Genomic DNA, 110038 nt, shown 5'->3' on the forward strand with positions numbered 1-110038 from the left:
GGTGGGTGTCCTAGAACCTCCTTGCCTCGCCTCTCACTCTCCGAAACCTGACAACTACGTATCCGCACGAGAGGCTACAACTTCGTTACCAGCAGACTACGGTTCAACAGCTGGGCTGGTGTCGACAAGGATGCACCGCCTATGGCTTGCAACCCTTTTGGCCAAACAAAACTGACACGTCGACATGCTGTAGTTTGTAGGTGTCGTCAGCATCTGGCTTGCCCTAACTGAAAGTTTCCTTGCCGGCCGCTGTCTACGTGATCGGCCTTATTTTACGGAGTACTTACTGCGCAGTATTAATGATTGGGGTTGTGGAGGGCTTCCTGAGCAACAAGAAATCGAGCTTGTTACCCCGCACAGTGCTTGCCATGCACACTCACGCACCATCACCGAGGAACCATTGGATCAAATCAAGCCGCCTTCCTTACAATGGACCGAACTCCCGCCGTGCTCCCACCTCCATTCCTCTTCCCCCACAGGTCATGCACAGGACTTCGTGGACGGCGGGATTCCGTCGGTAACGATGCGCGGAAACACCATAACCGGCATATTCTACTCCGTATCATTTGCTGGGGGAGCATCCGTTCGATCGCCGCTGCTAGAGTCTCGGAGAGCGGCGTTTTCGGACCAAACACGGCCCAACCCCACGGGAAGATCACTGATATCAACAATCCGGCAATGATTCTGATCTTCACGTCGCCAGTGTTCTAGAAGAATACGGACGCACAGTTCTCGCCCCCAAGATGGAGAGCCCTGCGTGCCCTAGAAGCGGCAATCAAACACAACTCACCCGGACTGCTCCTCTCTTCAGGTCTTGAGGTTCGCGCTGCGGCCCCATTCGCCTCAGGCAGTCAGCGTCCCGAGCTTCAGACCGCGAGGCCAGATCCCTCAATCTCTGGTGATCCACACATCGTCCTCCCCTGATCCCAGATCCCTCAAGCTTTACGATTCAAGGCGCTGGCGGACTGGCAGCTGCGCCGTCGCAATGTCAACGAATCACCAAAACCGTGCGATGGGATCAGACCATCATGACCGACACGAGATAGTAATGTCCGCCGAGTCTGTTCTTCTTTGGCTTCCGCTCGGTTGCTCTGAGGCCCAATGTCGAAACGGTTTTGATCATGTTGCAACTTGATTCGGTCCAACGTTCCGAGCAAGCGAATGACCTTTTTTTGATGGAATTGACGAGACTTGCGCAAGACATGGAAACGCGATGAAGTGAGTGTGATTGGGTACCAACGACTACTATTACTACGACTCCGCCGCTGTTGCCAAAGATGCAGCAAATGGCTGCCCTGCCGTCATATCTGCGACCCGCGCGGCCTGCAGCAGGTCATCATCACACACCTATGCAGCAGGTCGCACGCTACAAGCCTGCAAGGCTGTCCTAGTCCTGGTGGCTCAGCTCCCTGAATGGGGGGCGACTAACCCGTAACTGGCTGCAGAATGACCACCGGTGCGCGGCAAAAAGTCGGCATCGATATCGATGGCAGCTTGCCGATGTCTCTCAGCGATCCGTCGGCTACTGGCGCCCTCCTTGATGGAATGGAAGACGCGCCACTGATTCTTGAAACTTCAATGGAACAGTTTCCAACTCTGTTCTCTTGTCGACTCGGGAAGTGGACCCATCAAAGGATCCCTGAACCTGCTCCCTTCCATTGGAAGCAACCTGCGTCTTGGCTCTTCACCTGTTTGGACACTTTTGGCTCTGGCTGGTACGATTTTTCTACCAGCCGGAAACTCCTCATTACCGGCCCAAGGGATCTTTGGGGAGAATGGGAGATACGACAGAACAACCCGTCACATCCATTGGATGTTCGGAATCGCCATGGCGAGAAACCCATGGACGGTACTGCGTAGAGTTTGATTTCTGTCTCGACTACGACAGCCCAACCCGACGATCTGGATTGTGATGGTCTGATGACAGCCCGCCAGGACCTCGCACTCGTCCCGTCTCGCCAAACCTTGAATTCTCTCTTGAGAAATCAATGACAAGTTCTCCGAGCTGAATCTTGATGCGTCGAAGGGCTGGCTGACACCGCTTAGACACCGTACTGCCCAGAACCCTCTTGACGTGTCAGGTATAATGAATTAAACCGAGGACCTCACTTGCAAGTGGCCGACGCCACGAGCGCACGTTTGGTCCAGCTCAATCAGTCAGTCTGTACAATGAACAGGCTGCCGGCTGGCCATTTCCCTGCCTGCCAAACTGCGGTTGGCCCAGCTGATCTGCGATGGCCATATGGTGTTGTTTCTTCTCGAAGGATTATTGTCCCGACAATGCCGAAAGAAACTGCGCCGTTGGCTGATGGCGTCCAGCCAAGGTCGACAACGTGTAATAACACAATCCCGCCTTTCTTACGGGCGACCAGCTATCCGTACTCTGCGGCCAATTCGGTCTACCACTCAATTGTCACACTCACACCCAACTGTCGCATGGGGTAGCGTCAGACATCCTTTTTGTACAGAGATCGGGTCCAATTAGGTGATTCGTGGGGTTACGGGGAACCAGGTTGCGGACATGTACCCGACTTCACGCCGTTACCACTTGACATGGGCAGTTGTCCACGATAGCAACGCTTAGTGTATGCGCAGAATTCCACCGCTGATGATCGGGGACCAAAGTTTTTGCAGCAGCCATGAAATCATCGCCTCATCGAACAGATATGAACAAATTCTTTCAGCAACAACTCAGTCGGTGCCTGTCTTTCCCTTGACTTTGATTCCGAACAGCAAAGAGCAGCGACCTGACTTGGAAACAGTGACCAACACCAGACCAAATCGAGGACATATTCCGGCGCAACGCTCCAACGGTCTACCTTTATGCAGCCTCCCACAGTTTGCTGACGAAATTAATGGTTCTGGGCAGCGGGAAACATGGGGGTAATCCCGCTTGGCTGCTCTTGGACTCGCCGCTTGGGGACCACTCCAATAAAGCACTAAGGCTGCATGTCACCAATTGCACCGGGGCTAATTTTCTGGAAGCGCCGCGGTCCGTCATTGCGACTCGTACGACATGCTGATCGAAATGGCAGTACGCAATCGTAGCCAGTGGGTTTGGCCCCTCTGGATTCCGCTCTGCCATGGCGCCGCTCTGGCAATCTGAGAACGGCGGATCCGATACTTTTCGCAACACGGAAGGAAGCTCGAGGGACCCCGGGAAGATATCACACCCACCGGCTCGGATCTCGGGGGGTCACTCGACTCGGCAGACTAATAAGGCGCTGCCGAAAGCCCGGAATGCGTTGTCGGAGGAAGATCGGAACGTTGCATTGAACAACAGATGACAGCCTCGAGAGACTCTTGCTCGCCCAGGAGTAGCCGAGAAGGAAGAGGTTGCTCGTCCCCATACTATGGGGCCTCCGGCCACATATACTGCTGGCTCAAAGCTGTCGTCGCCCGTCGGGCCAGCCTCGTTCGTGATGGCAGCAGCAGCAGGTGATGCAGGTGAGAGGAGGGTCACGTAAGAGAGGTTGCAAACCACGCATGCACCGACATGCAGGTTCTTGCATTGGTCCTTCGACATCACACTTGAGAAGCCAGTCAGAGCTGACCAGACATGGGCACATGGCATCCAATCCAGCGCTTGCAGATTTGGACACACGGTTCATGGGAAGAGCGTTCCCCACGTCCACTACCTTTTGCATCAGGCCCCGATCAGGGACGAAAGGGGGGGCACATATGCCATCTCGGCCCAACCTTCTTGAGCCTTTCCAGGTCGTCTTCCTTTGAGTGTGGAAACTCAAAAGGTGGGGTGCGAGTCGACCAATTCAGTAGCCCCCCCGTAGATTTACTCACTATTTGCGTCGAACTTCGGATGAACCCGGCTGATGACATGCTTTCTCCCTTTTGATTGAGAATACTTTCTGGTTTGTTGTTATTTCCCCGCGTCTAACTTTCTTCGAGCACTAACCACATGCCAACTCATCTCTAATGGCTTTTGCGTGTGCTCGTGCATAGCATGCCGCAGACCCAGGGTGGGTGTTGATGCTTATATCGCCCTCGGCGGGTTGAGGGAAAATCACTGATTTGGTCTGTGAGTAAAGTGGTTCGAATTCCGAAAGCTCACGATTGAAGAAGTAGACGACGGGTCTGAACTGGGCACGAACAAGTCGTTGTGTCCGTGAGGTTATTCTATCATGATTTTCCTTCCCTCGATGACACCTCTTCAACCTCATTCGCGCACAGAAGCTTCCAAACACCTTTTTATCACTCAATAGCGGCCTGGCAAGCTTGAAAAACTTGCATAAGGCTCCAGGCATGAAGTTCTCCTGAAGGCCGTTCTACAATGACTAGTCAGTCTACCGATAGTAGGCCTCTTCGAACATGGAGTGAAGCTGTAACAGTTTGAACAGATTTACTTAAAAACCGATGCGCAGGCCGTTAGACATTGTATACATCGGGCCCAAATTCTGAGCCTCAGATGAAGATTCTTGTCTATTTGTATCGGGAGTCAAGACCAAGCTGTCATTTGGACTAGAGTCATGTAGCCAGCCTAGGAACCGTGAAAGTCTACTTTTTACAGCCAACATCCCACAGATTTGTCTTTGGTCTGCTCAACTTTGTCTCTGGTTATATTGTCTCGGTCTTGGATGGCGGTCTTCGGACTCCGTGGTGCTTGTTTCGATCTAACCTCAGAATCACTTGATGAAATCTCTGTCGAGACTACTTACCTGTAGGGCTGTGGTTTGGACGCGCTGGAACTAAGCCCCCACCCTCCTCCCTCCCTCTCATCCCAGAAGCCATTAAATTAGGAGATGGGATGGGATGTGAGAATGGATATCGAGGCTGGACTTATTTCTTGGTAGAAATGGCATTCAGATTGTTCATGTAGAAGCCTACACGCCGACGAGGGTCTATTGAGAATACTGACTTTTAGATATGGACTACTGCTATCTTGGTCGACGAGAGGAGAAAGATGATACTGCTATTGAACTGCAGCTACAGATGGAAGTTAATCTCGGCACCCATCTCTCGATTGCGCAGTACGTCAAAATAGGAGCAGAGCATCTGGAATGCTATAACAAGAATAATGTATCTGTCCGTAAGATTGGCTGCAGTGTTGAAAACCAGGCTCATGCTAAGAGAAGAGCTTCATGAGACTGCGGATCTCTTGACAAGGCATACCGTATTCAATCGAGATCCATTGATGGTAAGTTGTAGCGAGCTCCTGGTACTCGTCATGGATTTGGTCTTGTATACAAGTATGTGGTAGGATAAGAAATAGACTCTTTTCGTACTCGTCCTCAAAAGGTGGCGTGATAAGGTATATATTCTCAAATACTTCTTGGGTTAGGCATATAGGTGTGATTTATGAGGCATGCTGAATGGAAAGAACAGGCAGTTCTTTCAATTTGGACTTGTGCCAGTGGGGTTTCTTCTTTCTAAGGATGTTTTATTTCCCATGCAAGGATGCTTGTGCTGACTATTGTTTCCTGGCCGCATGATGTGATCAGGTGGGTGGAGTATTTGAGGTAAACCTTGGACGGGGGCGTTTGTCTCTTCGTTTTTTCGTTTGTTCCCAGTATCTCCATGGATAGGTAGTGAGTAACTATTACATTGTAAACTGTTATATATAAAAAAAGAAAAAGAGGAAATGAGTAAAAGATGGTACAAAACAATAGGGTACGGAAAAAGGAAAAGAAAAAAAATTGTACCGACGGCGGGACTTGCACCCGCAACCTTTGGCTGAGACTCCCTCGGGGAAGAGGTAGGAGGCCAATAAGCTACTATTGCTCCACGACGGCGTGCTTGTAACCATTCGACCACCGGGTCTTTTTACTTTGTTTGTTGGGTTTCAGATGACGGGAAGGCGCGTTAAGAATGGGAGAGGGAGGGTGGTGGGCGGTGTGAATGTCTGTGTAATGTGTATATTCCGTTTGTTGATATGGTTAGGCTGCAACATTTTCCCTAAAAGATCCTGGGATATAGAGGCGAAGGAAATTGCAGAAAATGGGTTGTCTGTTTTGATTTGATGAATTATTGGGAGTTTGGAAGGTCTGAGATTTCTTCGTGATATTTCAATGACGGTGTTATCGACAGCTGAGTAAAACACTAGGGACAAAAGGTTAGTGTCGATATCCTGTTTCAACGCCGACACAAGTGATCACTCACTATCTGATGTCATCTAAGTCTAAGTCTGATGCGGGAACTTAACTGGCGAAGAATCTCACCAGCCGATATAAAACAGATTGCTACAGTATTGTCATACCTCAAGCAGGTCCTCTTAACACAATGCTTCTTCTGTATCGAGAGAAGCACCACTCTAGGCAGAGCAATTCCTTTCAAACATTCTGATCCTCTTGGAAAACAGTTCAATGACGAGAAGGACTAGGTCTAAACCTCCACTTCAAGTAACTTTCCAGCTACCCTCTCACTCATCAAAATCGCAAGCATTAGCAATATGCCCCACGGCCTCAATATTCTGCTCCAAATCCTCAACCTTGGCCCTCGCCGTCGCAACAGCAGCCTTACTCAACGGAAGCCTCAGAAACCTCCCTCCCTTCCCCTCCCCCATCTCCTTCTCCTTCTCCCTCACCTCCACGGCCAACCCTCTCCCGTAACAAAATCAAACATCTGCCGCGCAGCCCTCACCGGATTCCCAGCCTGCCTCCCACCACTCCCTTCCAGATACCTCAACACCCCTTCCGCCGCCGTACCTCCATAAAACGCACTCATCCGCCCCGCGGTAGGCGAGAAGCCGGGCTGGTCCCGGAATAAGGTCCGAAACGGGCCCGGTTCGACGAGTATAACGCGGATGCCAAAGTCGGCGTACTCGGCCGCCAAAGATTCCGAGAGGCCCTCGACGGCGAACTTGGAGGATGAGTAGGCGGATACGGCGGCGAGGCCGCGGAGGCCGCCCGTGGAGGAGATGTTGATGATCGTCCCCGAGTGGGCGGCGCGCATGTGCGGGAGGACGGCTTGGGTTGCGCGGATTGTACCGAAGAGGTTTGTGTCGAAGAGGGTTTGGAAGTCGCTCAGGCTGGGGGGTCTTTTCGTCAAATCATGCTGCTTCCGTAAATACTTCGTTGGGGAGTTTTTTTAATTTTTACCTGAGGTCCTCGAAGCCGCCGGCGATGCCGTAACCGGCATTGTTCACGAGTACGTCGATCCGTCCGTGGATTCGCGCTGCGCTGTCTACCTGTTGTTAGACGTTGTCATTTGTGACGTCTAGGGCAATCCAGTGGCCGCCTGCTTGCTGGATCTCCTCGATGAGATGGGCCGTCTTTTCTGGGGAACGCGAGGAGGCGATTACGAGGTGACCCCTTTTCAGGACTTCGCGGGACAGTTCTAGGCCGAGGCCTGAGGAGCAGCCTGTGATAAGCCAAACTAATTGGGTCATTGTTGGCTTTGATGAAGAAAGAAAGGGAGGGGGGAAGAAGGGGGAGTGTTTGGTTTCGCGGGCAAACAGCGGAGACAAAGTGAAAGGAGATGAGATTTGGAAATGTTCTTTTTTTTTTCTTCTTAATTTCTAGGTAGATTAAAGTAAAGGAACTGACACTCGAGTTCCGAAGGTCTTCTACTTTGAATAAGGCACTTATTTCGTTACATCACAGCTTGCTTCTCAGTGAAAAGTTGGGCAATGGTGTAGCTATCTTCTCGGACTTAAAAAAAAAGGAGGCAACGATCGGGCTCTTCGAGGGGCCCGTTACCATCGAATCGATTCGAAAGCAATTTTTGCCGTCTCGTTTGACGAAACGTGCAGATTTACGGCGAATACTTGCCAAGTCTGGCGATATGTTGTGAGGACTAGCATGTCGGACGAGACCGGACATATGGCTGCGAGTCAGCTAGTTGCTGACTGGGGCAAAGCAAGACTACAACAAAAACACCACATGTGGATTCGATGACAAGTCTTAGCTACGGTAAATCCGTATATACTTTGGCTTCTGTAACGTCATAGTCGCAAAGTCACAATGATGAGAGTAGCAATCCAAATGCCATATAAAAACTTCCGCATCTACAATAAAATGGATCATCACAATCCAATCTCTCAGCTCGTTCCCTGGAACAATCCAACAACCCATCCAACCAAACACCTCCTCCTCCTCCCTCTTTCCTGAATCACATCTCGTCACAATGGCAGACCGCTACATCGCAATCCACGCCAACCCGCAAGGTCCAGGCGACGCCCGCCCAACAGCAGAACAAATCGTCCGCGACGAGAACCTCGTCCCCGCAGGCCTCGCCTCCAAAACCGCCCTCATCACAGGCTGCTCCGCCGGCATCGGCACCGAAACCGCAAAGGCCCTCTACCTCGCCGGCGCAACCCTCTACCTGACGGCCCGCAACCTCGCCAAAGCCCGCAAAGCCCTGGGTGACGAGATGGTGAATGACACAGCCCGCGTCCACCTGCTCGAACTCGACCTCGAGTCCTTCGCCAGCGTCCGCGCCTGCGCCGCCGCCTTCCTCGCCAGCACAGACAAGCTCGACATCCTCATCTGCAACGCGGGCGTCATGACGCCCCCCGAAGGCCGCACAAAGGACGGCTTCGAGACGCAGTTTGGCACAAACCACCTCGCGCACTTCCTCCTCTTCAACCTCCTCCAACCCGCCCTTCTCAAAGCCGCAACCCCATCTCACACCTCCTCTTCTTCCTCCTCCTCCCGCGTCGTAATCGTCTCCTCCGTAGCCCACCGCTTCGGCCAGCCAAACTTCTCAAACATCAACTACGAAGGCTGCTACGATCCCATGGCAACCTACGCCCAAAGCAAAACCGCAAACCTCTGGACCGCAAACGAAATCGAGCGACGGTACGGAAGCCAGGGCATCCATGCCCTGAGCCTGCAGCCCGGAGGCGTCATCACGGAGCTGATGCGCCACATGCCCGAGGAGCAGCAGGGCGGCTTCGCCAAGCACCCGTACCTCTCCAAGATCTTCAAGACGGCGCCGCAGGGGGCGTCGACGTCCGTATGGGCCGCCACGGCCGCCGCGCTCGAGGGTAAAGGTGGGGTGTACCTCGAGGACTGTCAGATTATCGGCCCTTGGGATCCGGCTGGGGAGCCGTGGGGGCCCGGGTACGGCGAGCACGCGTATGATGTTGAAAAGGCTACTTTGCTTTGGGAGAAGTCGCTCGAATGGGTCGGTTTGTGAGGTAGTGTTGGCTTGATGCGCTGAGATGCGAAAGAATGGCAGAATAGAAGAAGAGAGAAATTACCCGATGATCCTCTTGGCGAATACCTCACTGATGTTTCGTATGCCCTTCATTAGGTGCCGTGTGCATGAGCTGCTTTATAAGACTGACAGACAAGAAGCCTCCAGGCCCCATTTACGTCGTTAGTTACCATACCCCAGTGAAGAAGAACACCTCCAGATCTTGCCAGCATACTTAACAGAACAGAACATCATGTACATTTGTCCCCCTGAGTATACTACACTGAACCTTGCATCAGACTCCTTGAAAATGCTGCCCTTTGCCGAATACATGTACAGTAGATCGAATATCAACACAAAAAAAGGGGCCCTTCATACAGTGCCTCACAATAGACTCTATCTTACTGTTTTACACATCAAAACTGTCTCACGCCGCTTTCTTCTCAGCAGGCACCTTCTTCTTCAATGATCCAGGCGGCGTCTTGAGACCGGCAAACACCGCGGCAGCCACGACAGCCATACCCGTGGCACCCATGGTGTACGCAACTTCGCGGCCAGCCCACCAGTACACGCTGGTAAAGAGAATCGGCCCCAACCCACGTCCAAGCTGGCCCCAGCTTCGCAGGATACCAAGCTTGCCGCCGCGCTCGTCCTCGGCAGCCTCAAAGCTGCTCAGGGTGTTCAGACCCGAGACGACGGTTGCGGATGTGACAGCGAGACACGTTGCCGCAGCATACAGCCCGCCAGTGGTTGTGATCCGGCCCAGGAGGATAAAAGATGCCAGGCAGGCCACGACACCAGTACGCACGGAGAGTAAAGGTGGGAGGCGGCGGGTGACACCGCCCTGAAGAATAGAGGCGACGAGACCAACGAAACCGAGGAGGCGGCCGTTCTTGGCGGAGCCGAAGGCGAAGAGCTCGTAGGTCATGAAGGAGAGGGAGGACTCCATGCCAGAGAAGAAGAGCAGGAAGACAAAGTGGACGGCATTGAGGAGGAAATGCGAGTTCGTTCGGACCAGGGGTGTCGATTTCGGTTTCGTCGTGCTCTTGTCATCCTTCTTCGCGCCGCGGCCCTTGCCAGTCAACGAGGGGAGGGTTTCGGGGAGGCAGAAGTAGAGGTAGACAGTCTCGGTCAGGATGAGGAACAAGCTGAAGCCGGCGGCCGTGGCGAAGGGGTTCTCCTTGACGGTGCTGATGCTGCTCAGCCAGGCGCCCAGCCCCGGACCAAATGTGAAAGCGATAGAGAAGCAGGCACCGATGAGGGCCATGGTGGAGCCTCTGCTCTGCTCGTCCGAGATATCCGTCGCCATGGCGGTAGCGAGCTGGACGTTGCCCTCGGACAGGCCGCCTACGACGCGGGAGGCGACGAAGGTGCGGAAGTCGACGGCGACGACCCACAGGAGCACAGAAAGAATGTTGCCGCACATAGAGGCTAGCAGGGCGGTGCGGCGGCCGTGACGGTCTGAGAGGTGACCGATGAGAGGGGAGGCGATGGCCTGGAGCAGACTGAAGAGGGAGCCAAGAGCGCCGCCGAGGAGAACGATATCATAGCGGGAGTCGATGGGGCGAGCGAAAGCGGCCTTGTAGCGGTTCAGACCGGACAGGACAGACTGGAGGAGGGTGGCGGGGCCGGTTGCGTTTGCGATCTCAGGGCCGACCTCGCGGTCGCGGTAGAATTCGAGTAGCTTGGGGAAGAGCGGGAGGATGAAGGTGAAGGAGATCTGGAGGAAAGATGTTTGTTAGTTTTGGGGGAGACAAGTGGCGAGAGATAGAGGGCCAGAATGGCTCGAGGGTGTGGGATAATACCAGGTCGAGAAGCAGAGAGATGGCGATGACCCTGAGCACACGCTTGCGCGTGGAGGGGTCGACTGCCGCCGAGGGCGACGGTGATGTCGCTGCCACTGCCATTGTCACGGACCTGCGCTGATGGTCCTGCGTGCAAGAGCGAGGTAGATCGGATCGTGTAGGACGTTGTATTCGGTGTTCGTGAACAAGTGGACGTTGTATAGTGATCCAGAGAATGAGCGTGGGGTAGTTGGAGAGAGACAGTCGAGTCGAACAGGGGAGAAGAAGAGAATCAGCCAAGGCAAGAAAAGAAAGGCCAAGTCTGGATTAGGCCGGGGACTCGGGAATTGAAGACGAGAAAGCCGAAAACGAAGAAGAAAAGAAGAATAGTATGCAGAAGTAGGTAAGGTAAGAAAAAAGAGTATCGAGGTGGGACGACAGGTGACAACACAACAAGAAGGTACGGAGTACGGATGGACGCTGGAGGGGAACGGGACCACTCAGTAAAAGGAACAACGTGGAAGTCGCGGCGCGCGGTGTCCAAGCTCCCCCGTCATTGCCGTCGGCCGGTGCATTGCAGTACTTCGTACCTATCCGTGGTGGTGGAGAGAGTGCAGAAACATGCTCTTTCTGCCCTTGTCCCCTGAATTGGGGCCATGGCAATGGTGGTGATCCAGTCGGCCCAGTCCGATGTTTCAGGGTCAGGGGCTGACGCTGGCTGCCCCAATGGCTGGGACTGGGTGGGGCCCACCCGACCTTCAGTGCTCCTGTGCTCCTGCACCTTGTGGCCCACGGGTTTACTGTACATACCTTAGGTAAGGTACCTTACTACGTAGGTCCTGCTGCGCTAAACATCGGACGGCGTCCACGCCGGACCGGGGATTTGCTGTCTTCTCCCCCACCCCGGACTCGGCCAAGAACGTATCCGTAGTCAGCTGCTATTTGGGGTAATCTCATTGGACGCTGCTTCAATAGGCACTTTGACCTCCACACCGGCAACAGGCGCGAACTTGGACCTCACTTAGCTTCCATCCTCTCCAGGTATTTCTTCTTCTTTGCATTTACGAGAATCAATCCGATCTCTGGATACCTATTTTATTCATCTATGCTCTTCCACTAGATTAGGCTCTACGATACTGCCATTCAATCCCATCTCAAATCATCAGATGACAAAGCCTGCCGTCAGCATTACCGTCCATGCTTCGCATAGTGCTGGAGATGACGGGCAGCCGAGGCCAAGACCTTTGTACTTGTCCTTCCCGAATTGACGCCAAATTCTCAGACTATCGCAACTCTAAAGGGCCCGGCGATGGAGCAATGTCACACTGACAAAGACGGCAATCCGCATTTCCCGAGCTTGCTCAGCCACCAATTACCCATCCGAATCTCATATGCCCAAATTGCAGCACATCTCGCGCTTGTTGAACAAGACACCGGCACTGGAGTTATCCGTTGCACACTAACGATGAACGCCGCTGGTATCGTCAGTCAGTGCTGTCTGTCAAACACCACGCGGATCCCCTTGGATTCCTAGATTTGCTCGTCAGTCACCACACACTCAAATCCTTAACTGCGATCCGTCAAAACACATACCTTGTAAGGAATCGGAATGAAGTAGTCCGCAGCCATTTCGCAATCCCTCACCGTCGTCTCAAATATCCTGAGCACGCCCACATCACCCGCCCGCCGGTCCTCTCCACCCTTCCCGCTCCCGTCCACGACACCCGCTCCGCCCCACCGCCGGAACAGCTTCGCAAGCATGAGGTACAACTCGGCCTGCGCCAGCGCCATCCCGAGGCACACCCGCGTGCCCCCGCAAAACACGGTCAAATACTTCTCCAGCCGCTCGCCGTCCTCCACCCACCGCTCCGGATGGAACCCAAACGGGTCATGATAAATATGCGGATCCGTCTGCGTCTTGTACGTGCTCATCCCGATCACCGTCCCCGGCGGGAGATGCACGCTCCTACCGCTGCCGTCCTTGTCGTGATACACCAGCGTCTCGTCGGGGCACACCCTCGCCAGCCGCGAACTCGTCCCGAACCCGAGCCGCAGCGCCTCCTTGACCACACCTCTCAAATACGGCAGGTTCTCCAGCTCCGCGAGCGGCACCACGGCATCCCGGTCCGGAATCGCGGAGAACAGCTCGTCGCGCAGCCGACGCAGCGTCGAGGGCCGGTTGAGAAGGTGGAACACGGCCAGCGATAGCGTCCACGACGTTGTGAGCGTGCCGCCCTGCACCAAAATCTGCCCGTCCTGCGCGAGCCGCGAGACCGTCTTCTCGGCGGGCGGCAGGAGCTTGGAGGAGAGCATGTCGTGGAAGATTGTCGGGTGGCTGACGTCCAGCTGCCACTTTTCCGTGTGCTGCGTGGCTTTGATCTCGCCGATTTGGTCCTTGATGTCGTTCTTCATCTTGAGGAAGCCGCCCCAGCCTGTGTGTAGATGTGACGCGTAAGTGGTGAGCCAAAGCGAAAGACGACGATGCATGGTAGGGGAGAAAAACTGACCCGGAATGAAACGTCCGGAAAAGGATTCTGGTAGTGCGTTGACCAGCGTCAAGGCCCAGTTCATGTGCTTGATCATGGGCCCTAGATGCGTGCCCATGAGGAGGTTATCAGTCACCACCTTGCCAAACGTCTCGTCCTCGACTGCGGAACTCCCAATTAGCTTCCGCCACTGATGCATGCCAACCATTCAAGAGCGTGCTACTCACTGAGGTGGTCACTCCTAGCGAAGCTGTATTCGTTAATGACATCTGGTCCATCGCGTCAGTGACTGAAAACTCCAGATCCATTCGGCAAAAGAACACATGGGCCAGGGTTTTGAATTTACCATTGGTAAAGGCCGAAAACGGGTACATGACATCCAATGGCTCCTTAGACCTCTCGCTGAGTTCCAGAAGACGGTCAAGCAGCGCATCAACCCGTTCCTCAATGACAGGCTGCAGCTTGCGGACCGTCTGCGTCGAGAAAAAGGGATTCAGCGCCGCGCGCCGAAGTTTGTGGTGATCATGGTTCACAGTTGCCAGCGCGCTCTCTTCAGTTCCTGTTAGCTCATGATATTTGCCTTCACTAAAGAGAGAGTAGGCTTGATGATATCACTTACCAGGAGATCCAAACTAAATCAGTCCACGTTAGCAAAAAAAGACGTCTAATTTCTTCTTCCCAACCTTACTCTCAGGCAAAGGGGGATCAAAGTCACAACATTACACACCTGCTGCGTATAAAACCCCCACTTCTCCCTAACCCTCCCCGGTCCCGTATACAGCTCCGAAAAGAACTCCGGGTCGCCGACGTGCACCTCCCACGGGCTGATCCGCACCACGGGCCCGTACCGCCGGTGCAGCTCGATGATTTTGAACGTGTACTGCCCGCCGAGAACAATGTCGTAGTAGAACTCGTACAGCTGCGTCAGCGCCGCGAGACGCGGACCGGGGACGTGGGCGATGGGACTGAAGTAGAGGCGTCGGACGCCGAGCTGGAGGGCGTAGAGGAGCCAGAGGAGGGAGAGGAGTGCTGTGAGTTGTGTCGGGGTGAGGGCGAGTGTGGTCGGGGCGAGGTCTGAGAGGAGGGTTTGGATCGCCATCTTTGAAGTCGCTTCCGTGCGCTGGTATCTCTTTGCGATGGGAAGCTGCTGAAGCACGGGAGAAGATGCAAAGTCGCTTTCTGTCTCTCTGTCTCTCAGCTCGAGCTGTATCTACCCGAGAGGCCGGGTCCCGTAGACCATATAACAGACCACCACCACCACCACCTCGCTCCACGCCGCCGCCACTACCATCACCTCACTTAGCAAACCGCCCGTTCGTCCCCCAAACTACTGCGTGCCGGGGATACGTGCTTAACGGGGAAGAAAAAGTGGCGCCCAGCTTTGAACAATGAGGTTTAGCAAACCAGCCTAGCGCCTGCCGCTAGTACAGGGTGGTGGTGATGATGGTTGATGGGGAACAAAACTAGCTCTCCTAGCTGCGCTGCGCTGAAGCAGCTTTTTTTTATTGTCGTCACCTTGGCGGGAAGAAGATTGGGGGAAGAAAGTGGGCAGTCTAAAAGTACGGATACAGATAGCAGGCCCCTCCTCTTTCGTTTTGTTTTTGCTGCCCGCTAGTTGTCCGTGTCGAAGAGGAAGAAGAAAGTTTTCGGGTGTGTCCATTGATAGACTAAGGTAGGTTTTCTTGCGGCCGAATGTAGCGTGGTGAGGTGTCCGAGGTCCGGGAAGTATGCCATAGCTTCGGGTACCCCAGTTGAGTAAGAATATACCGGACGAAAACTGTCAATGGCTTTCTTCGGGGACACACACTCTCTCTCTTCCTCGTCTGTATGGCATCTTGCATCTGGTCTCTGGCATCGTGTTTCGTCAAGGACACGAGATCTTGGATGGATCGTGTTTGGCGGTGAACATGGGGTTTTTGGAACCCATCGATGCTTCGTGTATTGTTTGCCTGTGCCTCCAATCACGAGGAGATTGTTATCCTAATTCATTAATGGAAATCGAATCTCGGGGTCTTGTAAGGAAATTATACCACAGAGCAATAGGCCCTGGGAGATGAGTCGTTACACTTAGATCTCACCGTCAAAAGATCGGTCAGATCGGATCTAGCCAAGAGAGACTTGTGCCGCCAAACATCAATCCTTCATGTACGGGGCCAGAGGCCCTTCATCTGAAGATTGAAAGAATGAGGTGTAGTTTGCCATGCTAGACTGAAACCAACAGAAACACACAAACAGAGCCTCATGGGTTCTAGCCTCTAGATTGAGAGCAAAGCAAGCAAGCACCGCCACAGAGGTGCAGCACTGCCTACGTAAAAGACGGCGTACGTGAGGTCTTGAAAGCTGAGTTACCAACAGGCCCACCACCGGCCCACGTTTCCTGGGGTCCGGATGAAGTCGAAATTGACTTCCCAATCGGCAAACACCATGTCCGTATGGTGGATTCTTGAAGAGAAGACCACCGTGATCCGGCATGGGCATCTTACTTCGGAGGGGGGCTTTGCAACGTGGGGTTCGCCGCCCGCCCGCGGAAACCCGTTTGCATGGAAGTTCAGAGTTGGCTTACGGGAGGAACAAGCAGAACCACATGATACCAAATCTCTCCTACGTAATCAACGCAGAGCTCCCCTATTCCTCGTGGATAAATCTTGATTTATCTTCGGCTCTGACCGCAGTATGCGCCTTCTTGTCTTCGAGGATAGCTTGAGGCACCAATGAAGAATCGACCCTGCCAAGTTGCCGAGGCTTCAATGACGAGAGAAGGGGAAGAACCAATGGCATCCATCGCCGTCTTGGATGATTTGAGCGGTAGAAATGACGGCATACTATGTACAACAGCAGGCGATCGATGCTGTGCCGCAGACTACGGGAAGGAGGAACTTGGGAAGAGAGAGGAAGACAGAGAGAGAGAGAGAGAGAGAGAGAGAGAGAGAAGAGGTCCCCTAAAGTCTAGACCAATCAAGTTCCAAAAGTTCAACGTGTGCCGGGCGACGATCTGCAATGTGTGTACAGGAAGAGCGTCACTTGAATGACGTCGCGACCGTCTTCTCGTCGCTTGCCATTCCGATCGTCTCTCGCTCTCCTTCTCTCTACGGATACTCCAAGGTTCCAAGAGGCCTGTGAGATTGTAGATGCCATCACTGCCAAGGATCATATTGTCGATGCCTAGAGGTGGGAACATCTTCGTAAATTGTTCCCTGAAAGAAGAATAAGAGCATTGGCGCTGATTACGGATTACACTATTATAAGAGCGGAGTCACGTCAAGCACATGGAGAAATAAGCTTCCAGGGGACATGGCAGTTAAGCACGACCTTACCTTGGTCCACTCCACTGGGATTATGCCCCCTGTACCAAAGGTACGATAAGCTCCAAGGAGTCACAGCCCTCCGGTTGCCTCCATGGAGCTCCAGTCTCCAGAGCAGAGGGGAGGATAGCACATGGCCGCTCCGTAAGGCTGATTGAGAGCTGTGCCAGGTCCCCTACTATTGATGCTGCCAACTGGGGGTCTGGGTCCTGGTCTTGGACAGTCTCCAGGTTCAGGAGGGGTCATCCCTCCTCCAGTAGCGCTTAACCATGCCCCCCTGGGCAGCTTCGGACCTTGGTAGAGCAGCACCGCCCGATACTGTGGTGACCACGATGCCCAAAGAGGAATTATCAAGTCGCGACTTCTTCGACTCTTCCTCTCTTCTATGGAGTATCTCGTACCTACAGACTACAGGCTATTACCCATAAGCTAGGACGACGCCATGGAAGAGCCCCCCTAGCGGGCTGTCATGGTGAGATTAACCCACGCTACGATGACCTTCCTCCGCACCGTTGTACCTCTTTTGCGCGCAATTGGACGAATGGTATCATCTACGAGACTACGGCTGAACTTTTGCCAAGAACTAGACTAAGAAAATCCTCAATCCCACCTTGTCGCGTCGTCGAGTTGGTCTCCTCGCTCTTCATCACCAGCCAGCCAGCCAGCCAGCATGGCAGAGAGCCGTGATCGTCGCCGTCTGCTGGGCCAGCTCATGACATCTTCCAAGGCACTTTCTGCTGGACAAGTTAAGCTTGTTTTCCACTTCCGGGAGGGGGGCGATTGATACGCGCCTTGCGCAGCTGCGCAGCCTCTCAGAAAAAAGGTCGAAGATTGCAGGCCAGAAATGACGAGAGAGGGGTCCGCCGCCCAACCAACCAACTCAACCCCCGCCTCAAGCCCCAGACTATCTGTATCTGTACGGTGTGTGACGGTGTAACTAGCAGGGCTCAGATCAAAGGACAATGTTCGGTGGCCTGGGTATGTGCTGGTGGTGGTGGTGGTGGTGGTGGTGGGACTAAACCGCCGGCCACCGGTGAATGCATGTAAGACGGGCGGGCGCCGCTTGCGGTGTCTCTAATACTTAAAGACTTGGCAGCCTACTGCCCTCTCTCACCTTCCCTTCAGCCTTGAATCCAGTCTTACTTTACTCCTGTGCACATTTGCTCTATCATATCTTCCCCTCAGTTTCGAGTCTTTCGTGTGACTGAGTCTCTCATAACCAATCAGGTATCCTCCAACGAGGAAGAGAACCAATTGAACCTCCAACAACCATCTCACTTTAAGCGCCGCGGGATTACAGCAGTGAACAGCAACACCAACACACCAACAAAATCCAAAAAACCCAAATGAACTTCATCCTCGAGTCCCGCGTCCCCAAAGGCGGTGGCTCAAGCGGCAGCCGCGGCTCCAGTGGTGGCAGTAAATCCTCGAAATCATCCAAATCAAAGAGCGGCAAGAACAAGTACAAAGGCGGCGGCCGCGTCGGTGCCGCCGGCGGAGGCGGAGGAGGTGGAGGAGGAGGAGGCGGCTTCAGCGCGCTTTCCCTCTGGGCCCGGATCCTCATCATCGTCCTGATTGTGTGGTTTGTGCTGTTCCTGGTCTCGCTCGCGTTTTATACGGTCAAAGGTAAGACCCCTTCTGTTGAAATGTTGAAAGAGTATTGAACGGCCAAGTTTGACTTACAACGGAAAACAGAACTCAAGCGCAAAAAGGAAGGAAAGAAATTCCGCATCGGCCACGTCCTCGGCCACGCCCTCCTCGTCTCCACGGGCCTCTGGATCCCCTTCACTCTCTACCGAAAATTCATTTCTCGGCGCAAGGACAAGTCCGGCGGCGGTAGTGACGGCGACGAGACCAAGCGCTCCAGTGGCGGCACGTACGCCAAGATTGAAGAGGGCAGAAGGTCCGATGACACCGGTACCCGAGACTCTTGGTGCGCCGGGGCCGGAGCCGGAGCTGGCACCCACAACAACAACAACAACGCGGACAGCAAGTACGAGCCCATGGGCTACACACCCCATTATCGTACCCCGTCACCTGCTCCGCCCCCGGTGGCCGGTACTGCGCCGGCTCCCACCGGCGCGGCGGCCGAGTATTACATGCCGCAGCCGCCTTCTCAGACGGCGCCGACTCAACACCCGCCTCAGTATAGTTAAAGGATGTCCCGGTTCCGACTATATCACGGGCCACTATCAAACGATAATGGCTACTTGGATTCCTACGATGATACGCCTCGTTTCAATGTTATGCTATTTTTCTTCTCTTCTCTGGATCGATACCCCTTTTCCTTCAATCTAGCGTTTCTTGTTCTTGTGTTGGTATGAAAGAATGTATGTGCCGACGTGTATCACAAAATAGTACATAGAAAAGAACTTTGAACTATACTGCTCAATTCTTCTTTTGCGTACATCAAGTACTTGAGTCTCATCTCTCGATGCCACAACCCACGCACCTCCAATATCCATCTTCTCAATAACAATGGACCGGTCTCTCGCGTCTTGTTCTCTAGCCAGTCGTAGCATCTCGATGGACGGATGACGGCGTGAGCGCTTTTTTTCACCCATCTGCGAGGTCAGAGGGAGGCATCGCGGCCAGCGCTCTCTCAGCTCACCGCTGGTTTCAACTCATGTGGTTTTCTGTTCAATCTCGTCAGCGCGTCGATTCATTTCGCTTTGTTCTCTCTAGCACTTACTCCGCGCACCCCGACCCTATCAGCTCATCAAACATATCTCGCCCTTGGTAGGTACTACTCCACACCAGTCGAAATTTCAAATCTAGCCGAATTATCGTCAGCTTCAACCGTCGCCAGACAAAAGACGGAAAGTCAAGTGAAAACAAACGTACCACCAAGCAGTCGACAGCGAAATCTCGTATCTTCTCAACGAAGCTATTCATCCTTGTTCCGCTACCTTACTTCTTCGCCGCAGCTCCGCCATCACCGCCCCCAGCCCGATTCTTACTCGAAGCCGATGCGGAAGCAGAAGAGCTCGAACCCGCGCCGTTCCATCCTCCCATATGCTGTTGCTGCTGCTGCTGCTGCTGCTGCTGTGACTGTTGTTGCTGCGCCATCTGTATCTGCATCTGCCGCTGCATCATCGCTCTTTGAGCCGAGGCCCCGTAATCACCGCCATCATTCTGAACGGCGAAGCTTGCCTGGGCACCAGCACTAGCAGTGCCAGCACCTGCACCTCCAGCAGATCTCGGCTTCTTCTTCTTTGCGAATCCTCCCAGGTCCGTGGTATCGTATCCGCTTCGACCCATTCTGTTCCTCTCTCCTTGTCCTTCCCTTTGCCGCGGCGAACGTCCTTTACTACACGTAGTTCGTGTAATTATTTGGTCGAGTGCGCGTGTTGGTGAAACCTTGTGGACGTGTTAGAGATCCTCTCTCCCCCTGTATACACGACTTTCGACAGAAAGGGAATCCGGTTCCCAAAATGGTCAAGTCGACTAAACCGGCCCCGTATGCGCCAGCTGAAGTCGTGTCTCTTCCAGTCTCCTTCCGGATACTGAAAAGAGAGCGCTTCTTATCGAAAGATAATAGCCCAGTCTGTACGGGGTCGATTTCCTCTCGTATATCGATTCGAATCAGATTGATAGGAATGAGTGGCGTTCAGCGCGGGCGCGGTCGTAAAAAGAGCAAGGCCCCGGCACCCAGATATCGTCTCGTAAAGTATCGTGTGTTTGCTACTTTCTCTTGCGAATGACATGGTCTGAGTGGATTTGCCTCAAATTTCTGCTCAAGGTTAAACAGCGACAGGCAGACTCAATAATGACTCTGTTTACAGTAGGCTTGAAGTCAAGAAAGCTGGGTTGATGGTGGCTGATTGTTTGATTTTGACCGTTGATCCCCCCCAAATATCACGAATGGAAGTGTGTGGATATGGAGTTGAGTTTGGGTGTGTATGTGTGTGTGTGTGTGTGTGTGTATGTCTTGTGTAATGACAAAAGTCGCAGAGCCAAGCAACATCTACGACCTCCACGCGTCTTTCCCCTTTGCTTTATACGGGCCAAGTACCAATACCAGAGTGGCAAGTCACGTCTTGCTTATCTTGCTGCTTGCTCCAAAAGGGACCAAGGTTGCGAAATTTGTCCCAGACTTTCTTGTATTTTGTTTGCCCGTCACTGACTCAGCCTGTCTCAGGAAACTTTTCCTTGGTGTCACTAAGGTTCGCCAGAGAAAGGGAGATGGATAGGGCCGTATTCCTCATTGTTGTTGTTTTTGCTTTTTCCTCTCCGCCCTCCCGCTCCCTCTCCCCTTTCCTTATTCCCTGCCCTGACGAACTGCAAACACACTGTCGTTGTCTTTTTTGCCTAGGAAAGAGAGTGAGACAACCTCACTGGTATTTGTTGAGCAAGGGAGGTACGTCTGCATTGGCATGTCTCCCCATACCCCTGGCCCCCAGGCTCCTCCTCCCCATTGTCTGGATGGACTGACACAAAGTTCCGAAAGACAATAGACCTGAAAGAGACATGCAACACAGACGCTGTCAAACTTGTCAAACTTGTTAGATCATTCGCAAATCTCGGGGAGACCACGGAGATGAACCCGGCTGGGTGGTCAAATGGGGCACGGCTGGGATTGGATCGGGACCCGCTCCGCGAGCATGACGTTCCCTTGGTAAATTCCATTCAAGAGGCTCAAGTGAGACGTTCTTCGTTCCCCTGCGATGATCGCGATGGTGAGGGATGAAGCTCGCCCCCAATGATTCAGAAGGATTCGCTCGTTAGACATCAAAAGGGCGATAAGCACTTATAAAGAGCCTCCAGGAGTCAGGGCTCGCTAGTCAGGCACAGCGCCACCAGGAAATGTTGTCTCATTCCTTCATGGGAGGGAGTCCTCGAAATCATTCTCCTGTGGTTTTGGAAATGCGTTCATCAGCGATGAGATCTGCCTATTCCAGGCGACAAACCGAAGGGGCGGTTACTTCCACCACGGCCTTAATCCAAGGAGACGTCGAACCGAAATATCGATGCTTGGTGTCTCCAATTCCGAGACAGATTTCCTGGCGCCATCTTGCCGTGTGTTCCAGCACCGGGTTGGCCGCGGCGGATGGTCGAGTATTCTTCTGAATACCCCAAATCTATTATGTAGCATCTGCCAAAGGTAGAAACTTGGCGCTCATAGGAAGAGGAAGTGTATTAGGATTGGAATGAGGTCCACCAAAAGAAATCATCTATACAAAGATGTACAAACTTACGCCATTCATCCACGCCAGAAGCAGGCCTACAGGTCTTGAGAGCTTCTTGACAAGAATTGTCACAAAGACCCCCGACATCTGTACTGCAATTTGCTAATCTCCGCTATCAAGGCCGGTTGAGCCGTGACGGAAAGTCGCTCATTGCTTCGTCCGTTGTCCATCATCCATGGGCTTGACAGCTTCCTTTGGTCTATCGTTCGCCTCCTCCTTTGCTTCAGCTCGATGTTGGGCGAAAGCGTCTCTGGTGGTCCCTATTAGTGAACCAACTCCGAGATCCCAAGCAGCGGGATCAACGAGGGTTATACGTACCTGAGGATGTTGCGGCAGCTGGGTGGAGGCGTACTATCTGTCGGTGAACATAGGTAAGCCTTGGTTGGTTGAGGATCCTGCACTGCCGTGGCATCTCGCTCATCAGACAGCTCCGAGTCCTCGCTCTGCAAGTTTTGTCTCGTCTGTTCGTGGCCGTATGGTGACTCGTGACCACCTTTGCTCTTCTTCTCGTCCCGACCAAGAAGTCGTCGAAGCCTAGCCCGAAACCCTCTCTTCTTCTGCTCCTCCTTCGCCGCCCTTTTCTTCGGCTTCTTGCTGCCACGGCGCCGCGGGCGCTGCTCAGAACCAGAAGAAGGTTCTGAAGAATCCCAATTATCCGCCAAGATATTCGGCGGCAGCTCCAGGTCCTCTTTGGACGAAAAGGGCCCCCGGGACTCGGTCGATGCCCTCGACCTCCGCGTCCCCCGAGACGACGTCATTTGCGACATGAGCATGGCCTGCTTCTTTTTCATCGATCCCATGCTCCAGTTGGATTGAGAATGCAGCCTTTCCAAGGACGCCAAGAAGGGCTGACTCTTGCCGCTGCCGCGGCTGCCCTCGCGGCTGTGTAGTCTCTTGCTCTTATCTTCTCGGTAGGTGGAAAAGGGCGGAACGATTGGTGGTTCGTTCCAGGACGCAGGGCTGGGTCCGGCCATTGTATTCACCAGCGAACTTTTGGGGGTATTTTGGTTGGTACATGTACTCGTAGTGATGTGATGTTTCGTTGCTTCAAGTCAGGCGGAATACAGGATGTTGAAAAGGGTGTATGATGGATCTGGAAGCTCGAAGCTCGGAGCTCGAAGCAGGTGACGTCTTTGGGACTAATGTACCTAGGTAATCAGAGGTAAGCGAGGTTCTCAATGCGATGCTCCTTCATGGAAGGTCAAACGTACTGAGAACCTGCCCCGATCGCGTCGAGTGCCGAACTGGGGGAGGCGAGGCTCCAACCGAGGCAGCTAGCAAGACTGTCGCTGCCATTTCCATTGGGAAGCCGTGTCGTACACAGAAAACAACACTGAAAAAAAAGATACCGTAAGTAAGTATCCATTACCTTGCAGAAAGCGGCACTATTCACAACATCATACGCAACTGGAACTGCAACGTCAATCCTGTCATTGATTCATACTTATAAAATAGACGGGCAAGTAGATTCGCACCGAGGTGTCATCAGCCGTACAGACAAATCCTCGCATCAGAGCCGTGAAATAATAGCAATACCCAAATACTCCTCCCCAAGGGCCGTGAGACCGTGATACATACGTTCAGGAAGCCACCAAACTCCTATATCCTTGTCCAACTGAACATCATTAATACGCTTCTCAAATTTTCACATCCACGTCAAATCCTCAAGGCCAGCGACTGGGGCCAATGATCTCGCCAGGTGCTACTTGTGTCCTGATTGCCGTTCCCTTCCAGTCCATCGTTTGAAATACGTCGACGTTACCCCACCATTGTGGTGGCCTGGCGGATGTGAGGTATAGCGTGAAGAAGATGATGAGCGTGGCCACGATGAGGCCGCAATCGAGAGCCGCCGAGGTAATGTAGTTGTATTGCAACCACCAGCCGGTGTAGCGACGCTTAATGAAGAAGTTGAAAATGGTGCCGACAAGCGCCCAGCAGAGGTAGATGTAGACACTGGCAGGGGGAAGCCAGCCGGAACCGCCGTACAGGAGGGGGGGTGTTGACGTAGCGCCAGATGCTCTTGGGCCACTTCCGGGCAAGGAACCAAGTGATGACTGGTGTGATGGCGCCAACGAGCCAGAACCACTGGAGAGAGGCGTACAGCGCTTGGCCGGAAAAGATGCGAGCGGGGCCGATCGCACCCCAGATGATTGATGCGGTGAAGAAGACGCGACCACCGGGGCAGGTGTAGCTGTTGGGCTGGTCCGGCTGGCAGACGTCGGGGATGGTGCCGAGGGCCCAGTTCATGACAGCAATCTGAACGATAGCTGACCAGAGCGACGCGACAAGCTGGGAGGCGAACATGGTACGAGGGGGGACCTTCATGTAGTGACCGAGCTTGAGATCCTGCGCAAAGTACAGCGCTTGCGACATGCAGATGTAGCCGTAGTTCTTGAACATCATCATCGCAAGGGGGGCGGCCCGGCACCATGTAACCGATAATGAACTCGGTCAAGACGTTGAGGCCGAGCTGGATGTTGGTGATTGCCTGCACGATGCCAATAGGAATGAGCCAGAAAACGGGAATCAGAATGCACACAACGTAGGCCCACGCAGGAAACCCAGTTGGCCACCCAGCAACAACACCAAACGAGATGGCAACCATGACGACGAAGAGCGCTGAAAATGATCGTTAGCCTAGGTCAAAGGAGGAGACCATCGACAAAACCTACCCAGATACCACCAGTCCTCAGCGTCACGATACTTCTTCATCAAACGCATGTGCACGTCGTCCTCTTGATGGCGTGCCAGCTTGAACTGACCCCAAATTTCCGTGCCATGGTACAGAACAACGTGGACGACAACGGCAGCTACGGCGGCGAACGACAGGGCGTAGGCCAGAGCGAATTGAGTTGGCAGGTAGAGAGGAGAGTAGTCGTTGTAGGCGGTCTCATTGAACTGCAAGTTGGCGTCGAGGATTCGAGTGACGTTGTAGACGGCGCCGGTATTGTCGAATGATTCGGAGCTCTGTACCGGGAAGTAGTCGGAATACCAGGTTCCGGAAAAGTGGATGCCAGAAGAGACGATAACGAAGAAGATGATGATACCCGCAATCACGTTGGCGATGGCGTGGAAAGGCGGGATCAACGGCGATGTCAGGTAACCTGAGATGACAGTCCAGTCAAATGAGATGGGCATGAGTCCATAACCTGAAAGGCCACCAAAGACCTTGTTGACAATCTCGTTCTTGGGCGCAATCCAGCAGATCCAGGTAAAGTACGAAAGTCCCTGGAAAATCCAACCAGGGAACCAATACCAGATGAAGGCACCGCTGCTAACGATAAGGAACCAGCGGTAGCGGCCGATTTTCCAGCCGTTGGTCTTGGTAGGGTCTGAGCCAGAGTGGTCGTGAAGGGTGTAGAAGAGAGCACAGTTAACCAGGTTCGAGGGCCAAATCATGGCAGAGGGCCACACAAGGAAGCGTCGGGCCAGACCGGCCAGACCGTATCCAGTGCAAAGGGTAGTAATGCCGAAGAGCAACTGAAATGCCCAGCCAAAGTGCTGCTTGTAGAAGAGCTGCTGTGCAAGCAAGACATCGGTCGCGTACAAGACACCACCTCCGTACGCAGCCTAATAATCATAGTCAGTTCTGTCGTTGATCTTTTCTCTCCAAGAAGCCTCTGTGGCCTCGACTCGAAATCTTGACTGCTGCTATTCTCCAATCTGGAGTATCGACAGGGCCCCGCTCCTGATAAAAATCGTCCGAACTCACATTAGACATGGCCACAATGATAACGTGCTCCTTGTAGTTGAAACGGCCGGGTTTAAGGTTGAACTTGACACCAAAGACATTCTGCTCCTTGTCGGGCATGACTAAATCCCAACCCAGACCAATGGGATAGGCGATGAGTTGGACGACATAGGTGGTGATGGTGACGCTAGGGTTGCGGAGTGAGAAGAGCATATTGACACCGGAGCCAACCGTGCAAAGAAGCATGCCGATGACCCATGCGCGAATCGTATTTGCTGGCAAATCGACATCGTAATTCCGTACTACAGCGCGGACCTTTGTTGCGGCAGCGCATCATGTCAGCGACTTGAACGAGTTTCTCATCTGGCCTTTTCCCTCTGCCTGTCCGTCCCACCGCGATACTGGCTCTCGAGGCCTGGGCGGAGTTTCGCGACGTACCTCTGGATAGGGCGAGTTGTCCTCCATAAGAGCCTGTTCAATCTCGAGACCCTTCTCGGCGTTTCCGGTAGCAAGCGCGGTATCGACATCGTTGAGCTCATCAATTGGCATATTCGGATCGAGCTTGTGTGCCTTCTCGAATTGAGCGAGAGCCTTCAGCGGCTCGATGCCCGTGGCCTCGGCATCGTCTTCGAGGGCGGGGTAGGGCGTGATCTCCTCGGGTTCGCCACGTTTGCGAAAAATGGACGGCATCGTGACGACTGTGCCTCTCTCCTTCACTCTACTGTCGACGGAGTAGATTGAAAGGTGAGGGTTTAGGTACGCCGATTGCGGATGGACTGGAGAGCGACCGACAAGATAAGCAAGAGGACGGAAAGAAGGCCCCAAGGCCACAACGGGGGAGACTGGGGACAGCGGGCGCCAAGGGCTTTTTCAATCAAGTCAAGCGAAAAGATGGCGGCGGCGGCGGCGAAGGTGGTGCCGGTCGGCAGTCTGCAGGCTAACAAGACACCAAGACAATGTGACAAGGTAAGGTCAGCCCGCCAGACGAATCAAAGTCCCACTCTCCAAAGATGTTTAGATTGAACACCAGCAAGAGGCAAGATGGCTTCAAGCTCTCTGTGAACTTGTGAAGTAGCCCCTAGGGATTCTGCAGAGTCGAGTGTGTGTGCCAGTTGTGTGTTTTTGGGTTAAGATTGGCAGCGTCGAAAGAATGGCGCACTCAACGATACCCATGAGTCGACTCTCTACCCTCACTATCCCGTATCTATCCCCCCCAATATCGTCCCGTGTATGTGTGTGTGTGGGTTCCTCTTTGGGGCCTTGTCGGCGACTTGCGGCGCTGGAAGGGACGGGGGACCCAAGGGGACTAGAAAGAAATCGGACCTCTAGCGTGCTATCACGACACCAAATGCAGCGGCGACGCGACAGCCCGCAGGCCCAGCGGCCGTTTGTCGACCTTCCTAAATTGGGGTAGCGACATCCGAGGGGCTGTGGAGGAGGCGAGGGGAAAAGAAGAATGGTTCGCCGGGGACATGGTGACATTGGAAGGACAATGGGCGACAATTCTGATCCACACCTCTCAAGCTCTAGTACAACTCGGAGCCGGGGGACACCTAAAGCTGACTCTCTGTTGGTCCAGAGTCGACGCCTCGGTGGCTCGATGCCTGCTGGTCTGGCTGGCTGGAAAGACGAAAGGATTCTAGCTGTCCGGCTTCTTCCCACTTCGAGCTGCTCTGCTTCCCACCCTTTGTCCGCGAAACTTGGGGATCAGCAGATCACAAAGTTGCCGATGTGCCCCTGCCACCGATCCGGGAGTTGGTGCACGCTGCTGATCGTCCAGGAGCAAAAATTGGGGGGACGAACAATTGGCGAACCAACTGCAAACAGCTTCGTCTGATATCTGGAGAGTCCGTACTTTGGCACGTTTAGCCTTGTCATCGTTCCCGCAGTTCAAGCAAGTATCCGTACGCCAGGCGAGTGGTCGAAGATTGTCCAAGTGCCAGGCCGCTTGTCCCAAGGGTCCTGGGCTCTCGGTCTGGATGAAAGCCACAGCTGCCAGCGTGCCAATGCTAGAATGCCACTGTAGCCGTCCATTCGGCCTGGCCGCAGCCATTGCGCGAGACTTGGCGAGTCACTGCAACGGGACTTTGGTCGAATTGAGCCGTATCGACCAATCACCAGTCACTTTTTTTCGGCCGGGAAAAGCCGTGCTTTCTGGGAGAACCTGGCTTATCTTTGGTTGGTGAATGAACCAATGTGATTGAAGACTGGGAAGCCCCCGTCAGTGCTAACAATCTAATCTTATTTCCGATGGTGTCTTCTCCCGCTGTCGTCGGTCGATGAATGTTCACCGGGACATGATACTCTTTTAAGGTTTATCGAACACGCGTTGTTGGACGCTCCACAGACTGGAGTCTTAGCTCGTGAACCCCTGGATTTGAAGCGTCGGTTATCGATGGTCCATGGAAGTATCCGTAGACTTCGGTGGGCTCTCCGCTAGACTTGCCTCGTCTCCTGTTTGCTATTCTTCGGACTATCAGTCCTCGGTGATATGGTGGTATTGAACCTTCTGAAGGGGTCTGGTCGATCAGAAGAGGTATCAACCTCTCGCAGTCAATATTTAGAGGTTCAGAAAACTCATGGTCGGAGCGGCAGTGCTTGTTGTCCTTGCTCTAAGGTAGTGGATTGAAGATGATGCCCGGGACCATGTACTAAGTCGGGCACTATTGAAGAGGTGTACGCTTTGTTGAAGAATCCGATCTTGCGCTGAAAACTCTCGGCTTCTTTTCGAACCAACTCTTGAAGCGTCGTTCGTGCAGACTTGACCTGGATAATATCGGCGTTGTGGTTCATAGCCATTGGATACTATGGAGGTCTATCGTCGAAGAAGATCCTAGTTAGGTTGTTGCTGGGTAACCTCGCCCAGACAGACGATTCGTCAGCATCGCGCAAGGGAAAAGGACAACATCAAGTGAAAAGGTAGCTTGACATGAGGTGGGTAAGGTAAGGCAAGAAAAGACGCTGGAAAAGAATGATCACCTCCGGATTCCACGGTGACTTTTGGGTTCTTGCCGTCTGCCGGCGTACCTGCTGCGAAAGTGCAGTGCCAAGACGGGAACGGGGCCCACCCGAGCTGTCACTGAACTCCTGGAGTAGTGGAACGAAGAGCGGAAGGAGCCTCCCCGGCCATGTATTCAGGTCCGGGCCCCCAAGTCGCAGCTTCCCAATGTTAAATGCCGTCACCCATCCACTCTGTAGGGCCAGACCGTCTGAGCATCTGCGATCCAATTGTTCCTTTCCTGCCAGCCTGACTGCATTTTCCAAAGTACCTCACCAAACATGTCTGACATGTCATAGCACGTAACGGAAACACCTTCTCCTCGGCCACTCGTTCAGCAAAGAAAGTCAATTCTCAGCTGCACTGGCGCGACACGCAAGTCATCGTACCTACGTAAGTACTCGATCAAGGAGGAATCCACCGGCAAATTCGGCATTGGATTGTGCTTATGGAGCACTGAGCTGCTCCAGCCCGCCGTTCACTGAGGTGTCTGATCCACGTCTCCAGCAAAAGTTGACGAGCTGATGCTGCACCACCAACTGCTGTTGGCCATGGCCTTGGCAGAGAACCCTGGAGGTCCTCGCACTAGGAGGCCAGAGACATCATTCCCGTCTAGCCCATCGCGATTCCCCCTCCTCGGCCCGTGATCTGGGGCTATGAGGCGTGTCTTTCATGCACTTGGAGCTACTATTTCCGACAAAACTTGTCCACAAGGAAACTCCCGTGCTCCGCTCAGTCTACCGTATGTCGTCATTCATCCCTCATCATCGGCTTGACGGCCACCTTAGCTGCCTCCAATGCCCAGCGTCCATCGTGATCTGCTGTTGTATTTAAGCCTCAAGCGTTGATCCCCCAGACTTGACAATCCTGACCTTAACATCAATCCATCGCATCTTCTCTTCTAGTGCATGCCAATTTTCATCTAAAGTCTTCATACCATAACCACAGCTACTGATCCAAACGTCAATATGCCTCTCGCAAGTCACGTAGGTTTCAACAAATATCCTCTACCGGCGATTGATGTCTTCATATGATGATGTAGCACTGGAATTGACACCTTGTGCAGGTCAACCCAGAGGACATTGTCCAACGTCTCCAGGCAACTCATATCACAGCTCCGGGCAACGCAAATGCCCTCAGCCACGGCACATCATCACATATCCAGCCCTACGACAGCCGATACACCAGTCAAACCAACATTCCCAAGTACAAGATTCCCGATGAAGGCGCCCCAGGAGACACCGTCTTTCAGATGATCAGGGACGAGCTGGACCTCGATGGCAAACCCAACCTTAACCTGGCCAGGTGAGCATTCACGACATTCCCAACACAGATCCCCTCGCTAACAGCAAACCAACTTAGTTTCGTGGGAACATGGATGGAACCCAATGCTACCCAGCTCATGCAGGAGAACCTCTCCAAAAACCTCTCAGACGCAGATGAGTACCCTGCCATGATGGAGATGCACCAGCGCTGCATCAGTATCATCTCCCACTTGTGGGGTGTCCAGCCTGGTGAGAAGGCCATTGGCTCCGCAACCACTGGTTCCTCCGAGGCCATCCATCTCGGCGGTCTCGCCATGAAGCGTAGATGGCAACTGAAGCGCAAGGAACAGGGCAAGGACACCTCCAAGCCCAACATTCTCATGGGTTCCAACGCGCAGGTCGCCTTGGAGAAGTTTGCCCGTTACTTTGACGTCGAGGCCCGCATCTTGCCCGTCAGCAAGAAGAGCCACTATCGTCTGGACCCGGCTCTTGTAAGAGAAAATATCGATGAGAACACCATCGGTGTCTTCGTTATCCTCGGCAGCACATACACGGGGCACTACGAGCCTGTTGAGGAGATTTCGCAGATCCTCGACAAGTACCAGGAAGAAACTGGCATTGACATTCCTATCCACGTCGACGCCGCCTCTGGAGGCTTCATCGCCCCTTTCACCCACGCAGGGGTCGGCGGTTCCAAGTGGTAGGTCACATCGATTTATTCCCTACTGGTCGTGCGCTAATAGCCCGCAGGAACTTTGAGCTCCCCCGCGTCAAGTCAATTAACGTCTCAGGCCACAAGTACGGCCTCGTCTACGCCGGTCTCGGCTGGATCATCTGGCGCGACCAGTCTTTCCTCCCAGAGGACCTCATCTTCGAGCTTCACTACCTCGGAGGCACAGAAAAGTCCTTTACGCTCAACTTCTCCCGCCCAGGTGCCCAGGTTATTGTCCAGTACTACAATCTAATCCACCTAGGCTTCGACGGCTATCGCTCCATCATGGAGAACTGCCTCTCCAACGCCCGTATCCTCGCTCAGAGTCTTGAGGCCACTGGATGGTACACTGTTGTCTCCGACATCCACCGCCGCGCACCTCACAAGGAAGCCAGCGGCGCTGTGAAGAAGATTGTGAACCAGGCCGCCACAGCTGTCGGAGGCGAGAATGCTGCCCCGGGAGAGACGTCGGCCGACTACGTTGCCGGCCTGCCCGTCGTCTCATTCCGTCTGACGGATGAGTTCAAGGCCAAGTACGAGCACATCAAGCAGGAGACCATCTCCCTCATGCTTCGCGCCAAGGGCTGGATCATTCCCAACTACCCGCTCCCGCCCAACGAGGAAAAGATTGAAATCCTCCGCGTTGTTGTTCGCGAGACCATGACATTTGATTTGCTTGAGCGACTGTTGACGGACATTGTCGAGGTGACGGAGACGCTTATCGAGAACGATCAGATCGATTTGCAGGTCCTGAAGAAGCACCACAGCCGCCGGCGGGTGCGCGTCAAGGGTGATGAGGAGAAGCACAAGAAGGAGGGTGCTGCCAAGGAAGTCCAAAATGGAGCTAGAAAGATGGAGGATGGTATTCATCGTGCGGTATGCTAAGGCACAGAGGTGTAGGCAAAAAGTAATCTCGGTACAACGGTAGCAGCGAAAATTTCATGGCATTCAAGCTTCAAGATCTTGTTGGTAATCTCTGCCGTATCGGCAAATTCATGTGGATACTACATAAGGGCCTCTCATCCTTCGTCAACGCGACTACCTCGTTGAGGAATTTGTCTTCGTCGAGGAATGCTCAGCCTCAATAATTCCGGAGCTCACCGCCACGTCCCACTCGGAGCGAAGGTCCTAGATAGCTATGCGCCAGGCCTATTCTATGCTTCCAGTGTCAGCTCGAGGTGAGGTAGCCAGCTCCTACTTCTTCTGGGAGTGTCTTTAATTCGATGGCTGAGCCGAGCTGTAAGCCGCGCGGTTTGCGGATGAGCATACTGCTTTCGTTAGGAAGTCTTACGATTATTTGTTATCAGAGAGATCATACCTTGCATGGCAGTATGCCAGTGTTGTGGCCTCTGGACGAGAGATATAGCTCGACGGGCTGTGTAATTCGACATAGAAAGCCACAGGTTTGGCTTGTCTCGGAGGCTCTTAACAATGGCTCACCACTCAGATATTACTTGGTGGTATTTAATTTCAGTGAAAAGAGGCCAACCCATCCTCATTCAACTCCAGTTGACTGAGCAGAAGCTTCAGCCGTCGTGTCCTCAATCAATGTGTCCTGCCCTTCAACAGTCTTGGGTTCCCTAAATGGTCGTCGTTTCTGCCGGGGTGCGTTGACAGGAAACCGCTTGACGTTGTCGCAGGTATTGCACTTTGTGACCATAACATCGGCCCAGGGCTTCTTGCCGCCCTTGCTCAGATTCTCAACCGTTGTAGTGCACGACTGGCCCTCGACGAGCAGTGAGTCACAGAACTTGCACATCATCTGCTTGACCGAGGGGCTCGGGCGAATTTGAGCCTTGAGAGAGACGGCTCTGATGTCAGAGATGAATCGACGAGCGACTTTCTCGTTAGTCGAGCGCAACTTTTCGATCCTGGCGAGCTGAGCATCTTCCTCAGACCGTGATGATGAGTTTGAAGGTGAGTCCGCGTCCGGGATCTGCACAGTCGCCAGGTATGAGGCGGCCTGGTGCAGGTAGGATACCCGCGTGTATGCGTGCCGGTTTGGCAGGCTTTCGCTTTTGGGCTTGGCCATTCTCGCTCGTCCTCCCTGCGATTTGTACCACGTTTCAGACCCTGAAGGGCATTGAAGTCTGCGTTGCAACGAGAGTCAGTGTTGGACCTTGTTGTAAAAACTTCTGCAGGGGGTGGTGGGTTTGTTTGTATGGCTGCCAAACATGAGCGTTTCTCCAAGTCAAAGGTTAAGGTTAAAGGCGGGCATTCACCGTGTGGACCATAGATGGACACGGTCTTTCCAAAAACGGGTCTGGTCACATGACGTCGCCTTTGGGGTGTGAGACTCAGCCGCCTCCCCCTACGCGAAAGCTTTTGACCTGCGCTGCCCGCCTCACCTTTCGCCTCCAGTTCCACGTCGTCCTTGGATCTTCCACTTCCACATCAACTACGGCGCCTCCTCCCATCACGCCCTCCAACCCTGCACCTCCAATTGCCATCCGCTTTTAATCCCCCCCCGTCTGTCGTGCACTTTTCTCGACACGAATACGCGGGTTTTTTTATTCCTGCGATTTTTATAGTCATTCGACTTTCCTCTTCACGCGACACAGATCGTCACGCCTCTCCCGACATTCCAAGCTTCGCATCCGCAGCCTTGGGACCTTTTCAGCCGTTGCGCATCAGTACAACGGCCATTTCTTCTCCGACACTTAAATAACGACACCCCCGACAATTGACAACATGTCTGCTGAGGAGGATCTCATCGACTACTCCGACGAGGAGCTCCAGACCAACGAGACTGCGGCCGCCTCCAACGGAAAGAAGGCTGACGCTGCCGCCGGTAACGCCGTCGACAAGAAGGGCAGCTATGTCGGCATTCACTCGACCGGTTTCCGCGACTTCCTCTTGAAGCCCGAGCTTCTCCGCGCTATTGGCGATTGCGGTTTCGAGCATCCTTCGGAGGGTCAGTCCTGAGTTTATGATACCCTAACCCATACATCATCCCCTCCCCCATCAGCAAAGCGTCCGTCCATCTCGCAAGCCACACAAAGAACAAAAAGCCATCGACGTCGCCATCGAAGAAGAGGGAGAGAAAACGTACCGAGAAGCGGGAGTCAAGTTGGACATCCAAGTTTTTGTACGGGCACTGCTCGCGAATCCACCGGTGACAGGTGGATTATACAAGCGGCCGTTTCGGGGGAAGCGTGATAGCACCCCTCGGCCGCGCGAACACTGTGGTGTTCCCGAGTGCACTTCAGTCGGTCGATCGCTGCTAGAGCTTTGCCTCTCGGCGTTCTGGCTTCTTTTGTATCACAGTCGCGAGCGACACGGGGCGCATGCGACGCTCGCGATTCGTGCTCTGCCCCAGCCATCATCTTGATTGATTGATCGGCGAGTTGTCGTGGTGGAGGAGGAGACCAACTCGACAAAATGGCTTCTTTGCGCAGATGGACGGGCCCTTTGCACGCCCTCTACGTCGTTCTTCTGCTCTTGGAACACATATCTAACTTCGGCGCGATCCAACAGTCCAGCAAACCTGTATCCCTCAGGCTCTCCTCGGTGGAGATATCATCTGCCAGGCCAAGTCTGGTCTCGGAAAGACGGCCGTCTTCGTCCTGACGACCCTGCAACAAGTTGAGCCCGTCCAGGGTGAGGTCTCCGTGTTGGTTATGTGCCACACTCGTGAGCTCGCCTTCCAGATTCGCAACGAGTACAACCGTTTCAGCAAGTACATGCCCGATATTAAGACTGGTGTCTTCTACGGCGGTACTCCCATCCAGAAGGATGTCGAGACGATCAAGAACAAGGAGACCTGCCCCCATGTCATTGTGGGCACCCCTGGCCGACTTAACGCGTTGGTCCGCGACAAGGTTCTCCGCCTCGGCAGCGTCCGCATTTTCGTCCTCGACGAGTGCGACAAGATGCTCGACCAGATCGGTGAGTTACGGTCTCACATCCGCCGCCGACCAAACCTCTAACATCAACCAGACATGCGCCGTGACGTCCAGGAGATCTTCCGCGCTACCCCCACTCAGAAGCAGGTTATGATGTTCTCGGCCACCCTGTCCGATGACATCAAGCCCATCTGCAGAAAGTTCATGCAGAACCCTACCGAGCACTACGTCGACGAGGACACCAAGCTCACCCTGCACGGTCTTCAGCAATACTACATCAAGCTCGAGGAGCGCGAGAAGAACCGCAAGCTCAACGAGCTCCTGGACGACCTTCAGTTCAACCAGGTCATCATCTTTGTCAAGAGCACGCTGCGTGCGACCGAGTTGGACAAGTTGCTGAGAGAGTGCAACTTCCCCTCCATCGCCGTCCACTCTGGCGTCAGCCAGGAGGAGCGTATCCGCCGTTACAAGGAGTTCAAGGAGTTTAACAAGCGTATTTGCGTTGCTACCGACGTCTTCGGCAGAGGTATTGATATCGAGCGTATCAACCTGGCCATCAACTACGATCTGCCTGCCGATGCCGACTCGTACCTGCACAGAGTCGGTCGTGCCGGTCGTTTCGGTACCAAGGGTCTTGCCATCTCCTTTGTGAGCACTGACCAGGACCAGGAGGTTCTCAAGGCTATTGAGAAGCGCTTCGAGGTTGCTCTTCCGTAAGTTTTCCTCGGATTCCTACTTTTTTGCCAAGTATCTAACACATGTCTCAGTGAGTTCCCCAAGGAGGGTATCGATGCCAGCACCTACATGGCCTCTTAAGCGCGTCATGCCACAGTTTGGCAGAATAATCTGCTGGTGTATTTTCTTGGTTCTGGTTTCGGGAAATTGCAAAATTCGGACGTGGGTGACGCACACGTAAAGCAGTCACGCAAAAGGGAAGAGATGAAGCTGCTTCGAAAGTGCAAATGAGAAAAAGTCTATCAAGCCTCTCACGGAGAGGTCTCTTGCTGTTTGTACAGAGTAGTTATCAACATGGAATCAAGACTGGATCACCACGCTCATTGTAATTGATCGACCGTATGATTGTTTTTCCACGACAGGCTCGGTCTGTGGGATGCTACGGCTTAGGCCATGTTACCACTCTGCAGTACTCTGGCTTCCTGGCCTGGCTTTGCAGATGTCTTGTCCGGACTTGGGTGCCCACGATGACGACGCCCATACCACGCCGATGAATGCCACCCGGCCCAGTATTCTCCGTATGAAGTCTAGCATAATACTCGGCCTCCTTTCCTGGAAGGAGTGATGATCACGTGTAGATACTTGTGCTTGACACATCGTCTTGTAGATGCGCACCATCTCGTCGAAGGAAGAACGTTGCAAGTCAAGAAACTCCAGGGTCTACACCCACTGTGTTGGCTCATCTCCTATCTCACAGCTATGGCTTGGATGATGAGCACGACGGAACGCCGGTTCCTCGTTTGATTAGAAGGCAGAGTTCATCCCGCGTGCCTTTGAAGAGCCTCCAGGCTTGTGATGTAGCATCTCACTTTTGGGTTACATTGGAGTCTATCTATGTGTATTCGTTGGTCCCCCACCAACGTAGAGCAGAAGATATTTCCCAGCGGACAGAGGCAGATTTCGGACTTGCATCATACGATGTTGGTTTGCTATTCGTTCTTTACTCCCTCACTTCCCTGGAGAATCGGGCTGGGAGAATGGATCATCCGGAGTCCACCCCCTCTTACGTATATAAAGGCCTCCCATCTTGTCATTAGTGACGCTGCAAGTCTAGCCGGTGTCTGGACTGAGTGGCCAGTGCCGAACCAGTGCTTAACCTGCTTTGGCAGAGAGGACGCCTTTGTTGGTCCGTCCGCATAGGTTATTCTGCCCTCTTCCTAAACTTGACCTCCAACAGCCCTTCACGAACTACACACACCTCTCTAGGCTATTCGCGCCAAGGGGCGCTACTTCTCATGTATTACCAGGGGAATAAGCAACCGGTGACTACTGCGAGTATAGACTTGATGCTATTCTTGTCTTGGTTGTAATTTTCTGATAAGGATTTCGATAGATCCTCTCCTGATTCCTCCACTTTTCCCAGGGCACATTTACAGTTTCATCTAAGATTTCTGTCATCTTCACTAGTGGTGAAAGGAAACTAGGTGAATGATAAAGGGGGGGGGGGGCTCTTATATCATCTCTCAACCAGCCCCTTGATAGAAATTCGGTGTTTAGGAATCGCAAATCCAAGAGTCGCAAATCCAAGGAAAACCAAGAAAGCTAGTAGCTTCTAATCCATACCCCCTACTTACAACGTTTCCCATATCGCAGTGGCTGTTGAAGATTCCTTCGGCCAAAAAGTGATTTCAATACTCAATGCAAAACGATTCAGCGTGTCCCAAGGTCGTTCGATGGCTCAAACCTGCTAAGTACTGGCGACGTCTACGTCGACCCTTCGTAGCGTAGACGCCCCTGCCATAGAAACTTTGTCGCAATCGACTCGGAGAGAAGAGCCAGCTTGTTGTAACAGTCTTCCGCTGTCGATTGCTGCCGAATGTACATCACGCCTACGAGAGCAGAGGGAAGTCCAGGAAAGGATCGAACATTATGCATCACCATATTGTGCCATGTTTTAGAGTCCATTGGCTACTACTCCTCGCGAACAACGTTTTGAGGCTGCATTTAAATCATCACGAGCTCAACCCCTCATCTTCCGCATAAAATTGAACATGCCTGCTCTGCTACTCATACAGAAGTGACACCACCGTCATCTACAAGATCACGCAAGGGATCCCGAGCGGGTAATCACAATTCTCATTCCCAGACCCTTTTTTTCTTTCCTCGCCCTGATGCGCCCGTTAAAGCACGCCCCAGACACGAGTCCTACCAGTTGAAATCAGAGTCGACCAACCAAAGCTGTTTCTATAGTAATTCAGGTGGACTTTCGGTACTGTGAGCTGAGTTCGCGGCGGGAATAGTTAAAAGGCCCTTTCGTTGTAAGCTTCTACCGCGTCTTAGAAGGCATCCATGAGACGTCTCTGCGGCCTTCTCGCTCGTCTATTGTGCTACCACGTGTGAGGATGCCGCGCCCCCAGTCACTTATAGAGCATCGATTCACAGTCTTGGGACATGATCCATTAGATGCGTTCCTCGGGTACCTCTCCCCTTCAGCTATAGCGTGTTGTCGCGGATTATGTGACTGGCAGAGAACAGCGATTCGAGGGATTGAGAATTTGGAATCGATTATCGATGCTATCGTGGTACATCCGTTAATCTTAGGTGAAGCAACATGGCGAATACAGTTCTGAATGGAACGCTACTTGAAGCGCCATCATTCGTGTTGTCTGGTTTTCAGACCTTGAGCTTCTACGAGGTGTATTTATATCTTTCAATTCCCAGCCTCTTCCCTCGACATTACGCGCCGATCATCGTCGGGGAGTGTTCCCTTGCTAGGAGGACTCACGCCCTCGTACTTCCTGACGAGATCGCATTGGGGACAGTGTTACCAGCGATCAATATCAAGATCCGTCTGGCAACAAAATATCCACACCATAACATAGCCCGTTTCTACGCCGCGAGACGCCGCGAGGGGGGAAAGAGGAAACGAGTTTCGTAGTCAAATACTTTGATAACCATCACTCGAAACGTACAACAGAACAAGTCTTGTCAAGATGGCTATGTTTTCGTCCCCGAGGGCTTCTGGCCTTCTCAATCAATCGTCATCACTAATGTAAACACACCTGTCCCCAAAAGAAGCCAAAAACCAAAACTCTGCCCAAGTCTCACAGAAAACATGGCCATCGTCGTTGAGCCAACTCGCACCCTTACCTCTCTTACACCCTCTTCGCCTCACGATATTCCAAACCTCCATGTTCCCAAGAAGAGAAAGCTTACATCAAGAGTCATCACACCTCCCCCCATGACACCAAACGAAAACTCTTCAGTCAAGCATGACTTACAAAAAAAAAAAAAAAGAAAAAAAAGGACACAAATCCTTTTCGTCCCTCCACACCCTTCTCCCCTCCGACTCCAAGCGAGGCCAAAACAACACAAGTGGCCATCTCACCTCCCAAGAGACGGCCAAGCCAGGCAGAAAACACCACCGGGCCTCAAATGACGATGATTCACATGCTAACCCTTTGCCCCCCCCTTCCTCTCTCATGCTTCCCTTGCTCTTCAATGATAGGGTGGCAAGCTAGCCAGCCTCGGACCCCAATCGGTCGTTGCCTGCCTGCCTGCCTGACTGCTAGGTAAGCCATTCATTACATGGGATAATCATTCGGTACACTTTACAAAATTCATACGTATATCACGAGATCACATATGACGCATCAAAGGCAACGAAGCAGACAGAAAGAAAAAAACCCCTAGCTACTACCATGCACCAACTCCATCTCAGGCTCTCACCCTCGATTTTCCCCAAAGATAGCCTTAGCCGGATATCAGAGTCAGCCTACATACAAACAACAAAGCCACAAAGCCTCGCAGCCTGACCCCCCCCTCAAAAGCGGCTGAAAGACAATAACTGCCCCAGTCTGCAAGCCAGCCTGCTGAACATACGCAGCAAAAGTACAAGGCTTGGCCAGACACAAGCGCCGCATACCCGGAAAGCGAAAAGCATATTTTCACTTTTTCCTTTTTCAACTTCGCATACGGCTGCACAACCTTGGCATCCTGCCGTGCCGTGGTCGCGGCGTCGTCACCTTGGGCTCCGCTCCGCTCTGCAATGAAATATACTGTATCCGTAAATGGCCTTTGTAAAATTCCACAATCATTGTAATATTCCCCCGTAGTCTGCCTGCCTGCTAGCCCGTAAGGCGCATGCTTGTCATTGATAACCTTACGTTTCCAGGTTCGTCGTAGAAAAAAAAAACACAGCCACAAAAGGAGGCTGAATCAAGCGCCGCCAGCCGACCTACTCTAAATGTCTACTGCGTACGTTTTTCTGTCTGCTGCCGAATGCTGGCTCTCCTGCTGCGCCTGCGCCTGCGCGCGCGCGCCTACTTGATTGGGGAGAGCCGCGTCCGCCGTATGCCTCGGTTACCATCAAACCTGGGTCCCTTACGAATGCAGAGAGAGCATCGTGGACTCCGTACGAATGCGTGCTAAAAGTGTACTGACACTCTAAATTACGATTAAAAAAAGGGGGACCCTAGGAGCCGGGAGACTTCGTCACTGGAGCAAGTCTTTCCACCGCGAGTCGTGCACGAAACCCAAGATCTGGGGCAAAAGCATATCCGGCGGGGAGGGGACAGAGGCCAAGACTCAAAATGGCCGCAGGGCCGCAGCGACTCCAGCAAGCTGTCACGCGGGAGCCGGATAGGTGGGCGGTGGAGTCCTGAGAAGGGGCTCGGATTGCGCAAAGCGGGAACCATTGTAGCTAATCGACACGGTTTCGACAAAAGAGTTCGGACACCTTGGCCCTCCTGCCTCCGATTGTTCGGGCTCGCTTTCTACGGAAGAGGTCGGGTTGAGAGGCATCGTAGGTTCAACCGTCCAGTCCAGTAACATTACCGCTTCGGACTTGTCCCCCCCGCAACGGCCATATTTGCGGTGATAAGGACAGCACATCGTAAGAGTCATTCTCCATGATGGAGAAGAAAGGTCGCTTCCACGTTGACACGTCGGCAAACCGGTGACTAAATCGCCCACGCTGTCCCTCTATCGCCGACACCGGTCCATTTCCTCCTCTTGCAGAATCCACAGTGTTCTTCCAAACCTGAGGCCACTGGAGCGATTGCGTGCACGCGTTGCTACCTGGCGGGTTGCGACAAGGGCGTGATGGTGGTGATGTGAACTTGTGTAGTTTACACGATGCTCCGCGTCGCTAGACTGGTCCAGCCCTGTTCCGAGATTCCCAGGTAGTCATTTGGCCGAGGCTGGGGGACACTTTCGTCCTCGCATTTTGTAAAACCCCATATTGTCCAAAGGATTTCTCGCTTCATGACGTCTAGACTAGGACCAGAGCTGTGTGTCAGCCGCTGGCGCCCGTGGGATCAGATCTGAGATGAGATTCACGCCGTAAGCCCATGCAAGGCTACTGCTCAGCTGCCTGCGCGTGAAGAATTGCACAATCGACGAGGGATGGCTGGGCTGCCTGTTTGATGATGACCTGTTGAAGGGTTTCCATATGCTGTCGTGCCGAGCCAAAAGGCCAATCAGTTTCCATACTCCGTTGGACCCTCTGACTGTTCCCTTGGTGATTTGCCTTGTGGTGCCAATGAAGCTGGGGTTGCAGACGGGTCTTTGGTGGATGACATCCAATCCATGCTGCTGCCTGGTTCAGGATTTGGTAGGAGGGGCCCCCAAGGGCTTGGTGATCCCTCGCCCGTAGCGAGTGGGTGAGAGCGGTCACCAGGAATAGACAGATAGATCCATTGTTGAAGCAGGATGGCAAGGTGATTCGCCCGTCAACTCTTCTCTGGGTCCGTTTCCCATGCGAGCATGTCTCAATAACGGTGCCCGACTAAGAGCATCTAACTGCTAAGGCTGTGGAAGTGGACGCCTCGTCCTTGATTCTTCGGATAGGCCTCCGGAACCCCATCGTCGACGCCAGCCTCTCTCCATAGTGCATAATACCTTATGAATGACGACGAAAGTAGTCGGACTTTGGGACGTGGCTAGAATGGCTCTTAGATCGCTAGTAACGCCGCCTGCCGAGCTGAAGGGTCACGCGAGGCGCCGCTGTCGCTGTCGCTTCTCTCGACAACTCAGCTCGCGGATAGCCGTGAAACCAGGCTCTGGTTCTCACAGGCTGCGCCGCTAGCGCCAAGCTGTCTGAGTGATGGCCTCGCAGAATTGAGGATCGAGGGAGGCGAGATGCTAGTAGGTAATCTGACTACTCACGATGGTTCACGTCTTGCTCACAGGAAACAAAAGACAAATGTCCCAATCACCGGCACTTCCGGGGCAGCGGACGGTTCTCCACCTTCCATACCTTGGCGTGAAATGCGTTTGGATTGCCGCTTACTGTGCTTGCCTCCTCTCGAACTGAGTGAATAGCAGGCCGTCCAGACGACTTTGCTAGTTCACAAAGTATTAGCTAGGCGGGGAGGCAAAATGAGGGGTTCCGTCTGCCACCTACAGCTTGTCCAACGTCAATATTGGCCAAACTTCACCCGCTAGCTCATTTGAGTGACGGCAAATCGCCGGCGACGAAGCGTGACTGAAGCCTAGTGGTGTAATCGCGTCCCCGCAGTTGATGACTTATGAGCAAATGGCTTCGACGAATGACAGTTTCTCGATTTCACAAGCGCTGTTCCGTGGGATCACGGTGACGGAATAACAGCAGACGTCTCTCCACAAGTTGCAACCTCCGCATCACGGGTCTGCTTTGCTTTCTCGCAAACAAGACGCTCAATATCATCATCGAGTGATATCTATCCGTAGATCTCCCCATTCACTAACACGCGGGGCGATCCGGGTGGGACGTTCAATATCTCCAGACTCCAGAGGGCACGAGGAGATCACGGAAAGGACTCCTCGCTACCGCCGATGTCCGTAAGCGAGCCATATTGGGGGGATGTTTGTATCGCTAGGCCTTAGTCATGCTGAAAAAGAGCGAGATTGTCGCTCGGATGAGCTCTTGGGCGGTGCTGAAACCCAACGCAATTCCCGTCAGGGGGGGATCATCACCCCATCGTGCCCATGTGGTGTGCCAATCGAGCTAGAAGGCCGCGATCTTCTCGAAGCCTTCCGCTTTAGACCGCTCGAGGCTCTTGGTTGGCCTAGGCCAACCGATTCTTTACAGCAGGCAACCAAATTTTGTCTCGGTGACTCCTTTGGTGTGTCGCACTCTGTGTGTCTGAAAACCAGTATGGTGTGTGGTTCGAAATCGCATGGGCACCATCAGAAAAGTCTTCATGGTCCGGTGCAATATTGATGCGAGTTTTACCGAAAGACCAGAACGGCGTCAGCCGGAAAGAGTCATACGAATATTCGTTTTTGCGCGCCGCGCTGTTCGAACTTCGAGGCTTGAGCTGTAACCCAGCTCACCGTTTGCTTGAGTCGTGTGTATCAGCCGCGCGGCAAACCACGGCAGCGGCACCCTGCAACTTCCAGCGATCGTTTTCCCTCAATAGGAGCAGCGTGTCTCCGTCGAAACCATCGTGAGCATGATACGGTCATAGCATGGGCCTTTGCGAGAATCCCTTATCCTGTGGGCCAATCGAGCGCGTCCGGTAATCCAGGGACACGCGTAAATGAAGTCTCGCTTTTCATCCCAAAGCGCCGCGGAGACGTAGGTCTTCAAGCCGCCACTTGGTAGCAAGATTCTCAGGTTCGCGAGCTGTGCTAACCTAGGTGAGCGCCCCTCCGCTTCTGTGATTTTCGTTTCCCTAGTCGAGAAGAGGCTTGAGACGTATTGAGAGCATGAAGGCCTGGCGTGTCTGGCCAGCTAGAGTTGACTCATCGAGGTAACTAGATGGACACAAATCGGCGCTCATTGGTCAAAGAAGATCGTGTATCGCAGGAAGCCAAGGGTGTTAAGAGCCCACTCATTATCCCGTACGAACTGGATAACAACATGTGTACCTCTGTGCAAGGCGCACGCAGGTCTTTGGCTACACGAAGGACATCCACAGTCCAACGCAAGACAGCGAACCAGTGCTGCATGGAATCCGATCATGTGTACGGATATCGTAGAATTCCGTCCTGGCTTGAAGAACAGCTCCACGCTATTGTCCTGCTCTCGGAGTAAGGTCCTCGGGCGAATGAGATTTCGGACAGACAGCGGTGGGAGTCTGTCCAATGAGCGGCAGCTGTGTGTTCTTCGCCCCTCTTTATCATCCCTTCATCGACGCTGCCGCCAAACGACAATCTGAGTTCGTTGGCCTGCATCCAAGACGGCAATGCTGGACAGATTGAGGACAACCCTCCAATGAAGACCTGCCGCGGGGCGGAGCGGGGCTGGCTGCGACGGAGGTGTGTGACATGGCAATACCAGTGAAGCTGCAGAAAGCCTGTAGCTTGCAGCTAGACCGAGTGATGCCTGCGAACTGCACAAGGGGGCGGTGGCCAGATGACGGCATTTCGAGGCAAGCAGACTCGACTGCTTGATGTTCCCCCTCCTCCCCTTCACCAAACTTGATGCCATTCCCGGCCCCCAACTTCTAGAAGATTCATAGCCATGAATGTTCGTTGGTGGGGAGAAGTCGTGAAATGTTGGGAGAGCATGTTATCATGGTGCCTGAGGAAATACAGAGCAATGATGCCAAAGTTTGCAGGTTCGGTACGAATCGGAACAAATCTCGTGGTCGGCCGGGGTCTAAAATGGTGGTCGGTCTCCCGCACGCCCAGCCGTCTCCAATACTGCCCAGTACCAAAGCATGAGTGCAGTCCGGCGGGCGAGACGAGTCGGTACGTGCAGTCTATGTATTGGACTGGGAAGACCGAGACCACCAGGCGAATGAGAATCATCAGCCACCCGGGACCTTTGGCATTGATTGGTTGTTTGGGTCTCCCATAGCGTATTCCGTATACTTCGTGGCAAACAGAGTGCTCCTGTGTTCAATGTGCCCCTTGTCTTCTCTGATAGATACTGACACTTTGCTGTTGCGTCGCTCTTATCTGGCACCAGGTACTTGCAGCAAAGTACAGAGCATCCATGCTCTGCTTGGGTGACTTGTGCACATTGTGCACCTTTCTCGAAATGAAGATATGCAGCGTGTGGGGGTTAGCTCGAAAGTACTGCTTCAGGTCGTTCCAACATGATTGACCTCGCAAAAGCGTATCAGGGTTCTCGCCTGGAATGTTTCGAGGTGTCTATTTGAAGGTCAAGCAGGTGTAAATTGTTTGAAGACTAGGCAAGAGCCATGCATAGCAAACATCTTATGACATTCCCTATGCTTAAGGTGGTAGCATTTGAAGGGGGAATGGCCTTGTGCTTAGCCGTGAGACGACTGCGTCTTCTAGTATAGAAAGGATGCGACGTGCGGGCACGTAAGCAATCAATAAGACAGGACGCGCAGACGGGATCCTCGGGTCGTGGAAGGAGGGACAAGATGGCCATATCGAGATGGAGGATTATCGAAGCGTGAGGCTTGGTCTGTGGAGCCAAGATATGAAGACAATACGTAAAATGAGATGGATGCTGGTGACAGTGTGGCTGAATCCACCGGATGCGATCTGTTCCATTGTCCCCGAGACGTCCGTGTTTTGCGAGAGTCCAAGACCAAGTTGGTACACCCATATCATTGTAGCTTATTAGACGGGCTGACAAAGACGTATACTAGAAAGAGCGGCTGAGGAATCGCCCCTGAGATCAAGGAAGCGCCGGAGACGCGCAACTGACATGCCGTAGTCCGTAAGCATCCCGTCGAGCGTATCTTTTGACCTTTGCAATCCAGCAACAAAGCTCTGAACCTGAAGCGGAGCTCGTGGCGGAATTTGAGGGGGCGCACTTCGGTATCTCGGGGCTTGAGGATCCACTGCGTCTCACGGAAGCCCGCCTTCGCCGGACAAGTAGGTAATCAAGGTGCAGCGCGGTATCCGTACCCAGGGCGAAGGATGAACCCTTTTGCAGCGACAGTATGTCATTCTCCAGGCTTGCAAAGACCACTGAGCCACTGGGCTTTGGGCAATGACTGAGTGTGAATGATGTCACTGGCTAGGGCGGATTCAGAGGTCCCCAGAACGACCCGTCCAGAGGCCCATCGTTCCTGTATGGATACCTGATGGAGACTCAGGTTGTCGACCTCGGCAGGAAGTGCCGTCGGCTGTCGAGCAATAGTCCGACAGCGAAATTGGGGTGAAATCACCGTTAGACGCGTCTACGGCATTTCGGTGGAAGAGTGCTCGCGATGCCAGGCTCTGATGCCCCTTTGAATGTCGCTTTGACGTTGTAAGCCGAGCCGCAGCATTCGTACAGTGAGTATGCCCCGTCAGTGGTCAGGTCAGATTCTGTAGACAGATGAACATGGCCGTGTAAACTCGACTTGACGACCCATCGAGATCCTCCAACAGCGCTGATTGGAGCTGACGATTTTGTGTGGTGCGTGCGCGTGTCGGTATCTCTCGCAGGCAGTTTCTGGCTGTGGCTAAGGTAATCAGGAGCATCGCGGTTGGCTGGCTTGCTTGCCCCGATTCCCCGAGCTCTCAAAAGGTGTGTGGTGGCATGATGAGACAGGATGATGGCACACAATCCCTCTCCCCTCTACTAGTAGGTATTCCTTTGGATCGAAGCTTGATTACCTAGTGGCGAGACTTTGGGCGAGACAACAGCTGTTGTCAGTCGATTCTTTTGAAGATTGTCGCGTGCGCTGGGGGTCTTGTGGGATCGCTTGCAGCTCGCCGGATTAATAAATCGAAAATGTTCAAGGCCAACATTTCGGCAAGACCAGACTCGTGATACCCTCAAGAGCACAAGCCGTGGCGTGTTCATGCTTACACGAAAGACACGGCGTGCTTCATCCCAAGGTTGCAAGGATTATCGAAGGTCTGAGTCTTCTCCATCCTACGAATCTGGGTTTGTTGCCTGGCTGTAACTGCAATAACCAAATACAGATGGCGCTATAGCTGGAGCAGGTGTAGGTGTGGATGGACGGAAGAGAAAGGCATGAATACCTTAGTTCGTTGAAAAGAGGGCGTCTGTGTCTGCCAATTTCGAAGTTCACGGCGGCAGGGGATGAGGATCGATTGCGATGGCGTGGCGGAGGGGGGGCTTGAAGGTCAACGATGACTCTTTTTTTTCTTTCTTTCTTCGTCCCCCCATTCCCTGCGCGAGCCTCTGTGCGTGCCACGCTGCCTTACCCCCGGGGGGCTCTTTCTCTCTGTCTCTTGCAAGTTGCAACTGCACCTCAGTCTGCTCCTGCCTTGCCGGCTTGGGGCTGGGCAGCAGCAGCCATTCAGCGGTGCAGCTTGCCAGAAACCACAAAGGCTGGGCCACTGCAGAGGGTGTGTTGCTGCCGCACACGAGTGGTTGAGAAGCCATTTTAGGCTTGGCGGGGCTAGCCTCAAACGACATGGCGTGGAACGACTTTGACCAATCAAGAAGAAGGTTACAACATGAGCAGCCACTTGGCGACGGAAGATGCCAGAGCCAAAATGGTCGTGCAGAAGATTTGACGCAGGCCGTGAGGGGATAGAGAAGAGCTCCAAGCTCCAGAGCTCAGGCACCGGAGCAGAAAGCCAGACCAGACCCCAAGGTTACTAGGCATCAAGGGGTGGGATGAATGCTGCATGGAACGAAATGGAAATGGATACCTTACTTTGCAGTACCGTACCGTACTGTACACAGTCCACCACAAGGTCACAGTGCCGCGTTTGGTTTGGTTGGTGGCGATGGAAAGTTCGGGCATCATCTCGGGCTTTTGGGCCGGGTGGGAACAGAAGCAAAGATACCTGAACGGCCATGGGGACGGGAGGACAAGCACTGAAGCAGGTAGGAAGACAGTTGGGCCTTGGGCAGAGAACAAGCAGAAAGCAGACAACAACCTGAGAGGACACCTAGTACCTATAGCAATACCTTTACTGGGACAGACGGGACACATGAGAGGTGGGTAAAGTGGAGTTTGGGGGGATATGCAGCTGTCAATATGTGAGAGAGTGTGGGTAAGAGGAGGCAAGGGCATTTGGTGTGTGTATGTGCTCTGTGTGGTGTGAGAGGTGTGTATGAGCAGCTGGATGAGTATGAGTAACAGCAGCAAAGATGAGTGAGGAGCAGCGAGGGAAGACACACTCGCTTGCAAATGAGAAAGGGAGGTGGATGAGAGAGTGAGTCTGAGAGCGATGAAAAAAGAGTGGAGACGGTGGCTATTTTTTTTTTTGGTTTTCAATATGCCCCTCCACCCCGGGAAGGAGGACGATGTGGCCCACTTTGTATCACGGTGTAAGCCAATGAAAAGAGAGACGAAGAAAAGACAGTGGACGAATGCTGAGACTCGCTGGGTGTTCCGGGCCCCGGCTGCATCCTTTCTCTCTGGTCTCCCCTCTCCCCTCTCTTTTTCTTTCCCTGGGAAACCGAGTGATGTGTGAGGTGAGGTGAGGTGAGGTGGTAGTGGCCAGCAAGAGGTCGGTGCAAGGCAATTGCAAGTGGTAGCAAGTCTCTCCCTCTGCTCTTTCCCACCCACCCGTAGGTACCACCCTTCCACGCCTCCAGCCTTCGAATCAACGTGTGTGCACAAAGTCCCAGGTTCCAGTTCCCAGTGGCCCACACCAGTTTCCCATACCAAAATCCAGTGTCTGGTACTTGTCTCCATGTACCTTTTCCCTTTACCTACCGGGCCTGCTCTTGTCTGTATCCGTACTGTCGCGACGACAGCAGGGTCAGAGGAAAGAGAGAGAGTGGGAGAGACTTGCCCGTGGAGTCTGTCTGGGTGTGTGAGTGCTGCTCCCCCAGGCATTCAAAACTATCGCCGCGCCCACATCGCCGTGCACCTGTGTCCTCCCCCCCTTCCCTTTCCTTTTGATCCATCGAACAATCGCCATCGCCATGTTCGATTCCAAGGTCTAAATTTGTACGACAGCGACTCTCCGAAGTCTGCTAGAAGTGCCTCATCTCGGGAATCCCTGGGAAGAGACTCTAGACCAACTCTCCGCTTATTCCTTTGTAAACTTGCTTTCTGGGTCGTTTAGCAACACGTCTACTACGCCTCTAACTCTCCTCTCACTCCTGTCCTCTCCAGCAGATCAGTCACTCACCGTGTCCTAATCTACCGGATCCCTCCTCCTCGCCTCCAAGAGTCATCTCGGCCACCCTCGGTCACGTTACTCATCGAGCATCACCGGAACACATCATCATCCTCAACACCACACGACAACCGCCTAACCCTCGCCATCCCTAGGCTCCCTTGTTTGCAACCGCAGCGGCATTCACTTGTTCCTTGCGGCTAACAAAGGCATCAACCTACGGATACTTTCCATTCTCGGCGCAAGCTCCACCACCAACAACAACCATCACCACCCAGCCCAGGCACGCAGGCTTTCAATCCCTCTTACGCTGGGATATTTCGAGATCGGATTACGGCTTCAATAGAGTCATACGCCTTTCTCATCATCACCCAACGGACCCTCTGCTGCCTACCTGCCTACCAGCGTCTTCACGCAAGCTCCTTCTCTCTCTCACAGTTACTCATTTTCCTGCCTTTCAACAAAAAAAATATCTCTCCGATACCCTGCAACTATCTCATTCGGCTCTTACACATTATACTCATTCCTTTTTAATCAACTTGCCCCGGCAATATCCACGACAATAGCTCACACGACGATTACGACTCATCTTTCAACCTGGCGTCTCATCAGCTGCCCAGAATCTCCTTCGCCACACTCCTCTGTAGTCGCCAAGAGACATCTCCATCCAAGGGACTCGAAGCACTGCCTGCAAGGTTAGTACCAAGCCCAGTTTGATTTCCTGCATAGCATTCCCCCCAGCACCAGCCAGCACGAACACGTCAAGCGCAGCAAAAGTGGATGAGAAGCAGAATGAGTGAGTGAGTGTAAGAGTGAGAGTCACAAAGAGAGAAACAGAGACATAACGCTATCTACCTATCCGGCCTACCTGTCACTCTTTTCCCCTTTGCCTCTCCTGGTTCTCGAGAGCGATCACGCACTCAACCGTCAACCGGACCACTCTTACCCACCCCCTGTCTACCCCCGGGGTCTCCTTCTCGGCCTTCCCTAGGCTGCCACTGCCACTGCCACCTTTTGCACCTCTCACTCACTCACTCACTCACTCACTCTCCTTCCTTCCCGCGCGCACGCACTCACGCACTTTCACTTTTCCCCTTCTCCCCCGGCGCGGTGCCCCCCTCCATCTTCACACCTGTCCGTCACTTGGAGCCACCTGCCTGGGCGGCAACCCAACCAGGTTCACCCCCCCTTCGCCACCCCAAACCCGAAAGAGTCATCCACACCCAATCTGGGGCCCTCGAGCCAGACTTGAGCCACCCAAGGGGTCCTCCGACTTCGTCACGCCAGGCCAAGTCGCCCCTCTGAACACGTTCGTTCGAGATACCACGGGCGGCGCAAGGCGAAAAAGAGTCACACCTCATCCCACCTGCTTGGATATAACCTCTCCTAGCAGCCACACTTGGCCCAGTGCCTTGCCTCCCCTCACCTCTCCCCTCACTCTACCCTTCCGACTCCGACTTCGCCCTCATTTAATCAACATCACCAACTCTCCTCTCAACCCTTAACCACCCCGTCACCACTCACCTATTATACATCTAATATTATACACTTTGTCGCATCGCATCAATGGTGGCTCTGCAGTAGCTCACCATATAATCAGGACCTTTTAGCCCCTCCTATTAGATGCATTAAACATACGATGCCTCTTCGAATTACAAAATTTACTCCAGTCGCCCGTCTTGTTTCGTCTTCCGGTTTGATCCTTCGTGTAACGTCGGCTGTGGACATTTGCGTCTAGAAGCCGCCATCCCTATCTACGACTCTCAAAGACTTTACAACAGTAAATAGTAGCTGTTGTGAAGTTGCGCGTTTCTGATACGGTATCACGATCTGCTCAAACGAACCCTGTAACGGTTTACCCGGTTGACTTAGCTTGACGGCGACTGGAGGAATCACTCCCATATCGAAAACTCCCAAACGCCAAACCACCTCCACCACTTATATCCAAGATGAAGTACGCCACCGATGATTCGTCGGCTTTCATCAGCACCTATCAAAACAACACCTACAGTTCCTCCCTCGAATCTCTGACCTCCACATCGTCGGGCTCGGTTTGGTCTGCTGTATCCTCTCAATCATCTACCTCGACATCCCCCACCAACACCTCCGACTCCGATTCCACCGACGTATATTGCTTGTCGCGACCCTCGGCCGCATGCGACACTGCTGTCAGATTTACAAGCCCTTGGCCTAGACAATCCACCCAGCAAGCCGCTGCCGCCATTCCCCAGGAACTGCGACAAAACCCCAGACGTACCAGTGGGAGCGCAACCCGTTCTGGAGCACCCCCGACCCTGGTTCGCCAGGCTGAGCGCAAGGTCAATTTTGTTGACAACCTTGTCGGTAAGCAGTATTGAATATGTATGCAGTCATCCAGTCTCCTAACCCAGTCGTCCTTTTAGATTCTTCGACACAGATCGTCGAGGCCATCTGGCCCCTTTCCTCAGTCGTCTGTCGCAATGAGCTCGGCAACAAGGCGGTGCTGCCGCTGCGCACCTTCATCCAGGAGACTTTGCGCCGCTCTCGCACCAGCTATTCCACCCTCCAGGTTGCGCTGTACTACCTGATCCTCATTAAGCCCCACGTCCCGAAGCACGATTTCACCATGGAACAGCCCGACGACAAGCAGGAGTGCCGCGCACTTCAGTGCGGCCGCCGCATGTTCCTTGCTGCTCTCATCCTCGCTTCCAAGTACCTTCAAGATCGTAACTACTCTGCCAGAGCCTGGAGCAAGATTTCCGGGCTCAACACGGGCGAAATCAACCAGAACGAAATTGCATTCTTGCTGGCGGTCGACTGGAAGCTGCACATCACTGACGAAGTCTTCCAGCGCTGGACAGAAATTGTCTTGAAGTACACTCCTCCGTCCCCCCCTGCCCCCGGAACTTCCGCCCAATGGTACGCGCAACAGAGCTCGAACTGGAAGATGGTTATCCTTAAACTCAACCCTGAGCTGGACAACATTGAAGGTTTGATTCCCACGGCGCATATTACTTCCAGCTCCCGTAACTTGTCTCGTCACCGCACCATGCTTCCGGCGGCGCAAGACGTTATGGCTGCGACCAGCGCTTGTGGAATGGGTTACGACTCAGCCGAGCTTACCCCTACCCCGAGATCCTACCAAACCCCGAATATTATGGAGCCTTCCCCGGCCACTGTATATACTCCGGGCCGGCTGGCTCCCGCTCTCGGGTTACTTCCCACCCCGCGTCTGACGCCTCAGTCGAGCGGATACAGCACTCCTGCCGTGGGTGCTGCATCCCACCTCAGCAAGGGCAGCGCAATGGGCCTCGCCATGGCCCAGGCCTCATGTGTCAGCGCAACCCAGTGCCTCGATCGCTGGCCTGTTGCCAACACCTCGTCGCCTCAAGGTTACTTCCCCGTTCGTCGTTCTTCTCTCGCTACTTCAATCTCAACCGCGTCTTCTCCCGAATCGATGGTTTCTGATACGTCGCGCACCTCTCGCTCCTCCTCCATCTCATCTGCTTCCTCACTGGTTAACGCGCCGGCCCCTCTGGGTATTCAGGCGCGATTCCGGTCCGCGAAGCTGTGCAGTGAGAGGTCAAGCTTGAGACCGACTATCGCCTCAGTTCCTGAGGACTACGAAGAGAATTGCATCACCTCTTCGCCTGAGTCTTACACCGGCCCGGTTGGCAGACTCTGCGAAATGTCGTTGGATACTCCTCTGGCTCAGAGAGAACGTGAATTGGATGAAATGACCCACGATCCCGCGAACGACGCCGCTCGGGCACTCCAGGAGCTTCAGAACTACCGTTCTGACGACTCTACACCTACTGCCATGTCTTCGCGTAAGCGCGCTCGAGGTGTCTCGATCGTCGACAATTGTCTCCAGGAGAACGTCCGGGACATGCTCACGGGCAACTACTCGGGCAAGCAATGGACCCAGAATCTGGTTCGCCCTCGCAACAGTCAGATGGGCACAAATGACCGTGGCTCCCCTCGCAAACGTGTCTGCTGCGCCAGCGAAGCTGCTCCAGCTTACGAGGCATCAATGCTTCATTCAATCGACGGATACCGCGGACCGGGTATGTGGGAGGGAATTCTCAACTGAGCACATTGTGCACACCTCCCGAGATACCCACTGGTCAACAGTTGAACACACCTTGACCTTCTTTGTGCAATATCCTCCTTTTCCTTTGTCAAAAACGAAACCAATACGGGGCGGCGGGGTACGGAAAGTGCTAATGATACCACCTTGGCGGTTCATCGAGTCCTTAGAACAGCTTAGATGGCGTCAAGGAACGGCACGAAAAGCTTGATAATCTTTGCATGCATCAATCGGTCAAGGCATACGGGGCGGTGGATGGCGAAGAAGCTATGGCGGCATTTTCGTCGCGTTTTGTGTTTGTACGATCACGCTGAAGAAGAGAGTCGATATGCGTTTTGAATTTTTTTGCGTTTTTTTGTCGGTCTGAGAATCAAGCTACCGCTGATTTTCAGACCATCTGCAGTCTGGGAATGGAGACGAAAGGGTCTTCCGAATCGAATTGCCCGCGATCAGAGTCTGGGAGAGTGTGATTGGGCGCTCGATGGGAGATCCGAAAGGGGCGACCAAAACGAGCCATCAAGAAACACCACCTCACTCGCTGAGAGCGGCATCTGTCATCCGCCGCGATTCATCGGATATGTTTTCATCATGCAAAAGCGCATGGAAACGACACGGCACGTGTTACTACAACTTCATATGAAAGCGATGAAGCTATATTCGAGAGATTCATAGCTAGCTTTTCGACCACGAGATACAAGTTGTTGCTTTGTCTGGCCTATCAAATCAAAATCTTACCAGATTTGGAACCGAGTTCTCTTCTGTGTACCCTCGTGCTGGAAACAGCCTTGTTGACATGTGCTTTGTGAAAGCAGGTACCTCTAGTGTACTTGCGAGTGCTTATTCATTGAACGGAGAACTTCCGATGACTGCTAATACGGTGAAAATAGGTGCCTCTTACGTTTGACTGTCAGGAATCGAGCCAGGCCTCTTGATACGGAGCTGCTACCGGCGTATTGACCGTGACCAAGCTGCGGATCTCAGCCTTACCTCAGTCAACCGTTCGAGACGGAGGTCGAGACGGAGAAACCTGATGCAAAGAAACCAAAAAAACCGGTTCAACTGCTTAGACAGTGTTTGACCCATGAAGGAATGACGAGATGTCATTTGGCGACAACAGCGCGGCGGTGGTGCTGCTGCTGATACCACTCCGAATACCTTAACGCCCGATGGTTCGTCGGCGATAACGCGGCGTGTAGCCGATTTGGGGGTTTGTCAAAAGTGAGTGAGCGTGAGGGAGTGTGAGTCATACCGCCGCGCCGCCGCCCGTGGTCCCGGCCTCCAACGACACCACCACCTCACCTGGCACCAGCGTCACCACCATTGGCGGTGACCACCGCCCAACCAATGTTCGGTGGTGGGTTTCCCGCTTGCCGCTATAGGAAAGTCCAGTATGGACTTGCAAGAGATTTTTTTGACATACCCTGGTCACGCACCGGGCAAGGATAGGTCTTTTTGATACAGGTTTGTCATGTGAAAAGTCTAGTTTTTTTGTTCTTTTTTCTTGTATCAAGACGCTAATGAGTGGCTAACGGTCGCATATTGATGCTTGTCGAGTTCTTTACCTGAGGACTAGCTACCTGGACTGAAAGGCCATGCGTGAAAACGGTGCCAGGCGCGCCCGTTTCGGAGATTTCGAGAGGGAGGGAGGGTGATGGACGGATGATTCAGCATGATGTTAAATTTCCATACATTACGGCTGCTTACAAAGATGGATGAATAGTGAGAGTCACTCACCGTTTTACCTTTCACACTTTGGATTCTCGGCGTGAGGGAACGCTGGTGACTAGTGTCATCTGCGTAAGAGGGGGATTCATGGGAGCAAGGGGATGATGTATGTCGCCGAGTGGTGGGAGACACATATCCTGGGAGGGCGCTTATGGATCTTCACAATCTGGAGGGCAGGTTTATGTGCCTGATGAGAAGGCCTTACACGAGGGGTTTTGAGGGCCTTTGGTTCTTTGTGGTCTGGATGACGAGTGTCTCAAGTTGGATGGTGGGGAATGGTTCTTGGGTGTCACGATGGAGTTCGAAAAGCCTCAGTTCTGAGGCTTTGGTCACGACGGATGACTTGTTTGGGTTCGTCTTCGTAGGCTAGCAGGCAGAACAGGTAGGCACCGCCGTCGTGGACGGCGATGGAGGAGGGAAGGGGGCGGGGGGCGGAAGGGCGCGGTTTCGTCACGATTTCTGACGCGACTGCCTGGACCCGTGGGCCCGTCTTTATCCGCTTCTCAAAGAGCGGCGAGGATACAGGTCGTGCTGATTCTCGGAAGAGTTTCCGAGGATTTGTCGGTTTTTGGTCTGTGTAAAGCCTGTTGTAGTCCAAGTGAAGATTCTTCTCGGATGAGAAAGGGCGTCAGATTTCCACTAAGGTTTGATTCGGGACGCCGGGGCGAGGGACCAGTCAGGATGATGGGTTTTTTTTGGTGGAAACCGGTCATCTCGGTGTAAGTCAAAGTGATGATTCTTCTTTACGGTCGGCGACTTTTTGGGGGGAGGAGGGGGGGGTTCTGATCCGGGTATGCCGGTGCCGTTAGTCCTCCCGTCTTGGCCGTCTTGCTCATTCGGTCAGCTCGAAATGCGTGCTCTTACTTTCTGCATCTCTGTTCCTGTGATGGGAGTATACCAAGATAGGAGAGGGAGGGGGGAGAGAGCATGACAGTCGGCCTGCCCGATCCAGCTCGCCGCGGGGGGTTAATCAACATCCTACCCTCCAGTGAGACTATTTCCGAGGTGTCAAGTTAGCACTGGAAGAGAGCATGATACCTTAGTTCGCGCGGCGTGGATGCTGGAGGAAACCTACCTTATGCAAATGCATCCGTATGTGTTCGCCGATGTGTTCGGACCCCGCAGGCCGGGGCGGAGTAGGGCGCGGGGGAGGCACCGAGAGATCCGGCGGTTTGAGAAGTGAATGGGGGAGGGTATTTCGGGATCTTTGGGGACACGGAGATGTTCGATAGAGTTGTTAGAGGGGGGGCAAAACGGGGATCTTTTGATCGATTGACAATGTCATGTCTTGGAACATGGAAGCAGATGGGCTCTGGATGCTTGATACCGAATGAGCGGAAGAAGGGGGGCGATGTATGAGCTCGAGTTCCCTGCTGCTGATGCTTATGCTCTTTGATCAATATCAAACCTCGAAGGTGACGATGATATGTTTTGGTATGCAATAGAGGAGCGAGCTTCGCAGGGCAGGTGTCAGTCTATCTCGCGTCCTCTTGACGCAAGAAGTCTTCGACCGGATACTATCCATTACCGGGGCTACCTTTCGTTTGGGCTAACTCGCTTCTTCCAAAGTGGAAAGTTTTCCTCGGACTCGTTAGTTCTCAGCCAGCCGTCCTTGAAACTTTGTGCTTTAGGGCTAGAATAAAGCACTCAAGAGAATGGTGGTGTGCCTCCTTGAGAGCCTTCAAGTGTCTCGGCTTTTCGTTGCTTGAAGCACTTGGGAAGGGTTGTCTGTATATCGATATTCGTGTATTGTTTGCTCAACCTATCTCTCGTGGCTTCATTCAATCAAGCAGAAAAAACGCAACAGATATCATTGCCTCTCTAAGATATGTCTCCTGAGCGGAATAAATCTGGTTTGGACAACCGTGGAGTGAAGAAGTCACACACCTTTTATCTAAAAATAAGAACCATCTAATTCAGCGAGGGCTTCCTAAAGAACTAAAAATGAGATTGACTCGAGGAAAGAAGAGGGCAGTAGAAAGCTCTTCTTTCTTGAGTTGATGGTTTTGTCCAAAATGCTTGCATCGATCGACTGGTTTAGCATTGCAAATCTTCAGCACTGCAAAAAGCAAACGTCCAGCTTCCACAGCCGGGAGAGTTCTCCACAACGTTCCGGTCCCGTCGCCTTCTCTGACTCTCTAACAAGCAGACAACCAAAATGCACCAGTCAGAAACACTTTGAATCCAATATCAAAAAGGAAAACATCCTCAAAAATGCAAAAGATTATGCGGTTCTCCCCTTCCAGAATCGAACTAGAGACCTTTCGATGACAATGTAACCATTACAGTCGAACGTGATGAACCAACTACACCAAGGGGAGGATCGGAGCTGTTGCTCCGCTCGGTGTTGGAAGCAAGAGCACCAAAGCAGCTATAAGTACTCTTGGCCCCACTCCCCGACTTTGAGACAAATTCACAAACTGACGGAGTCTCACGCCTTTGTCCACAGACATCGTTCGACGTAAGAGAGCAAAATCTTACTCTACAGTATTCTACTAGTATCATTTCACATCTCAAGTAAATAGATTGATTATCTTTATCCCTGCTCATGCTGCCACCAGCAAGCGGCTTCTTCTTGGACCTACGACGTAGTCGTAATACATAATCAAGCACTTCCTTATTGGTATACCAGCTTTACTGCTACCTTCCAAGGCCTCCCAAGGTGCATTTACTCCAAAACAAATTCGAGAGAATTGGCCAAGAAACGGTAGCACAAGTGAAACTAATGGTGATAGAGCTAGGATGTTGGGATGTTAAGGCAGCGGATCTTCCCGTCGCTCACTAACACTGGTGTGAAGTAGGCACATGTAAAAGATGATTTCTTTTTGTGTTTTGGTATCTCAAAATCAAGATCCTATTTGACTAGTTTTGCCAATTCTCGTCTCATCTCACATCTCGTCGCCCATACTCTCAGAATTACATTACAATAGGCATGTAAGTCCCGTAAGCTCATAAGTCATATGCAGTACCAATGCACGCTTTGTCAATCCACACAGGCTGCTCCTTTCCGCCCGTACTCTTCAACGATTCCGCGGCTGAGGTAGAAGACCAGCAGCCATGATCGAAGACGGCGCCAATCGATCGTGGCGGCTAAGCCTCGACGTAAGCAGATCGACCACACGGCGGTGATACTCAATCATCCGCTTCTCAAGCTCAATGAGCTCAAACAGAGGCCCCGCGGTACTGCGAGCCCTCGCCACGAGCAGCCGGCCGACTTTATCGTGCTCCTCCTCCAGGATCTCGAGCGGCCACAGCGACGCGTTGTCTTCCAATACGTGCGAGGGGAAGTAGTCTTCCACCAGGAGGAGCATCTCAATCAGGCGGCCGTCTAGGTTGCCTGGTCTGCGATGCGTGACGGCGTTTTGGAGGCCGACGCGAAGAGTCTGTGTGCGTGTTAGTAAAGCCGCCTTTACACTTGCTGCAAATGAAATGCTTTGTGGCTAGATGTCAACTTACTTCCCAAGTCTGACTCTCTGGCTGAATCTTTGCGCCGCCTCTCCGGAGCCAGAACAGGAGCCGCTGCTGCTCGAGCGTCCACGGACCGGTAAGTATGTCGTCTGGGATCGTCGCCTTTGGGTGTACATCGACGTAAAAGTCGAGCGCCGGTTTGGAGCCGTTGAGGCCGTAGGAGAGCCAATCGTACTCGAAACAGCCGCGGGAGTCAAAGTGACCGAAGCCGCCTACTCGATCGTGCGGTGATTTGAGTGGATTATCCTGCTCTGTATCTTCTTCGTCTTTCAGGCCCACGTGGGAATGTGAGTACCACCTGTTACGAGCGAAGCGCCAAGCCCAGATCTGCCGGGCCTCAAAGATGATGTCCACGGTGATCCATGGACTGCTCAGTAGCGAAGACTGGTCACGACAGTCAGCCACATTTGAAGACTTTCTGTAATGAAATCTAGTCATACCTGAAATTCATAATCACCTGGGAATAACTCAGGGAAGCTCTCATATCGCCATAGTCCTCGCGCGTCGTCTGCGGCGCCTTGTTTCAAAGCTGTCTTGATGACTCGCTTATCGACACCAAACCAGCAGTCCCAGGTCGGGTGGAAAGCGGCGATGATGATGTTGACAAGTGTAGATCGCCCAGATAGCAGAGCACCGATTCGCGGGCTGCACCGGGGAAGATTGAGATTCTCACTGAGTATGAATATGTGCTCAGCGATCTCAAGGGGAAAGTTCTGCTCAAAGAGAGAGAAGCGTTTGGCGACTGGACGGCTTGAAAGGCGTGACGCCCGCTTCTGTGCCAGTGACGATGATGATGAGTTCTTGGTCTGTGGTTTGGAGGAAGCGGCTTTGCCACGCTTGCCTCGGACTTTGATCGGGGTCAACTGCATGATCTGCCCATTGACAGACAGCCACCTTTCTCCCCGTTTGCGCTCTCTCTCACTCTCTTTCGTATCCCCGGCGGGCTTTTATGTCTGCCGTCTCATTTCAGAGATGAGAGTCGAAATGATTGCCGAACTTGTTAGACCTTTCTATGAGAGGGGTATCAATGAAGATGGTTCGAGGGAAAAGCTGGAGCTGAGGTAAGAATGGTGTAAGTGAAAAACCTTGTGCCTCCAACTATCAAACCTCGTCTGGACTCCAGAGGGACGATGCGCTCGGCAGTTAAGATGCTGCGCAAAAGAAGCCAAAGAGAAATATTGTGGCCAAGCAGACGTGCCAAACTGATGGCAAAGATTCTTGCCTCCCCGTGAAAACCCTTCAACGGGTGCCTTTTTCCCTCAACCCGCTAATTAAGTGACTGGAGGGTCCTCGAGATTTCCCCCATGTGGGTTTGCTACTGTGCGAGGGCCGTGCCGAATGACATCAAAGACTGTCTGTGATCACCTGGACCGTGCAGTGGTGGTCCCAACTTTAAACTCGCTGCGCGGTAAAACGACTAAAAAAAAAGTTGGTTGAGTGACGACAGTTGAGAGCTTTCGCGTCGCCAATTCCGACCCTGCAGACCATCGCGTAGGTGAACCCGACAACCTCCACGAGGGAAGCATAGGACATTGTATGCGGTGAAAGGCTCTTTCGACCGCGATGCCTCCCGCGATGCAGACTCGAGTACCCTCGACAAGCCTGCTCCGATTCCTGCGAGCGCAAACGGAGGCCTCAATCTTCAGCCGGAACCAAGGCATCGAAGCCGCCGCTTGTATCTCCCAATGCGGCGGTTCCCCTCGACCAGCAGCTCAAAACCCCCGGTGCCTCGCAAGGCGAACCCAAAAGACGGGCACGAGATCCCTCTCGACAGCAACGACGACCACGACCACGAGCTGTAGACGACCCGAGCTCCACATCACCACCACGGCCGCCCGGATATCCCGCAGACCAAGAGCCCTCGAACCACTAGCGACAGCAGCATCGCCGTCGCCCTCGACAGCCGTCGCCCTCTTCAGCACAACCCGCGCGAGACAAGATGCCTGCGGCGACGACCCCTCGGCGCCCCGTCGGCGAACCTGGAAGGAGAAGCTCTGGGGCATCAGGAGCTGGGGCGGTGCCAAGGCGTTGAAGCCAAACGACCTCCCTTTCCATGACGAAGGGGGTTCCATGTTCAATAACCGCCGCGTGCTGACCGCCAAAGCTGCGCTCGAGCCGAGGCTGCGATGTACCGAGGTGGACGAGAACGGCGAGGTCATTTTGGTGGATGGCGAGTTCAAGAAGACAGAGCTCATCGCAAAGGTGAGAGAAGTGTTCCATGGAGAATAGACAATGAGGGGAACTTGGTGATAAGAGACTGGATCGCTGACGACAGATGTAATGCTTTATAGTACGGCCTGCTACCCCGCGACTTGCGAAAGATTGACTCGTCAAACCTCCCTCACATCTTTGTCCGCCAGTCCGCCATCCTCCTCAACCTCCTCCACCTCAAAGTCCTCATCAAAAAGGACCGCGTCCTCCTCTTCGACGTCTACGGCTCAAAGACGTCGTACCCGCAGTCCGCCTTCATGTACGACCTGCAAGGCAAGCTGAAACAGAAGAACGCCCAGGGCGGCGGCGGCAACGGCGTCGGCGGCCTCCCCTACGAGTTCCGCGCCCTCGAGGCCGTCCTAACCTCCGTGACGTCGGAGCTCGAAGCCGACTTCGAGTCCGTCCGGGACCCCGTCATCCGTGTCCTCAGCGAGCTCGAGCACGATATCGACCGCCACAAGCTGCGCGTCCTCCTCATCCTCTCCAAGCGCGTGAGCACCTTTGAGCAAAAGGCCAAGCTGGTCCGCGACGCCATTGAGGAGCTGCTCGAGGCCGACGACGATCTGGCCGCCATGTACCTCACCGAAAAGGCCCACGACCTCTACCGCGGCGTCGACGACCATACCGAGGTGGAGCTGCTGCTGGAATCGTACAATAAGCTCTGCGACGAGATCGTACAGGAGGCTCAGAACTTGGTGTCTGGCATCCGCAACACCGAAGAGATGTAAGCCCCCCTTTTTCTACTCCCATAAGCAATCATCAAGACTGTCACAAGTTGAACACGCATCACTAACATTGATACTACACAGCATCCGTGCAATCCTAGACGCCAACCGCAACGCCCTCATGCTCCTAGACCTCCGCTTCAGCGTCGGCACCCTAGGCCTGGCAATGGGCACCTTCCTCGCGGGCCTCTACGGCATGAACCTCGAAAACTTCATCGAGGACACGAACTGGGGCTTCGCCGGCGTCACAATCACCTCGACAATCTGCTCCCTCATCGTCTGCTGGTACGGTCTCGTCAAGCTCCGCAAGGTCCAGCGCGTCAAAATGATGTTTGACGAGCGCGGACCCTTGACGCGCAACACTCGCTCCTTATTGTCGTCGTCTTCGTCTTCTTCCTCGTCATCGTCAGCGCAAGCCCAGCAGCAGGCTGTCGGTCATCAGCAGCACTGGTTCCAGGACGACGGGCCGGGGAGCCAGCTGGACGCTAGGAACCGCGAAAAGATTCGGCGCGTGACGAATCAAAAGGCTGCTGCGGCGGCGAATGCTAAGAGCACGACCAAGAAGTGGTTCCAGTGAGCCAAGCCAAGCCTTGGTAGCGACAAAGAAAAAAAACGAAACAGGAAGCAAGAAAAAAGAAATGAATCTTAACGGGCAGGGCATGAAACAGAGGAGGAAACCAACGGCAAAGCCCAACATCATCTCTTTTTCGCAGTTTCCTGCATGCCCTCTCGCGCGTCAGCCATAAGCGCGGTGGCCGCGTCCTTCTCAAGAGCAGGGAAAGAACAGAAAATGACATGAGCCTTTGACCTGTGAAAGAAAGATCATTCAAGGATTCGAAGGCTTGGTGCGAAAAAAAAAAAACCACTAAACTTAAACCTTGAAACGGACTGTACGACGGCGGCGGCGTTTCCGGAAGCAGGCGCAAGGCGCAGAGGAAAGCAGAAAAGAGTTATACGAGCGCCAACGAGCAACATGTCCTCCTCGAACGACTTGGCTTCTTCTTCCTCTTGCCCCTCTCTATCCCCCCCATTGTTTTGACCATTCGTAATTCTGTACAACACATGTGGCTCGTATATTGTCAAGGTTTGTTTCCTCCGCACAGGAGACAACCGCCATCGTCTCAGCTCATAAGAAGGAGAGAGTCTCTGTAAATACTCCGTTGCGTGGCTAGAACACACCCCTGTACCAACAGAATAGTAACTATACCCAACACAACCCCAATAGATTCGATAGACACAAACGGACTTTCCAATCCAAAGAAATTAAAATGGCGTTTCCTGGATGCAGTCGTCTTTGAGGGACGCCACTGTTAACCGGCCTCTACCTACCTATATCATCGACCTGTCAACGTCCAGCCGCCTACCTATCCGAACTTTTTGCTCGATTGTACGAGCGCTACAAGTGATAGCTTGCGGTAAAGCACTATCCTCTTCTGTTGACAAGTTCTTGGATATGGCGCCCGCAAGTTATCGAAGCAGTACGACCACCGCTGGTGGCGGCCTCGAACTTTCCCCGGCCATTTCCCAATCCATCGAGATGGGCGGCGAAGAGGAAAAGAAAAAAAGTATCCAAACTTGAGGAAAGCCGGTGATTGCACAAAGACGCTAGAGTTTAACGCTTTCCTTTGATCGGCTGGAACAAGAAAGAGCGTCGACCGGAAACGTCAAAGTTGGGTTCCCGAGCTAGACACCGATTCGATGGTGCTTACCCACCCTACTCTCACTTGATGGTAGAAGCAGGGTGACGAGACGATGAAGAAATGACAAACCTCAAACGTCCTCGTCTATTGGTATCAGGGAGCCCGCCACTGCAGCAGAGAAGCTACTTCCCCTCCTCGATCTCTCGCGGTTTTAGGCCAGCCGGGGTTCTACATAGCATGTCCGAGCGAATCAACCCAATATCAGTACGGCTGCCACGAGGGGCTTCGCTGCTCCACGAAACTTTGGCAGGTAAGCCACTAATACTAGCCGCATCAATAGGCTAGCCGGACATCAAAGTGCGAAACGGCGTGCAGGGTCAGAGCTCTCTCGACCAACACATAGTGACGAGAGTCTGATGTGTTGCTGCTCTCAGCTGTTGAAGGACGGGTTCGGGAGTCTGTGACTGCTTCTAGGTGCATTGGGCACACAAGGGCAGCGGGGACCACCCTTACCCCGGCTTTCGTGGAAGGCGTATGGTGTTATGTAGACGACTGACTCGAGTGTAGGGTGGCATTGCATTCGTGGTGTTTGCTAGCAAACGGCCTGGGAGGAAGCCATAAAGTACTGTACTGCCACGTTGTGAGAAGCGGTGTGCTTCGAGACCTTGATAGCTTTCCTTAATCAAAGTTGGTTACCAGGTCATATCTGTCAGAAACCTACTTCTGGATGCGTGGGAGAGCCCTGTTGAGATGGGCATCGATGACGAGGAGTACTCGCCAGTGAGAGAGCCTCTTCCTATGAGACGCGGTGACAGCGATGATGCCCCCGCTTCAGGGATCAACAACCGCCAGCCGCCATGCCGCTTACCTAGAACCAAGATCTGTAACACCATGGTTGATGGCGGCTATGTCTCTTGATGTGCGGCGATGAATATTGGGCAGGATGCGAATGATCTCGACAAGTAAGCGATGGCGAGAAGGAAAATGATATGTATGACTTTACGTGATTCTCGATGTTGCTCCGGGCGCAAAGAAGGACTGCTGCAGCCCGTACATCTCCACTGGTTTCTTCATGCGCCGTTTGCCGCAGCAGGTTTGACGGCATTCTTCGTTCTCTACTAAATGTTCTAGGATGATAGAAAAGCCGAATGGAGAATGTATTTCTCATTGCGGTGAGTCGGCTGGAACAGCCTTGCTCAATGTGGAATATGGTTCGGGAATCGCCCTGAATGATCATTAGTTGAAGGGGAAATGGCCAGGAAGCTTGAGTGGTTAGTAAATCCTCATTCCAGGCCATGCTCACTTTCATTTCAGTGCAAAGGTTAAACCGTGTTTCTGCCTTTGGCTTTTTGCCCAGTGTCCTTTCCCTCTCATTCTTTGTTGATTTCTTTTTCTGTTCGCGGTGAGGAAAACCAACCGTCACCAAATTGAGACATCTAAAGGTACCTGTTCCCAGCCGCTAACCATAAGTTTTCCATGCGGGGAGCATTGCCTCTGGCACCTGGGCATGTAGATGAGATGATTGCGAGTGTAGTAGATCTAGGTTTCATGATGAACGTGAATGAACTCCGGCAGCCCGGATATGACTCCGGCAGCGGACGGCGCAATGTGGGGCCGATGCGGTGCAGCACTCGGTGCTAAAAGTAAGTACCGTTTGTAGCGGGAACTCGGACTCGAGTTATCCATGCGGGGGAATCGGGGAAAGGGGCAAGAGAGCCATGCAGCAACATACTTCACGAGTGCAATTAGAGTTGTGGAGGAGAATCTCGATTGGAGCTCCTCCAACATGGTCGAGAATCCGTCAGCGAGTCAAGGCGGTCGCCTTGGGGGGACATTGGAGGATTCTTTGGAGTCATGGGTAACTTTGGCCCTGTAAATAGAGCTGTGCGAAGCTCAGACCATCGGTCGACCTTATTATCTACCTTGAGTGTCACGGACGTTTCCAAAGCTTAAGTGGCGAGCAGGCAAGGGCTCATAGTTTCGCATGTACTCCTAATGTAGCTGTTGGAGACGCGGAATCTGGCATTGTGGGCGTCGAGGTCGTCTCGAGGCTGCTTGTTGAAGTCCAGGATGCAGTTGTCAGGCGACGATATTGGGGATTCGATGGTGCCACAGGCGTAGCTGAGATGAAATTTGAGCGTTTACTTCCTCAAACACACTGCTTTTCCATCGGCTCGAGGCCCCTCAGCCTTTGGTACTATTGTTGGCGCATACAGAAATCGGCAGCGTATGGATAGGCAGAAGGCCATTGTAAGGGGGCAACGAGTGGGAACGAAACTTCGTGTTGACGGAGCCTCTCAAGGTCTGGCCCCGGTCGGCAGGAAGGGGGATGGGGTTCTTGGAGAAAGTGGGCTGATATGTGTCTACGCACTCGGTACGGGTACCATGGGGACGGATAGCTTCCGGTGTTTCCTCCAACCGGCCAAAGCTCATGATGCGTTGCGAAGTGTTGCTGCAAGCTGTATAGGGATTGACTCTCGGGTTCGGCAAATCTAGTGCTGCATACGACGGATACTAGGGATTCTGACTGGGTGCCAACGGTGTCTGAGATTCAGGAAACGGCCGGCGCTCGAGAGGCTGCTGGAGAATGAGCGTGGCTTTCCCCGTTTGCGCATGCAGGAAAGTCGGATCTGTGACGAAGGCCGGAGAACTTGAAGACCTAGGTTTGCCGTCAGTACTAATAGACCAACCAAGCACAGAGCTTCTTATTATTGGCGATGACAGGGAAAGGGGTACTACAACCCCTACGTACCTAGGAGAGGGCAGATACCACATATGCAAACGAATGAGATGCATTTCCGAATCTAGCTTTGCCTTGATCCAGGCTGCTTCAGAGGCTTGTATCCGGGGACAGTTTTATTTGCTCACCGCCAGGCGCCAACGTTGTACATTAACAGTGTGGCCCGTCGACGTGCCACATGGTAGAGGCCGTAGGATGGCAGTTGGTCGAGGGAGGGACAATGACGAAGAAGCCGAGGAGTCGTGTTATGAGCAGGGTTCCGTCTGTGATAGTCAAGTTTGTGACATTGTCTAGGGTCAGTTGGTCCACCACTGGGCGGCTAATGTCCATCTATCGCCTGTCTATCGAGGAGGCTTGTCAAGGTGTGAGGGGTTGCTGGCGGCGTTGGAGGCTTGTAAAGTCCATGGTTGAAAGTGAGTTGGAGATTGACCGGGGGGAAGCTTCCTGAGGTGGAGTTGTCGTCGTTGAGGTCCAAGCTGATCAACGTGGAAGCACGAGATGCAAATCTGCCTCCGTCAGAAGGTACGGTGCGGCAGGTTCGTTTCTCAGTACCTTCTATTCTCAACTTCCTTGGCACCTCCTGGCACAACTGGCACACTGGAACGGCAGGCAGCGCAGGTCACGCGCACGGGATGTATAGGTAATGTACGTACTCCGTACTCCGTACCCAAGACGGGGTTTGGGCAAGGGAAGGCACCAGGGCGCTCTTTCCCTTCTCCTTCTCCACTGGGGATCCAATGGCTGAGATGCGATGCCCAGGTAGGTGCCTTAGTGCAGGTGCCCGGGGTGGGACGGGAATCGGTACGTATCTGTCCGTGGCGGCGGCACCGGCGGGGCCTTCCAGACTTGTAAGGCAAGAGCAGGAAGCATTGGATGTAAGGTGCCTGCCATCTTTGGCTGCTGCTGATGCTACATCTTACCTAAGGCATATTTGTACTGGAAAAAAGGTAGGTATCCAATGTTTGCTGCAGTACTATTTTACCTTAGGTACCTTAGGTATACTTCTTCTTACATGAAGATGCAGCCAGTACGACACTTATTGAATCCTCCCAAAGACCTACTGACGCGAAGCAGTGAAGGCATGTGAAATGAGATAAGGTAAGTACTGAACGGAGTCCAGTACCTATTAGTGCAGAGTGCGGACGGGAGTCGAGCCATGCAGGAAATGGGGAATCAGGTCATGTCGGATGTGGCGCCAACAGTCGGAAGCCCAATCCCATGTCACCATGTCACCATGTCCCTCCAGTGTCCCGTTTGTTCTAATCTTTCCCAAACCAGTGGTTCTCACCTGCATCTTGATTCTTATGATGTTCATGCTCGCCCTCGGATACGCATCTGTATGCCTTTGCCATCTCTTACCGGCCATCTTGTGTCGCCTCAAAAAAATAATGGAAGATTCTGAGAGCCCCGGTCCCCATCCCTGTAGTCTACTCTACCTTCCATGAGTATTAGTGTCTATCTCTCCACACGGGCAGCGAACAAGAAGGTAACACCGCTCTCACCTTGGAAGGCCCACTGTCCACCGCCCCTGCTCGCCCTGCGCTTCCCGATTCCCACCTGGGCAGTCTCTAGTCAGGGCTCCTTTTCTCCCTTTCACCCTCCCGACTCTCGAGTTCCGTCCTGTTGTCGCTCTCGTCACACATCAGCCGACAAATCACCAACAAATCAAACTGGGGTCCCGCTCTCGCCCTACTCATCTTTGCATTTGACAAAGTAGCAGACCAGCAGAGCAAAAAGGACGTGGCAGGCGTTCAATCCGCAGCTTCCTCCCTGTGCCTGAATTTACCTGCGCCGCTTGCTGTTGTCTATGGATATCTCCCTCTCTCGCATTCCACCGATTCACCGCACACCTACCTGGCTTAAATCGCACTCACCGTTCGGCCCTTGTCTCGAAAACGTTAGCATCGGGACGTTGATTGTCGACACCTTGGGAGAGCCCCTCCCCCGAGTCCTCCTTACGGTCTGGTCTCCATCCGTACCGTCACTACTACAGTCCATACCCGCCCGCGACTCGATCTCACCACCACAGCGTCGCAGCACCACCGGTCACTGCATCTCCCCGCTCCGTTTCTAGCCTGCCCGTGCACGGATAGGCCCCCTCGTCATTCCCAAGGGTCCCAAAGATCTGCGCTTTCGCCCCTGCCATCAACCGCCCTTTCACACTCAACCGTATTTCCTACACACACACACACACACACACACACACACACACACAGCGACGCTCAGCTCGGCTCCCCATCCCCTCTTCGATAATCAATCGACACTCACCAAACCTTGCATCATCCTCCTATCCCGTCAAGTCACGTTCGCGGTCCAGGCCGCATCCCAATTCGCCGTTTCGCCCTCACACCCAAAAAAGAAACGACATACACCACCCTTTCGCGCCCTCTACCAGTACTGTATATCCCGGCGCACCTATTCCCGCTTCTCGCCCTTGGGCCTTCCTTGCCCTTCACCACCACCTGCAAACCTTGGCTCTCCTCTCGTCCTATCATTGTTGCTGTCCACTTCGCCTACTCGCCAGAGCTTGTGGTTGCCCTGCCTCGTGGGTTCATCCTTTCTCCGGCCTCACTTGATCCGTTCGATGTCAAGTCAGTACCTGCAACTTCCGTTTCAAACCATCTGCGCATTAATTGCCAATTAGTCGTACCACCTTTGTCTGCTTGACCGGCCGGCGAGGTCCGGAGAGCTGTCAACCACACCGAGCCCCGAACCACGATGCCTCTGCTCGCGCTGCCCTGACTTGACGACTTCCTCTTATCCGACCCCTCTGCCCGCCATGGGTTCGCTCGCTGGCCAGACGAGCTCATCTCCGGACATGGCCCGTCCGCCGCCTCTCATGACTACCCCAGACGATGGCGAGGCAGAATATCGCGCCCAGGTGTTGCGGCTGTCGTCGCAACGGTCAGAAGCAGATGTTGAGGAGGAACTGGTCGCAAAGGCAACAGCCCTGGGGATTCCAACGTCCCGATTTGCACACGATAAGCGCAATACCTCGAGCGCGGAATCGCAGACTTCGACCATCGCGACGCAACATGTCCGCACGTTTTCAAATGCCTCGCGAGATTCGGCCAGCACAACCTTGACATCTCATCCGTCTTTACATGCGGTTCCGATTGCCGCCGACGTTCCTCCGCATTCCCTCGCAAGGAAACGCTCCAAGAGCCTCAGTTTCTCTCAGTACGACAAGTATCTGTCGCAAATAGATCCCAATATTCACCAACCCAAGATCCAAAAGGCACCTCCGGCCATACCACACGACACAACCGCACACAGCCTCTTTAGCGTGACTTCAAGAAGAAGCTACTTTAGCATCAAAGAGGGCATTAGGAAAATACGATGGAAGCGCAAGTCTGGCTTGCTAGAATCCACAATGTGTGTAACCCCCACCCCTTACTTTCCTTGTATACGAGCTGACCAACCTCAAGTTCTTGCATATGCTGTCGCAATGACTTCAACAAGTCGAATGCCCTGCACAGCTTGCCCTGTGGCCACACGTACTGTGCCGAATGCCTTAGTATCATGATTCAGCAAGCTACGACAGACGAGTCCAAGATGCCGCCTCGATGCTGCACACAGCCGATTCCGGGATCCATCATTCAGAGAATTCTGAACCGAGAGGAGCAACACGCCTTTTTGAAGGCGGTTTTGCAATTCAGCACACCTTGGGAAGCTAGAATCTTTTGCCCAAATACGGCCTGTGGTGAATTTATCCCTCCTCGCAACCGGATCGACCCGAAGCACCCTTTCGATGTGGTGTGCCGTAAATGTCGAACTCGGGTATGCGTGATGTGCAAACGCAACGCCCATCCCGTAGGCAAAGATTGCCCTTCTGATTGGGAACTGGAGGCTGTTCTCAAGATGGGCGAGAAATCCGGCTGGCGACGCTGTTACAAGTGTCGAACACTAGTCGAGTTAAGTCAGGGCTGTACGCACATGACTTGTAGATGCAAAGCTCAGTTTTGCTACATCTGCGGCGCCATCTGGGATCCATCCGTGGGTTGTCCCAACTTTTGCAACGGAGACGAAGAATTGGAGCGCAGGAGAATGGAGGAAGAGGCCAGAGAAGCTGAACTGGAGGCGGAAAAGGTTGCTCAAGAAGCAGCGGCAGCCGCCGAAGCCGCCGAAAAGGTCGAAGCAGAGAAGCGGACCCGTGAGAACGCGCAGTTCTCTGCATTGCAAGACGAGATGAACGAAGAGCTGGATCGATTCCGGGCGTATTTGAGGAAGAAGAAAGGGTTCATGTGGACGCGACACGCCGAGAAGAAGCAGGCTTTGACGGACCGATACTCGGACCAGATCGACAAGATGAAAGAGCGCCACGCGAAGACGGCTGCTCACTTGGAGGAGCGTCAGATTGAGGCTGAGATGGATCTTCGGTCAACGCTTGACCAGAGCGAGAAGAGCGTCAAGATTCGCCTCAAGCACATGGAGGCGTACTGCGATGGGCTTGGCCGGACGCAGAATGCCGATCTGCCACCACGAGTAGTTACGGAGAGGGACCTACGCCTGCTGGGACAACAGTACAATGTGCGAGATGGCATGGAGCGTTTGCATCAGGCAAAAATCAACGTTTTACGAGACCGGCAGGCTAAGCGCATGGAAGAGCTTTTGGAACGACAGGAGCAAGAACTTGAGAAACTGACCGACAAGAAAGAGCAGGACATAGAGAATCTGGCAACGGATTTTGCGCAAGAAGAAGATACCCTGGTCAAGATTTTTAATGACCGCAAGCAGAGACTGCAACGACGTTGGTTGATTGCAATCGAAATACTCCGAAAGGAACTGGAGGAACAGACTGGGGAGCAGTATGCATCGCTCGACCTACCCACATGGCCCGACGATACCGAGACTCAGGATGAGATCCTAGCATCATCGCTTCCCGAGTCTCTCTCAAGCAGGGACTAATTTGGTTTCGACGCCGCCTCGCATCAACGCTTGCTTTCGATTCGTAGCATCACCAGCAACCGAAATTTTCTTTGGCTTCGTACGTCGCGCACAGATACCTAGGATTTTGATGTTTACAAGGAGTTTGGAGGGTTTGGGTACATATCGGGCATGGATACCACTCATTGGTTTAGCACCTGCACTAGCAGCATTGGTTGCGAATGTTTCCTTGAATCACCAGGTGGAAAAGGGCTTGACTTTGCTCAACACCCTATTTTGCGATGACGGGTGGACGGATGGCAGCATTTCATGACACAGACGGGCGGATCAAGTAGTGCCGGTTAGCGAACGCGATGAGGTGGGAACCGGAAACGAATGGACGATTTATTTCACATTCTTTCATTGCCGGCGGACGTCTGGTGTTAAGTGTCTCACTGACAGCACAATGACTTTTGAATGGAAAATCCGAACAAGACAAACACGTAACTAGCTAGGCCTTTGGGATTCAAAAGATTGGCCCGAGGCTCATCCCATGAACGGCAGCTTGTGAAAGCGGGCCGAGAGTGGCGGTGGAACATGGCGGCCCACGCTTCGCCTGTAGTGAGTATTCATCCGTGTCGAAGCATGTTTGGAAGATTGATGGATGCGAAGGAAACTTGGCGTCGCATCAGAGTGTATGACTCTCATCAAAATCGGATGTCGAGGCCACGACACAGTTCGGCGTGTTTGCCATGGATCGTCGTTGACGGGGCTATGGCAGAGTATGGGGTAAAATTGTGGAATCGTACGTAAGTTGAACGCCGGCTCGTCGAAATTAACCTCTAGGTGTTTGTATATTTCTTTTCGAATTCTCCGAGCGCTGCGATGCCGTTGGTCTACTGTAAGTTGCCGCCCACTACCGGGGTGGGCTGCTTTGAGGCTCAAGGCGGAGAGACAAGGGTTGACCTTGCATAGACTATTGTGATGGTGTTTCAGCTCGAACCAATTCGAGGCCAACGCACCCCTCCATCGCAACAACTCAAAACTCTTCGCCGTATCTGAGAGTTTTACAACAGTGGGATCGTGGCGGTTCAGGAGTGACCCAATGGTCGACGGTGCCGTCACTTTGCAACCATCCCATCTCGACGTTGCTCGCAAGGCCCGCCCTCTTCCAGTGATGAGTTGATGAGAGCTTTCCCGAGGGATGGCATGGCAGCCTTTCTCTCTCTCTCCCTCTCTGTCTCTCTTTCTCGCTTTCTCTCTCTCTCTGTGTCTCCTCTGGTTGTCGTGCTTGCCAAAGTTCATGTTTGGCTGGCATCATCATCTCACTTTTTCGTTGGTCTGTTCCAAAAGAGACTTTGTCTGTTACTATCTCTTTCGATAGTAGAGGCGGACTAAACACGACCATTTTGTAAAGCTTATTCGTTTTGGCTCAGCGCGGGGCAGATCAACTGAAGGCTCCATTAGGTTGTCTTGTTTGTGTGGGCCAGTGGAGGGCTATAGAGTTGTTGAGTCTTGCTAACTAAGACCCAGGTTGACGTATTGCCCGAATAGGCTCTTCACCAACAGATGCGAGGCCAGGATTAGGTCGATCCGATGCCGCCCATCCCACCCAAGTCAAATCACCCCCCAAACATCCGCATGAGTTGACCAATTTGGAAATGCTTCGAGTCTATCCCTTCTTACCCCCCCGTACATTGCTCCGTGCGCTCAAACAGTTGCGCAGTTGCACACATCGGCCTTCGTCTCAGATTAGACTGCTCGTCTAACCGCGGCCGGCCTATGACAGAGCGCTCGCCCCTCGTGCCAACCTGTCACCGCACGGCGACATGCAGCAGTATATTTCCAAACCCTCGCCGCCGTCCATTCTCCTCGAGACTCTTGTTTCCTTTTCTGGCCAGACGACTAAAAATTCCGCGGGGAGGAATACGAAAGCGACTCCGTGATCAACAAAGATTTTAGAGATTGGAACCGGCCGATATACATCACGATACGCTGTACAACAACGGCTACGACGACGACAATATCCGACATCTAGATAAGTTCCTTGGACAGGACTTTCAAGATGGCGTCAAAGAGCGGCTGGACCGAATCTACGGATAACCTCGCCACGGTGCAGAGGGTCGAGACCCCCAACGCCCTGGTGGTGGGATCGACGCAGTTGTTCGAGGGAGGAGTTATTCGATTTGTGCCTATGCCCACACCGGATCCCAAGGGTTAGTTTACGACTACGATGGCGATTTAGGGGGGGATAAAACGACTTGATGGCGCAAAAATGGTTGCTGACACGACTTGACAGATCCCCTGAACTTGCCGAACTGGAGGAAATGGACGTCTATTGGCGCGCTCTGCTTCTGTAAGTGATACGTTGGTAGGCCACACTTGTGTCGATACTGACTATGTCGCAGTCGGATCACTCGCCCTCGCGGCTGAATTCATTGTTGGTGCCCTAGTCCCAGTCTTTGTATTGGAGTACTCTGGCATCGATCCCCACATCCTCAGCCAGATCGATATCTCGGCCCTGAACAAGCCCGGCGAAGTCAACCTCGACCCCGTTAAGCTTCTTGCTGGTCTCGGCGGGCCGCCGCTGTACCAGGTCGCCTTGCTGGCCTCCGTCCCCTTGCTCGTCAATGGACTCAGTTCTTATCTCCTTGTACCGCTTTCGGTTGCCGTTGGCCGTCGCCCCGTGCTTCTGCTCTCTGGTTTCTTGGCATGGACTGGAGGTCTCTGGGCCGGCTTCTCTCAGGGCCTCGGAAGCCATTTGGCTGCTCGTTGCTTCCAGGGATTCGGCGCAGGTGCCGTTGAGGCTCTGATTCCCCTCATCATTCAGGATATGATGTTCATCCACCAGCGTAACAAGGCCATCTCTTCCGTTGGTGCTTCTCAGGGTCTCTTGATTGTGAGCTTGGGTATCATGAGGTGAGCTTTTGAAACACTTGTCGAATACACTAGTGGCTTTCTACAGTGACTAACTACTTGAAACAGTCCCATTATTGTCTCCCGCCTCTCTTGGCGCTTCATCTACTGGATCACCTCCGGTGTTGGTGTGCTTGCCTGGATTGGTCTCATCCTGCTCGTACCCGAGACCCGCTGGATTCGCAGCGACGATGAGCTTGGTGAGTATCACTACATTGGAACTGGTGTATATGGCTAACGTAACGGAACAGCTGGTAAGGAGGTTTACCCCCTGCGCCCCGGTGAAACCCGTCCTCGCATCGACGAATCGACCTTCCGCCCTCGCTCCAACTGGGATGAGTTCGGCATTTTCAACTACGGCTACGAGTGGAAGGAGGCCAAGCAGTCCGTCATTGACATGTTCAAGACGACTCTGTTCCCCAACATCATCTGGGTCATCATCATCAACTCCATTCTTGTTTCCATGCAGGGCGCTGCTGGTCAGGTCGGTTCGTCACTCCTGATTGCTGCCGGCTGGAAGTTCGAGACGCTTGGTTTCGCCGTCATCCCCATTGTCATCGCCAGTCCGTTCGTCTGGTTCTTTGGTGGTTACGTGGCCGACAAGATTTCCAACTACGTCGCGAAGCGTAACGGAGGTCGACGTGAGCCCGAGGCTCATCTTCTCAGCTTGGTGTTCCCTCTTCTCGCTTCCATCGTCGGCCCGATCTTGTTCGGTTACGCCGGTGAGAATATTCGAACACTGCCTTCGATTGTCGTGCTCGTCTCCATCTTCTTGATCGGCTTCGGCTTGTTGACTGCCAATACCATTTTCGCCGTTTACTTGGTTGAGAGTTATCCCCGATTCGCAGGGTAAGTTATGTCCATCACCAAACTCAAAATCTCGCAGCTAACACGCGTGGTCAGACCCGTCCTGGTCAACGTCTCTTCATCCCGTCTCATCATCGGTTTCATCATGTCATTCAACGTCACCACCTGGATTGAGCAGCTCGGATTCTTGAAGAACTTTGGCATTTACAGCGCAGCGCTCGCGGGTGTTTCGATGCTGTTGCCCGTCATGTACAAGTACGGCAAGCCGATGCGTGCCTGGACCGCCGGCCGCCTCGAGCCCCAGGTCGCTCCGGCCAAGACGCTCGAAGACGACGACCAGTACTGGAACAACGAGCGGCCGCAGTGGCAGGACGAGAAGATGGGTACCCCCATCGGCATTGCTCGGCCGATGTAAAGGCACACGCCGCCATTTCTCGAGGGACTACACTTTCCGAAGTGCGTGTAGTAGCCCTGCGTGACAGACGCAAGCGTACCACAGATTGCAGAGAAAAAACGACAGAATGTTCAACACGGAGAGACAGAGGAGCATTTCAGCGTTGCTGTAGAGGACGAAGCGGAGCAGAGAAGACTTTGCGAGCGCCACACTCTTGAAAGTTGTCACAGAGTGGAAAAGGCGCTCGCATCACGAGTGGCCGGAGCGTCGTGTGCGAATTTTTTTTTCACCAGCGCCAGACCCGGAACTCGACTCGGGTCTGTTCTTTTTTCACTCTCGGGGAAGAAGAAAGGGGGGGTGGTGGTGGAATGGGCGGGAACGTGTTTTCGGAGCCTGCTAGACTGGTAGTGTTTTTGTTGGCGTTTTCGCTCTGCCGTCCCCCCTCTTTTCACTTACCTCGCCTCTTTAAGCCCCGGTTTGTCGCTGCAATATGGCAGCGGTCGAGACTTCGGGAGAAAGAAAATATCTCGACACTTTGATGTTGTTGAGATGTTTTTTTGGGGAGAGGGACGGTGACTTGTTCAGTTTACTCCCTGGTGACTTCGTCGGAAAAGAAGGAGTTGTGTTCTCTAAGACACTGTAGGCATGTGTTCCTTCTCGCACGATGGAGATTGGGGGAGATTGGACAGCGGAATGAAAATCAACTCTCTTTTTGCCCTGGAATTTGATACGCTGCGTGACGTGTTTGCAATTGTGGTGGTACGAAAACCACCATGCTTGATTACTATCACAATGAGAGGATGAGATATGAGGGGTATACCTATTACCTGGGCTATCACGTCACAGTAGACACTTGAAATTTCGTGAGTCTCACGGAGATACAATTTTGGCTCAACTAACTAATAGAAAGACAAAAGTCGTATTTTTGAGAGTACCTAACCCATCAATATCGACGTGATCATGGGGAGTTCGTAATCAAACCTGCCTCCCCAGATTCAAATCAATCACGCATAAGAACCCCCCAGATTTCCAACTCCTATCGGATCATCTCCCCGTCCATGAGAAGAACTACCCCAGTCTGGGGGGAGCATGACCGACCAAACACGGGGTGGAAAGGTGTGAAAGTTCACGCCCGAACCGGACTTGCCCACGTTTTCCTTCCCCTTCCGTCTCTTTTCCCACTCTTGTTTCCCCGATCTCTCTCTTTTTTTTTTTTCGTTCCCCGAACCGAGCACATGTTCGTCCACGGCCTCGGTACCGACATTGAACCAAGGAACTTAGAAAAAAAAGTCTAAGAATAACCCGGTTAGGGATGGATGGTGAAAGGAGCAGTGCGATTCGATCAAACCTTACATGTTTTCATCTCGTTGGCGTTTTTTTGAAGAGTGTGGGTGGGATGGAAGGGGGTCTATCCATGTAAGACGTGCTGGGATGGGTGGTCTTTGAAGTCTGGGGTTTGGTGAAGAGTGATGTTGGAAGAGAGGGGGGCTGAGGGTCGGAGAGATCTCATCCGGGGGGATCATGGGGATTGGATGAGTTTTTGGTGGTGGGAGTGGGACTGGGAGAAGTATCCAGGATAGGAAGAGACGAGAGAAGTTGCCCTCGCACTTTCACACCGGCGTATCAGCTTGGGAGAGATGGAGGGAAGGGCGGTAGCTGGTATGTGCAGATATGCATGTGTGTGTGTGTGTGTGTGTGTGTGTGTGTGTGTGTGTGTGTACGGGTGGGATGAGTGGGATACGATAGATCGTCAGAGGAAATCAAGAACTCTTTCCTTCTTCACATCTCAGCTTTTGCCCCCGAAAGTCTACCCTCTTGGGGCATGATCCCTATTGATTATATCCTCCAGGAGACAGTTATGATGACATCGGGGGTCTATAACAAGCGAAGTTGAAGGCTGAGCAGCAGTAGTAGTAACACACAACTCTGTTATACACAGCTTAGTAGCCCCCCCAAAAGTCTCCTCAATACGCCCGCGCCTCAATCTTCCTTCCTCCAACTTCGCCGGCTTATTAGCGACAAGATGAGAAAACGAACCCTCCAAAGTTTGCCGTTTCTTTCGTTATTTTACAAGGTCACGTCCACTTAGCAATGCCACCACATTCCGGGGTGTCTGTCACCTTCCCCGGATTCAGAGGTGACAACGTAGAACTGTAGAACTGTGAGGAATAACAAGAGAGTGTTAATAATCGAGGGCGAGCAAGCTGATCGATTCGAGATACGCCCGGCCTGGCCAATGTTGACATGTCTCCGTATTCCTCTGTGGGTCTCTCTCTCTCACTTTCTCTTCGAGATACCCAAAAAAAAATAAAAAAAATAAAAAAAAGAAGCAAAACGAAGCCATCGTCGTGCCATGACCACCCTCCGCCCCCATCCCCCCTTCCTCTCCGAACCTCCCAAACCCAGTCAATCCCTTTGCCCCCCGACCAAAACCTAAGAGGAAAACACCCGTCAGACCGGTAACGAGCAAGTTCAGAAGGGGTTGATCCACAGGCCAGGGACCACCTCGGATGTCCGGGGTGACCGAGCCGCGAAAGTCATCGAACTAAACCCCCCTTCTCTTCCTTCCCTCTCGTTCTCTCCTTTTTTGGCCCGAAGCTCGTGCGTTGATTGGAGTTTCGAGTCTTGTAAGCGCGTGTTTTGGGTATAGTACACACAAAACAGGACACCTAGGAAGAAGGGGGCAGAATATGAGAATCCTCCGGTAGCAACCTAGAGTTCGATTTTTGCCCCCAAAGTAGGCCGGTCCCGAATCGATTTGCCCACGAATGATACAACAACCCTCCCCAAATCACGTCCTCATCTTCGGGAGACCCTTCTTGAATAGACTAGTTTACCTGGGGGAGCTGGTTGACTTTTCAGGTGGTCACGTTACTTCTCATAGTTCACTCACTAGATTGAGCCCAACAAGTGACGACAGACACATGGACAGAGCCAAAAAAACACGTGGGAAAGCTCCAGCATCACGTCACCAGAAACTTGTATGTAAAAAAAAGTGTATTCGATTCCAATGTGTGGAATTGTCTTGTGAAATACAGATAAAACGCCTATACCCATGACCAATTAGCGGAAGAGGGAAAAAAACCAGAATGAGCGTGTCCATATGTGCCAATCTTCCCCATGCAGCGAACCCAATTCAAAGCAACCTCAGCCGAGCTTCCCCACGATTGACGGGGCACACCGGCCGGGCTGTGGCTTTCCCAAAGGGGAATCTGAGATATACACCCAATTTCCCAGCAAATAACAGTAAAATGGAAGAGAGGCAATCTAGCCCTTTACGTCCTTCCAACAATGTTCATCCCCGAACGGAAAGAACCCTTTCCATCCAGGTTACCAGCCATGGACTATGTCCCATAGCAAAACATCAGCACAATTTTCAGCACCTCACCAAACGAACGCTTAGAAGATGCTGTTGACAATATTGGAACCGATAGTGGCACCAGCACCAAAGATAGCAGCGTTACCGAGCTTCTTTCCAAACTTCTTGCCCATCTCAGCTCCCTTGCCGCCACCCTCCTTGCCCCCCGTGCTCTGGTCCGCGACAGCCTGGGGCGGCGCGTCGGCGTTGTACGGGTTCTGCTGGGGCGGCGGGCCCTGAGGCTGGGCGTACTGCGGCTGGGGCGTCCACTGCGGCTGCTGGGCGGCATACTGAGGTTGGGCGGGAGCCGGGACGGGAGCGAAGGCGCCCTTGGCCATGTCCTGCTCGACGAGGACGTACGTCTTGGGGAAGATGCCCTCCTGGCCGGTGCGGAGGTTCCGGCCCATCCACCAGTCGGCGTTCATGTACTCGTGGATGGCGATGCGGTCGTCCCTTTCAAAGGCCACGTCGCGGGCGTCGGCGCCGGCGTAGCGGTACAGCGCGCGGGCGTGCGCCAGGACGGGCTTCTCGTTTGTGCGGGCGGGGGAGGAGGGAGGTCCGGTCTGGTTGTAAGAGGGTGGCGCCGGGGGAGGCGGAAGGGTTGACGTTCAGGGCGGCCATGGCGGCGGTCGGGGGCCGGCGGGGAGGTTGGGTTGTTGTGCTGGACGGGGGGTCGCGGCGGCGGCGGGAGCGGCGCGGGATGCGGCGCCGTGGAGGGGAGTCTCGGCGGGGAGGGTGGCATGCATGCTGTCATAGGCATCTTCGGAAATGACGCCCTTTTCGAGGAGGTTCTCGAGTTCCTGAGAGTGAAGGTATGTTAGAACAAGGTGTTTCGTGCGATTCCGTGTGATTGCGGATCGGGCGGGATATCGAGGAATTTGTGATGAGAAGCGGCCATAGTTGACCGATGTCTTCCGCGCCGCTCTTGATAGCCTCGGAAAGCTATCGGGGGTTGGCCTACGTTCTTGATGGTGCGCAGCGACCTGTTGGTCTCGATGATGGTTTGTCTGTCCATGGTGCCTGCTATGAGACTAACCCCACTTGAATCTAGATGGGCTATCAAAGTGTTGCTCGAGAGGTGTGCAGTGGAAAGTCGAGTGTTGTTGTTGTTGTCGGTCGGTATTAAGGAGAGCAGAGCAAAAGGTTTCTCGTGAGTCGAAAAGCAAGAGGGTATCAGATTCAGACGTTGGGAAAATCGAAGGAGGCGAAGTTGTTTCCAGAACAAACAGATGCGGTCGGAGTGAAGTAAAGGTCCGAACAGGAGATCAATACGGACTAAAGTGGCGCTCTTGGTGGAGGGCCAAGTGGGAGGTACAGGCCGTAGAGGCAGGCAGGCTGTAGCACAGTAGGTACCCAAGGTGAGTGGCAGTGCGGCTTAGGTAACACGCCATGCATTTCGAGACTTGGAGTCCCTCACCTTTTTTGGTGGTCCCTGTGGTTCCAAATGACACTCTGGAAAACGAAAGGTGTCTGGCCTGTGAAACGCAAAACAATGCCGCGACCCGAGCTAGCCGTTTCTCTTGGTCTCCTGGAGTCCTGGCCGTCTCCGTTTCCACCGTTCCAGGAGAAACATCCACTGAAAAATATCCACTAGTTGAGCGTCGCCCAGACTTCAGCTCAGGGAACGGGGCTTGGCGATCATCAGTCATCCGAGGTACTGCCTATACTCCGTACACAGTACAGACTTTTGGGTGTGCTTGGGTGTGCTTGGTGTGCTTGGGTTACGATGAAGCCAATCATCCCCCTAAAGAGGTTTCGGGGAGGCTGTGCCCGCCAAACCTGACCATGCCTGTGCAGCACTTGTCTGAGTCGGGAGGGAGCCGTAGGAGCTTCTTGCAGGGGCGGATTCGTCAGCGACAAGCCATTAATGCGTAGCCAGTCGGGTGTCCAAGAATACTCGTATTATCTACAACTGTCATATTCAAACGGATATCCTCATCCTCTTTAGAGACAGCCGCCCAGTTGCACCGACCAACGACTCGTCGTACACGGTGCCGACACGAGGACAACAATACCTTGCACCAAAGATGGACTTTTCCTTGAGCGTCATGATACTGTTTGTCAGATTTCCATATCTAAATCCTGTAGAAACATAACATCTATAGTATCCAAACTTTTTCCTAGATCTTTTCCTGGAAATCATTTATGCGCCACCGCCTAAATGAACTTGCTGTCCTTGGCAACATACAGATCGACATACTCATCCACAGGAGTGGCCTCCAACTTCTTGGGGTCCAGGCCAAGGTCAACAAGCTGCTTAACCCTACCGGCATCGAAGTGGGGCTCCAAGTGCCTCTTGTACTTCTTGAGGATCTCGGGCTTGGCCTCCTCTCTTCTCAGGCGGTGTCCGAGAGGTGCCTCGACGACAACCTCCTCGAGCACCGTACCATCGTTCAACTCGACAGTCAGGGCGTTGGAGATGGTTCGGAGGGCGGGGTCGTGGTAGTCCTTGGTGAACTGCGGGTCCTCGACGCACTTGAACTTCTGGCGCAGGGACTCGACGAGAGGGGAGGTCGCGGCCTCGCTGCCGTCGACGTAGTCGGTAGCCTCGAGGCGGCCGAAGACGAGCATGGTGGCGGCCATGTACTGGATGCAGTGGTCACGGTCGGCAAAGTTGTCCATGGGCTTGAACTGCTTGTCGATGATGCGGATGCAGGCCTCGTGCGTACGGCAGGTGACGCCCTTGATATCGGCCGCCGACTTGCCCATCGCCTTGAGCTGCTGGTGAATCTTGGAAGAGGCCTCGACGGCGGTCTGGGAGTGGAACTCGGCTGTTTCTCGTGAGTGGACATGCCCAGAAGTGCGAAAATCATCAACAAAACTGCTTACCAGGGTAGGAGACCTTGAAGAGAACGTTCTCCATGACGTAGCTGCCGTAGGGGCGCTGGAACTCGAACTTCTTGCCCTTGAAAAGAACATCGTAGAAACCCCAGACGGGGGCAGACAGAACGGTAGGAATGCCTTGCTCGCCCTTCATGACCTTGAGGGCCAGGTTGACGGCGCGCTGGCAGGCGTCACCAGCAGCCCACGACTTGCGGGACATGGTGTTGGGGGAGTGACGGTAAGTGCGCAAGCTCTGGCCGTCTACCCAAGCCTGAGTGACGGCGTCGGCAATCTGCTTCTCGTTGAGGCCGAGCATCTTGGAGACAACAGCAGTGCTGGCGACCTTGACAAGGACAACGTGGTCCAGGCCAACCTTGTTGTAGGAGTTCAGGAGAGCCAGGCAGCCCTGAATCTCGTGGGCCTTGATCATGCCCTCGAGCACATCGCGGATGGTGAACTGCTTGCCGCCAGCAATGTTACCGCCGGCCTTGTTGGTACGAGTGATCCAGTCGGCCACGGCCAGGATGGCACCCAGGTTGTCGGAAGGGTGTCCCCATTCGGCGGCGAGCCAGCAGTCGTTGTAGTCGAGCCAACGGATCATGGCACCGATGTTGAAGGCAGCATTGACGGGGTCGAGCTGGAAGTCGGTACCAGGGACCTTAGGGCCATTGGGAACGACGGTGCCAGGGACGATGGGACCCAGGAGCTTGCTGCACTCCTTGAAGCGGAGGCCCTCAAGACCACAGCCCAGAGTGTCCAGGAAAACCCATCGTGCCGTGTCGAACTATTCTCACGAAAGCGGCGGTTAGCGGCGGCGATCTGACTGTGACGCGGGGTAAAACTCGGGCGGGTCGCCCAGACTTGAAGGCAGTGCAAGAAGGATAGAAAGAAGCAATAAAGAAAGAAAAGAGACTTACAGCAAGCTCGGAATCGACGTTGTAGCTTTGGACGTAGTTGGCAATGTCCTTGATCTCAGGATCGTACTCTCTCGCTTCGGCCATGGCTGGTGCGGCGCTCTGTCTCGCAGATGAAGTGGTGAAGTTGTGAGAGTGTTGAGGTGCGGAGCGGGCGGCAAAGTTAGTGGAGGCGAGACCGGCGCGGAGAGGAGTGGCCAGGCGGACGCTTCGCGATTGGAGACGCAATGATCGGGAAGCTGTCCTGAGACCTCGGTTGACCGCCGCAGACATGACCGCGAGGATGTGTTATGTATGCAGGTCAATTGATTGGGAGAAGAGTGGTGAGAAGTGGATGGCCTTTTGGGGGTATCAATGATATTTGGGTATCGTCACAGACTCAATGCCTCTCTCTCTCTCTCTTCTGCTTGGTCACTCGAATCAGGAGGAAGAAGAAGTTTGGGGAAAGGAAGAGAAGAATGGCAGAGCAGTGTTTTCTACGCCGTAGCAACTGGAGCTTTGTCTCGCTCAAGTGGAAGGGAGGCAGGGTAAGGTAGGTAGGGTGCCGCTCGTTGCCGAAGCTTGTGTGGCTGTTTGATCCGAGGTTGTCTGCGCTTACCCCTGGCGGGCCATGATGGCATTCGAGAGCCACAGCCCACAGGGCCTGAATTGCTCCTCTCTAGCCTGGGGGCAGCGGGCGGGGGAATGGGGGAGCTTTGACATGAACCTGGACGAGGTTGGGGCCTTTGGGAGAGGAATATGGAGAACCCCGGCCAGCACCTGTGATTTCCCCGCCGCAGTTCTACGAGGTGACCTGGAATCAGCACAACATTGCCATGAAAGATCAATGAAAGATTTCACTCAATTGACGAACCGAATGTCTTCAAGAGTTGCACAGCATTTCGAGTATTCAAAACAATCTCAGTGGTGCCAAGTGAGATGGCACAGGGACGCCAATGCCCCCAATAAGGTGCACCGCTGCACGCAGAGGGGCCTGTCAACCGAGCCGTGCAAAACCCGGATGTCTCCTCGGCTAGTGGCGGGTTCTAGATAAGAACGAACTCAATCTTATCGCAAAATCTGGGGCACCCGTGGATAACGGGGAAAGTCGAGAAATCGCTCTTTACATGCCTTGCCTACCGTAAGGTACTCCGTAAGGTACCTTTTGTAACCATCCCAGTCCCTCATTACCTTCCAAGTTGTACTCATAGTGACGGGAGTGTGTGTATAATGAGACGTCCTGGGTGACTTGCGTAAGGTCCCTAGCCGGAGATATTGCCATGCTGAAGAAGTACATTTCAACATTAGATGCGCATCAAGAACAACGATGCTTCGTACTAGCCTCGACGAAAAACATAAGTTTGTCTCCTTTTGAATTGGAACATGGCGACAGGATGTATTGATCATTAGTGGCTTTAGGGATTGGTGTTTAAAATTAAGTATTTACCGTTAAATAAAACGGTTACCTTTTCCCGACTTGACAGTTCACGATAGCCTCACGTACATAGTACCTGCCATAACACACTCTTGGACATAGGCCTTGGTTGACGTCTGAGCACTGTCGTTCGCCGGGCAGGTGAGTAAGCCAAATTTCAGTTTGCCTGTCCGACTAGAAATTGACTTTCGTTAACGATTTCCGAAATTTGTCCACCCGGAAGACTATTCTTGGGTCCCTCCAAATCAGCAGCACAGCCGTATCTCAAGGGTCCTATCTATCCCACCGATTGCCGAATGGCAGTCCATGATGCTGACGGCAGCCTAACCTCAATGGAAGTTATTCTTGAACAACAGTCCTCTTTTTGTAAGACCTCACCCAGTGTTACTTGTCGCCGCCACTGATTCATGCGTCCAAGCGTCAGGCCCAGGCTTATCCTACCTCGCAGATTCCATTCACCGATGGCGATGTAGAGGCATTTGGAAATTGAAAGGAAGCAATGAAACGGAATTGAACGGCCAGATCCTAAGGCGTAATTCCCACGCGCCTCACTTCGCCTCAGACCACCTTATCTTAGGTAAGGTAAGTAGGCGAAGCGAAAAGGTAGAGCCTCCCGTCTTACTGTCTGGTTCACAAATCTTACACAAACATCAAATAATAAGGTAGACAGGAATCTTTCTCTTTCGACGAACCAGATTCCCACCTCAAATCCCATCAGCGTGTCCATCGCCTTCTTGTCGCCATTTCATACTTGCATTGTCATCAATCATTCCCTGAGGTAGACTTCTGTCCTGCATCCCCCACCCTGGTCAACGTGCATTTTTAGCAGTGCAACCCACCTGCGGTCTCGGCCATTCCGCCTGAAGAGCTGGAACATCAGCGCACCCTCCGCGGAATAATCCTATAGTTGCAGGCGACTCGTGGTTAGCAGCGCTTCGACTGCACACTTCACTGCAGTCTGCAAAGGGACCGGCCCCAGTTCCCGCCTCTAATCATCCCGTCTCTTCCCTACAGGCTACGAGGTCCCCTCTCCCCACTTCCCTTCAACGATCATCGGTCTACGCAGTCGCAGTGCCGTCTTCCCTCCCTCCACTTCTCTTCCCTCACCTCACTCTCATCACTGCCCTCTTTGCGACAGGCGCCACAATGTCGGCTCTTCGTCCAAATCACAGGGAAAAGGCCCTTCCCAAGAACCTGAATGGCCTTATCGATCCGACAAAGACGGGAAAATACCCCGTCATCCTGAGCGACACTCTCCTCGGGCGCACTCAGAAGGAGGTCTTTACCTCTGTACGATGTACGTAACTTTCGCACCAGAGTCCATCATTGAACCACGATGCCGATGCCGGGACTGACACCTTGGCCTTCGCGACCTCACTGCAGACAATCACAAGCCAGAACTAGCCTCCGAGCCAGCGACTGCTAGACTAAAACCCGAGACTCCTGGCAGCAAGTCCAGCTTCGACCTCTCCTTTCCCGACGGCAACAATGGCATGTACGGCTACGCCGGTACTCGTACCATGGACGATAACCAATACGTCCTCTATTTCGATCCCAACAGGAAAGCCTTCATCCTCGACAAGGTCGATTCCACCTTCCACATGAACGTCACCCGCACCCCGACGAACGACAACCCCGAGACCTTGCGCCAGCAGTTCGAGCAGCTCGACACCTCCATAACCGCCACCCCCGAGGTTCGCAAACCCGCCGCCGCCGAAACCAAGGACAAGGACAAATCCCCCGCGAAGCAAGCTTCCAAAGCCACCGGCCCCAAGCGGCCCACGGCCAGCAGCAACAAGAAAGCCCGTCCGCCGCCGCCGCCCAAGAACATCACCCTCGCCCTACCGACCAACGACGCGCCGCCACCGGCGCCCAAGGCCGCATCGCCGCCCAAGAAGAAGGCCAAGGCGCCCGCGGGCTCGGACGAGGAGGAGGACGACGATGACGACGACTTTGGCCTGACGATAGAGTACCCCGACGAGCAGAAGAACAAGAGGGCCGACTTCTCGCCCGCCTTTGCGCCCAACATCCAGGTCCGCAGCTTCTCCGACTTTTTGCGCGACTCCGAGGCCGACGACGCCGACGGCGAGTCGGACCTGGAAGAGCGCGATTTCGCAAACTTTAACCTGCCGAGCCCGATGAACGGCCAGCAGCGACAACAGCAGCAGCACCATCACGACCAGGATGAGGATGCCGAGGGTGAGGTGGAGCAGATGGACGTTGACTCGGAGCCCGACTTTGAGGATGCCTTGGAAGACGATTTGGAGGCCGAGCTGGAGAAGGAGCTCGAGGCCGCGAACAGCGGCGACGCTGAGGAGAGTGAGGTCAGTGAGGAAGATTAAAGCTGCCGCCATCCTGGTGGTCTTTTTTGCTTCTTTATTGAGAGGGACTATGATTACAAGAGTCCTTACCCTTGACAAGGTGCTGAGGAACAGTCATGTTTCTGGGCAAGGCCACAGAAGAAATGAGGCCTTATCGCGCGTGTTTGGAAAGCAAAATCACCCCTATCGAGGGCGGCAGGTGACATAATGACGGCGTTTTTTTGTTTTTGGATTTTTTAACAGCAGGAACCAAAAAGGCGTTACTGTCATTTTGTTGGATTTCCTTTTTTCTTCACATATCAAGGCGGCCTTCTTTTGCCCCGTCATTACGGGAGAGCCCAGCCTAGGCAGAGCGGGTATTTCAAACCAGGCAGCACAGTTACAGTACCTGAGAACAGAATATAAATCTCGTCAAAACAGTCGAGTCTTCAACCCACGCCACGTTAGACCTCTCTCTCTGTGCGTCATGACGGCAATGATGTGCAAAAATGTCCGGTTCTCACATTTGTGTCGAAACGGGCGTTGGTACATTGGGAATCTTGTGACTACCGCGAGCCTGCCCCAGCCAGGATGGTTGCTTTCAAATGGCTGGTTTCATGCCCTAATGTAGGCTTAGGCTTAATATGGGAACAGAGGGGCAAAGAGGGGACATCGGAAGATGAGTATGACTTCGCTCTCGAACCACTACAGTGTTAACATCATTCCCGTCTATCGGGCGAACTTTCTTTTCTTCTTTTCTTCTTCGTCCTGAGGACGGTCTGCCCATCTTATACTCTAGTGATCAGGCTTTCCTGATATCAACGCCTCCTCAAGAGGGACTAACGTCTCCTATCCTAGTCCTCCCGGACAGAAGTAGCCAGGACTCACGCATCTACAACTAAACCTACATTTCGGTTCGCATAGTAGATATGGTGCGTAGAGTCAAAAATCCCCTTCAACTTTCAAACAACCTCCCACCGCGCAATCCACCCAACGCTCTCCCCGGCATTCCGCACAATACACAACTTCCCCTCCCTACCACCAGCACTACCAGCACCAGCACCAGCACCAGCACCAGCACCGTCCCTCATCGCCTCAGCAGCCTTCTCGGCAGCTAAACACCCAATCGCCATCCCTCGCCCCTCGGCGAGAGAATACGACCCCGTCGTCACGAAACCCAGCAGGTCTTTCTCGTCGGGGATGAGCGGGTGGTGCCCGTTCATGCCCGTCTGGTTCGGTTTCGCGGGCAGTAGTGATGATGCCTCGGCAGGTGGTGAGGCGAGGAGTTTCTGGGCGAGGATCTGTTTTTGGGTTTCTAGGGGTAGATGCTTGGTTTGCTGGTGTTGTTGTTGGTATTTTGCTTTTCCGTTCTTCTTGGTTGGGTGGTTCGCGCTCGCGCTGGAGACGGGGAGGGTGGCGAGCCATTGGGCGCGGAGGTTGGGGGTAGACTGCTGCTGCCGCCTTGGACGGAGGTTGTCGTCGGCGCCGGGGAGAGGTACCGTTGCGGGGACTTCGGCGGATGAGGTCGGGTCGGTGGGCGCGGGGCGCGGGGAAGGCAGTAGATTCTTGCGCAGGCGGTGGCGACGCCGCGGTTGAGGATTGAGATCTTTACCGTGATGACGGATCTCGGCGGTAACGGGGATGGTGTTGCTGATGATGGTGAAGATGTGTGTGCCCTGAAGGCGTCCTTGCGGATATGTTGGAGCGTCTTGAGAAACTCCCCCTCGGACGTGGCATCACCAGCCGCAGCGACTCCCCTCCTCCTCCTCCTTTGCTGGGGAAGGCTCGTCAACATCCATCTCATCAGCACCCACCACAGCAGCAGCCCTCCTCTTCTCCTCCCCCTCTTGTCGCCCTTTATCCGTAGTCGTCTCCTCCCGAAACAAAAACTCCACATCGCACGCCCACCCACACCCAACCTCCCCTTTCCGTCCGGCACCCAGATCCAACGACGCCCACGCGACCCGCTTACTCTTGGGCCGCCTCTCCCAGCTCGCCTTGCGCAGGCGCCGCTGCTCCACCTCCCACGCGGTGCCGGCGTCGGTGCCGAGGAAATCGAACGGGAAACACGGTGTAGCCCGTTCGAACGCGACCTGCCGGATCTGATCCAGCCCAGAGAAGCGCGGGTTGCCGCCCGAGCTGAGGGGGAAGTGGACGAGGCTGTGCCACAGAGGCTGGATGCACCGCCAGGGCGCAAGGACCGTCCAGCTCCCTTGGGAGCTGCTATTACCGTTGCTACTGTTTCCGGCCGCGCGCGATGCTACCAGTATGACGGGGATCGGTGGATCGGCGTCCGAGACGCCTAAGTCCGTACCGGGACGTCTTGCCCCTTTGCGCCTGTCGATGGACTTTTGCGAGGGGAGTCGTGTGGCTGAAGCCCGCGCGTCTCTGTGGAAGAGGCCGTGGGGCTTTAGATTGGTGTCCGCCGGCCAGTTTGCGAGTAGCTCGAGAGACTTGTTTTGCTCTTCTTCGTCGTCGGGGTCGGGCTGCGCGAGTTTTCTCGGGGGGTATCGAAGGCGCGGGTCCATGATGGAGAAACCCAGCGTGGCGTTGAGGGGAAGCGACGCGGGGCTCATGAGGCTGGTCAGGCCCTTGAAGATGTCTACGTGCTGTTCTCTAGATCCTTCTTGTGTGTGGTATGGGTGCAAAATACCCAGGAGGGCCTCAGTCGATGCGGGGCCGGTGAGTTCGATGCTGCCAATCTCGAAGCGCAGATCCTCAATGTACATCCTGGGATTCTGCATCTTCACGAGCCGAAGGAGCTCGTTGAACACCTCGAGGAACGCGGAGGGGTGCACCCTCACAAAGACCTGTCGCTGAACCTTAACCGTCTGCGCTGCGTCCCCATCCTCAGGAACCGGCTCAAGGGGGTTCCAGAGAATCATCGCCGGGCACACCTCCCGCCTCCCGCCTCCTCCCTTTCCCATAACCTCCCTACTCAAGAACCCGCTCCAGTGCCGCGTGCCATCCCTCCACTTCCTCCCCCTCTCGTTCCAACAACCCTCCTGCGCGACGCCGAGCCGGCGCAAGACCTGCTCCACGCCCTTGGCTGACCCGTAGAGCCCAATCGTGCTCACATAACTCGTGTCCCAGACGACGGCGCCCTTGTCGCCGTGCGACCGGTGCGTCGCCCTGTACGTCTTCTCGTTGGGGGTCAGGGGTATCGCGAACCGCCAGAGCGGGTTCGCGGGCTCCGTCATGCGCGCCCGCTTGGCGTGCCACAGGTGCGTCGGCAGCCACGTCTTGTTGATCTGCCGTTTCCTGAACTTGGACTTGCGCTGCGGCGGTTCGTTGAGCTGGTTCCGGCGGATCTTGGGCCGCGGCAGTCTCGTCGTGACTGTGACTGCGGCCGGGACTGCGCCTTTGCTCGGTCCGTCACCCGTCTTGCCCGTATTCCCCTCACCGTCCTTGTCTTTTGCCTTGGCCTTCTCCGCCTTCATCCCCCTCCTCCTCTTCTTCTCCGCCAGCATCCCCAACCTCTTTGCCGTCTCCGCCCGGATCCGCGCCCTCGTCGTCTTGGGCTTCCTGCGCTTCGAGAGCACCACGGGGGTATTATCCTCCGCCATCTCCTTGAGCGCCCGCCTGCGCAGCCTCTTGGGCACCCTCTTTGCGTTGTGGCTCGCCGTCCGCCGCCTCAGTCCGCGGGGCACCTGTTGGAACGCCCGGCTCGTGGCCTCGGCTTTAGTATGTCGCATGCTCTCCTCGAGCGCCCGGATCTCGAACTCGCGCGCGTTCAGGAAGGACTGGAGGTCGAGCTCGCCGTCTCGTAGGGCCGCGTCCGAAGACTGCGCTGCGATTTCGCGGTCGTTGCGGATCTTGACGCGCTTTTGCGCCCATCCTCCGCCGCCGCCTGCGCCGTTATTCCCTCCGCCATTGTCGCCTGAGGATCCCAGTTTTCGTTTGTTGGCGAAGGCGGACTTTAATGGTTTCGATTTAGGACCTGCTGCCGACATTGCTGGACATTATGCGTGTGCAATGGCGTGGGGATGTGGTTGTTGCGTCGTCGCGTTAAAGTGACTCTCTTGAGCTTGGGAAAGTTTGGAGGGTCAAAAAATGTCTTATCTTATCGGAGAAGCTCTGCAGATGCCCCTGGGGTGGACAGACGAAAATGAGGGGCGCACAATGTGGGGTCTGGAGCAGCGACGTTCACTCCTGCCTCTCCAGTTACTCATCAGGGTTGCCTTAAGGTAAGGTATTCATGTTGTCTTTCATCTCATCGGCTCAAGCTGGGAAGACACTCTGAGCAGGCTAAGTTTCTGTAAATTCATCTTCCTGATATCTATCTTAAGTTCGTACTCATATGAAGAAGCCCAATTTCTTTTGTAATGATGTCGTAGCACTTAGAGCATCTGCTCCAATTGAACCCATCCAGTAACATCTTACATCTTGTTTTCCAGCATACGTGCAAACAAGTAATAAATATAGCCACAATTAGCATCCATCATGAGAAAACACATCTCTGAACTACAAAATTCTTTTCAGCCAAAAGATTTCTGGAAAATTCAGAGTCAGAGGCCGGGCGCTACTGCGGAAGTCCCCGGATGAGCTCAGTCTTACACCATCCATGGAGTTAGCCAGGATAGAGTGACTCACTGATCTCTTCGACCAAGCCAACCCAATATCAAGGATATTTCACAGCCCTTTCAAATGGCATAGTTGAGACCGACAACCTTGTCCTCTCCTGCGTCCTAATTGTCCGACATCTATTCCAATTCATAATTCACACTCTTATTCCAGACTTGTTGTAACCCCTACAATGGCCTCACACGCAGTCAAACCAGACTTATGGCTAGAGCCATTAAACCTCCATAAACACCTTCAAGGCTTCCACGAACTATGTTCTGACGAGAAAGCGAATCTCTGGAGGTAACGTCAATGTTCCTGATTCTACTTACCAACCCTTCAAAATATCACACACACACACACACACACACACAGATCGCTCACAACTTTTCATCCCCACAAAGCCTCCGGCTACAAACAACCACCCTCGAAGCCTCCAAAGAGCGCATGGTAGTCAATCACCCAGAGACTGAACCCTGGCACCTAAGCTGTGCCGTAATGGTCTCGGACCACGCGCCCGCCCCTTCGCTACCGGCAGACGGCAACGATGGGGTTCGCACCACCACCAACACCGCCAGAGAGACCACCAAGATGATCGGCACGATCAGGACGACGACGGTATCAGCCTGGGGACTATCGATCGGATACAAGCTGCGGTCCGACTGCTGGGGCAAAGGGTACGCCACGCGCGCGATCACGGCGTTTCTGGAGATGTACTGGAGCCGGAGCAGGTCGGCGCCGAGGAGGGAGGTGGTCGTCGTCCCCGACGTGCGGGCGTCGGCAGCAGCAGGTCAGAGGAGACAAGGAGATGATGGTGCACACGCCTCTGCTGGAGATGTAAATGCAAGGTTGCAGGCCAAACGGAATGAGGCCATCGCAGCTACTACTAGAGACGCAGAGAGTGACGTCGACGGCGGGGATCAAGTCGAGATCACGCACCTTATTGCGCAGGTTGATCTGGAGAACGTGGGCAGCATGAGAGTCTGTGAAAAGTGCGGTGGGAGGCTCGTTGCCGTCGAAAAGGAGTGCATCAAGGTGTGGCGGTTTGCCGAGATGAGGGATATGGCTGTGTGGAGGTTTGATAAACCTTCTGGCAGTTTGACGAGTCAAGCTTGAAGGGTTGGCCGAACGTCTTCGGCCCTTTCAGTGGGATTTTCTAGACGTGACCCGACGAAATGGCAATGTATGGGAAGGATTGTGTCTTTAATAAGGTTGAAACCTCCCTTCGGCGATCAGTCGATTTCTGACCATTCACAAAGTCTATAGGCATAAGAGAGACAATGGTATGATATGTATGTAGGATCCACCATTTCCCCCTTGTAGGGAATTTTGCACCTGTGGGGGTTTACATGAAAGTACCCGGGCAAAGTTTTCCCGCTTAAATACAAGAAAGGGTAATAAATTCAAATATACAGAATAAGATTAAACGAGGCCAAGAACTTCTTTCTAGCTCTTGGTCACCTTGGTGACGCAGTTGATGTCAAGAAGACCAGTGTCGAGGTTAACGCAGAGCCACTGGGGGTTCTTGCCGCTCGGGGCCTTGACGTTGATCTTGGAGGCGTTGATGTTGACACATTTCTGGCTCCGTTGTTAGTGCCATGGCCTTTTTGGTAAGAGAACCAAAAGGGGGAAAAACTTACGGAGGGGCTGCTGCAGACGAGGGATCCGACGCGGGGGTCATTCTTGGAGGAGGCAGTGCCGTCAAAGTTCTTGAAGTAGATGTCGCTGATGGTCATGTTGGACTAGAAGCGATGGTGTTAGTACATCAAATTTCATGTCTCTTTACATGAAAAACTGCTGTGAGAAACTTACAGGGTACTGGTTGCAGATGGTCTGGTTCTTCTGGCCATAGCACTGATCAATCGTAATGGCATTGTCATTGTTGTCGTTGTGGAAGGTATCGTAGGTGACGTTCTTGACGTATCCCGAGCCGCCGCCGCCAGAGAGGTTAGGCTGGAAGGGGGTGTCCATGCCGGGCCAGACCTTGATGCGGGCGCCGTCCGAGGCGTTGGACATGCTCGTGTTGTAGACGTAGAGGTTCTCGACGACGTCGAACGTGCCAATGTACTGGCCGAGGGAGCCTACGGAGATGCCGTGGGAGCCGTTGCAGACGAGGTTCTGGACAACAATGTTTGTCGAGTTGGGCTTGAAGGAGACGCAGTCGTCGCCGTTGTTGATGACGGAGTTTTGGATGACGATGCCGTCGGAGCGGTAGGTGTCCCAGCCGTCGGTGTTCTTGGCCGGGTTGGAGGAGGTGGAGCCGACCTTGATGTTGATGTCGGAGATGAGGACGTCGGTGCTGTTTGCGATGAGGTTGAACCACTGTTTGGGGGGTTTATTGTCAGTGGGTGCTCTTAAGATTTCATATGAGGTGGATGAGATTTCATGAGAGGTGGGTGAGAGCGAAGAGTGAGTGAGTGAGTGATTCTTACCTGAGGCGAGTTGACCATCTTCAAGCCGGTGATAGAGCCGCCGTGAAGACCGTCAGTGACGAAGAGAATAGGTCTCTCGAGCGTAGCATTCGACGCGAACCGGTCCCACCACTTCTGGCCGTTACCGTTGAGCGTGCCGACGCCGTTGCCGTAGATGTTGACATCCTTGCCGCCAAACTTCCACATGGAGGAAGAGATCTGGAAGGTGTACTTGAAGGTGCGGGGCAGCCAGTGGTCAATATCGTCGCAAAAGTTGACGGTGCCGGTGAGGGCGACGTCCACGGCGTTGAGGAACGTGAGGTCGAGCGGGTTGCAGATGGTGTACGTCTTGTCGAGGACGACGGTGCCGCCATTGTTGCAGCTGTGGAAGGCCTGGAGAATGGCGGCCGAATCGTCGCTGCCGTTGGTGCCGGCTTTTACGGCGCAGGTCTTTGTCCTCGGGGCCGAGGCGGGGAAGGCGCGGCCCGGGTGGAAGGGGGCGGCCTTGATGTCTGGGCGGCCACCGGCGGCGGCGTGGGTGAAGGGCACCAGGGCGGCGGCGAGGAGACCGCCGAGCAAGGTTGGAGCGACCATGGTGGAAAAAAAAAAAAGTAATTGGATAGGCAAAAACAAGAATGAAAAAGGATCAAAAGAATGTAACGGCGGTCAGGATTGTTCTGATGCGCCAAGGACTGTTGGGGGTAGTTTGCCAAGCAATTGGAGAAGCTGTACAAAGCCGTTTTGAGACTGCTACGCTGCGAAAGGGCTGGGGAAAGGATTTATATCAGATCTTCCGTGGTGAGTGAGGTGTTGGAGCCCATTGATGTTCGGGGAGGGGATATGCGCCGATGCGGAGCAGGGGGGAAGCTTCTCGGCGTTGGAAGGATATCCACCATGAATGACACGGCGATAGCTCGATTAGGGGCGACTACTGTAGGTGAAGCAGGGGCACTAGGGAAGGGGTCTAGCTAGTAGCAAGAGCAAGATTGGAGAAAGAGCACATGGCATGGGACCATGGGTTGCAATTTTTCCGTCCATATGAAGGGGTTCAAGTCTTCAGGGAAGAACGGCAAGGGCAACATGGGGGTGAGATGGACGGACGGGACGGCAAAGCTTCGCCGTCATTAGGTACTCGCAGACCTACGACGGACGGAGAGTGAACGGAAACATGGAGCTAAACCACGAGTAGACAAGGCGGACGGCTATTCATCTGATCATCTGGGTACGAAGGAAGAGAGAAAACGGCCAACGAAATCAAGCTTTTGTGTTTTATATGGCGAAACCGGGTATATGCTTGGGAATGATTACGTGCGGTGATCTCCGCCGTTTCCGAGAAAAGCTTAGCAGGAGGAAATCTGGCAGGAAATGATGGTGCTTTGGGAGACTTTGGACATGGAGTCCTGGGCGAACCCTTCAGGGCCTTCAGGGGAAATACTGTTTCCCTTGAAGGAGATGGAGGCTGAGAGAACTTGCTCGTGCCGGCGGGAGAGTGTAGAACTTAATGAGAGTGAAAGTGAGAGTGAGAGTGAGAGTCAATGTGAGAATGAGAATGAGAATGAGAATGAGAATGAGAATGAGAGGAACAGGAATTGGAAACGGGCAGAAAAAGGCGACGGAAAAGAAAAGGAGTGGACCAATGACAAGGTTTCCCGAGTGCTTATTGGGCAATTCCAAGCTATCAATTACAGTGCGGGCTAGCGCTAATTAAGGGCCAACAGAGGGGCGCCTCTCACGAACTCTCACTGATTGGTGCCCCTGGAGGTGTGCAGTCGCTGCAGTGGACTTGCAGCATTACGGAGGTAGACTTGCCAGGGTTACCCCACGTACCCAGTGTGGGGGAGCTCGCAGGCCAAGCCGGTTGGCTTACGCCCATGCCGCGTTTCCGAAGGCTTGGTTTTGCTTGGTTTTTGCTTGATTTCCGGCCCCCTTCTCACCTATTTCTCGCTGGTTGTCATGTTCAGATGTTGCCATTTCCCCGCGTCATCGACAACCACCGTTGGCACTTAATGACACTAAAATCGTGGCTCGTGGCTAGTGTAGATGCCCTGCGAGGCCCTGCAAGCTGTGGTTCGTGGAATCCGCCAGCTGCAGTTCTTCCACCTGCACGTCTGCAGAAGCCCTGCAGAGCCCCAAAAGTTGGGGATTCGACCTCCTCATTTTCCCCAACTTTTGACCATGTCGCCTACGGCACCTCCCATGTGCTCATCATGTTCGTCCCATTGCCACGCCTCTTCTTCCCCATGGGACACAAATATTCCTTGGACACGTCTGCCGGTGATGGGATTTCCGGGGTAATAATTCCGTCTTCTACCCCGCGCGTCCAACCCGGGGGATCGATAGGAAGAAACAGGAAGAAAAGGAGAGAGAGAGGGTGAGTCGTAAGCTGAGCTGATGTACTTCGTACTGTTGATAGTCGATGGAGGCCGCAAACCGCGAGTTTTGCGAGATTTTCGCTTTTCTCCTGAGGGGCCAATATGGTATACTTTGGCGCTGCCACTGCAAGTGCCACATCTGTCTCCGCCCACAATACGCGCGCTTGAGCTTTGTGCATGTGTGCCCTACTCATTGTACGTGTGTAAGTAATTGACAGCCGTTCTACTCTATTACGGCGAGACTTGAACCCGGGACAGGGGGGGATACCCGGAAAACCTGCTCCCGCCCCCAACTCGCGAGCTGTCGAAGAGATTGTGACAAGCATCGGGTAATATGGGCAAGGGAAAGCTTAGGCTGCCAGAGTAGCACTGGCTAGTCGAGGGTAGGTAGCAATGGGACGGACGGGAAGGATATATAGCAAACCCCATCCAGATCATCGGGTCTCTTTGTTCAGCTTGTTCAGAAGACTACCAACTCAACCACCACACTCTTTTTTTTGTTTGTATATATCTTCAAGCTCGGGCCGAGTCTCCTTCTCTCTTCCCCCTTCCTCTCGCCTCTTCCTCTCTTTCTCTTTTACGAAGTAAATTTGTAAGTGAGAAGACCAGGAAAACAGGCTCCAAGATGAAGGCATCCATCCTCCTCTCCGGAGCCCTCGTCTCCCTGGCCGCGGCCGCGATCCCCTCAGGCCCGGCAAAGACCTACGCAGCATGCCAAAAGAAGACCTGCAACAACCCCTTCGAGGGCTGCCCCGCAGACACCCTCTTCGTCTCAAAGACCTCCAAACACGCAAACTTCACAACCATCCAAGACGCCATCGCCTCCCTCCCCCACGACACAACAGCCCAAACGATCCTCATCGCGCCGGGCATCTACGTAGAACAACTCAACGTAACCCGCCCCGGTCCCCTCACCTTGCTGGGCATGACCGACGCCCCCGGCAACGGCATCTCCTACTCCGCCTCGGGCAACGCCACGGCCGGCAACGCCCAAAACGAAGTCCAGGTCCTCTTCAACGCGACCAACCACAACGTCCGCTTCCCGGACAACGCCTACACCAGCGTCCTCTCCGTCGGTCCCACGCTCAACGCCACGCTCACCGGCTCCGGACCCACGGGCTTCCCCGTGCCCGCCGACACGCCCTTTGGGTGCGCCGACTTCCGCGCCTACAACATTGACTTCCGCAACGACGAGTACCCGTACTCCAACGGCCCCGCGCACGCTGTTGGTGTGAGCAGGGCCAACGCCGGGTTCTACTCGTGCGGGCTGTACGGGTGGCAGGATACGCTGTACGTCGGGAAGCTGGGCAATGCGTACTTTTACGATAATGTGATTGCCGGGCAGACGGATTTCCTGTACGGGTTTGGCACGGCGTATATTGAGAAGTCGACGCTTTCGTTGAGGAACTGCGGTGGTGGTATTACTGCTTGGAAGGGTGCGTTTTTTTTTTTTTCTTTTCCTTTTTCTTCCTATTCCACCATGTGGCATCCATCATCCACCCGAAAGTTTTGACTAACACAAAAAAAAACAGGAACAAACACAACCTTTGAAAACAAGTACGGTGTCTACATCTCCGACTCCCAAGTCCTCGCCGCCAACGCCTCCGTCGCGCCCACCATCCGCGGCGCCTGCGCCCTCGGCCGCCCCTGGAACGCCCAGCACCGCTCCATCTTCATGCAGTCCTTCTTCGACGCCTCCATCAAGCCCCAGGGCTACATTGAGTGGCAGGCCTCGGAGCCGCGCGTCAACAACTCCACCTTCATGGCCGTCTACGACGACCGCGGACCGGGCTGGACGCCCGAGCAGATGAAGGCGAGCAATGTCACCCTCGTGCTGGACGACGCGGGAGCGGCGCCTTACAGAGAGCCCAAGGACGTGTTTCAGACGCCCGAGGGGAAGTTTGGGTTTGTCAGCTGGGTTGATCAGAGTGTGTTGAGGTCGTGAGCGTGGAAACGGGCCCCCTTTTTTTTTTTTTTCGTGTGGTGAAGAGGCGTGTTAAAGGGGGAATGGTTGAGTGAGAGAACGCAGATTAATCTCAGAACTAGACTACAGAAAAAAAGTAATCCCATTCCTCTCATTTCGTTCCCTTTCGTTTAGTGCAACATTGATCATCTGCTTCCTGCATGACATTGAAGATTTGTGCCCTTAGGCCCATTCCTCACAGTCTCTGACAATAACGAGTGCTCAATACGACACCGTTTTCTGTTCCTGTTTCTGTTCCATTTCCTGTCCTGTCGTGCAAGGTTGTCGTTCCATAAATGACAACGTAACAAAGTTCGCAAATTTCCACACACGCACAATATAATCCTTCTTGTACCCCTTCAGTCAATCACAATAGGTGAGTCCTTCATCCCAAACTGCACCGGCTCTGGAGATGGACCAAGGGACATCGTCCTCGATCGAGACCGGCACCGGTAGTAAGACAGCGGCGTGTCAGGCGTATCCGGGCTCCTAGGCGCCTCGGGCACGTCAGACATCTCAATGTCGGAATCCCCATAGAACTTGATCTCAATCTGATCATCCTCGTCTTCATCAAGCATCATTGCGTTGCTAGCAGAGTCTCCCTGGCTACTCAAGGGCGATGGCATTGTGAGCGGGGCAGGGACACGGCGCGGCGGCGCGGGTGCAGGCGCAGGCGCCTCGGTCAGGAACACCACTTCTCTTCCGCCAACGCTGTTCCTCGCGTCGCGGGGCGGGGCGAAGCCGTCCTCGGCCAGAAGCCAGTTCTTCAAATGCTCGTACAAGGGCCGCACTACACAAGCCGGGAAAGCATTCCCGATCTGCTTCTTCAAGGCTGACTTGGGAGCCTCGGCGAATTGATGCCAGACCGGAAACCCCTGAAGGCTGGCGAACTCGCGCACCGTGTAGGCTCTGGTATTCGACCAGTGCATGTTTTGGCCTCCAGAGCATGTGACGCATCTCTTCAAAATCTGATCCGGGTCGGAGACGACTGAGCCGATAGGCAAGGTGTTTCTCATCTCGTTTTCTGGGTTGTGGAAGGACGAGGTGTCCGTAATCCTCGAGAGTGCTTGCCGAATGGTCACGTATTTCGACAGACCACCGGCTCCCGTCTCAGAGTGGGTTGCTCTGGGAAAGGGGGGCAACTTCTCCCCGGGACAGGCGCCAATCATGATCAGTCTCTTTCGGACTTGAGGGAGCCCCCAGGTCTGGAGATGGACCAGCTTCCAAGTTACAGAGTACCCGAACTCAGTGAACCCCATGACAAGAGTGTTGAAGAAGGGAGCGTAGGCCGGCTGCATTATGCCGAAAGTCTGCTCCAGCGTAAAGATTCGAGGACGCAATTTCTCGATGAGACTTCTGCAGGCGAAGAGCGAGGCGATGTTGGCCTCGTCGTTCTGTCCCGCGACGGTGTGGGCCGGTGACCATGTCTGGCATGGTGGTGATAGATGGAGAACATCCACTCTAATCGGGACATCTTTTTGAGAAAGAATAAACTCGTCGACAGTCATCTCGAAAAGATTGGTATCCGGGAAGTTTCGGCGGTAGGTATTGCACGCCCGATCCCAGGAATCGACAGCATGCTGAACTTTCATCCCTGCCCTCTCGGCGCCTCTCGAGAAGCCGCCGGCGCCGCAGAACGAGTCAAAGACTGTATACTTCTGCTTCTGGGCAGGTTGTCCAAGCACATGAGGCTGCGCCTCCGGGATATGCGCGCCTCCGCGGATTGTCACACCTCGCCAGTCAGATCGCAAAGCTCCCTCAGAGACCTTGAAGTCTTCTCGTTCGACTTCGTGCTCTCGGACACGCTCCAACGTCCAATGATGAGCTTTGCTTATTTTCTTCTCATGAGAGTCTCGGTAGTGAATAAAGTACTTCCACCGACACACCAGCGGACCTTCCTTCTCGACTGATTTTTCGGTGGCGAAGGCTTTCGGGTCATAGCGATGGTGCGGGTAGAGCGCGTTCGTCGTGTGAAAGCTTCTGGAAGGTCCGATGATTGCAGACAAGGGAACTTCAATGCTTGCCTGCTCGTTGATCGTCCTGTCGTCGGTTTCGTCTAGTTCGTAGACGATGGCCACCTCATTTAACTTTCGCGGCAACTTGGCCATGAGTGAGCGTACTCTGATAAAGGGCAGTCCTCTGATTGTGAATTTGTTGGTCGTCAAATTCTCAGTGATATTGTTCACCAAAATAAAATGTGGCTCTAGCGCCGACTTGGGGCATTGCGAAGGATCCAGCTCATAAAACTTCTTGAGCTTGATCAGCCGTTGGCCAGTTCCTATGCTCTGGTGATGACGCTCAGGGTCCTTGGCAGGAGGCGGTTGGCGACGTCTTTGACGCGGTTGGATGACCGGGTCATCGTCAACAGTAAGATCGATAAGATTTTCGAGTTCTCTGTCGGCGATGTCCTCTTCTTTCTGTTCCAGTATGTCGAAATCACTGTTGACGGTGATGACGGAATTTTCTCGGCCTTGAGGGCGGTAGGCGTTGACCCTTAGCTGCCATTCTGTCGTGGCTTTATCCTCAAATGCGTGATCATCGTCCACGACGATTGCAGCGGAGGGGCTACTGCCTGAGCATACGGCGGTAGCCATTTGTTTGATGTTTGAGGACTGGCTATTTGGTCAGCTGGAGGTGCAAGAAAAAGAGAGGGAAACGACTCACGAGGTTGCCTCTTACCCGAGTCGGTGATGTGTAGGTCTCAGACGAGGATAAAGCGCTTCCAGGAACCGATGAAGTGTGTGTGTATGTGTGTGTAATGGTGTCGGTCTTCGAGCCTACTGAGCTGTTGGTCTCAGCCTGAAGAACCTTGGTGAGACTCTCCTCGTCCCCTCTATAGTCGGCCTGTTCGTTGGACCTTGCCTGCTGCTTCTTGGCGCCAAACCAGGCACTTGGTCGCTCGGATCTTGGTCGCAATATTGTCAAAACGAAAGGCCCGAGTAGGATAGTTGGAAAAGAAAGAAGTCTACGAGGCTTCAATTTCTCAAATGGAGAAGATGAAGCCGATTGGGCGTACCTGAGAGGTTGAAGTTGCCCTTGAGGCAAGAACTACGGCCACTACCTGCCCAATGGAGGAAAAATGGGGGAAGAACGAGGAGAAGTTGAGGGCGGAGAAGTTTGTGATACGGATCCAAAATGCAAAGAAGATTTGGACCTTCTAAATATTTGATGGAGCACTTGGAAACAACAGCATATGACTGGTCAGGTAAACCCTCGCCTCTCTTTAGACAGATGACCCGACTTTCTCTCACCCTCGCATCACCTCCCATGGCTATCATTCACCTCTTGACCTCGTATTAGATCGTAATAGCAACTGTGAAGTCTTTCAGTCAAATTATCATCCATTTGAGTGCCGCCTCAAGGCCCAAAGGCAGGGTTGAGCTCCCGAGATAGCGAGATAAAAGGCGTAGAATAACACCATACTACCTTGACGCTCAAACACCGTCTTCTTGCTTGAGTGTGTCATGTTCTCTCTCTCGGTGACTTTGACATCAACGGATAACCCAGAGTGCTCAAAATGTCTTTAAAATCATTGTGTGAGTGCTTAGAGTATTCTTTGTGGGCCTTGGCTCCTTCACCAACGATTACCGTGAATGCTCAAGTTGGTTCCATAGGCCCTTTCTTCATTCTTCTTCACCATCTCCTATCTCTTCCTTTTGCACTCAAATATGACTAGAAAAACGCAGTGACCTTTTGTTTCTTAAAGCAACTTGCCTGACTGAGGTTTCTCAGACAGTAGCGATGCCGTGAACATCAGTAGATACCCAACGTAACACCAGGAACCAGGTGGAATAGGTAAGGCAGGCATACACACCCCTTGGCACTTTCCCACCTCTGCTAGAATTCCTTCCTTCCCAAAATTGAGGCTAGGTACCTTCCTAGGTATCAATCCGATACCTGTAGATAAGGTACGTAGTTGGGATAGAAGACCTCGCTTAATTCATCCGCAGCTTCATACACAACAGCGATTCACGCTCTCAACCAACTTCATCCCAACATCGCCCATCAAAATGTGATTCACGACAACACCCTCACTTTCTACAAATCAGCGAAAGGAAACGTCTCCACGAACAGCACATGAAATCTCGAAGCAAATCAGAACATCAACCACAACATCTTCTCCTGTTAGGTTCCTGATTGCCATAACGTTCCCCTACACTTGTGCCACAAAGTAAAGCACATTGCTCTCGTACTATTTCACTAAAATCAATCAATATCTACTAAGCCTTCTTGAACTCTTGAACTCTTGTCCTGTTTTTCTCGTGCAATCATGCAAACTCGAAGTGCGACCAGGCGAGCTGCCCAGAAGATTCCTATACCTTCGGAAGGAACAGAAACTTCCAAACAATCACCTGGTAAGTGTGCCACCTTGAATAGTGTCATACCTCTAACAGAAGAAGGAGACATACGTTCACTTGTAGATGAGAGAACAGTCCAATTGCCAGTAGGCGTAAAAGCAATCCCACCGCCGGCTGATGCAGGAGCGATCCTATCACCAATCGGTGCTGGAGCGATCCAACTTCCAGCGGACACAGGAGCGGATCAATTGTCAGTACACAAAGGAAGAATCTGTCAGCCAGCAGATAAAGAGGCGTTCCACCAAACTTCTACCATACACACCACCCAAGGAAGTTCTCCGGATCCAGCGGACCAAGAAAACGTGCGTTTACCAAAAGCAGATAGAACGTTTAAGCTGGCTTCTACTCAGCACACTACCAACAAAACACCTTCAGGGGGCACAAGAATGTTACGATCGGCTGCTACTGGGGTGAAGAGATACGCTGATGACAATAAAGAGGATGATGATCATCCACAATCGAACAAGCGAGTGAAAGCCGTACCCAAGGACGCACCACCTACACAGGAGACCAGGATAGATCTTCCCCATGGCTTAGGGAATACCATTCCCAGCCTTGAGTTTACCATCAGAGATGAGTACTCATCTACAAACAGCTGCTCTGAAGATTTTGCGTCGACGAGACATAGCATGACTGCAGAAGACCTAGAGAAAGCTTCCAAGAGATACCGGCGGTCAAAGAAGCCGACAACAGCGACTACAGATCTCAATGAGACCGAAGAAGAGGCAATCAATCAAGCAGAAAGCGATACAGATTTACTTGACGACCTAGATTCAGAGGACGATCAGAAGGTCGTTAAGGAGAAGGATTATGGACTGATGCCAGGAGAGACACCATACCGCGACTGGCCTGGACCTAGTGCAGGGGAGTGCCAGGTTGTCTACGACATCCTTGTTCAGGAATACCAACAGAGAGAGCAGAGTGAAGAGCCTGCAAAGCGCAAGGCACTCAACTTTATCCAACCAGCCACAATACCGCCAGCTTCTGCCAATGTCGCTGGGTGTGGAGAGGTGCCATGCTTGGTCGATGCCATGATGAGAACAATCATCAGCCAATCGGTCACACGAGAAAGCGCCGACAAGGTGATAGAAAAGATCATCAAACTGATTGGTATGCTTGACAAGAAAGGACCTGGACCAGAGAGCATCAATTGGAATGCTCTGCGACATGCCCCGAAAGATGCGGCGCTGGAGGCTTTCCGACCAGGTGGACTGGGTCCCACAAAGTATAACGCCATCAAGACGTGCCTCAGCATGATTCGCAAAGACAACAAGAAGAGAGCAAAGACGTATCTCAAGGAGAAGGAAACGGAAGAGCCTACTGTTACGCCTGGAACAGCGAGACTGAGTCCAGAACAAAGGGGCCATCAGCTGAGCAAGATCAATGCGGGAATACTTACACTGGATCACATCCGAGTCATGAAGCCGCATGATGCAATGCTAGAGCTTATCAAATACCCCCGGGTGGCAGTCAAGACTGCTTCTTGTCTTCTCCTATTCAACTTGCAGATGCCCAGCTTCGCGGTCGATACCCATGTACATCGGATGACAAGATGGCTGGGATGGGCCCCCATGAAAGCAAGCCCTAACGACACATACATGCACTGCGACTTTCGAGTGCCTGACCAGCTCAAGTACGGACTTCATCAACTTTTTATCGAGCACGGCGGAAATTGCTACCGCTGCCAAGGGTCGACGGTGGAAGGTACTGCGAAGTGGAATAGTACTGTCTGTCCACTTGAGCACCTTCTAGCCCGTGGCAAGAAACAGACCCAGGCGAAGGTGAAAAACAAGAGTGTGGGAGAGTCGGGCACGCTCGATGTATGGGTGAAAACCACCAAGCCTGAAGCTGGCGTATCAGGGGTCGATTAGACGAACATATCGCTCAGCCCGGGGTAGAGAACATTAGGTCTCTAGGACCAAGGAAATACGTTACATTGATTTTAGGTGGCTGGATCTATCATCGAGATGAAGCATCCGCAAAAGAGACACGGCATGAAAACACTCTTGTTAGGGGAGGAATCTGGAGGATCTATCATCTGCTGCGGTTCGCCATTCTCGTCCACGGCATGGTGTGATGGGCGCACGTAGTTACCCAGAAGGGCATACGAGGGGTGTTTTCAATTGCAAGATCTGATTACGGGTCGGTGGGATTCAACTAGCTCGAGCAAAAACATTATTGAGAACTGCTAGAGAGTAGCACATATTTGCAATCACAATGGAGACTTCATTAGCGGCAGTGGCACTCCTAGATTTCCACTGTGCCATACACTCATGTTGCCGTTGCACTGACCTGAGCCCGAGGGAGCTCCTTGCTCCTTGTGACGACTTCATTGGTGATTCATATCCCACCGAGCAACGAATTTGAATGCCAGTAGTTAATCTGGAGGTAATGAATACGATGAGAGAGTTCAGTCATGGATATCTACCTAGCCATCTTGGTCGTCCAACATTGCCATACTGCAATTCTAAGCTTCAGAGAGAAGACACCAGTACAGTCTCAGGAAGCTAGGATAGAAATGGGTCCGCCGGAAGTAGAGATAATTAGTTGTTAGTTGGACTCATTGATTCATGACATAGACTCGTTATCATGGGCCAAGCTAAAGTCAATCATTGTGTAGTTGAAGAATGCCGCGCCAAAAAGGTCATCAAGGAACAGCTGCTGAATGCTTTGAGGTGGGATTTAAGGTATGGTCTGTGCACCCACAGTGAAAGCCTCCTTGTTTCTGTGCCACAGCATCGTCAGTTAGCCACTGCACAAACTCCAGTACCCTTTCAGCCTGCCACGCGCCACCTTCGATGAGGTACCTCACGATGGGTCAAGTCCCCACCCCCTGTCGACACGCTTTAATGGGAATTGACGCCTGGCCGCGTCCTGGCCGGGCCGGAGCGTGTCACTGCCATTTTTGCAGCCCACTTGCCTGGCTTCACCTTTTGATTGCCATCAGCTACCTTCTTTCCCCCTCCAACAACCAACCCAGAAGATCGTGGGCTTTCCCTTTCCTTCCCGCGACCCCGCGTCCTTCCTCCTCCAAATTCATCGTTCCCTACAGTGGGTTATTTCGCTGACGCTTACTTTTTTCCCACGCTCCGTTTGCTTGACCTCGAGACCGTTTCTATCGCAACGGCGAGCAACCGAAGAGAAACAACCACGAAAATCGACAATCTTCCGACTCGCCGACGCAAGACCTGTCACTTGTGTCTCTCAAGCTGACAATCGCAAGGTCTGACTTTGCTTTATTCTTGAATCGCGCGCAGATTCCAGTTATCTCATCACCTTCCGTCTTGGTCGCAAGAGCACAACGAGTCCTTCCTTCCGAATTCACCACCACTGCTGAAGCTCCTTTGCCTGTCGCGTCGCGAGTCACTCAACGCAAATCATCCAGCTACCTTGCGCCTGCCCGATCTCGATCACCCTCACGATATGCCTCGACGGGCTCGATCACTGCAGTAAAATGGAGTCACAACCGGTCGAGGATATCCTCGAGCAGAGCTATCGGAAGTTTACCCAAATTCCTCCTGACTTCCACCTTCTCTGTCCCAAGGTTGACGAGGATGATTTTGAGGACTACGACGACCTGAACAATGATGGCGAAGATATCACAGCTCTAGAGAAGAAGGAGAGAGTAGAAAAATGGAAGGAGCGGCTAGACATCGCTTACTGGACTAGTCTTCTCCTTGCCTATGGCAAGGATAAGGCCGGTGTTTGGCTCGACGCCTGGGGCAGCCGGATGGCTATTAACCTCCACAACTGCGACAAGTGCGTCCTCAACTGGCACATGTATCGGAAGAAGTATCTTCAGATCTTTTCCGAGTAAGTCTAGACCAGCTAGAATGCCACTAGCAAACCCCCTGAACATGCTAATCGTACTTTAGGAAATGGCCAGAGGAAGCCGTCGCTGGCATCGAGAACTGCCTCCACCGTTTCGATTTCGACCGAATCGATAAAGGTCTTCAATGGGCCAAGGACATCATCTTGAAGGTTGAGAATGAGGGCCGCGCCTTTGCGAGAAGCGACTTGGGTGAGGAACAGGGCGCAGTTTTGCTCACTGTTTACGAGGCTCTATGCTGTATGGCATACGTCAGCGTGCCGGAGAAAAGAACTCTGTTCCAGTTTGTCTTCGTCCGCCTCTCTGGCAAGAAGCCACTGAAGCTGGGTGAAAACGTCCTGCTCCCTGCCATGACCCAGTTCCTCTTTGGAGAAGACAAGGTCCGCCTCCAATTCGCTGAAAAGTCATGGGAGCGCCTCCGGCCAAAGTCTTTGACACAGGAGCAATTCAACTGGGCTATCCACGACAACTTGGTGGTAGCCATTCAGTCAGTTTCAGCACTCAATCCCAGGGATCCCGCATCCCTTCCGGAGATTGAGCGTTTCTGGAAAGCCGTCAACTGGATCATCAAGACCTTGGACGAGAAGCTCTTATTGCATGGAATTCGGGGTATGGAGATCAAGCCGAGCATCTACGACTTGCTCTTTGTTCATATGCAGTGCGAGTCGGAGGCGATCCTGCTGCTCATCATCCAAGCGTTGACTGTCCTGCTCGAAACGTCACCACAGGCTTTCTGGGATACCATCGGTGACGCGCGACCATTCGTCGTCATTGAGCAGCTCCTCTCCCAGCCTTTGTTCAAGCAGCTTCTTGCGCAATCTTTGACCTTCGCCATCAAGTATGACGATGGCACGGGCAAAAATGACTCGGTTGAGTCAATAACAACTTCGTGGATCAACACATGGATTGCCTCACTCAAACGTCAGCAAAAGGGCGATGCTTGCGAGCAGCTGCTTCACCTGCTTTTCGAGCAAGTCATTCACGACGCTAGAATCGGCGAGCAAGGAAAGGCCGCTTGTATCAGGGCTGGCTTAGACGCTCTAGACCATGTTCTGCGGTCGTTTTTGGACCCTACAATTGATGTCATCTCAGGCACCACATCTGTCTACATCAACACAATTCTCAACGTCACTCTCAAGTACAGGGATATCATCAACGAAGGAGCGGATACTAGAAGCACAGATCAACACACACTCGGTGTGCCCAAAGCAGCCATGAGCGTCATCAGTGCCGCCTTGAGCTTGGACTCTAGGGTAACCGCCGAGGAGCATCTCGAACTCCGCAAGGCTACGCCCAAGCCAATTCAGACGGCCGTCACCCGCAAATCGGCAGACTTGTGGGACGGATTTCTGGAAAACCTTTACGAAGGCAAGCTCCTCCTAGCCAAGACCATGCTCATGGCCATGGCTCCTCTGATCAACGTGGAGAGATTCCATCCCAATAGAAAGGAACCTGAGAAGTTGGACCCGGCAAAGAAGAGCTTCAACAACCGTTTCCACATGGTCGCGGAGGCACTCGGACGCGTTCTACAGCGAATGTGCGAGTTTACATCGCCACAACTCAACGAGCTGTGCCTCATGGCCCAGAGCATTCGACCCATCATTGCTTTCACAGTCCACGGCGAGGACGAAATCAGCAGTGCCAGTGCCGAACTTATCAAGTTAATTACCGAACAGCCTTCCAAGGAAGACGCACTCACCGTTCTACTTGAACGGAATCTCAGCACCACTCTCTCTTCCATGATTTTCGCAATAAGAAGAATCATGGAGCCCGCACATGCGGCATGGGGACCCGCTCGCAATATCATCAACACCGCCAAAGTCGTGCTCTCAGGTCTCGGTGATCTTTCGTCTGGCATCCTAAGATCCAAAACTTTGGACAGCAATGAACAGATTGCCGTCACTGGCTGGTGGGTTGCCCATTGGAGATATATCGAGGTCGCGTTCACATCTACCGGCAACTGGTCTCATCTTGCCGATATCAAAGTGATGCAGGACTTTTGTCGCGATGTCATCGAGTTGGCAGACGGCATGCTTGCCCAGGATGGTCTGTTTGCATCGGCGCTGCAAGCTACTACCTCGCAGGCGGATGTCAAGCAGGCAAAGCCGAAAGAGGAAGAACTAACCAAGATGCAACAGCTTCTGAAGGATCCTCAGCGTCATCTCTTTGGCATTGTCAGGATGCTTCGCCTGAGGGATACCTATCTGGTGGAAGTCACGGTCAAGGTTGTGGCCAAGTTACTGACGAGACTGCGCGAGAATTCAATCGACATTCCCAGTGACTCCAAAAATTACGTTCAAGACTCCTGCATCAAGTTATCGACAACCGGCCGCTACGCAGTCACTACCAACATGAACGACCAACAGCGTGCCGAGCTTCTGAAAGCTCTGGGTGAAGATGATGACATTGAAATCATCCAGATCCAGCCGGTTTCTAAAGAGAAGCCAAAGAAACAGAGTTTCCTCGATGCCTGGTCCAAGTCTGGTTCTTCAACACCAACATCCCAGGCCGTTCGGTCAAACAAGGACGACGTTCTCGAGCTCAGCAGTTCCGTCGACAAGAAAAGATCAATCTTGGACCAAATGGCCGCTCGTCAGAAAGCGTCGCCAGCCATTCCTCGCATAGCCGTCAAGCCCAAGCTCGAGCCCGTGGTCACTCAAGCATCGAAGAACGCCCTCATTGAGTCGCGCAAGAAAGCCAAATTGGAGAAAGCTAAGAGAGATGCCGATGAGGTTGCAAGAGTTCGCGCTCTCCGGGGAGCCGCCAATGTGGGTGAGGGCTCGGGGCTGAAGGGACTTAGTGGTGTAGTTGGCAAAGAACACACAACGCAGAAGAGTCAAATCCTGGTCGACAGCGACGAGGAAGAGGATGATGATTCTGGAGATGAGGATCTCAACAACCTCATTAACAAGGGACAACAAGGCCAAAAGGCAGTTGACGAAGCCCAAAGACGTCGCGAACGGGCTTTGCTCGAAAAGACGCGAGGCCCAGTCAAGAAGGTAAAGGTACAACGTTCTGCCAAGGATATGCGTGCGCGTTTGATCCCCCCGATGGATCAACTTCATCAAGCCATCCTGGAATGGGACATCTTCCACGAGGGCAATGATCCGCCCTCGACCTCGTCCTCAATGACGATTACACGGGTTGCAAGCTCGTATGCTCACCCTCAGGAGTACAAGCAGACCTTTTTGGGTCTCCTGATTTCTGAAGCCTGGCGATCTTTTGTGACTGCCAAAGATGAGTCGACGTCTAAGCCGTACGGACTGAAGATCGCGTCTCGTATGAATGTTGATAAATTCCTTGAAGTGACTGCCAGCATTCCCAAAATTGAGAGTAAGGAAAGGCTGCTATCAGAGGGCGACATTATTCTGGTGTCAAAGAGCACTGATCCTCTAACGGACAAGTCTGAAGCCCATGCTCTGGCAAGAATTTGGAAAACAACGTACAAGAAGGAAAGGCTGGAAGTGACATACCGCTTGAATAGCAAGAATAACCCCTTGCTTGCCATCAATGCCCTCGGTGTTGGCGCTGAACTCCAAGCCGTCAAGATCACCAACATGACGACTATTGAGCGAGAGTATGCAGCCCTTGAGAGTCTGCAGTACTACGACCTCATGCTTGAGGTCCTCAAAGCCGAGCCATCGCCCATTCTGAAGTACGGAGACGAGGCTGTCAAGGGCGTTATGCAGAACTACCAGCTTAACCCTGGTCAGGCCAAAGCCATTCTCGGTGCTAAGGACAACGATGGCTTCACCTTGATTCAAGGGTAAGGACCCTTTCATTCCTCTCATTTTTACATACGCTAATACTTTACAGACCTCCCGGTACGGGTAAGACGAAGACAATTGTGGCCATGGTCGGCTCGCTACTCACCGGCAACATCCAACCCCCTGGAACGGCTATCAAGCCCAAGCTTCCTACTCAGGGCCAAGCTCCCATGCCGAAGAAGCTTCTGGTATGCGCTCCCAGTAACGCGGCTGTGGATGAGCTGGTGTTGCGTCTGAAGCAGGGCGTCAAGACGATGACCGGGTCTTTCCACAAGATCAATGTGCTTCGTCTGGGAAGAAGCGACGCAATAAACGCCGCCGTCCGAGACGTCACTCTCGATGAGTTGGTCAAGAAGAAACTCGAAGGAGACACCACGCAGAACAAAGCCAAGGAGGAACGCGACAAGATGCATAACGACGCGGCCAAAATCAGAGACGAACTGGCGGAGCTTCGACCCAAACTGGACGAGGCGCGCAAAAACGGTGACCGCAATCTTTCGCAAGCCCTGCAGCGAGCTTTCGATCAGTTGAAGCGTGCTCAGATTAACATTGGAGCCAAGATTGACGAGGACAAGACGAGCGGCAACACAGTCAGTCGTGAAGCAGAGATTCGACGCCGGCAAATCCAGCAAGAGATTCTTGACGGAGCTCAAGTTCTCTGCGCTACGCTCAGTGGTAGTGGTCACGAAATGTTCAAGAACCTCAACGTCGAATTTGAGACGGTCATCATCGACGAGGCCGCGCAGTGTGTTGAGCTCAGCGCCCTGATTCCATTGAAGTACGGCTGCACCAAGTGTATCCTTGTCGGTGACCCGAAGCAGTTGCCACCCACTGTGCTTTCTCAATCTGCCGCTAGATTTGGATACGACCAGAGTCTGTTCGTCCGAATGCAGCAAAATTTTCCCGACTATATCCATCTTCTCGACCGCCAATACCGCATGCATCCCGAGATCAGCTTATTTCCCAGCTTGGAATTCTACGAAGGCAAGCTTGTGGACGGAGAAGATATGAGCGCACTCCGTCGCCAGCCTTGGCACGCAAGCGCCCTCCTTGGCCCCTACCGGTTCTTTGATGTCGAAGGTACCCAGTCGAAGGGCAGCAAGGGTCGCTCTTTGGTCAATCACTCCGAGTTGAAGGTTGCCATGCAGCTTTATGAGCGATTCAAGACGGATTTCGGACGAAACTACGACGTGCGCGGCAAGATTGGTATCATCACACCGTATAAAGCTCAGTTACAAGAACTGAAGTGGCAATTCTCGCGTCGTTACGGAGAGTCGATCACCGAGGACATTGAGTTCAACACCACAGATGCCTTTCAAGGTCGAGAGTGCGAGATCATCATCTTCTCTTGCGTCCGAGCTGATCCTACCGGCGGTATTGGTTTCGTCAAGGACATTAGACGTATGAACGTCGGTCTCACCCGCGCCAAATCCTCTCTGTGGATTTTGGGAGATTCTAGAGCCCTGGTGCAGGGAGAATTCTGGAACAAGCTCATCGACAATGCCAAGCAAAGATCACTCTACACCAAGGGAGATGTCATGTCAATGTTGCAGAAGCCGAGCGTTCTACAGGCGCTGCCCCCCTCGCCGCCGAAACCCGCGCAGAAGAATGACTTTGATGCTGAGATAGTGGACCAGCTTCAGATCAAAGACGTTGACATGGCAGATGTGGCGCCCACGGCGCAGCCCCGAAAGCCGTCTCAACCGGCCCAGCAACCACCTACGAACTACCATGTCCCGGAGCGTCAACCAGGCTCCTGGGAAGGAAATAACCGAGGCGAAGCACATCATTCTGCCGCCCGAAACTCGGATCGACCACCAATTATTCAATCATCTACAGCGAAGCAAGAGTCCAAGAAGAGACCATCTGATGCCAACGAAGGACAGCGTGGCGCAAAGAGGGTATGTGACAACACAAGCAGTGACAATAGCAGACAATCTTCCCCAGCAATTCCTAACACAACAATTATAGATGGCGACCGAACAGAACCGGCTACCCAACAGACCGCCACCGACGGGACCCAAAGCCATGGTCCAAGCCAAGGAGCCGAAGGCACCGAAGCCGGCGAAGGACCCTTCTGCCATGGTAGCCCTCGGTCTGACACCAGCTGCACGACCGCCGGCGATGGAGACGACGGCATCGTCTTCGAGGACGTTGCCTACCAACTCTTCACTTCCGCAGAACCGTAATTTGCCACAGAGAGTAAGCCAGCTAAGAGACCTTGAACTTTTGAACGAGGCTAACACAAACTCTAGCCTCCTGGACAGGGTGGACCAAACGGACCAGTCATCCACAGGAAGAAACAGAAGGCAGATCCCTTCATTCAGAGGAAGCCTCACAAACGTTAGGCTAACCTAACGGAATTGCGACGCGACGATTCTTTTTCCATTTTTTGTTAGAGTAGACTCGATACAGCC

The 110038-nt window shown here is 53.4% G+C and overlaps 24 protein-coding genes and 2 non-coding genes across 26 annotated transcripts; 12 read left to right on the plus strand and 14 right to left on the minus strand.

Annotated features, from left to right (window-relative positions):
• Positions 1-5654: 5654 nt before the first annotated feature.
• Positions 5655-5747, minus strand: N0V96_010265. Its single transcript has one exon. It is a non-coding gene; the product is annotated as a tRNA-Arg (tRNA).
• A 912-nt stretch (positions 5748-6659) lies between these two features.
• N0V96_010266 (uncharacterized protein) lies at positions 6660-7342 on the minus strand (the record flags this gene model as incomplete). Its single annotated transcript, XM_065758892.1, is given in 3 exon segments — positions 6660-6991; positions 7053-7141; positions 7154-7342. Coding segments are annotated over 3 exon segments (610 nt in total), but the record flags the coding sequence as incomplete, so codon positions are not given.
• Positions 7343-8079: 737 nt separating this feature from the next.
• Positions 8080-9093, plus strand: N0V96_010267 (uncharacterized protein; the record flags this gene model as incomplete). The annotated part of the gene is made up of 1 exon (XM_053194624.2): positions 8080-9093. The coding sequence occupies one exon, from the start codon at positions 8080-8082 to the stop codon at positions 9091-9093; it is 1014 nt and encodes a 337-aa protein (XP_053047793.1).
• Positions 9094-9520: 427 nt separating this feature from the next.
• On the minus strand, positions 9521-11000 carry N0V96_010268 (uncharacterized protein; the record flags this gene model as incomplete). The annotated part of the gene is made up of 2 exons (XM_053194625.1): positions 9521-10813; positions 10899-11000. The coding sequence occupies 2 exons, from the start codon at positions 10998-11000 to the stop codon at positions 9521-9523; spliced, it is 1395 nt and encodes a 464-aa protein (XP_053047794.1).
• A 1443-nt stretch (positions 11001-12443) lies between these two features.
• Positions 12444-14462, minus strand: N0V96_010269 (uncharacterized protein; the record flags this gene model as incomplete). The annotated part of the gene is made up of 5 exons (XM_065758893.1): positions 12444-13525; positions 13591-13632; positions 13710-13922; positions 13983-13995; positions 14091-14462. 5 exons carry the CDS (start codon positions 14460-14462, stop codon positions 12444-12446), a joined length of 1722 nt encoding a protein of 573 aa, XP_065612416.1.
• A 3549-nt stretch (positions 14463-18011) lies between these two features.
• On the plus strand, positions 18012-18821 carry N0V96_010270 (uncharacterized protein; the record flags this gene model as incomplete). The annotated part of the gene is made up of 2 exons (XM_053194627.2): positions 18012-18291; positions 18361-18821. The coding sequence occupies 2 exons, from the start codon at positions 18012-18014 to the stop codon at positions 18819-18821; spliced, it is 741 nt and encodes a 246-aa protein (XP_053047796.2).
• Positions 18822-22001: 3180 nt separating this feature from the next.
• Positions 22002-22828, minus strand: N0V96_010271 (uncharacterized protein; the record flags this gene model as incomplete). The annotated part of the gene is made up of 2 exons (XM_053194628.2): positions 22002-22104; positions 22173-22828. 2 exons carry the CDS (start codon positions 22826-22828, stop codon positions 22002-22004), a joined length of 759 nt encoding a protein of 252 aa, XP_053047797.2.
• A 690-nt stretch (positions 22829-23518) lies between these two features.
• On the minus strand, positions 23519-26235 carry N0V96_010272 (uncharacterized protein; the record flags this gene model as incomplete). The annotated part of the gene is made up of 6 exons (XM_065758894.1): positions 23519-23807; positions 23899-24200; positions 24283-24473; positions 24527-25424; positions 25567-25860; positions 25984-26235. 6 exons carry the CDS (start codon positions 26233-26235, stop codon positions 23519-23521), a joined length of 2226 nt encoding a protein of 741 aa, XP_065612417.1.
• Positions 26236-29511: 3276 nt separating this feature from the next.
• GAD1 (glutamate decarboxylase gad1) lies at positions 29512-31405 on the plus strand (the record flags this gene model as incomplete). Its single annotated transcript, XM_053194630.2, has 4 exons — positions 29512-29529; positions 29610-29848; positions 29906-30508; positions 30559-31405. The coding sequence occupies 4 exons, from the start codon at positions 29512-29514 to the stop codon at positions 31403-31405; spliced, it is 1707 nt and encodes a 568-aa protein (XP_053047799.2).
• Positions 31406-32015: 610 nt separating this feature from the next.
• N0V96_010274 (uncharacterized protein) lies at positions 32016-32552 on the minus strand (the record flags this gene model as incomplete). Its single annotated transcript, XM_053194631.2, has 1 exon — positions 32016-32552. One exon carries the CDS (start codon positions 32550-32552, stop codon positions 32016-32018), a length of 537 nt encoding a protein of 178 aa, XP_053047800.2.
• A 659-nt stretch (positions 32553-33211) lies between these two features.
• SUB2_4 (Suppressor of the cold-sensitive snRNP biogenesis mutant brr1-1) lies at positions 33212-35181 on the plus strand (the record flags this gene model as incomplete). The annotated part of the gene is made up of 4 exons (XM_053194632.2): positions 33212-33434; positions 33998-34408; positions 34460-35078; positions 35133-35181. 4 exons carry the CDS (start codon positions 33212-33214, stop codon positions 35179-35181), a joined length of 1302 nt encoding a protein of 433 aa, XP_053047801.1.
• Positions 35182-49937: 14756 nt separating this feature from the next.
• Positions 49938-52060, plus strand: PCL5 (PHO85 cyclin-5; the record flags this gene model as incomplete). Its single annotated transcript, XM_053194633.2, has 2 exons — positions 49938-50331; positions 50391-52060. 2 exons carry the CDS (start codon positions 49938-49940, stop codon positions 52058-52060), a joined length of 2064 nt encoding a protein of 687 aa, XP_053047802.1.
• A 3955-nt stretch (positions 52061-56015) lies between these two features.
• On the minus strand, positions 56016-56103 carry N0V96_010277. Its single transcript has one exon. It is a non-coding gene; the product is annotated as a tRNA-Tyr (tRNA).
• Positions 56104-56802: 699 nt separating this feature from the next.
• Positions 56803-58119, minus strand: N0V96_010278 (uncharacterized protein; the record flags this gene model as incomplete). Its single annotated transcript, XM_053194634.1, has 3 exons — positions 56803-57165; positions 57239-57634; positions 57691-58119. 3 exons carry the CDS (start codon positions 58117-58119, stop codon positions 56803-56805), a joined length of 1188 nt encoding a protein of 395 aa, XP_053047803.1.
• Positions 58120-58825: 706 nt separating this feature from the next.
• Positions 58826-60763, plus strand: MRS2 (magnesium ion transporter; the record flags this gene model as incomplete). The annotated part of the gene is made up of 4 exons (XM_065758895.1): positions 58826-58974; positions 59101-59452; positions 59542-60185; positions 60271-60763. The coding sequence occupies 4 exons, from the start codon at positions 58826-58828 to the stop codon at positions 60761-60763; spliced, it is 1638 nt and encodes a 545-aa protein (XP_065612418.1).
• A 6582-nt stretch (positions 60764-67345) lies between these two features.
• On the plus strand, positions 67346-69474 carry N0V96_010280 (uncharacterized protein; the record flags this gene model as incomplete). Its single annotated transcript, XM_053194636.2, has 2 exons — positions 67346-67941; positions 68514-69474. The coding sequence occupies 2 exons, from the start codon at positions 67346-67348 to the stop codon at positions 69472-69474; spliced, it is 1557 nt and encodes a 518-aa protein (XP_053047805.1).
• A 2023-nt stretch (positions 69475-71497) lies between these two features.
• On the plus strand, positions 71498-73570 carry N0V96_010281 (uncharacterized protein; the record flags this gene model as incomplete). The annotated part of the gene is made up of 6 exons (XM_065758896.1): positions 71498-71648; positions 71732-71788; positions 71841-72351; positions 72418-72548; positions 72600-73197; positions 73252-73570. 6 exons carry the CDS (start codon positions 71498-71500, stop codon positions 73568-73570), a joined length of 1767 nt encoding a protein of 588 aa, XP_065612419.1.
• Positions 73571-76948: 3378 nt separating this feature from the next.
• PIN3 (protein that induces appearance of [PIN+] prion when overproduced) lies at positions 76949-77528 on the minus strand (the record flags this gene model as incomplete). The annotated part of the gene is made up of 2 exons (XM_065758897.1): positions 76949-77470; positions 77514-77528. The coding sequence occupies 2 exons, from the start codon at positions 77526-77528 to the stop codon at positions 76949-76951; spliced, it is 537 nt and encodes a 178-aa protein (XP_065612420.1).
• A 1536-nt stretch (positions 77529-79064) lies between these two features.
• On the minus strand, positions 79065-80917 carry PDH1 (ATP-binding cassette transporter CGR1; the record flags this gene model as incomplete). The annotated part of the gene is made up of 3 exons (XM_053194639.2): positions 79065-79678; positions 79737-80514; positions 80648-80917. 3 exons carry the CDS (start codon positions 80915-80917, stop codon positions 79065-79067), a joined length of 1662 nt encoding a protein of 553 aa, XP_053047808.1.
• Positions 80918-83204: 2287 nt separating this feature from the next.
• N0V96_010284 (uncharacterized protein) lies at positions 83205-84400 on the plus strand (the record flags this gene model as incomplete). Its single annotated transcript, XM_053194640.1, has 2 exons — positions 83205-83355; positions 83463-84400. The coding sequence occupies 2 exons, from the start codon at positions 83205-83207 to the stop codon at positions 84398-84400; spliced, it is 1089 nt and encodes a 362-aa protein (XP_053047809.1).
• A 920-nt stretch (positions 84401-85320) lies between these two features.
• POP1 (Ribonucleases P/MRP protein subunit pop1) lies at positions 85321-88311 on the minus strand (the record flags this gene model as incomplete). Its single annotated transcript, XM_065758898.1, has 2 exons — positions 85321-86008; positions 86099-88311. 2 exons carry the CDS (start codon positions 88309-88311, stop codon positions 85321-85323), a joined length of 2901 nt encoding a protein of 966 aa, XP_065612421.1.
• A 1108-nt stretch (positions 88312-89419) lies between these two features.
• N0V96_010286 (uncharacterized protein) lies at positions 89420-90037 on the plus strand (the record flags this gene model as incomplete). The annotated part of the gene is made up of 1 exon (XM_065758899.1): positions 89420-90037. One exon carries the CDS (start codon positions 89420-89422, stop codon positions 90035-90037), a length of 618 nt encoding a protein of 205 aa, XP_065612422.1.
• A 330-nt stretch (positions 90038-90367) lies between these two features.
• Positions 90368-91926, minus strand: N0V96_010287 (uncharacterized protein; the record flags this gene model as incomplete). The annotated part of the gene is made up of 4 exons (XM_053194643.2): positions 90368-90499; positions 90562-90663; positions 90734-91243; positions 91354-91926. 4 exons carry the CDS (start codon positions 91924-91926, stop codon positions 90368-90370), a joined length of 1317 nt encoding a protein of 438 aa, XP_053047812.1.
• A 2403-nt stretch (positions 91927-94329) lies between these two features.
• On the plus strand, positions 94330-95649 carry N0V96_010288 (uncharacterized protein; the record flags this gene model as incomplete). Its single annotated transcript, XM_053194644.1, has 2 exons — positions 94330-95140; positions 95237-95649. 2 exons carry the CDS (start codon positions 94330-94332, stop codon positions 95647-95649), a joined length of 1224 nt encoding a protein of 407 aa, XP_053047813.1.
• A 377-nt stretch (positions 95650-96026) lies between these two features.
• On the minus strand, positions 96027-98261 carry N0V96_010289 (uncharacterized protein; the record flags this gene model as incomplete). The annotated part of the gene is made up of 1 exon (XM_053194645.2): positions 96027-98261. The coding sequence occupies one exon, from the start codon at positions 98259-98261 to the stop codon at positions 96027-96029; it is 2235 nt and encodes a 744-aa protein (XP_053047814.1).
• Positions 98262-100654: 2393 nt separating this feature from the next.
• Positions 100655-101896, plus strand: N0V96_010290 (uncharacterized protein; the record flags this gene model as incomplete). Its single annotated transcript, XM_053194646.1, has 1 exon — positions 100655-101896. One exon carries the CDS (start codon positions 100655-100657, stop codon positions 101894-101896), a length of 1242 nt encoding a protein of 413 aa, XP_053047815.1.
• Between the last annotated feature and the right edge of the window lie 8142 nt (positions 101897-110038).

The sequence above is a fragment of the Colletotrichum fioriniae genome (assembly GCF_027942845.1).
Source record: "Colletotrichum fioriniae strain IMI 355084 chromosome Unknown scaffold_14, whole genome shotgun sequence".
NCBI classification, from domain to species: domain Eukaryota; kingdom Fungi; phylum Ascomycota; class Sordariomycetes; order Glomerellales; family Glomerellaceae; genus Colletotrichum; species Colletotrichum fioriniae.